Source organism: Strongylocentrotus purpuratus, unplaced genomic scaffold, assembly GCF_000002235.5.
Source record: "Strongylocentrotus purpuratus isolate Spur 01 unplaced genomic scaffold, Spur_5.0 spur5_scaffold_6, whole genome shotgun sequence".
Taxonomy (NCBI): domain Eukaryota; kingdom Metazoa; phylum Echinodermata; class Echinoidea; order Camarodonta; family Strongylocentrotidae; genus Strongylocentrotus; species Strongylocentrotus purpuratus.
The window spans coordinates 2,696,768-2,821,187 of NW_022145612.1; the positions used below are offsets into that span (position 1 = coordinate 2,696,768).

The following is a 124,420-nucleotide window of genomic DNA, read 5'->3' on the forward strand; positions in this document are numbered from 1 at the left end:
TTTGAATACCTTAATCCCCCTCTTGATTGATATTTTATGTATGATATTAACAATGTGTCATGCAATTTTCATTATCATCATTGTTATTATTACCCTTATCATCATTATTATTGTTATTATTATTATTATTATTATTATTATTGTTATTATTATTTTTATTATTATTATCATTATTTTTTATTATTATTATTATTATTTCAGTGTCATCATCAATATCATTTTTTTATCGTCATCATGCGTGTGTGTGTTTTAATTGACAGCATAACTACATCTTATTGAAAAAAGAAAACAAAATTGATTACAACTTTCAAAGAAGCGTGATCATTTCGTAGCAACCTGAATAGAATAGTATGTCAGCAATATAAAATATAGACAAATGATGTTCATAATGCAACGACTTATGACTTATCATGACTTTAAAAGGCTTCCCTACACTAATCGTCTTTCAATAAGTAGCATAAGGAGTGTAAGTCGAACTCACTCACTTAAAAGCACAATTTTTTAGATAAAAGCTGTTGTAATTGTCTTCATAAACACTCGCAAGATGTACTCAAAATAGTACTTTTGCATTTGAAAAACAGAACAACAACAAAATTATCAATAATGAAAGCTCATTGAAGTAGAATTTCAATCTAAAAGTAGGCCTACAAACCAATATAACATTTTTATGTTAATAATATGTACAATTAAGGGTCCCATTTTGTTTTACAATCGGTATAAAGTTCTTTAAAATAGAAATGTGTGCACTTCTGTAGTTGAGTAAAATGTAAGCTTGATCTCCCCTTTTGCAATATTGCTATAAATAACAAAGAAAAGTCATTCGATTAAATAGGTCTATCAGTCATCACGACTACGTAGTCCTCGATCAATATATAGGCCACAGTAAAACCTATAAGCACTGTAAACTTGAATTCCTCTTTGAAAAAAGAGTTAAGTACACTTTTTGAATGGTCACATTATCATATTGTAAATACCCGGCAATGCGACTGAGCCACAACGCCAGGAGATTTCTCTTGCATTATCTCCCCGCAGCGCTTGGCGCACCACTCACTACTGATTTCCGTTTCGGCTGAAACTTCACGGCAGATTTTTCCCCCTCACGTTATTTCAGCCTTCCCCTTTTTCACCATCATGCTAAGTTTCGCTCCCTGGGCCCTAGCTCTGCCCCTGTACGCGTTTAGTCAGACCTGATGATGTACTTGCTTGCTCTCATCGGCGAGAGTCAGATCACAAGTTTGTTTCAAGGAAGGGCCTAAATTGATTAAGACTTTTGGAGCAAACAATGTTGCCCACAAACATTCACATAGTTACTCAAGTCTCTAGAACGTCAATAGCACAAGCTCGCTTTATATTTGTTAAAATATGTTGTACAAACATTTAGCCCCCCCAAAAAAACTCAAGCAGTATAAGTCGAGATTGCCATCAATGGATTTTCTTTCATTGCTGTTTTTATTTAAAAATAAATAGGCCTAATTCGTTATTCTATGTACGAATTGTTGTTTCATATTTTTTCTGAAAATTTGTTGAAAACCATTTGAGGAAATCATAAATGTATCTCTAAATGTGCGAATTTAGTTGGCATTTTTGACAGTGATTGAAATATTACTTATTCATATCGGTTAAGTACTGAGTTCTAAGTATGAATAATATTATGCTATTAAAATGTTGTACTTGTAGAAAATGTTACTCCACATGATTAGGTGCCATTTGTAAATCCATAAGCTTACAAATCTCTAACAAGTCCCAAAGCTGATAAAATACCAATTCATGCTCGCTTCGCTGACAATGTGTCTGCAGTTTGAAGAGACTGTCAAATGTCCCATCTCATTACTAGTAGGACAGTCATACAAGTGCTAAGGGTGCTACCGGTCCATCACAAACGTGTCACTTGTCACAGGTGTGCAAGGACTGGCTTTGAACGCCGTCGCCATTGAATGACAACCATTCCCCGACTCCCCGCACCCATTTTCCCCTCAACCATCCCGTCATCATGCTATCATGAAGCACCTCATATCAACTGACGTATGTATCATGTACACGATCAATCTCATGCTACATCAAGTGACATAATTATAACAGGAATTTTAGAAAGTTGAGTCATGTGTTTTTGTTTTTCCCCAAGCGAGTTGCTTAAAATTAACAGTTGGATATTTACGTGAAAAGGAAACATAGCACAACCTGAACACGACTGTGGGCATAATGTAGCCTATTACATTCGACACTTTAATAGATATCTGTTGGGAGATTTTCACCTCGTGATTGCCGAGTCGTTTATACAAGTTTTGTGTGATGTACCAGATAGAGAGAAGGTGGGGATAGAGAGAGACAAGAAAGTATGGGTTTGCAATTGAACAACAAAAATAAATTTGATACCTAGTTTGACACAATGGTGTTATAATGTATGCAATATGGATTGATTTATTTGTTTTTAATCAGTAAATATTTTACACTGACCACTGTAATAATATATCGCACACGTGTTATACTGTAAACGGTTTCTGCTGCATGTATGCAAATGTCAGTTGTAGAAAACCAAATCTTGAAATGTGTTGGATATGTCTGTATGTTGGTTTAGAAGATTCTGATTAATGCGAGGAAAGTTTCCGATTGTGAGTAGGCGTCGTTTCCTCAATAATTCCTGATCAAACTGATGATGTTCAGGATACAAGTCAATTGCTCTTTCATGTTCGCAAATATTAAAGGTAATGAGCTGCTTGAGAGTTCAAAAGGGTGAAATTGCCCCAAGATATAAATCAAGAAGTTGGGAAGTTCATATACTTGATGTGAGATTACTAAATTTGGTAAGAATGTCAGAGAAGATTAAATACTAAGACTACATCTCATGAAAGAAAACGTTTACTTGATTTCTGAGGCAAAAACAAAATGAGTCGCATAAAATTTCCGAAAAATTGGGTGACGCATACGCACACAGATAGTATAGGGCCAGAAATCTGTATGAATGAATATACCATCGTAATTGGGGGAATGGAATATAGGTAGCAACTTAGCTTTTTTGGAGCTCTGTATTGTTGCAAACATTTTCCGTGTGTTAAGAATGGATATGGCGATCGGAAAACTGAATTAAAGATAATATAAGTATCACCTTTGAGAACCAGGTAGTGTGAGGTTGGTCTCTTCCTGGTTTTACGCCCACCACAGACCAATAACTTAATCAGCGGAAAGTATCATGTTCATTCAAATATTAGGTAGAATGCATAATTAACGTTAATGAGCATTCCTTCGTTGACTCACCTTTGTGATTCACTTTGATTCAAATGTGTTTGATGACAAATATTAGGTCGTCCTCTTCAAAAGATGCAACGTAACTTCGTTCTATATGTTAATTAATTTTATTTACAAAAATATATGCAGTGTATTATTGTCAAATGATTTGCCTTTAAAAATAGCGATTATCGGTGAGATCTTAGGCACATAAAAAGTTGTTTAGCGTTGTTGCATTCAACGAAATATTATTTTACTTTGGAGGGCATTTTCGATAGAGACAGTAGTCTCCTAGCTGGGTACAACTTTGAGGAAAAAAATGTTATTTCTCCAACCACTCTCGTCTCAGAGTTAAATGCACTACTACATGACTACGTTATGATATGATTACTCCAAAAATGACTGATGATAAATTTCTTTATTGTAATAGTTTAATATGCGACATAATTGCAAATGCATGATATAAGGCAAACCAGAATTGGCTTGCTTTGAAACTAATCGAAATATTGAACCATTATTGGATGCCGCTTGATGAGCTGAGCTCCCATTTAATCTTTGTACAGATCTCCTTCATTCTTCAATAAATGATATACAATTCATAATTTGTATGATGAGACTGCACCTGCAATAGGTAGACAGGGAGACAATTCTATATCACATTAACCTATTACCCAAATTTGATTTGTCTGAGCCGGACATAGGTCCATTACCCGCAGTAAACGCGTGCTGTTCGTACCGGACCTGGACCTAATTAATAGGCCTGGGGTAGCCTAAATGAGACTCGACACTGAGAAGAAAGAGGTGTTTAACATTGGCACTCTGAACTTCTAAATATGACACCCCTTAAAGATTTATGGCAGGACCATGTCATTCATTTGTAAAAACAACCGATGGATCAAAACAAGATGGCTTAAATAACGTAGACACTCTAATGCCTTTCGGTAATTGGAGAGAAGTGCATGGAGTTTATGATTACATTCGTACCTAGTTTTTCCTCCGAATTGTTTTTCAGATGGCCTAATTATCATGGTATCTATTCTGTATTCGGAAAGACGATATTTGTTGAGAAAAAGATCTGATGAGTAGACTTAGGAGCGGCGCTAGAGGGAGAGGGATGTGGGGCCGTGAAACCCCCTACCTAAAATATAAGTGATGAAAACTGGGATTTTACCCCTGATTTTTTAACTCGATCGAATTATCGAAGCATGTTGATTATTGTTTAACACCTCAAGCTCTTAGCTGATATGGGATAGACAAAAATGATGCCTAATTTAGTGTCACGGTTCTCGGCATTCCTTGCATGTTCTCCAGGGCAAGAGTGCCAAATGTATAATCTTGTTCCGGCTTGGACCCAAGAAGGGATATAGTACTGAACCTCAGAAGAGAACACCAAAACTTGTCATTTGAAAGATACGTGGAGCGAAGAGAGAATGGGGATACCAAAAGAACGCAATTATTATGCGCTTCTGACAGGAAAAATTAAATGTTTTTATATTCTTAATGATGTTTTTGATGTGCACGATTATGTCACGATGTTCTAGTTTATTAAAGGAATGTTGCTTAACGAAAGTTAACTTGAGTCATTCATTGCATGTCTCCTTATTGTCTAGTGTCACCGGACTGTGGATCACAAGGTCCGCGGTTCAAGTCCCGCCGCGCCGCACTAATGTCCTTAGTCTACATTAAGACAAGACATTAATCTAAATTTGTCACACTCGACCCAGGTGAGGTAAATGGGTACCTGGTAGGATTATTTCTTGAAATGCACTGTGCTCTGATAATGGCTGCTAGAGCTCAAGCTAGGGTAATAATTTCCAAAGCTCTTTGGAAGCGCATAGAGATGTTACAATGTGATATGCGCTATACAGGAACCGAATATTATTATTATTATTAGTGTTTGTCGACCTCTCTGTTGCTCTTTACTTGAATTTTGTTAATTGTCCTAAATGTCCCTTTCTCACCGAAAGTTCAACATTCACTTTGGAGGAGTTGATACAAGTAGGTCCTACTGCGTCGAAAAATCAAGGTCCTAGAGTTCATCTACACAAATATTGAAAGTTCCATTTTTCTTCGTTAAAATAGCCAAGAAGGATATCAAATTAGGTCTAGACTTTTAGATGCTATATGAAATATGTAGGTCTGCAAACAACCCCAGGGTCTTTTAACTAGAGAAACAAAAGGAAAGGTCACACATTGACTATATTTAACTTTGTTTTGGCCTACGGGTTTACAACGCGGTTGTCTGACTTTGTGTTTCTTGGTTAATTTCAGAGCTACTAGTTTTGCCGCCAAAAAAGCCTTACGTATACGCGCGCAGTCAATGTCCCTCGGGAGAAGTGATGGGTATAGATAAAGATAGAGCGGGAAGAATTTCAAAGATGGTCATCAGTCTTTAGACTTTTATGCAGGCGGTTTTGATTGATGAATTGAACATCACAACTTTTTGTCAGGAATACAATTTCTGAGTTTGTTTAAATTGTCATAGCAAACCATTGTGCTTTAACGAACGACGATAGTCAAACGGGATGCTTTAGCTCTTTTGTATTGCCCCGTTTTTATACGAGTCAGAACGATCGATTGCTGGTTTTGTCGCTCTTTTAAGTGTTCCGATTTTATTAGGCGAACACTATTTTCAATGATAAAGATTTGTTTAATTTACCAATAGGGCCCACTAAGAGAGATTTAATTTTGTTCTTGAACTGTCAAATGGTCGCTTTCTTTCGCATGTATAATGTTTATCATTAGGAAATGTTTCACTTAGAGTCTGATGTTTGATGAAAGTCTGATGAAAGGGAAACAGTAACATAAACGAAACAAAATGCGGTTGAATGCGGTATTGGGACAGGGAAATATACCACTCAGTTCATTTGAAAGTAATGATAAATAATAACTGCCATAAAAGGAATATAATAAACCAATAAAAACCACAAAATAGTGACCTACAAAACCTCCAAAACGCTTTTCCGTTTTTCCTTTCCTCCTCAAAACTAGTGAGTTTCGAACGGTGTAATGCGTGCGCTATTAGCATCTACATCGTCAAAGTGGTTTGTACTTTGGGCGAGTTCAACTGTGGTTGACAACTATCCAGATTGAGAAGGGGGATAATTACAACAATAATATATTTCAAACAGTTGCCAAGCCTTAGTATCTGGTTGCTGCCTTTTTGCTCACCATCAGTTGTTTACCTGATAGCTAGCTACCTTCAGACTGTGCAACCACACTTGGATCTTCTAAATCTCCAGTCTGGTTGAATTGGGTCTTTTGGGGAGATTTGTTGTGTGGAAGGTAGAACTGTTAACCAGATTTTAACCGGTCTGTACTTTGAAGCTGTTAAGGGCTTTTGGTAACCCATCCGTCAATCTCCCACATAAATGACGCCATCGAATTTTGTTGTGGTTGAGACACTTTGCTTTTCAAAGAAAATCCAAATTACCATGATATATTGTTCAATAGGTCGATTTCATTGATTGTAATCCTGTATTTCTTGTTATCTTGATTTACATACCACCTGTTGTTTAGAGTTTGTGGTATATAATGGTACGGGTCATGATCATCAGCACAGTGGCATAGCAAGCTTGAGGCGAACCAAAGGTATGCCCTTCCCCTTTATGCAGGCTATAGAATTTATTTAATTTTAAGTAAGGTTATACCCCAATACCCCAGCCCCAGCCCCATCGCGGTGCAGGTCTTATGAGCTTCGCTTTTTGTTGAAAAGGTTACATTTTTGTTCACAACAATAATGAGATTTATCGAGAAAAACTTCAAAAGAGTGGCCTGCCACCTTTTGCGACGCCCATTCATGTGCAAACGGCCATTCCGCTCATGCACCTATCTACTCCGCCCAAAAGATCCTTAGTGGCCCACCAGAGAAACTACTAATAATAGACTTTCCATTTATATGAATCTGATTGTTTTATATTGTTTATGAAAGCTTATATAAATGTGGGTCAAGTCTCGACGAAACCTGTATGATGACATTTATGATGAATGATTTTGAAGGTGATAAGTTGTGACAGGTGAGAGTCCAAACCAATCTTTGATTAGTGTGTAGGGGAGTGTTTCCGTCTGTTTCCTATCCATCCTACTGTCTGACGCAACTCAGACAATGAGTGTGAGAGCTCGTAGTAGGTCCATGGTGAGAGGCTGTGCATCCATATGATTTATTCCTTTTACATCGAAGAATACAATACAGAATAAACTGTATCACAATCTCAAAGACTTTCCAGAAAGTAATTAACTTAATGTCATTATCCAATGCATATAGAAGTTATGTTCGAATTTGTTTTCGTTTGCGATCATTTTACGGCAACAGCCCACAAGACCAATAACCAAGAGACCAACAACAAACGAGACCAAAAATGTTGGCCTCACGGGCCTTCTGAAAATCATCAGAGGTTTCACGAGACCAACGCCTCACAGGACTGACAGCCCACGAGACCGACAGCATCGATTTGCAAGTCTTCCTACAATTTTCTCTGAGGGTTTACTACAGACCAAACGTGTCGGTCTCATGTGATGTTGGTCTCCTGGGGATACCGACTTTAGTACAGTCATGACAGTCATTGTAGGTTAGGCAACATTAAAATGTTTAAAAACCTGGGCAACTTCTAAAGAGTACGTTCTCCAGAAACACAGCCATGGTTTTGAATAAAATATAATTGCGTCATTCACCGTTATTACTCGTTAATCATTTTGTCACCGTCAAATTTCATTTGGATTTGAACTTTTATCTCTTGAGCAAAGCAGGATTATGGGCAAAAAAAAACCGCAGAATGTCACTTGCTTTCAACTGAAGCTGTCAGTAGAAAGCCTACCTGAGAAACAGAGATCCATTGTTTTGGTTAATTTCTACACAATATGTGTTTTAACAGCGATATTGTGGTAAGAAAGATTGACGATGAATAAGGACATTCAATGAGTCATGATGAATTTAAAAGTACTTTAGAGGTTTATCTGGAAAATTTCTTTCAAGTCGGGGGTCAGTAATGCTGCGATTTCATGGAAGTGTCACAGTTTCTTCAACATGAAACGAATTTATAATTGCTAGCCTTTTCGCTGTGTAGAAAGTAACGAAGGTCTTAAATGGTCGCAATATATACGTTCACAAAATGAAAATTAGTCAAAGAAACAGGAGAAAAAAATGAGACTGAACTAAACTAATGATACAGAATGTCAGCTGTGCAGACATGAGCCACAATGTAACGTGGAGCGATTTAGGTAGCATGACATGCAACAAAATGTTTACCACGAAGAACCACCGTTTGTTCAAGAGACTTATGAGTTCATGGCAAGGGAATAGGTCAGAAAAGATAGGTTTCGACAATCTAGGTCCCATCGTGATGATCAGTTTGTGGCCTTTTTGTAAATTGATATTATGATGGAAGCGAGAATTAATGAAGGATGGACCGAATTTAATGCTTGGACATTGTAAACGATGTAAGCCTGCTTAATAATCAGTTAGCTTTTTTACATGACCTGTCAGATCAGAGACGTATTAGGGTCTAGGCAATCATTCTCTGATGATGTACTTTACGGTCTTTTACAACTTTTCCGGGCTTTGTAGCTGAATCTATTTTTGTCCCATCATCAGGCTACCTACTGCAGTGGTGACGAGTTACTAGATCAGGAGGGAGGAATGATGAGTCGCCACATCACTTGTGGCCGTAACTCGATCTCCGTGTCGAAAGAAAGTCGGTGATCGACGTTGAATGATGGACACGTCATTGTCAAAGCTAGTTAGGCAAGGGTAGTGCGTTGGGATCGTCATCATCGTCATGGTATTCGCAGTGATATGGATAGGCTGTACGGTGAACACGTAGGAAAGCATCCCGATCAGCATGAGTAAAAGGGTAGCTTAGGAAATGGGTCAGTTGACTTTGCTCGTTTTTGTTTTATGTAAGGCCGCGATAGAAAAGAATGAAGTAGATGGACGAGAAAATGAATATATTGATACCCCGGTCACATCAAAGAGACCCACACCAGCCCGTACAACACACCGAGCAATAAACAAAAAAAAAACATTTAAAAAATGATAGGTTTCTCAAGGAAAGAAAAGGAAAAAGTAAATAGATGTGGAGGAACAGAGGGAAGGAGAAAGGGGGAGGGGAGGAGGAACAGACAATTATAGAGGCTGCAAGCAGCATGAATTGATTCTAAAGGATGTATTTTCCAAACTCCCATAATGAGGTTAAAATGGCTCTCCACCAAAGTCACTCTTTGCTGGATGAGCGCCATCTAGCGGCTGAGTAAATTTCCGTATCAAGGTGTTTTCGGGGTTGGTTTTCCAAATTGAAAGACTACATACGAGTGGATATCAAAATGTTTTATTTCAATGTAGATCAAAGAAAAAGAAAGAAATACTATTCATAGGGATCAAGAAGCTAATTATCTCTACACAATTTAATTGAAGTCTGAAAGGCATAGTTTGATTCACGGTTTGAATAATCTAATGGTCTGGTCTGTTTGGAGTGTTAATTATTTATTCATTTTATTTCAATGTTCAGGGGAGAGTGATATGCTAATATGCATTTGACAACACATGTATAAAAAAGAACTGGTAACATGTTAACAAAAATACCAATATAAGTAATTTCATTATTATAAAAACATGTTTGAGAATGGGACGCCAGGAGTAAGAAAGGGGTAAAAAGGACGGTATTGAAAAAGTTCAAATGCCAATTCGAAGAACTTGGAAGCAGGAGAAACTTGGGAAAATACCTTTAAAGGGCCCATTTACAGATAAACTTCCCCAAATGAAATAGAGCTCATGTACCACTAATAAAACGAGGAAATAATAATCGTTAGTTTGGATTCCCTTAGTTCAGGCCGGACTACGCAATAAAACACCACAGTGGGACCTCATTCGGCTTTGTATTCCGTGGATATTGGCTGAAAATAAGTATTTCCAGTTCTATCTGTGATGGGTCCGCGTTCTGTACACAAAGGCGAACAATAGAGAACCGAAGAGAAAATACATAAAATAATCGTTGCTTTTATGCAGATGCTCTCAACCGTATTCAGGAGGTAGTTTGTCCCTGGCACTGGCTGGTACCAATGTATATAATAGCACAGTTACGCTCAATATAATTTGGGCTTAAATGAAGTTTTGGCTTTAACAAAATAAGTAAACTTTCAACAACAACAAAATGTGTACTCAAAAACGTATTTAGAATGGTTATTGATAGGCAAAGTACAGGTTTATGAACTAAAATAAGTTTACTTGATGATTACTTGGTCGCTTATGGGAAAAAGAAAAATAATCTGTTTAATAAGTAGCTGAATATCTAAAATGTCTATTTTTAAAAATCAGAGGTTAGTTTTCATGCTAAGAACACAAAACACTGTTTTGAAGTTTCTATGGCATTTTGAAAATTAATCGCGTCTGTATAATAATAATACAGAAGCCTCAGTTCTGGTTAATGTGAAGACAAAATTGTGATCTTTCCCATTCTTTGTACATCAGTTTGGACAAAATATCACAGAACAAAATGTTTGCTGTTTGTGGTGCAGTTAACTTCCAGATCGACTGAGTCAATTCCTTCTCATTTTGGTAATTAAAAAACCTCACAGTGTACATCAGATTGCTGTATGTTTGGCCTAACAATCCTTCCCATGTGCTTTAGAAAGTTCTTCCACAGTGTGAACTGAACTCATTTTTATCTTTCATTTTTATCTATTAGAAATTAATTTACAGTTGCAATTCCATATGCAACGAGTCTTTTAGAGACAGCATTCATCATTTCATTTGGAATGAGAGGAGAAAACTGAAGCATTCAAACTACTCCACAACAGAGACTTCTAGACCCACCCACCCACGATAATGACGTCAACAGCGAATTTTCCTTTTGTGTCTGCGGTTGAAAATAAATACAAGTGTAAATACAAGACTGGGCACGAGGACAGTGTAAATGGCTTGCAGTGTTCAAATGTATATTGTTAGCCTTGTATTCAAAAGTATTTCCCTAGTGTTCTTGGTCCTCTTTTAGAGTCTGCAAACACTACACCACTGTAGCTACCAACCTTCTAAATAGCAAGCTGCAACTACAATCTACATGGGAAGTGAAGTATAATTCATATCTTCCCGGGCAGCATATCTTTACATTAATAACAACAAATTAAGGAGAAATTAAAAAAAATACGTACAGGTATATGCTATAAATCGTTAGGCTTTAATCCTTCATATGGGCTATATTCAGTTTTATATGGACCAGCATTTTTAGCAAAGGGGTGGAGGGGAAACTCTCTTATAAATCTATCAATAGAAATGTCTTTCCTTCTTGGAAATGAATAACAATTATTTCATCTAATTGAAAAAAATGAGAAAAAACTAGGATGCTTTTTTTTAAGAGGGTGGTCAATTTTATGGTGTTTTTTCATTATATAAATTAGAATACAAAAACTTGTATAGATAACATGGTAGTACTACATGTATCTTTAAATGAAGCAAATGAGAACGAGAATGAATGGTAATTATTGCAAAGATTCCAGAACATTAATCATGGAAATAGTCGCTGATGTCCAGATGCGTTTAAGAATGGTTGTGCTAGCATTCAGTCTAGGTACGCCTTTTTTGTCATAGCCTACCGCCTACCACCTTAGCATTTTGTAATGGACCTGGTGGAACTATCCGCATATGGAAGATAGAAAGTGGTCCAAATCGAAAGCTTACGAAAATTTCAAGAAAAGAAGAGGTGATTTTAAAAAAAGTTGAAAATACCAAATGGCATGCAATCCTCTTCTTCCCCTTTTCAATCTGATGAAATAATATGACTAGTTTGACAGATCGATAACGTGGTAACTGTGATATTCGTCTGCTTAGAGCGAGAAAGATGTTAATCATTCAAGGCAGAGTTCAGACCTCTTCTACTAGCTCCAAACTGAGAGAAATAAATGTTATGCCAATCACAGAAATGTATCCACATCACAACAAAACAAATGATATCCTGACCCACTTCACTTGTTTTCAATATCAAGTTGAGGGGAGAGATATAATCCAAATTTGGGAGTATTGACGTCATAGAAGGCTCGTCGATTTTGATCAGCAATGAAGATGATGTCATCGCTAGCACTGCTGATTGGTCAAAACGCCGATACCATACCCTTATTTACATATTAAAGAGACCGCGACCCGTAGGTCACCGTACCGTGCCGTGTGCATGAAGTGCTTGGCTCAGCTGTAAATCGCCGGCGCGCGCGATATACGGGAAACACGCTCAGTGCTAAAATACCATCGCAAGCCTGCCGCGGCCCACACAGAACCAGACAGGGAAAAGCCCCCAAATTACCATAAACTTACAGGAAAAGTGATTTTGGATACACTAACGGACTGAAGAAACCAATTTAAGTGCCTGTGAAACGATATAATCTACAAATGCAGCTGAGAATCTGTTATAATTGTTGCAGACACCGTTCAAACTATAATATATGCACCTTGATCGAAGTATTGTATAATTCTCTTCGTGTACATTCCGTGAATACTGTATAGCAAAGAGTAACGTGTCCGCCACTGCACTAGTACCAGTATACTCTCGGGCCAGTCAGTACTTCATCATTACTAGTGGACGGTACCAGCACACTCAAACGTTGTATTTTACCGTGACATTCCACCATTATATTGTATGTATCTTGACACTTTCGGCGCTTAATTGAGGACCCTAATAATTCTGCAACATGGATGTGGATTGTGACGAACTGGGCATTGCCATGGTCCCTCAGAAAACACTACCACAACTTGACACTCAAGAGGTATGTTAACTTGATAAGATTAAAATTGATTGAATGATTTGTGTAAAAGAGTCATTCTGTAAATCATGTCAAGGAAATTGATTGAATTATTCGACTTCCAAGAGGTACCGTCACTTACATCTAAATATACATAAGAATGTATGTATACATTTCCAGCTGGCCTCCAATGTTATTATGGAAATAGTTGTAGTTGATGCATACTGTCATCATTATCAGATTATCAAGCATGCATGATTCATTAGGCTATATTTTGGATACCTTGCTAAACTATACATTTTTGATATAAATCATGTGACTTTTCATCGCAACAAACAGAAGTATTGATGCAAAGGAATTCAATCGATCGATGAACAGGCTCTGTCCTACCACCATCGATGGATTAAAGTAAAAAAAAAGTAAAGTAAAGTAAAGTGTGACAGACTGACATCAACATATGGTATATCTACATGTAGATGCATTATGTAGCACATAAGAAATTTCTTGCACTTGAATTTTGTAGTATTTTACGAGTCCAGTCACTACTACTTCTTCTACTTCTTCTACTTCTACTAGTATAGACATAAATAACAGTCTGTTATAGTATGGGTCGTTCATTAATAAAACTGACATTTGTCAACATTCCCTATCAGAGGAGCCAGATGTAATCTCAGCGGAACAACCATCGATATCAGAGACTGGAGCTTTTAGTCTACTTCTATTACTACTACTAGGACTACTACTAGTTACTATCAAGTACTAGTTTTACTACTAATATTAATACTTAGTGTTATCATTACTACAGCTTACAGCTACCACCACCACCACAACTTTCAATATTGCAGCAGCTTCTACTATTTATACTACTACTACACTATAAGTATTACTACTACTACTGCTACTATCACCTACTACTACTACTACTACTAGTTTGCTGCTGCTATATTACTTCTTTAAAAATATATGTATATAAGTAGTAGTATATTAGGTAGTAATTGTAGTAGTAGTAGTAGTACACAACTACACATGTAGCTGGTAGTATTAGGTAGTAGTAGTACATGTAGTAGGTAGGTAGGTAGTAGTAGTAGTAGTAGAAGTAGTGGTAGTAGTAGTACTAGTAGTAGTAGTAGTAGTAGTATAGTAGTAGTAGTAGTAGTAGTAGTACAAGTAGTAGTAGTAGTAGAGTACTACTACTTCTACTACTACTAATACTGCTACCATTATCATTGCCATTATATTGTTGTAGTTATTGTCTAAGTAATTTTAATTTTGTTTTATTTGATCATCTGCCTCAAACATAGTTTTAGTTTTGTTCTATTGTCTTTTTACTCATCTCTAAATGCGGAATGATAAACTATTCCACAATATTCCAGTTTCAGAAGGGTGACATCTGAATTCCGTGGTGCAATAATAATGAGAAGTTCAAAGAGCAAAGAGCTTGAACGTTCTGTGGTATGATTTTCATTCTTATCAGGTAACACAATGGCAGTTTCCTCTATGATTAAAGCACCTTTGAACAATTTAGCTTATAATGACAGTAATCATAAAATAATGCTTGTTGATCTTATTGTGCAAATAAAACACAGGACCACATGCAGACTTATAACTTGACAGTAGTTTAATATGATATTTGTTCGCTTTATTTATATTGGCCGTAAAAGGGGGAGGGGCATCGACCTGAGAGGCATTTAGAAGCCATCCTATCCCCATCGGGTTTACACGCACACAAACATCCATCCCACCACCACTCCCCTTTCTTCTTCCACTACGTTTTGCTCGTATAGATATTCAGTTTGAATTATGGTCACAAGTTACCTTTGTATAAATGATAGTCATGAATATGATTCTAAAATTTGAGTGTCATCAAAAAAAAGGCACTTGCTCGCATTGCACGCTCGAATGCATTTTCTTGATCAGTTACTTATTCATACATTGGCTTTGATCGCAAACTATAAATTTGAAAACAATAGCTAAAACCTAAAAGCAAGTTTTCATTATAACTGATAATAATGTACAATGATAAATAACTAATTTACGTTTTTAAGTTAACTCTGAATTATTAGCAAAATGTGATATTTTAATGATAGATAGATACTACCATTATCTTGAAAAGAGTTTTAATGTTATCATAAGAACTTTAATAAGGAACCTCTCCCGCCACCCCCCCCCCCCCCCAAAAAAAAAAAACTACTAAAAAATTAAATACTTCTAGTACTTACTGGCCATATTATTATAAGGATGGAAATAATCCAACTTGATTTTGATGAGTTATTGGAGTTGGGAGTGTGGCTTGGAAAGCAAAACAATTATCCATGCAAAGTAACTGATCATCTTTAGATGCTGAATAAGACGGTTTGATCATCAAATTATTTCCGAAATCACCACTTGCCTCATCTTGCCGAAAAATACATGTAACACAACTGCCATTGATCGTAGTCTGCACTCTGTAGGTGATCATTACGTAATGATGAAGGTGATTTTCAGATGTACATGTACAATGTAGGCATGTTTACTGATATACTTACTTACCTGTTTCAAAGAGCTTTTATTCGTCTCGTGTTCTTACCTGTTTTAATTGAGAACCAACGCAAACGTGGAAATATCATGCAATTACAAAGTAATTACCTGTGAAGCGTGTCAGCATAATAATCATAAACAATGAAAGAGTAGACCTTGATTGATTTATTCCAGGGTGTATATGTGGTAGCCCTCATACATGACTGTAATTGGGCATGTTCTCGTTGTCGTACCCCAAGGGTTAACAATGGGATAATTATTAATTAAAGGTTAATCTAATCATGTGAAATAGAGTAATTGAGGACTTTCGGTGAATAAAAATATGTTATTGTTTTTTTCTTTTCGTCGTATAGTTACACCCATGAGTAGCTGTACTCCAGGACGTAAAGTACAAGTGATCCCTGGCACTGTTGTTACAAAACAATGCCGGTTGTGCCTTGTGGTCATAATTATAATAATGTTACTGAGAAAGTATGGTCTGTTTTCCCATGGCCAGTGATTTAGTACAGGCTTATTATACCCAGACTTGTCGACATAATAATGCGCGATTAATCAGCAATGTTGTCGAATTTAGAATATTCACTACATTTCCCCCTGATTGGACTATATTTTTCTTCTCCGATTCGATAGATGTGTTAATGATTTAAGAAAAGGTATTACTTATGATTTTATGAATTATATTTCAATCAGTGGTAATATTTATATTTTCAACGGGCATTCGTGTACATTCAGAGAAAGATTTGTCAAAATGTCCAATTGATATATTCTCTCCCCACTCCTGTTCATATCCCTCACAATGAAGGTTATTTTTTTGAATAAATATATATCCTTTGCTTGTGTTATTACTTATGAGCAATAGCACATAATAATAGTGTTGAGTCAAAAAGCAATTAAAGCTTTATTTTAATGGGTCTGCATGACTGCATTGCAAACAAGGTCTGAAGCCATCTCTTGACATCTGAAGACAGGAAGCATTATTTTCATTGAAAGCATGTTACATGAAAATAAAAATAATATTTTCGATTCAAAATCCAGATCCTCGACATAACACTGTGCAGGTATATAAAGATGAGAAGACATAGTAATGCAAGATAAACCATAGTCCGCAGACGAGGGAAGGAGTGAAATAGCCCACCCCCTATTATTGGGGTGTGGGGTGGTATTAATTGCAACAGTATTTTCGGTCGGATACTAAAAGTGTGTATTTAGTAATCTCTCTCTACTTGATTAGATCAACAAGACGGTTACATTTTTAACTCAATCCGTATAGTGGAACATAATTATCATTGTCTAATAACTCTGATTTTTGTGTGTGCATCATTAGATAAAGGGTCTAGATGTTACATACAGTTGTAGAGATGTACTTGTCTCAGAAAATCTTAATCAAAGCTTTAGAATTGTTTTCATTTTAAAATATTGTTTCTGCCAAAGCATTTACAAGCTTTTGTGTTAACATTACCAAATAAGACTCAAAGATCTATAACCGTGAAACGTTCGGGCAAATATAAAAACAGGTTGGGTCGTTATCTTGTATATTTTAAGGTTAATACCGTTTATTAATTAAATCAAGATTATGAAACCACCACTTGTAGTGGTAAAAGCTAGATTGTATGCCTACAGCTTCCTCCCGTGTTGACGAAGTAAGGCAAAGGTTGGGCCGAACCACCAAATATGATATTCCAGGCTTCTGAGTTGAAATGTTTTTATATTGCAAACAATACAATAGGAGTGCAATGTTATATTGAATATTGTTTGGCGGACTTTGACCTAAAATAATTGTACGCACTGCGCCGTCAAGTTTACACTGTTGAGAAGCTATGTAAGTGAGAGGCAAGTCACGAGTCTGAGAATTGGTGATATAACCAGACTAGGGTGGGGCTTGCTATCATAGATGTTTAGTTTGCCAATAAATTATTTGGATTGTTTTATCTGTAGAAGAGGCTTTATTGATCTTGAAATTTCTGTAGGACTATATTAATAGAAAATAACAAATCCATACGTTTAATTAAATATTATCGGGCCTACCCATAACGATCATCCAGAGCAGATGAAGAAAAATATGCTTTTTTGTACAGGGGCATGTCATGTATGCTGTGTCCGTGACCTTGCATCTTATCGTATGCGCCTGTCCAAAACTTTTAAGTAATTATTGTCGTACCCCCCCCCCCCCCAAAAAAAAAAAAAAACCCTCCTCTCTCTCTCTCTCTCTCTCTCTCTCTCTCTTTCTCTCTTTCTGTTCTTTTTTGGCAGTAAAATTGCGAAATGGTGCCATCGCAAAATGTAAACATACACCAACAAAAATAACTAGTATTTGAATTCAGACGTTCTTTATAGTTTTATCACTATCTACCTTGCGACATATAAAATATAATGTTTGTACATGTACATACGTATTTGTTAATTTTGAATTGTATTAGAATATTGGCGGGGATTTGTGGCGATCCTGTCATGTAGCAGCTGATCTGGGACAATATTTCGTTTTTACGTTTTTTTTTCAAGTTGTCTGACAGTATAGACTAATCATTCGAGAACCTCCGGGTACTATGACACATTTTCTAATTTTAGAATCGGAGATTGACCCCGTGGCGTGCGCATGTGTGTTGTCTACTACCGGGTGAATTCCATTAGAACGAAGAAGAGCCTCTGTTTCTGAGTCGAGAAGATCTTGTTTCAGTGCTTTATTTTCTTTGTCTTATTACTGGAGAGTGATTTCTGCATTCATATGAGGACTGTCATTATACCGGAATGCAGTTATCAAGAAATGCTAGGTGACAGATTCCTATTTATTAGAAAGAATATTGGCGAAGGAGTGCCGGTAAAGTTCTTCGACGGTATGAGTCGTCAGTTTTTGTGTGATTAGTCTGCTTCTCGACGTTTAGATACGTAACCACCGCGAAACCATTTGTTCCTTTGCCTGGATTTGGAATGGAGTCGGGCTAGAAGATTTATTTGCTTTACTTGTAAAAGTAATAATAGCATTTTTATTGAACACATAGACCACTATACATTTTCTGCATCGTCAGTAAACATTGTAGGAACATTTTGAAGGCCTGATTATGCTCAGGAAGTTGTTGGCGTTAATCTAAATTTCCTTTGAGGAAACAAAGAAGTGTCCATATTTTGTGCGTGTCGTACCGGTAACGTCCAGCCACACACATGGATGATGCACTGTATGAACTGCGCTCGCTAGCTGTGCATTAGTCGGGCAACACACTGAGCTGACCTGCGTTCGTTGTTTATTGTTTTAAACAAAGGGATTGGACACTTTGTCTTTGCAGTTGTTGAGGCACTGCTTTTTATTTGAGGGTTGCTACACAGCTGTAATTCAGCCCTATTTGTGTGTATGTTCTCTCTGACTCTGATTCCTGAAGAGGAGCAAGACTTCTTTCAAAATGATTCAGAAGAAACTTCCATACGAATCAATGCTAGCGATAGCATTGATGTTGAGTGTTCTTCGATTGGATTGGACAGGCTACTTAGGAGAAGATATTTTGGTTACTAACTCAAGATTTCACGATACAATTGTGGGACCCAGTGTAGGGCTGACAGAAACACAATTTCATAATTTATATAATTCAGCTGGACAAACTCATTCAAAAAATATTATTACAGACTCATTTTATTATAATCGGTCAGTGTTTAGAGAACTTGATTCACTCTATGAAGGAATTTCATCTATAACCAGCTCAAGAAGGAGAGTTGAAGTGACAACATTTTTGCTAGATCAATTGGAGTCCAATGATCGATCGAATGGGCAAGTGATGGTCGCACAACAACCCACAAACCCAACAAATAACCATGTCAACAACAATATGAATAGTGGAAACCTTGAACAGCCCATGCATCATGATAGTGAAAGTGATGAAGGTTTTGAAGAGATGGATACAGGAGTGGAAGGTGCTGTAGGGCAGTCTCATTCTGTCTCCCCTACACCTTCAGATGAGCTGAGTATTGAGGTACACATTTGCGTGGATAAAGAAAAGAAAATTATTCAGAAAGCAAATGACTGGAGTACAGTAAATTTACAACAACACATACATGTAATGTGAACCTTCTGTAGTGACAACCTGTTTTATAAAGGGCACCTTTCTACAAACCAAATAGTTTTCTCATTTTTTGTTGATGATTTACACACTGTATATAGGCCACCTGTGTTTAAAAACTGCCATTTTATCTACATGTACCTTCAATGTTTTTAATATACAGATTTTATGCATGTGCTTCTATTATAAACTTTGCATACCACCAAAGGTGGGAAATTAACACCCTGTAGATCAACAAGTCTGTCACTTCTTGTACTTGATAAAAGCTCTCTAAAATGACACATGTTTAATCTTGGGATATAACCACTTACGGAGAAGGTTGAGTTCTGGGTAGAGGTGAAAAATATTGTGTGAGCATTTTCATTGTTATTATGCAAGTCTGGAAGAACATCAGAGAAAAAATGTTCCCTGAGAAGCATGGCTCTTCAAATGCCTTCATATTCAAAATATGACATGTAACAGCTTAAAAATGAGGACCACATTTTATGCCACATGTTTGTGTGGCCCCATATTCATTTTCTGCATACAGTACTTGTTACTTTTACCATGACTGCCACATTTTGTATCATTATTATGATTCCACACCGTTTCTTTGACAATGCAACCGCATGACCAGAACTCAACTTTATCTCTCAACATGTCCAGCTAAAATGTTGTGATTTATGGAATGTGTAATAATTAGTAGATGAGAACTAATACCTTCATGTATTTAAGTAAATTGCGATTTAAAAATATTTTCCACCTAACTTAACTCTACTTAAAACTATATTTTTTCACTGAAAATTTGTTAAATTTTATCTAAACCCTATCATGATTTTTTTTTCTGTTTTGCCTTTTCCCCAGGACATGGACTTGATTGAAAGCCTATGGAGACAGGATATTGATATGGGAGTTTGTCCTGAGACCTACCCTTACAAGACAGACCTCAAACCAGGCTTTACTGAGGACCTCAAGAAACAAGGCCTAGACCAATGGGATTACAACTACAACATAGATGGAGAGACAGGAGAGTATGTTGCTGGTCCTCGACAAGACTTTGGAGAAGAAGTCCAACGAACAGTCCAACCTCAAGAGCCACTTCCTTGCTCTCAGCCCCAACAAGACGCACAGCCTCAGCAAGATAGCAGTCTCTCATTGGAAGACTGCTTACAGCTCTTAGAAGACGAGTATTCACCAGACACAGCACAAACTGAACTTTCCCCTGGGCTTAGTCAGCAAGAAACAGAACAGCGATGGCATGACCTTGCCACTATTCCGGAACTTCAAGGTAGTATTCCTGAGCTACTGCCAACCACCCCTACTCTGAACAACACACAAGAAGGGTACTCCACTCCCCAACAGCTTTTTATCCCACCAGTGGCTAATGTCACTGGGAGTCTGGTTCCAGAGGTCACTGAACTGTCGCAACCTCAGCTGTTGAATGATGTCTTTGCTGTAAATGCTTCCACCAATGGGATGGTGAGCTTGCAGAATGCCACCCAGTCACAGCAGCAGCCGATACTTTTGCCTCCCACACGCAACGACTCATTTAACAACTTTCCAAACGTGGATGCGCAGAGTCACTCTACAAATGCCACTGCAAGTGCTCCTAATGACAACATGACAGACTACTTGATGCAGACATTGCAGCACCAGATGAATGCAGTGAATGCCTCAGCACCTTTCCCTGCTGCCAACCTCAGTACAGCAGAAAACGGCAGCTCTCTCCTGATGGATCTCCTCAACTCACCAGGCTCAGCTCATCCAATCAATCCATTGGATCTGGACTTTGATGAACAGATGCATGATGTCATTGCTGCTCTTGGAGAAGACTCTGAGTCCCTGAGTAATGAAGAAGATAGCGGTAAGTACTTAATATTCTGAAGGGTAACTATTTCATATTTTCAAAGTTTAATTCATCTGCTAAACATGCAAATAAGCAAACAAATCCCAGGATGTTCCTTTAAAAACTGTTAAATATCAACATTATAGTGCTAAATTTGAAAGACTAAACTATTATTTCATGAACTCTGCACATGTTGTAGGGCTGGTTCTTTTTATTTTATAATCTACTGGTAAGCACTTGTTTTCTGGGATTTTGGCTATACTTGTATATTGGTACATGTACATTGTAGGTGTAGCAAATGCAGCTGTTTGTGTACATGGAAGATAGATCATTTCCTTGAATCACAATTCACATGAAGGGATTTTCTTTCCAGACATTCATGTTAAAAAGAATAAAGAAGATATACATTCACCACACAAGCAAGGGCCTCAAAATGTAGGTCAAAAGATGTTATGTACCTACCGTGGGATTCCTGGGGGGCTCAGGTACCATGAACATTTTCTTAGTACAAACTTGGATCCTTGCCGAATTTTATGACACTATCAAGAAAGGTCACTTGGAGTGCTGAGCTTGCTGCAAATTCTCCGGAGAAGGCTGATAAGGTCTACTTGCAACTTGATCCTGTGCTTTTTTTTCTTTCTTCTTCTCTCTGTCTTGTTCAACTGCTGCTTTTTTTCCCCTTCAAATCTTATGCTTTGTTCTTGGTGCTCTACTTACAAATGTAGCTGTTTTGAATTGACTCAATCAGGCTAAGAAAGTGATCAATTTATGCTGTTGCAGAACAATAATGTATCAAATATCAGATGTGGCTTTGGTTTTGGTTTTGATTCACTACTACATTCATGTATGCAGCTATTGACTGTTTTTTACTTCTAATACTGTCTCTACGAGGGAAGAATATCTCTCCTAGATCAGCCTTTCATGATGCAAGGATTAGATGCCAATGTACCACTCTCGTATTTCGTACCTGCGTACATGTATGTATGGATCCCATGTCCTGTTCCAATGGATGAAACATATTCAACGTATGTGCAGGTTGTTGTGCCTTTCTTTGCTTACCCAAAGTTTGGTAAGTGGTGGAATATCTCAGCAGTGACCTTCATTTAGCATTGACTCTTTTAATATGATAAGCAGTGGCCATGGTTTATTTCCAGGAACAAGAAATACACAAACAACGTGACAAGATGAGGACAAGCTGGACACCCAAAGCTTCCAATACTTCCCTAGTCATTGGTCAACCATATACAGAAGAATGTCATGATTTCATGGACTTGTCTGTAATATAATAGTCAGTCATATGAACAAGGTTGATTTTGTCAAAATCTCTGTTGAGTACCTTTAGAATGTCTCATATTCATGTTATCTTCTTGACTATTTGAAACAGATGGATCCCTGTTTGAAGCTGAGGGTGCATCAGGCTACTCATCTGGCTCAGATGAAGACGACTACAAGGGTGCTGCTGGAGGATATGGTTTCTCAAGAGGTCAGTCAAGAATTACAATTTTTGTTCTTTTGTAACATTGTTTGAGAGGTGCTTTTAACAGACTGAATGTACAGTGTGCAAAAATGCCACTAAAATTTAGTTTTATAAGCATGTACACATAATAAGAAAATACTAGTTTTACACACATACATGTACTAGTGTTTATGTTACAGCTTTGTTAATCATGTTTTGCATACTATATTTTGACATTTTTAAACTGAATAAAGAAATACCTAAGTCTCTGCACTGTCAGCAGGTACTCTATTTATGGTTTTTGTCTTGTGGGAAAAAAAGCAGTGACTACTCAGAAAACTTCACTTGCACGTATCTGGTGTCTGAAAAATTGTTTTGACATTGAATTGTGTCTTTAGGGTTGCATGTAAATTCAATTGTGACTAGACAAATCCATATCCTCCTACAAATATTGATGTTTGTTTTGTTTTACTTTTACTTCAAGATGCTGTGGGTGGCACAATATTGTCCTTGTACTTCCTGTTTTGGAGAAAATAGCTGGTTAATAATGACTTTTCATATTTTTGTACTCCATCCAAACAGATGGTATAAATTCTGAGGAATGTTGTCTTCAAGATGTATTATAGTATTACGGGAGCTCACATGTAGTTGATGCATACTTGTATACATCTAACCTGGTTTTGTTTGTACATTGACAGGTCATGAGAGGCAGTACGGGAGTGATTCCAGCAATAACAGCTACAGTGGTCAACCCCCTAAGATGGAGAATGTGAAGCACAACCATTCCTATGCTGCTCCCTCACAGTCCCAGATGCAGAATGGCAATGGTGCACAAAACATAAGCTTCAATGGGACAAACGGCAACTACATGAAGTTAAACCGTGACGAGAAACGTGCCAAGGCCCTCAAACTTCCAGTCTGCCTTGAAAAGATCATCAACCTGCCAGTCGATTCCTTCAACGACCTGGTCAAGAAATACGAGCTCACAGATCCCCAGATGCAGCTCGTCCGTGACATCAGGAGGCGTGGAAAAAACAAAGTTGCCGCTCAGAATTGCCGTAAACGTAAAATAGATGCCATCCAGATCGTGGAGTCAACGGTTGGTGAGCTGAGGATGGAAAGGGACAAGTTGGTCAAAGAGCGTGACAGCATTGACAAAGAAGTCAATGAGATGCAGCAGAGGTATGCAGAACTCTGTGAAGAAGTCTTTGCCTCGGTTCAGGATGAGCATGGTAGCCCAGTTGATCCCAATGACTATAACGTACAACAGATGCCTGATGGTACTGTCTACCTTGTCCCTCGCAATAGCAATCAAAGAGACAGTGATGAGCAGTCCATGTAACTTTGATTCCAGAAACTCTTTAAAAAAGCTGTAATATGCTGCTGATTCCAAGCTTCAAAATTTTTTTTTTGATGACATCTTTGTTGAATTTCATTTTCAATTGTAGATTATGTTCCATTAATTTTTGTTATGTTTACAACTTTAATAGCCTAAGGAATAAGGATTCCTAATTGCTGTGGCATTATATTTTTCCATATACAGTGTACATATCCACAAGAGGCATAGCACAAAAGACCTAAATTACTTTACGTCCCAATTTCTGTAGTGCTTATTTCTGTATACACTTCATGACTTCAATTTATTTTACTGTCTACACCTTTCCTTTTTGCATTCATGTTAACTCTTCCAGCTGACATTTTTCAATGCAGAACTCATTTGATAATCAGGTTATTCTAACCACACGAGGAGAGTAAAGAGAAATATCTTTCATTCTTCTTTGTAAAAAAAATAATCTAATTTTTATTTTACCTCAAGGCTTACATTACTTGTATATGTATGATGGATATTTTTTTCCCTCATTGCAGAAACCTGTGTCTTATTTTTGTAATGACTGTTACATGTATGAGTTGTCGCATTACGCACATTCTGCAAGTATGATTGCTTAGTGGAGTTATGTGTTTGATAGTCCAGTGTTTTCCTAGGGACAGCTGTAGCTAATAGAGAGCAAGATTCGTCGGCCTGGGAGGTAATGGGACTAGTAATGATGGTTGTGCCTCTAACAAATCACTTCTGACTTGAATATTAATCATTGCAATATATCTTCTCACAGACGAACCATTCATTCGATGGTCAAACAAGTCGGTGGTATGAAGGCATCAATTCTCAAAATCTTGAGATCCTTTGTGATTGAATCTGATATCATATATTGTTGATTTCTATCAAACCTTCAAAGGAGTATTATTTCAAATTAGCCTTATTACATCTTGTAGAAATTACTTCAAGATGCAAACAAGTTTGACAATTGAATATTATCATTTTTTAAAGTCCATGTGACAGAAAGAATACATTCAAAGTCTATAATTTGTTCAAAGCAAATGAAGTTACCCAAATTTTAATTTTGATCTTACTTTGATGGGCTTCTCTTCTGCTAGCTAAATGTATCATATATATTGTTGTGTTAACCCTTGTGATGTATATATTTGTAAATAGCAAAAGAAAGATTATTATGCAATGGAGTTTTCCAATAATAGATGGTGATATTTGACTGAAAAGAGAGGAAAAGAATTATTTATGACTTCAATTGTTCAGTAGCGGAAGGAGTAAAAATATTCATGTGGGATGATCACAGCAATTTTGTTTTGTTACGTTTTTGGGTTTATTTTTGTTCTTGTTGATATATGGTGGAAATCTTACCCACTGACTTTTTTAATCTATGCGTACATGGGTAACATACTCATGAAATATAGTTCAAATGATATTCTTGTACTTGTGGTGATGGACATGTCAGTGTTCCTGACAGAAAAACTAGGGAAAGTGTAAATTTTGTTTTGAGTGTACTCGTAGACTTTGTCCGTCTCTAAACTTAACTTTTTTTTTCCAGCTCAACAGTAGATAGATACTGTACATACAATATGTTATAACAGGATTCAATATCTTTGAATTTGTAGAGAGTAAGGCTCTCTTGCATTTTGTTTTGCAGATTTTCATCTTTATAAGCTCCATTAGAACATTAAGATTGTAATACCTAGTGGGTTAGTTTTACATTCACATGTATGTACTTCTTATGCTTTTTATTTGTAGAACCATTAAACAGATTTTGTATTGTTCACTTTAAAAAAACAACTTCATTTGTATCCACAGAAGAGATATCGCATGAACGATCGTTTTTTGTTGAATAAGATATTTTATTAGCAAGAGAGGTGTTGATAACATGTACCTTAAAATTCCTGCTATTGTTGTACATATACATATTGATTATTGCAGAGAAAGAGAAAACTAATAAAACATGATAAAAATAAATATGATAAAGTGTGCCGATTTCTTGCATTGATGAAAGGTGTGCCTCGAATATGATTCATTGTAGGTTGTGCATCTGCATACACGTACGTGTGCATGTAAGTTACTCTATACTACAACTTTCATAGTTACAGCACTAACTGCTTTACTAAAAGGTAGTTACTTTGTCCCATTTGCAGTCAACACTGTAGAACTTTGCAGGAATTATGAATATGTCACGTACATGTGCATGTTCTATCTGTGAAATTTAAAGGGGAAGTCCACCCTGAAATTAAGTTAGTTTTAATAGGAGTAGAAAAATGAGAGAAACAAATCAGTGAAAGTTTGAGCAAATTCCGATTAAAAATAAGGAAGTTAGGATTTTTGAAGTTGTGATCAATCAAACACAAATTGGCAACTCTATGACGTATCATGCGAGCTCAACTTCCATTTGCTCAGTACTAAAAAAATCTAAAATTTTCATTTTCCCTCAAGAAAAATTTCAACCATACATGCACCCTAAATATAATAATTGCAAATATGTTTCTATACTCCCCCTGCAAGGAACAAATATATATTCCGTCATCAATAACGAAGAAAACATGATTTTATGGAATATTATGCACAAAGCAAATGAAGGAGAGCTCGTATAATAAGTCACAGAGTTGCCAATTTGTATTTGATTGATCACAACTTCAATAATTCATAACTTTCTTATTTTCATTCAGAATTTGCTCAAACTTTCACTCACCTGATTTTCTTATTATTCTGCCTCTATCGAAACAAACTTATTTTGGGGGTGGACTTTCCCGTTAAAGTTAGCAGTGTCCTAGTATTCAAATTATGCAAGGAAACCTATTAACTTTCTAGACTTCACTGTCGGACACCATTGAGTAATGACTTTGGTGATAACATAGGCCTACATAAAATGAGCTGTTAAGGATACAGGAGCATTTGTCTACCTCAACAACCCACTTCTTGTAATGGCTAAATTTAAACTGATTGAATCTTTGCGCGGCACAAAACGTATGACTATTCAGTACAAGTGTCTGAAAATCGTGACTATTTACTAAAGGATTGCAATCCCTAAAGTCGATTCTAACAACTAACGTTTGTTATTTTCCCATAAAAAGACATTTTCAAGCCCTTTCGTTTTGAGGGAAGTTCTAAATTAGTATTATCTTTCAAATGCAGGTGGAATTTAACCTTTTCATTTTTGGGGTCTGCAAATGGGACAAAGTACCTTTAAAATGAAGCCACTTTGCAAATACCAGGCTATATATGCTTTTATGATAATACATGATTACAAAAATAGATCGATCTGTTGACCAGAAGAAAACAAATTATACATCTTATAATCTTACACTATCAATATTTCTCTGAAGGAACTTAATCTGTCTGTCTCTGACCATCTGCCTCCCTCTCTCTCTCTCTCTCTCTCTCTCTCCCACTTCCCTCTCCTCTCTCCTCTCTCCTCTCAGCATGCTACATGTTAGACCTTCTCACACACCGCTGAACATAAATGCAATGACTTTCATTACTAAAAACTGCGTAAATATGAATCATTTTATTTTTTTCATGCAGAATTGAGAAAGAGATATTTCAGTGTGTTACAAAATTACAATTATGCAGAAAAGGTGTGTTAACACCTACATTATTGACACATTCCATTGATTTTTTTTAAAATGGAAGATGGAAGTACATTAAATGTACATTCAAATATATGGAGAGGATGTGCAGAGCTCTTAAACATTGCATACTATTTAGATCATGTGCATTAATCCATCTTTTAGTTAAATTTCTGCTTTCTGTAATAACATAATTATCTTTGATGGAATATTACATTTTTTGTCGATAATATGTCTAATGTCAAGAAGAAAGGTCAGAGTTGCATTTTCCTTAATAACCAACAATTTGCAAATTGTTCTACAACTCTAATGTACAATAAATTAAAAACTTCTGATTTCCATTCAATAAACTAGCACACAATTATACACATATCAAAGAAACACATGAAGTAATATCACCATAGCATGGAATGCTGATTATAAGAATAATGGAGGAATGTGGGAAATCAATTCGGAAGAAAATGTAAGAGAGAGTTTATGTTTGTATGTATGTGAGAAAAGGACAGAGTGAAAAGGCAAAAATGAGAAAGAGAGATAAAAAAGAAAATGATAGAGGAATGAAATGTATGCAAGCCTGCAAGGGATAAAAAGAAGATAGAGATACAAAATGAAAGAAATAGAAACAGAAAGAGAGAGACGAAGCCAAAAATATGTGTCTATATGAAGTGTAATAACAGTATACATACAGGTACTTCAATTTGTTTGTTTTTTCCACTAAATATTCAAAATCTTGTGTAATAAAAAGAGATATTACCAAACATAAAGGAAATGTACATGTATTAAACAGGGGATTAACATGGTTGTTACAGTGTAGAAACAAAGTAAGTGAATGGCTTGCTTTCTTATTTCAATCACAGACAAAATTCCCATGTGCACAAAAATGTCATTATACCTTTTTGCCACTGATAAGGAAAAAGGAAAAAAGCTGCAAGCAACAATATTGTCTGTATGGAATTACGTTTTAATTAATAGAGATGAAAATACATGTATTGACAAGAGAAAAATTGAGGCAAAGGGCCATTTGTGCAATACACAGGAACCCCAGTATCATACTCTTGTGGTCTTAAAAATCATGTTTTTAATGGAAGGTGAAAGGTCATACCAATCACATGTTCTAGTAGCTTTGTTTTCATCCTTCATTTTGAAAACATCATTCAGGAACATCCCAGGCATTATATTACCTCTCACGTTGCCCTGGAGCCATCTGGGCCAAAATATTGACATCTGTATATTGGTTGACTAGACATACGGTAAATATTCTGTACAATCTGTATTGGTTGCAGGAATTAAACAGAATAGAGTGACTCTTATTAACTGTCAACCCAAGCAGATTTTCAGGCTAGGTTTGAGAAATGTTTGTAACTGTAAATGAGTGTAAAAAAATGATTGCTTCATTTAAATGAATCAAGATACAAATAAGATGATTCCACATACCCCCCCCCCCCCACACACACACACACACACCAAACAACAACAACGGAACATGAAATGGTACATCGCACAATTAGAGTCAAACAAAGTTTATCATAGACTCCATGGTGGAGTCCACGATGCATAACTTCTTTGTAAGAAGATTAGTTTGATCATGAATAGCTAAAGAATGATACTGTTAGGGAAATCTTTGAAACCTGACGGTGATATCTTTAAAAGTACACAGTGGATGTCTAGCTGAATCAATGAATCAGGCCTTCAGATAAGTGTTCCCCTATGGCAAGAGTCTGATTGGGATCTTATGGGAATGAAATCCTCGTGATACTGACAGGTATAGATAGACAAAAAACAAACTAAATTCATCATAAACCTGACAAACATTAAGGTTCATCGAATCAGACTCGATGCAAAGGAGAGACAATTTTACTCTTTCAGGCAAACTGTGTGCTGATTTTATACCATACTTTATGTCATTGAATTTTCATCCATTTTTCACCTTGGCAAGGACATCTTCAAAAACTTTGTAAGCATTTGAAAATACATTTTAACAGATTACATTATCAAGGCAGGATAGTGTAGAAAATAGAATCTATTACAATTACATGTACAGGTTAGGTAGTCAAAATTAACAAAACTTTTGTGTTTTAAGTATATTGCACATGTACAATAACAATAGATTTTAAACTGCTCTCTGTCTAGTACTACTCGTTCTCATACTGAAAAAAAATACAAGCATTTTATCTGTAGGAATAATTTGCAATTTGGGTAAAAAAAAATTATTGAACACAGCAAAATATCTTTCATCTCATGACCCATGACTTTGAGAGAAACAACATAAGTAACATGTCATACTTAAAAAATAAAAATAAAAAATTCAGAAAAAGAATATGAAGAAGATCATTACGGTATATGGATATATACCAATATTTGTCTTACATTATCACACCACCATGAAACAAAAGTCTTCATATTTTAGTGATACAGCTGGAATGAATTTCAAATACATGGCCAATGAAAATGAAAATATTGCCTTCAGAATTGATCTAAATAGCTCATTTCAGTTGATTCCATTGAATCTAAGTTCAGAAAAACAGGAAATGCTTAAACAAATGATGCTCATTAGAAAGAAAAGACAATCACAAATACAATATTTAGATTCAACCACAATGTAAACAATAATAAAGGTAACTGGTAAATGATTTCTTTCTTGATATGATGAGGAAATAGTAACATAACTGAAATTAACACTCGGGTCTTGATCAAATAATGACTTGTTATGGATTTCTATTGGCAAATTGGAATGAAAATCATATTTGCACTTTGCCTCACAATTCATCGAAAATAATCAATAAGCCGCTTCAGGTCTTTTGATATGCAGACTGTACTTGACTATTTTGCTCGTAAACCTGCAAATACATGAAAGAGGAAAGAAAGGTAGATATAGAAAACGAAGAAAGAAAGGGACAGAAAGAGGAAGACAGAATGAGATTGAAAAAAAATAATCAGATATATATTATAAGTAGAGAACAGTGTGGGAATGGATTAAAGTTGTTCATAGTTTAATATGTTACACAACTACAATCATCTTTCACCATCATTCATACTCGAATGGCATCAAAAAAGCATCAATTTATAACCAAGTAATCTTCATCATGAATTGAGATACTTGTACAGAATTTGACAACAACATAATCCCCCACCATGACTCCCAAGACCTTCCAGTAATTTCAAAACACAATAGTAGGTAAACAAATCACATAGACCGAAAATAATCTATTATGGTAACAATTTCATGTTATCTGCACTCTTACTGCACGGGTATAAACAATAGAGACGGTCACTACATTTTTAGTCCACTCAATGATAAAAAAAATCCTGTTTTAAATCAAAATTTAAAGAGAGAGGCCTACTTATTAATACCCTGATTAGCCCTTACATCATGTGAATCCCTAGCTATTCATCATTGAGAAGTGTACTGTCAGAAGTAAATTGAGACCAACATTTAAATTATAGCAATATTAAAGCTATGATTACTTACCTTGAGAATTTGTTATCAAAGATGAGGGTATATACACCAGGTTTCCTAGCTAAGAGTTCTCCCTGGACAGCATGTTGATGTGAGTTACATTTACATAGAGGTATCAACTCTTCATGAGGTGAGGTAGAGTCAGAGGAGTCTTGAAATATTACTGAAAAACCAATACTCTGAAAGATAATCAAATGAAAATGAATTCCTTAATATTTCTCCTCCTGATATTGATATGAAGAAGACAATTATTCTCTTGTAATCCAAACACTGTTTAAGGAATACAAACTCACAACATACATGTAGGTTTACAAGCACTTCTATACATGTTCAGATACTTGTGGTGAACTAACTTTTTTTACACTAGACATTATCATATTGGAAGTTCCAAGAAAAACATTATTTTATTTCAATATGACTACTTATTCCCTGGATGAATGAAAGCATGTGAGTGATCTTAACCATCCTCTAAAATTCAACAGCTGCAGATTTTCTACAGGGGGGGGGGGGGGGGTAAAGATGACCATCCCCCAACACTCCTGTAAGGTTAGGGTTAAGATTGGTGCACTTTCTAAACTGACTTCTAAAGCAATTGATTATCATGTTGAGCTTACACATGTACCATTATGTAGATAAATAAGACAAATACATTTTTTTAAAACTAAATACATGAGTTTGACTACCAAACACTACAGCACAAATTCAGAAGACAACAAACTATTAATGATTTAACAATAGTACATTCTTACCTTTGGAGAAGACACAAACTCCCAGCACAGCATGAGACCCACATCATTGATGGCTACAGGAAGATTATATTTCTGGTAGGCAGCAACGGTCACTTCTTCTCCTGTGATCCCTTCTCCCTCCAGCTCTTCTGCTGTGAGCAACTGGCCGTCCGTGCCATCTTGGGGAGAACTATATGGAAAGAAGAATGTCATGGAAGGATAGGTATGAAAATATAACAACTATGTCACCTCTGCATGATGAATTCATCAATTAAACAATTATTAATTGAAATGAAAGTTCTTTCCCCCCATGATGATTGTCTGTCTAGTAATTGCTTTCCAAACTTACACAAAGGACACTTACTAGTTTTGTATATCTTCTATCACCCTATTTCTTGTTCATTGAATTCAATAAGAGGAATGAAAAACACATATAAAAAGAAACGATGAAAGAGAGAACTATGAACGACATGGCTATCAACCTTTGGTATGTATATTGATGAATAAATATATGAGACTATCAAAACAAGATTATATGCATACCAGTACTCAGAATATCAAAGCTAAGTTTGGTGATGTACTTTGATGTGAATTTTCTCAAGACCTAAGTTATTACCAGCACTTTCAAAACTGTTTTGACTCTCTTTTCTTATCATCTATCGCAATCATGCGCCTACGCAGGATTTTGTCAAGGGGGGGGGGGGGGGGGGGGGGGGGGTTTAACATTTTCAAATCGGGCCGATAATTTCGCACTCGACTCAGCCAGCCGCTGAATAAGCGGGGGGGGTCTCGATATTTGAAAATTTGACATTTTGCTCCGTTGAGGGGGGGGGGTAAGGTCACCTTTTTTAGGTCAGCCATGGGAATAATTTTTTTAATTATTTTTTTATTTTTATTTTATTAAAAAAAAAAAAAAAAAAAAAAAAAGGGGGGTTTTTTAAATATTTTTTTTAGAGGGGTTCATACACATAAAAATACCAAAGGGGGGGGGGGGGGTTAACCTCCCAAACACCCCCCCCCCCTACGTACGCGCCTGATCACAATATCTTACATCTTGTAGAGAAAGATAAGGATATACCTGCTGCTTTCCTCAGGCTGTATTTCCTGCTCATTCTCCTCATTTTCCTTCTCATCTTGTCTAGCTGCAGACACCTCATCCTCACCAATGATATCAAAGTCAGGTTCTGATGCAGTGTTCTCAGAGGTCAGGTTTGGGGAAGGTACCATGTCTTCTCTGCTCAACATGTGCTTACTAAATAAAACAGCATCAATTAGGAATAATGAGTGAGGGTTAAAGATGGTGATTTGGTTATACAACACATGCTCTGGAAACAATTATTCCATAGTCAATATCCTATACTAACTTAACTCTGAACTTAACCTAATCCTGTATCTGTGACAAAATGAGCCTGGAGCAATTATCACTGGAGCACATGACAGGACACCAATGATTTAGTACTTATTTGTGATAAATTTGTATTTCGTGCTGGAAGGTTACAAATGCTTTCACTTTTTGGTTTGCTTATAAAGACTCCAAATATATTGCTGACATGCTATAATTGACAATTATGAGGGAACAGATTCATGAAATTAATAATTTCTAAATTAAAGGTATCACAAAGTTTTGGTATGGGGTCATGAATTTGGTTTAAATTAACATATTGGAAGCATATGCGTTCCTACAATATGCATTGGTCGTTGTCGCAGTTGAAATCGAGTCTAAAGTTATGAAATTATAAAAAATAAACTCTTTATGTTGTATAGCTCCCTCTCAAGGTCAAGATATTATTTTAGCTATGAAACAATGTTTATTGACTAAAATCGACCTGTTACCTATTCCCGTTTGGAAATTATATATCACAAGTACATATTCTGAGATTGTCATGGTCGCAGCTACCATTGTACGGCCATAGGCGCTATTTGAAATTTATCCAAATTTACCGGGAGCACCGGTAAATTTTTATATTCAATTTTTCTTGAAAACAGAAGTGTTTCAGGGGCTAATATTTTTAGTGATTATAATCAGCCACAGGGGCATCCAAATGTATCAAAATTGTAAAGATTCACTATCCACCCAATTTTCAAATTTTCCAAAACTTTGTATTACCTTTAATAAAATCAATAAAATTCAATTTCACCAACAAAACCTTTCAGAAATGGAAATAATATGCACTTTCCGACAACACAATGTCAAAATTACAGTTTCACTATCCGTAGATGTTGGGGAAAGTATTGTTACACGTTCAGAGCTCAATCATGCATCATCAGTCCAATCTGTTATCATTACTTTTTAAACACTTTAGAATTCACTTTCAAAAAAAGAAAGAAAACAAAAATTGATATTTATGGATATGTGTCATCATCAGACTTAGAATTTTAAATTTGTATAGCGCACATATCTGCCTATAATGGCCCCGAGGAGCACAAAAAACAAGAAAATATCAGATATTAAAAATGTTAATAACTGTTTTGTTTTAATTACAACAATGGTAATACAATAATCAGATGGATGAAAAAATTAGATTAATTTTTACTGATATCATTTCACAACTACACGCATGATTGAAAACATTTGTCAAATGTATGTTTTTTCAATCAATTGCCCACTCATAAATCATTCCTTTTCCCTTTTACATTCTTTCTACTGAGAGTATGAGGAAGTTAATGTACTCACTCGTCACCCTGGGCTATCGCATTCATTCCCACAATCCTCAGCGATTCATCGACATCCTCCATCCTGACCGGCTCGCTGTTGACACTCTCTGACATCACATCAGACATGCCCTCATCACTAGCGACATAGCTGGACCCACCAGGTACGTCCTCCGTCCTCTGATTGGGAGGACCATCATCCAGATTATCTTCGTAGGAGTTAGTGGAGATGATGGAGGTGTTGATGCTAGCAGCCTCAAGGGAGTGCTGATGACCTACGTAACACTGCTCACAGACACGGCTTTTCTTCCTGGTTCATAAAGATAGATAGATGGGAATGTAAACAATCAAGTTATCCTCTTACATCTAGATATACGATCATCATGTGTATGGATGCAAATTTCTCATTTTAAGGAACCATTGCATGACAAATACTTCAGGGCTATTTGTTTTTATTACACTGATGTTTGAAAATAAAAAGTATATATATTGTTTCCTAAAAATGGTCACATAACATCTGACCTCTTAAACATATATGTAAAGTTAATACATCAAACAACTTCAAGAGTGTATTATACATCATACTGAATATACATGTAGATTTGTTAATTGACAACTAGAGGTGTTTCAAAAATGTTTGTTTCCAATATTCACTAAATAATTGTTGGTAATGCAAACATGTCAGAATGCCAATCTTAATGCAGTTGTAAGATGTATTTTGGGAAAGATTTTAGAATGTCGAAGACATTCAGATTAGATAAGACATTTCTGTGGCAAGATTTCAAATAATTGGAATTTTTTTTGAGAACTTGATATTCTCAGACATCATCTTACTTGCTATGGGAGGTAAGCACAAAGAAGCTTGTACATTTTGCACAAAAGATTCTTCCACAGAGACGGCAATGATGTTTCCTTACAGTCAGACCGAACTCACATAAACACGACATGCACTGAGTAACCTGAAGAAGAAAAAAATGTAAACGTATAAAACATCATGCTTCTTGAAATTTATATTCCAATGAGACATCTTGCTTTGACTTGTATTTTATCTCTACATCTAATCTACTATGTACAATGCAATAATTCTTTGAGATATCTTGATATGAGGAGAGGCTGTAAATGAATTGGGTATAGAGTTATCAAGGAGTCAGACAGTCTCATTTACTATCCTCCATCAGGACCAACAGACCCCACTTCATCTCAATATAAAGTGTAAAGGGAAGTACAAGAGACAGGGATAAGGAGAAGATTGGAGAGAGCAGACTGACATGGTATGGGCACGTGAAGAGGAAAGATGATGATCAACTGATTTAGATGGGCAGCTTGAGAGAAAGAATGGAAGACCCAAGAAGATGTGGATACCGGTAGATTGTATTAAGGAAGATGGTAGAGAAATTGACCTGGAGTTGGATACATACTGGACGAGATGGAGAGCAGTAACACTCACAGGATGATAATAATGATGATATTTAAAACATACTAATCATTTAATGGTAGACTCATATGTGTCTATTGCACTCAGGAGTAATTTACCAATGCATACATATTGTTTACTTCTACTATTATGATTCTAGCAAGTGTATTTTCAGATCATGTAAATACTTTTGTAAAAGACACTGTACAATTCAGCCTCCGGTCTGCGATGCACACTTTAAAAAATAAAAATAAACCATTACCATTATGCCTTCATCTCAACAGGCCTATTTATCCATAACTTGTGTCAAATCCCCCTTGTCAAAAATCAGGACTTCACTCTGAAAAATGGTTATCAACACCCTTTCAAGTCACCATTGTTTTTGTCATTCATAAAGAGTTTTACATCTTTAATATAACTATGCATGTACACCAATTAACACAACAATGTCTGTCTTAAGAGCAGTATAATCATTCCCATTTTAATCATTGTTTTTTATCAATTACTTCAAATTCCTGAAAGAAGCACTTTATTAATCCATGTGACTTCTTATTGACTGATTATTAAGTGAGAAGAAATAGAGAATGAATGTCATTTGTTTTCTTTAAATCGTGGGTGTTGTTTTCTAACCTGTCTATCATCCATCCATCTCTCAGATGCTTTCATCTTCCTATTATACTCCAGCTTCTCAGTCCTCTGCCATAGAGTGTCCTTTTCCCTGAAAACACAAACATCACAAATACATAAACACATCGATTTGTAATCAATGACGTTTAAATCGTTTATACACTGTGTAAGTCTTACTTTGCTTTCAGATTCATCCCCTGACATAGTCAATTATTGTTTGGGTATTATGCAAAACAGAATGACTAGTGCATATATTCAAGAATCTGATATTACACTGCTCAAATTTTAATCCTTATTTCATAAGACTACTCTCTAAAAAAAGAGGGATACGAGCATGACAAAAGAGAAATAAAATAGATATATGGAACAACAACCTTGACTCAGAAGAAGATAGGTGAGAGCCAGTGAAAAATCAAATGCAAGAGAGAAAACAATCACAATATAAGTTTAGCTATACAGTATGGTACAAAGACTGAACAAAACACTAATTGCCCTAAAGTATTTTGAAGATTGTACCTACTTGATGAGTTTGACAAGCTGTTTCTTTAATTGTTCATTGTCATCTTGAGCCAATGCAAGCTCTTCCTCTAAACTGGCGACTCGGCTACCATTCGCATTCCGCAGTTCCAACACCTCTGACTGAAAATCAAAATATATACAGAATAAAGTATATTAAAAAGGCTTCCTATATGAATCTATCATGCCATTTATATCTTAAAGGAATTTCTGATTACTACATGTACTATCAATGGATGAAACTTGGAAACCCCTACATAAGTAATAATAAATAATGATAATAATAATGTCAGTCAGATTTGACCCTCCTGGCGCTCCCGATTATTACCCTGGCTTTAGCACGGGTGCCATATGGCGCTCTAGCATTTCAAGGAATAAATTCCTACCAGAAAGAATATCAATATTAACTATCATGGACAATAAGCCCACTCAATTGTCTACGCATTCATTAAAATGTTTGTCATTCTTTTGTAACTGAGAAAATTTCTTTTTAAAGTTTTATACAAACCCTTGTCAAATTTCAAATTTTAATAATACCACAAAATCATAAATAATCTGAATTGCTAATGACATTGATAATCAAGAAACAGAGAATACAAATTAGAAACTCTGGTTTTCAAACTGTCGGGTAACAGTCATAAACGGTTCATGTTCATAGGAAATGACATCAAATAACAAGTATCTTAAAGAAGTAATACGCACCTGTACGGAAACACTTTTTCTCTTTTCTTCTTCAAGGCATCTTGACAACTGTACAAGAGAGAAATGCAAAAGAATGAGAAATTAGCCTAAAAGTAAAACAGAGAGAGGGTGGGTGGGTGGGTAGGAGGGAGGGAGGAGAGAGAGAGAGAGAGAGAGAGAGAGAGAGAGAGAGTGAGAGAGAGAGAGAAATAGCAAGCCTGTGAGATGTTCACAAGTAATTGTGCAGACCATATTTGACAAGATTCTGTTTTCCTGTTTTCAAACACATAATGAGTTAATCAGGAAGGATGAATATCAACATTTGAGAAACATGATGCCTCATAACTTTGTTATCATTACAAACATCTGGTCAACAAGATAAATATGAGGCCTTCATTTACATCACACTACATGTGATAGTCGGCATGCTTAATATATGTCAGCTACCTAATTGGGAAGTACAAATCTGCTAATATTTTACTGCTAGCCTACATATGGAAAATGTACACTGCCAGTAGAAGTCATTATTATGTACATTGTTCAACACACAATGTTCATATATTGGTATACATGATTATTTTTTTAACTTCTGCCTTTCTGTAACCATGCTATTTTTTATTTTTTTATTGTAATAGCCATCTTTTGTGTCTTGACCAGCTAGAATACAAACTGTGTAATATAAAATGTTTTTAACATATACCAATGGAAATTAAATTTCTGTTTTGGCACTGACACATCAAGAAACGTAATTCAACCGATCGTTTAAGGCAATGTGAAATACTCACTCTGATGAAATCATGTGAATTTATAAGTATGTTGCCATAAAGTGCACAAATAGTCACATGTTTACATGCTCAGAATCAATATGCACAGTTAAATACTTGGGCAAACATTGTCTCTACATAGCCTCGGTACACGTTATATTTTGTTTGAAAGCTTATTAGTGCAAATATTTATGAATATTAGCATGATACACAGACATAAACGAGGAAAAGTTTGCATTATAAAATAACAGTGAGACCTTCAAAATAGCATGGTCTGCTGTAAAAAGTTTGAAAAGGAAATGGATCATAACATAATGCGTTACAACATACAGTTTTGGTCTTTCTCTTTCAAATTAAAAAAAAGTGTTATTTATTCTGAATGAGTGAATGTGCTTGCAATTGATAGAATCAAACACTTAAAACAAAAACTGCATAAAGTAATAAACCAGACACATAAATGTAGCTACAATGAATTTTAGAAACTGAATTCATGACATGAGATTGCTTGTTTTCATACATGCAAATGACATAAACATGAAGTTGTATAGTATTAAAGGAGCATCTACAAAACGATATGGGTTAGTACAATCGAAACAGATGGAACTAAATACCAGCTTACAATGTTGCTAAATCAAAATGTTACCAGACATATTAAATCACAAAACAAACACAGCATAATTTTTTTTTTTTTTTTTTGGGGGGGGGGGGGGGGGGGAACAATTCTTTTTTAAGAACACATCCAGGAGCATTTAAGGTTTATCAGAAGTGATGTGGCATTTGGTAGTTATATCTACAAATATTTATGCAGATAACAAAAGGAATATTCAATACTGTTTGTATGGATGTACAAATACAGTCAATTATACATGTACACATATCTACATGTAATATAAAGGAAGAATTACATATATTTGCTTAGAAATATTAGGGGGTCCTCAAATATAACTTTATGAGTATTAATAATGGCTACATGACCCAAGTCTCTACAGGTAGGTCAGTATAATGAATTTAACTTTTTGCTGTTAGTTTATACTGCACTTACAAAAGAACAAACCTCTGTTTTTTTTATCATGTTAGGGTGTTGTTAAAGACATGCATTACCTCTTCAACACTGGCTTCATGTATGGTGATCTGCTTCTCTTGCCTTGCAACTTCATTTTCCTGTTCTGAGAGCTGATTGGTCAAGCAATAGAGCAGGTATAGAAGGCAGTATTTGATTGGATGATTGGTGGGTGAGGGATGGGACATGTAATGAATAATCATTGAATGCATAGCTGCCATCGATCCATTGCACAGAGTAGAAATCTCTCCACACAAAATGAGGAATACAATGCATTTTGCTTGCTTTTTCACAGTCCTACTAAAGGCCCGGTCACACAGCCTTTCGCGTCTGTATCGCGGGTAAAATTTCGCGATTTTATTTTGCCCGCGGTTGCCCGTGGTGGAAAAATGTGCAAAATTGGCTTACCCGCGGTTTACCCGTGGTATGCCCGCGGAACAGACGCCGGCGACTGTTCCGCGTCCTTATCGCGGGTGAAGCGCGGCGGTACCGCGGCCTACCACGCTTACACGCGGTACACACGCTAATGCACGTGATAACAACGCGGTACAGACGCGGAACAAACGTGATATGACCGTGCTCCACCCGCGATTACCCGCTAAAATTTCGCGTCCAATTCCGCGTGTAACCACGTCTTAACCGCGGCCGTAGCACGTCCTAGCACGTTCGTTCCGCGTCTGTACCGCGTCTGTACCGCGTCTTTACCGCGTGTGTACCACGTGTACCGCCCGCGATTACCCGCGGTCTAAATTTTTGGGCAGCCCAAAACTTTTTCGCGCGGCCAACCGCGTGTGAATTTCTTACCGCGTGTAACGACGGGTAAAGTACGGCTGTATCGCGTCTTTATCGCGACCTCAAAGCGTCCAACAGCGTCTGCTTCACGGGCAGAAATTTTTGGCCGTGATTCGGCCGCGATACGCCCGTGGAGGGCTGTGTGACCGGGCCTTAAAGAAAAAGGGGGAATCTTTGGTTCTAGGGTCCTTTACATTAATGTGTAGGCCAAATTATAGGAATCAGTCCTCTAAATTAGGAGTCGTTGGCAGCTATGTTAAAGCTATGAGAGGATTCAGGGAAAGCAACAGACAGGTTGTGACAACTAGTTTCTTACAGCAAATGATTTAAACATTTTAATAAAGCACTTTTTTCATCTTTTCCTAGGGGGTGGGAGTGGGCTATGTTTAGAACAAATAACAACATCAAATGATACTTTGGTGCGGTATGTAGTTAGACATGACACTCTTTGAGTATTCATTACAATACAACATCACCTAGGGCATTGGCATTGGAAAGGCAACTCATGATTTAAAGGTACTATGTCCCATTTGCAGGCCAAAAAAATGAAAAAGTTAAATTTCAACTGCATTTGAAAGATGATACTAATTGAGAACTTCCCTAAAAAAGGTGGGGCTTGAAAATGTCTTCAAGTGGGAAAATAACGACTATTAGTTGTCAAATCGACTTTAGGGCTATAGAGCCCAAAAGTAATAGTCTTGATTTTCAGACAATTGTACCGAATGGTCATACGTTTTATGCTGCACAAAGATTCAATCAGTTTAATCTTGGCCATCACAAGAAGTGGGTAATTGATGTAGACAAATGCTCATGCACCCTTTACAACTCCTTTCATGTATGTTATTACCAAAGAAGAAAAAAAGCCAGTCAGTCACTCAATAGTGTCTGACAGTGAAGTCTAGCAAGAAAACAGATTTCTTTGCATAATTTGAATATGAGGACACTGCTAACGTTAAAATTTCACAGATAGGACATACATGACATATTCATAATTCCTGCAAAGTTCTACAGAATTTGAGGTTGGCTGCAAAAGGGACATAGTACCTTTAAGGATTAAATAAATATACATCATGATTAATTAAAATGACTTGTGCAAATTGAAGCAGACATTCAAAAGGGTGACATTTACTAGAAAACATTCAAAAATTGAATCTAAATTAGCAGCTGACTGGAAAAGAATTATTTTTAATGACACAAAGTGAAAATAAAATGAAAAAGTGCATTGGGTTTTCACAATGCATTCTAATTAATGCATGTTTTCTTCGTGATGAACAAGGTCATTCTCTTGTTTAATACAGTACACGACGATGTACTCCAGTAGCCAGAATGCCAATTGCATGTATAGGCTAAATCATGTCTTATTCCAAACTAGCACCATCAAAATGTGTACAATTTGAAATATAATAACTCAGGAAAATGTCATACTCCGTCACATAAGACCTGTTCACATATGCAGGTGGGTTTTTGTGTACTATTTGTAACTGAATAATAAATGGGGATGAAAAACTTAGCATGCTCAACATACATGTAGGTTTTATGCATGCTCACTTATATATATAAGATACAAAGATACAAAGTACAGTTCACTTTTTACTATTACAAAAACCATGTGGTAAACTGTGTTTACCTCAGCTTATATGTCAACAAGCCTTTTGGCACCAAAACATACATATGCATTACATATGAATGCATTATGAAAATTGCCTATACATATAATTTGCATCTAGATCATGAATGACAAATTGCACTTTTCCACATCAAACTCAATATTCTGTCTGTGATGCAGGAATGGGAGTTATATGTTACCCATACCTTTTAACAGAAGATTCTAATCCATAACATTGCTATTGTAATCTTTTATTTTTCCTTGTTACCTTCTTCTGAAAGTTGATTTTATCTTGATTGCTCTGTTTCTTAACAGTCTCTATCTCATTGCTGAGTGCCAGGATTGTTTCATGCTGCTCCTCACTCTGTACCTTCAAGTTCTCAAGATCACTCTCTTGCTCTTGGTATCCCTACAACAAATTCATAATCATTTCATACAATCAAATATTTAACAAATAATTTACAAGAAATACAAGAGAGAGTTAAAGTAGTAATTGAACTGTACTTAAAGTTGATATTCATTGATTTTAAAAACTAAATTTATTTTCATTATTGCAAAGTTGAAACTTTGATTCGACAAGGTTATCAAAATTCAATGCTTGGAAACATTCAAAGTAATGATTATTATAAATTTCAAAATGCTTAAATACAGCCCCGGCATAGCACCGGAAGAGCTCTCCAAATGCTGCTGAGATGTGTGAGATCACAGTATGGACATGACTTGCACAAGCAGACGATGCCCCATGACATCTCACACATTTTCAGTGCCTGTGTTTTCATCTTTTCTTGAGTTCTTTCTCTTCCTTCACTACCGTCAGGCTAAATGTATAATCTATTGCCTCACTCTAAACCCAGTGCATGGGTTTATTTTGATGACAAATGCAGCGATACAAAATAAAGGAATCTGTCGCTTGTAAACAAAATAACAAAACATTGTATATTCAGCTGCACACACCGGGGTATGTTCGGCGTTTCAAGAGGGAACAAATGCGTCCTTAAATTCATTCCAGGGGGTTTTCAATTTGAAAGTCTGGTTTCTTTGATTGTTAATTAACTCCTATCCTGTGTATTTACAAGCAAAAGATTTTAGTTATCAGAATCGGGCCATATCCCCTTTTGAATGGTTTGACATGCCATTACATTTATATACACTAAACTCATTATAATTTGAAAAATATTGGTTTGCAATTATGTTCATTCTCTATGGGATGTTGTCTCCTTGGGCAGTGTTGGTCCATATAGTGACGTCATTAAAACATCGTTATTTTTCCGGCGAATCTCTGGTATATCCCAGCTGCTATGGTTGTATTTGTATTTTTTATAAATCACCCGATATGTAGTTGACCTATAACTTGTACTATGGCCATCTATTAGATTACCAGTTTCTAGTCATACATTAGTTGACATATTTGTGATTTTCTTTGAATTTCACCTTTAACATGTACCAATTACCTACAAAAATAATTGTTGTATAACAAGAATGTATAAAGTCAACCTCAAAAACTGAACCTAGCACTGATAATGTTTTTTTTCAAATAGGGGATGCAATATGGAAAATACTCATTAAATTACTAAAAGATACAGAAGATTTCAGAAATTTATCACAATCGCAATATTGCATGATTGATCATATCCCTTTTTTCATAAACTGCCAAACAAATTAATTCAATCACAAATGCTGAAATCTCTTTGTCAGGCAGTGTGTGAATTACAAGTCTTGATATCCGAGAATCCATTATTACCTGTAGGGTTTGTTGATACTGCATAGCTTCAGAGCTCAGCTGAAACTTGAGTCCCGAAATCTCCTCCTTCATCGTACTCTGTACCCTCTGTGTCTCCTCCTCGGCTCCCTGTGCCTTCGCCTCCGCAACCTGTACATTCTCCTTCTCCTTCTCAAGGGCTCCTTCTAGCTTCTGAATGATCCTGGATCTTTCTTGCTCCTCCTCCACCTTGCCCTGGAGCTGTTCCATCTCTAGCTTGGTCTCCTGTAGGCTCCTGGAGGTTTCCGTACTGACCTGCTCCAGCTTCTCTGTGATCTCATTACGTTCGGTCTTAGACAGCTCCACCTCCTCCTGCATGCGCAAGATCTCCAAGTTCAGGTCATTATTTTTGTCTTTGAAATGAGAAGAAAAAAAAAATGGTTAAGAATTTTTTTATGAATATTAGAATAAGTTTAGTTGTATGATTCTATAAAGCATAAGACATTTAAGCCATTCCTTTCCCATACACCACACAAACCCCATCTTGGAAGTGAAAGCTTGAGTAGAATATTCCTCATTTCAGAACTATGGATTATAAGATATTTGATTACGAATAAAAACAAGGGGATGTATCGCATGCTAACTCTATGTATGCCAGGGACTGAATCTCTGACTGCCAAATTTATTGGCATATAAATATTCTATAATCCATAGATGCTTTGTGTGTACTGTTCCAGGGATACTGTATTTATGCCAAAAGTTGTCTTAAGCACTGGGTAAGATGTTCTGGAAATTCAACCAAAGCATGATGAGAGTTCATTTTATTAGAAGTAAGACTAAATAGACAATACAATTCCTGGAGATTCAGTAGATTCCTTTTTGTAAATAGATGTACATACCTCTCACAGCCTTATTCTCAGTCTCCAAGATTTCACATCTCTCTTTGACGTCATCCAACTCCTTGCTCAGATCTTCTGCTTGCTCCTGGTAGTGAAGTCTTTCTCCACTCGTCTTTTCTTGCTCCTCTTTTAAGAGCTGAAACTGTTCAGTCAAGAACTCTACTTTGTCTCCATGCTCCTGCGTCATCTTTGTCTTTCGCTCCTCATAAACCTTTAAAAGTAACAGCATCAAACCTCTTTGAAATCTTGTTTAAATACATTGTATCAGAAATACCATATTTATCAAATTATTTATTCACATGGAAATGAGTGTTTTAGCATATTTGTCTTTGAAAAGAATTCACAATACTCCTGCGTATTACCAGAAATATCTATGATGCAATATGATCACACCTTCCTACAATTCTTTTTCTGTATAATCAAAATTTCCCCTTTGTAAATTTCAATTGAATATCCCAAATTCTCCATTACAAATTCCAAGAGTTACAGCACATCAAACACCTATGTTAATGGAAGATACTTCAATAGTGATCTTTCATTTGGGACATTTTCAGACTTGTGACTAATAAAAAAGGGATGATGAAGTCTTTGTCAAAAGTATTTTTCAAGAGCAATTTTTCTCACCTGTTCTAATGTAACAGTTTCCTCTTGAAGTCTCTTGAGATCTTCCACTGTGTCTTCAAGCTCCCTTGTGGTAAGTCTCTCCCTGTTTAGTTGCTTCTGGATTCCATCCCTCCCTTCCTCCGCCTCCTGCTTCTGTGTTTTCAAATGTTCAATATCGGCCATCAACTGTGATATCACCTCTCCCTGTTCTCTCAATTTCTTCTCCTTTTCATTTTTTTCTTGTCTACTAACCAATAGATCCTTCTCCAATCCATCTCTAGCCAACTCCAGTTTTGTCTTTTCTACAATCAGGAGATCTCGCTCTTTGTCCTTGCTGTCAATCGCTAGACGTAACCTCACTATGTCTGTCTCCAACTGTTCCTTCTCATTCATTGCTTCTTGGAGTTGGCCTTCGATCCTCTGCCTCTCAATGCTCTGGGTTTGTAGACCTTTCTCCTTGCTCTCTAGCATCTTTCCCATGTTGTCTAGTTTTTGTTGCAGGGCACCCAACTCTTTCTCAGTTTTAAGAACTTGATCTGCTGTATGACTAGCATCCTCTGAATCATGCATATTTTTTTCAGTCAATGTCTTCACTTCTTTTGATAGCCTTTGGTTCTCTAACTGCAATTCTTTGACTGATTGCAATGCATCATTCTTCTGTGAAACCATCCTTGTTAAATGCTGACTAATCAAAGTTCCCTTGGGATCAGAGCTATCAGGTTCATCACTGCTCCCCTGTAAAGACTCTCTTGTAATACTGGATTCTTCCCCAAATGACAGAATATTCTGTACATTTTCCAATTGTTGCATTATATTCTTTTTCTCCATTTCTACTTCACTTACTTTGTCTTGGCTGTCCTTAAATTGTGTTTCAAGACTGGAAGTCCTTTCTCTCTCTTTCTTAAGGAGCCCATTAACCTCTGTGTATTTGGATATTTGTTCCTTCATTTCCTTATCCAAATCATCGATCTCTTTCTGCCTTTCTTGACAAACCCCCTCGGTATGTTTTATGCGTGCCTTCAATGCTTCATTCTGAACACCAGCAGCATGTAGTTCCTTTCTTAACCTTTCAGTGTCTTTCTGAAGTTCAACCAACTTTTGCTGCATGCTGACTATGGCTGTCTTTGACTGGAGAAGCTCACTTTGCGTTGATTCTAAAGATTTACTTGAATCATCTCTCTTCTGCAGTTGCTCTTTCAAATCACTTTTTAATGTTAACTTTTCATCTGTAAGAGCACTAATGGTTGCCTGAAGTTCCTGAACCAAGTTTTCATGTTTTACTTCTTGAGCTGCAATATTCTCACCCATGACTTTACCTCAGTTTCCTTCTTTGAGACGACCAGTTCAAGTTCTGCCACTTTGGCCACAATATCTGTTTCTTGTGAGCTGCGATTGTCTTCCAGGAGGTCAATCTGGCGTCTCAAGGCACCCTTCTCTCCACGCAGCTCTTGGTTCTTGCTCTCAGCTTCAGACAGCTTATCCAGGAGTTCATGCACTTTGTTTGCAGACTGTAGATGGTTTGACACCTCTGCATCTTTGCTCTCCACCATCCCTTCCATCTTCTCAAACAGTTCTACATTCTTAATCTCCATGGCACTGACTTTCTCCTCCAGGCTCTGAACGGTCTTATCTTTCTTCATCTCCATTCCTTTGATAGCTGCAAGCTCACCTTTGACCCCAGTGAGTTCAACCTTGACCTCAGCCAGAACCCTCTCTGCCTCGATCAGCTTAGATTGGTGATCACGCTCTGCTTCCTGCCAAAGCTTGGCTTGGCTGCCATGCTGAAGGTTTGTGGCTTCTAGTCTGCTACACAAATCGCTGTTCACCTTCTCTGTATCTTCTATCTTTTTCTTCCAGTTCTCCTCTGACCTGTTCATCTTCTCAGTGATATCTAAGGATTCTTTGGAAGACTTCTCTAGCTCATACTGCAGCTGTTGCACCTATATGTGGAAAATAAAGAGTGTGACTTATAGTTCCTTATCAAACCTAACCAAAACGGAGTCAAATCACAAGACATGCTCAAACGTGCCTTCACTGTAAGCTTGAATCTGATACAGTAAGCTACACTTGTGGCTCATTAAAACCTCTAAAAAGAATTGGTCACAAACAAATCATTAATGACAGGAGCCCTAAGCATATAGTGCCTTGAAAATAACTTGTCTTTTGCTGAAAAATTGAGAAAAATAATATGCCTCCAGACCTCTCTTTTCTGACATCAGAATACACAACAGCAACTAAAGCATGAATCTGTTCATATGCAATAATGATATATATCATTCATACAGATTTTCACATTAAAATCCTGTATTCCATACCTTTCTTTCCAATTCTGACTGCATGCTACTCATTCGTTCCTCCGTTTCCATGGCGAGACGATGCATATCATCGTTCTCACTCTCTAGCTGAACGATGCGTTTGCGTAATTCACGATTGACCTGCTCACATTCTTCTAACTCTGACTGTGCTTGATGTAATGCCCTCTCCTCTCCTATGGTTGGACGGGACTCTGCTGTGGGACTGGGGTAGCCATCTAGTGTACTCGGCTGAGTCAACAAATATATAGAGAACAAAGAGGGGAATAATTTTGAGCATTTTATTTTAGATATCATTGGAAATATTGAAATCTTCAGGCAATTGCAGATGTATTGTCTTGCAAAAAACAAACTGCTGTCATTGTCGTTCCTGCCTTAATGAAATTAAAAACTTACAAGAAGTAGCTCTATCATTTCATCTCAAGAAAATGTTCTTTAAAATGATGCAAAAGGCGGTCCAAAGTTGTACGGGTATCCAAGTTTACTTCTCTTTCTTTCTACCAAGCACTTACCTGTGAGCTTAAGCTGCTAAGACTCTCTGTCCGACTAGGTGGCTGCCATGAGCTGTACATCCCTGCTGAAGGACCCATCACATGACGCGAGTGTGTTGGCCATGATGCATCCAGGTCATGACCTGATGGAGCTAGGTCAAATTGTAGGTCATTGAGGTCATATAGGTCATTAACCAAGGGACCATAGAGGCTAGGGTTGAGCACTAGTGAATTAGGATTGTACCATGTGCTGTAAAAATAAAAATTGCGAAGAGAAAATTTTAATTCAATTTTGGAGGACACACTTACACTTTATAAGCCAGAAAGATCATAGGAAAACAAAGACAAGGTGAATAGGCAGCATCCACACTAGCAAAATATAGTTGTTGCTCTTGTTCCTGTATTCTCAAATGCAATCATTCTTGAACCTTTAACTTCATAACAAATATATTCCCAACGTGCCCATATCATTTACAGCTATGCCAGGCTTTTAGCATTGTAATGGTGGCACATCACAAGAGGCAAATGTAACAGTATGTGTATCAGTTTAAGAGCATTTTTAGGAATAATTTGGAAACCAAATGGAATTTGCTTTAAGTTCAAATAACCATGAATAGCTGAACCATTGACAAAAATTGTTTTACAGAGGATAAGTAAATCATGCATGCACAGCCAATGGCCAAAACATTGTTTTACAATAGCCTTTTTCAATTACAGGGCTTTTAATAAAAAAGGTGGTTATGAACATTTCACCATTATCCCTTTCTTTTCTTACCGTGTAACTTTCTGATTATTAAAACACTGCTGCAGACTATCTCCAAGCCGATGATGGGCCAAGCTGTAACGGATAAATGCTCTGCCACGTCCTAGGGATGTTTTCACCTGTAGAGAGCAATGAGAGGCATGAACAAAAATGACAGAGATTACTAGAGTCTCCAAACTTTTAATCATGCTGAGAATAAAAATTTACAAAACATATTGAAGTTTCGAGAAAAAATCAACATATATATATCATTTTCATAAACAGTGGAAAAAAATGTTCAAGAGAGACAAAGATATTATCTTTAAAATTTGTTCTTTAAACAAGGGCAGCTGATGAAACAGGGTAGTCTGTACAAACCAAGTAATTTACAAAACATGAAATATCATCACAAAGCGAATGATGAACATGAACCTATTTATAACTAAACCTACCATTTACATATGACGCAGTAAGCTGCTGTGGTTAAATGTGGCAGGATTCTTTTTATGTGTAATTGATTGAGAAATAGGGAGACAAAAATACATGAGCAAAACAAAGGCTCCTACGCACATTCACTTATCTTTGTGTGATAAGATTTAGAAATGTGAGGTCCACAATGGTTATGTCCTTTAATATTAAGATGCTTTTTTCGGGGAGGGGGGGGGGGATTTACAACATCATATGGGAATGAGGCTTTATGATGAGAAACTTACCTCATTCTTAGCTCTGACAAATCTAATCCCATCATCAAGACCTTTGACCTTGTAGAGACACTGATAGATATAATCCCAGTAGTCTCTCTTGCTGGCAAACATTCCGGACCTTGCAGACGCTATATCAATTTGAAAGACAAAAATAATAAAATAAAGATCCTCAGGAAATAACAACGTGTTGCTACCGACATCTTACATTTGTATGTGAATTTGTCTGTACTTGGTGAAGAAAGCAATCAAATTTAATACATAGCGATCAATTTAGCAGTTTTCTTAACCCTTACTGTACTGGGCTATTTTGAGCACCCACTGACTGGGGGGGGCCTGGGAGGCCCCCCCCTATGATCTCGGCCGTCGATTGTCCGATGAACACGAAAATTTGCATGTTTGTAGATATTTACGTAAGGAACAAGATGGTATATTATTTTTTTCCGAATATGCAAATTTTTCTCGTTAGCCTAATTAATTATGCAAAATGCGGTAATTTTATGCATTTTACCGAAAACGTGTCAAACTCCACTTTTTGAATGTTGAAACTCATTATTCATATGAAACTTCTTTTCTAACACAAAAAAGTTATTTTAATGTAATTAATAATGATAATTTATGCAAATTTTGATGCGATTTTCATTTTTGGGTTTTTTTTTTTATGACATGCGCATACTAATTGTTATGTAACGCCTTACAGGTATATCCGATTTCGACGAAAATGGTATCAAAATGTGCGTAAGACTTGAGGGGAAAAAGTCATGAAACGACAATTCAAAATTCCAAGCGTTGCGGCGCAATCTTCGAAAATGTCGAGGGGGGGGCCTCCCAGGCCCCCCCCAGTACAGTAAGGGTTTTTAACTTCTCAATTTTCACAAACATTTTCTGCTTTTTTTTTTACCCATTCCTTGTCAGAAGAGGATAGTCCCTGTATAAAGGTGATTTATACCATGCAATAGTCATTGTGTTAACATGAGGTAGATGATAAAACTTCTGTGGACAACTGGTAATGAAAGAGTGTGTAAGAGTTCATCCAAAGACAATCACTACCTTTCAATATTTGGGTTCTATTCATATTCAAGATTCAAGTTTTATTGTCCATCATAATACAAAAATTTGTTTCCCATAACTTACATACAATATAAACTTAGGCACAAACATGATCTTATATTATTAAAATGCGCCTAGCCTCCTACAATCAATTGTGTACATGTCGGTGGGTTGCAAGTGTCACAATTATCTTTATTCTCATAAATTGTTATATTTTACCTACATGTAAGAATAAAATGTGTGTTTACACCATATACAGGCACATGAACATATGTACCAGATATTTGACTTGAAAATGATCAATTGAACTCAAATGTAACTTTGTCAATCTACATGTATCAATATATATCCTCATGGATTTGTAGGATCAATTTTATCATCTGTTGAGAGGGAGAAGTGATCTGACTATGTGACAAATGGTATCAGTATACTTCCTTTCTGGCTCCCAGCAGACAATACCTCTGCTTGTTGTTCAACAAATACCATCAATTACATTTGGCATCTTTATAACATGATTTAGCACTTGCCGATTCACAAAAAATTAAATCATGAAACAATAGAGAATTTTACATACGCTTCATGTCAATCTGCAGCATGTACTCCAGCTTTGCACAGAGCTTGTGAAGAGGAACACTGTCATCTGTAACAGGCAGCTGAGTCTCCTCATAATTCCTCTTCAGGTCTTGGATATATTCTGTATAATAATGATAGTATGGTTATTTATATAGCGCCGGTATCCGTCAGGTTCTGACGCTCATAGCACTTTACACATATTACCCTGGTCGTAGCCGAGCTGCCAAATAGCGCTCAAGCATATCAGGTACCCATTTACACCTGGGTGGATGGAAAGCATAATCACTTAAGACTTAGAATCTTGGATTTTGTTTGGGTTATATCTCAATAAATCAACCATACCATTGGTGTACAAAATAAACTAATCAGGAAGTACATGTAGCATATCATCTGAATTCTCTGTAATAGTGTAAGAAGTATTTGTGTTAATAGCACACAAATTCTCGTAATTATTATCAAAAGTATTGAATGTTAAGTGTTGATATGTAGCCAGGATATTGTATCCTCGAAATCATACATCAGAATACAAAGAAATAGGTCTTTCAATTCTTACTCATTAAAATATCAAATAAAATTCCATTTGGCAGGAATCAAATCACTTTGCACTATAATAGTTGTCAAAAACTACTTGAAGTACTTCACAATTACCTTTCATCTCTGAAATAATCTTTGGTGCTCTACCAAGTGCCATGATGATGTTTACTTTGTGGCCTTTCTCCTCAAAAAGCAAATGTTGATTCTGTGAAGGAAATGGACTTAAAATAATAGATACTAGGCTTGATATTATACAAATATTACATCTACATACGGCATTCAATATATGCACAAGGTTGAGCTCTTATTCTTTGAGTCATGCATATTCAGCAATTTGGAGCGAATGGCGCTCTATAGCGTGAAAATTTGTATTTGCTGCGCCGTTACCAGGCATGCATACTTTCTCTTTGCCATGGTGAATCAATGATACTACAACATGGATGAATAGGGTTAAGACGAGGACTCACCCTTTTTATCTATCAAAGACTTCTTCAAATTATAATTTCAAGTGGTTAGACGATTAATACAGTCGATAACATCACGCACGCTCACGCGCCCGCACCCTGGCCCTTTGTTGATACGATACGATTTTTATCATTTTTATCATTTTACTTGCACCATAAACATGTATATATTTCGACACAAATTTACACAAGCCGTCCACCGTCGGCAAAAGATCACCCTTGTCTAGATGCTGAACAGGCTTTGACAAGTAGTAGAATAGAAGTAGAAGTAGAAGTAGATACGGTATGCAATTGGATTGTAATTGAGCAGTGAAACCTGTGAGAAAGTAAATCTTTGTTTTTATGAAAAATACTCCCAAAAAGATTTGACATTGACACAAAATGGGTTAGAAATAACGACTTTATATCACGACCATTATTTGAACAATTGATGAAGATTAAGTTGATTTTTTGTATGTTTTAGTAGGGTATAGATCTATCCACGCTGGAGTTACGGGTCAAAAATGGATACGAAAATGTACACTAGGACCGCACAGCCGCTCCGCCACAAAGGCCATATGCACAGGAGCGTAGGCACAGATCGGAGATCCTACTCCTAAAAAGGCTAAATCTTAGTTAGTCCTATTCGAGATTTTACACCGTCTCATCAACAGTTTTATTATCCATACGTACCAACTTAAACGGCAACCATGTTCCAGCTCATGCACGAAGGTTCCATATGATAAGATGCTTGCTTGTTTCCTGAATTGAAAACAGATCACGAGAGAAATCTCCTCCCACTTCGACTAAACATAAACATTGATAGGGAATTCCCGGTCAGCGACGTGACCTAGCTCGCTCTAAAATATCGGCCCAAAATGTAATCGTCTCACATATTTTTCACAATCATTATTTATGTTTCTCTCTTATTTACCGAAAGTCTTTTGTCAAGTATATTGCATTGTTATTTATTAATAATTTTATACAATATCATCCTTATAAGGTAGCCTTGGTAACTAATATAAAATAATAAACTCCACTTTATAGACTTTGTGCGAAGTGATGATCATAATGAATCGGGCGAATTTTGTGAGGGTTGTAAGGTTCAATCTATGATCACATACAACCTCTACTACACGTTTGGTGAGGAAGCGAACATTTCCACCGGTATAATCTCTGCACCATATGCGTAGGATTTCCACAGGACACTCTGATGTACACATTTATTCATCTTCCACTTTTCCAAAATGTAGGCCCATTATATGATGATAACAATAACAATAAATAATTTCAGTATATTGATTATGATCATAATAATGAAACACCCAACAAAAACAAGAGAAATGATGATGATGATGATGATGATGATGATGATGATGATGATGATGATGATGATGATAATGGTGATGATGTTGATGATGATGATGAGGGTGGTGGTGGTCAGGCGCGTACACAGGGGGTGGTTTTGGGGTTAAACCCCCCCCCCCCTCGAGTTTTTTTTATGTGTATGTTTTATGTATGTTTTTTGGGAAAACCCCCTTTTGATTTTAAAACCCCCCTTTGAAAAAATCCTGCGTACGCCACTGGTGGTGGTGATCAGTGGCGGATCCAGGGGGGGGGGGGGCCCGGGGGGCCCGGCCCCCCCCCCCCTTGAGAAAAAAATAATGTAAAATCACGTGATTTTTTACCTTTTTTGGGGTTGGGCCCCCCCCCCCCCTGGCGCTCAAGGGGGGGGGGTGCAAATTGAAATTTTTTTGAGGATCAAAAAAAAAAGTGTGCTCACTACCCCCTCCCCTCCCCCCCCCCCCCCCCCCCCCCCCCCCCCCACTGAGCGAATTTTTGGCCGGCGCGTTTTTCAAATTTTCGGGAGCAAAAAAAAAAAAAAAAAAAAATTGTGCTCTGTATTTTTTTATTTTTTTTTTTTATTTTTTAAATAAAATAAATAAAAGCCAAATGGATGACTTAAAAACAGATGACCTAACTCCCCCCCCCCTAAACGGAACGGAATGTCGATCGGTCAAATGTTCAAATTTCGAGACCAAAAAAAAATTAAAATATGTCCTCTTATGTCCTCGAAGCTTCAGCGGTATGCCATTATTTGCAGACAGTTGATTTGAAATGTTTATTAAGGCGTGTTTTATCTAAGGGCGATTTTTTTTTTTTTGGGGGGGGGGAGTGTCTGGACCATGCGTTATTCTACAACATCACACTGAGAAAAGTCTCCTCTTTGGGTTGCCATCAACATACACATTCTGCTACACCATATTATATTGTTCTAAGGCGTATACAATTTTGGTGAAATTAAAGTAAAAGGTGCTCTTAATCGCTTTAAATTTAGAGCACTTTTTATGGGAAAAAGGAAAAGGGGGACATATCCAAAGGGAAAAGGACACTCATTAGAAAAGAAAAAGAGCATATTTCAAAGTAAAAAGGAGACCATAGGTGAAAATGGGGCACTCCTCGCACTTAATAAGGGGCACTCACCAGAGATGAAAATAGGCACTAATGACAACGGAAAAAGTGCAATTATCAGAAGGAAAATGGCACTAATTAGAAAGGATAAGGGGCACGAATCAAAATAAAAAGGGGCAATTATCAGAAATGAAAAGGGGCACTTATTACATAGTTAAGGGGGCACCTCTTAAATTTGAATAAGGGCACTCGTCTGGGATGAAAAGGGGCACTTATAAGAAAGGAAAAAATTCCACGCAAAAATTATGCAAAAGCGGTAGGTAATTGCGGAAGGTGGAGAAGAATCATTTTCGCACCGTATACTGATTACAATTTTAATGATTTGCACATCTATCCAATCTTTCCATATAGTATAACAGTAACGATACGACCCATCTGTGACACTAATAAACGATGTGCATGTTCGGTATAATTTGCATATAACTATGCGCAGATTGAAAAAGAATATTTTTGACTGACAGTTCGTCTTCTGCGCAACCGAATGGAGCGTTTTTACCCAGATTCTGGCGATAAAAGTGTGTAGTTTTCTTTGAACAAATTATTTATCTTTTTACTTCATTTTACTTCTCGCATTCGTTATTTTTTCGCGCTTTTTCTACTGAACTTGGGTTTGCTAATTCACGCTTTTATGTAGGTAAATGTGGTTTCGCATATTGCCGAGAAAAAAGAAGAAGAATTTTTATGCCGGGGCCGTGCCTTGGTTGGTTTCTTTCTATAAAAAAGAGAGAGGGCTCGAGCTCTCAACACCCTCATCCACACACTACTACCCCCCCCCCCCCCCACCATGCGACACACGACACACACCATGCGACACACACACAAACACACATACATACATAACTATGTCGTGATTTCATAGCGTGTATGCAATTTTAACCTACCACTTATCATATTGAGTGAATATCATATTTTCGCCATGACGCCATGATTATGCAATGAAACGTTTTTCATTCATCTTATGAATCCTCAATCATATAACCGAGAAAAAAACACCTGAGGATACAAAATCAATTTATTGAATAAAATTGTGTTCGATTTGATAAATGAACGATTATCTCATTCCTTAAAACATTATTGCAGTATGATACAACATGACTATTCCACAAGACAAAAAAACGGGTCGACAATTACGTCTTCCTTTAATCAAAACAGACCAAGAAAAGTTTTCTGTTTCGTTTGTTGGTAGTACTTTTTGGAATATGCTTCCTACTAATCTTAGAATTGAGAGATCAAGAACCTCTTTTCGTAAAAAACTTACAAAATTACTTTTAGGTGAAAACCACGGATTATAACCTTGTAATTATATAATTGTATATAGCAACCAGTCTCGTTTTTTTTTATTGTAATATTATATACAATCTTATTTATAGGATTTGGAAACCCATCGTTTATTTTTCAATAAACTTTATTTTAGGCTTTAGACAACGAGAGTCAGACTCGATTAGCAAAATCATGTGCTATTTACCATCGATCACAAACTAATATTGTAAATAGTAATTGTTTTACTCTTGACACTAAATTTACTTATAACTATTTTTAAATATTTTTATAATGTACATGTATATCGCTGTAGAACATTTATTTTTATAATTCATGTCATGTATTTATGTTATATTGGCATTGTCATTTCTTTCAATGTTTTCAATGGTGATGAATAAATATATTCAATTCAATTCAATTCAATAATGCTCTAAATGTACCCTCCAAATATATCCTGTCCGATCTCCTCTTTGTCCAAACTGGCTCGACCCATTTCGCAGAAGATAGGCCGTCATTCTTTTGGCCGATATAATTTCATGATGATAATCATGTCGATGTAAATTATCCAGAATAGGCAGCCGAGAAGTTGTTCATCATGATTAACAGTATAACAAATATTTGTTTTACCAAGGCATGCCTCATCAGCACCAATGTTGTTCTTCCTGGGGCGATACAATTATTATTACCCCAGGAATTGCCAGGTACCCGTTTATATCTGGGTGGAGAGTGGCATCATTTTAATGTAGATTGATGCTTTGCCAAAAGACGTTAGTACCTCGCTGGGATTCGAACCCTCAACTCTTGGATTGAGAGTCAGGTGAATGACCCCACGATTGCTACATGCGTAGTCAGAACAGTTTTAAAAGGTCATTGATTGTAATGTCTCTTTTAATAGTGTCTCCTTCTCGTTATAGAAAACATTGAATAATAATCATCGTTTACAGAAAATAAATCATTGTTATAGGTTTGAAGCCCTTGTCATCGGTTTCCCGGCAAAAGAGGGACGCTCTCGCTATCATTTTCATGTTGTCCGTTTGGGCGCTGTGAAACTGATGGAGCCGTCGACGTCTGACCGACCGTACCATGATAATTAGCGGGAGATCGATCCTTGATAGCCTCATCGTAAGACGGAGGAGGTCCCTGGAGGACCTGGGCCATGCGCTGTGAGTACTCCTCCAACACCCTGAAGTTATGATGGCTCAGGTGATGGATATCGACTGAGGAACACGTTTCGGGTGGAGAGTCGTCCTGGACGATACGGAGATCGTCGGCACTGCTGGACCTTGACTCGCCACCGGTGTATCCATGCTTGAAGTACTCACATGAACATTCCCGACACACATAGACGATGACGACGAGGACGATGAAACAAGCAATGACGAGCGCAACGTAGTCGAGGTATAACATGTGGCTTCTAGAGAGACAGAAAGAAATTTAGCTATCGTAAAAACAACAGAATGTATATTTCATATATTTAAACGTTATTTACTGTGACTGACGTCTTCATAATTATACATGTAAGTCTGTTTGAAATTTATTGGGAAAGTTTTTACACTTTCAAATAAATGTCTTTAGCAAAATAATTGCCATCTGGAGAAAAAAAAACTAAATCGCTATAGCTTATTATATTCAGTCTGTGTTATGCTTTAAAATTTGCTTTGTATTTTTTGTTGCTTTGCTTTGTTTTGTTTTGTTTTGTTTTTTTGTTCTTTCTTATCTTAATCTCTGTCTCTCTAGGGGAGTTTTTCTCTTTTCAGAGGTAGTACTGTATTTTATTTAAAGACTATAATATTTCATGTACAAGCATCTTTTTTGATAAAGCGTTTTTGAAAGAAGAAAAAAAATGAACATGAAATGACTAAGTATTTTATCATTATTATTATTATTATTATTATTGTTTTAAATGAATAAGGAAATGTATGAAAGAGTTGTTTTGTTTATCAATTGATGTTCATTAAGAATTATACTTTTGAATTGTATTTCGATTATTCTGAATGTGATGTCAAGTCAGTATAATGTAAATTGCATGATTTTGATTACTAGTATATGTACTGCCTCTGGTATTGAGAAAATAAAACACCATATGAATATGTTTTTTTTTTAACCACTAGACCACAAATACGTCAGTGACTTCGGCGACACCAGATACACAAGTAGTATATAAATATATATATATCATCATGTAATGTATCTTCATGTATATATAGTATATAAATATATTATCATAGTTCAATTTATATAGCGCAGCCTCTCTACCGCTTGAATACAAGTATCATATTATTAAACTAAGCTGCCATAATAATAAGAATAAGCATTCAAGGAATTTCTTCCAACCAGGTACCCCTTTACATCACCTGGGAACCGCGAACCATGTGATCCACAGTCAGGTGATGTTTCCACCAGACCACGACACCTCTACATATACGTATAATTTGTATGTACACTGTCGCTCATATAGGTGGAATATTTTTTGTTTTACCCCAATTTATGGAATTATTTCAAAAAATAATTTAAAAATAATAGATCTAGATAATAGTATACATTCTCAGATTTTATTGAATAATAATTTGACAATGCGTGACTGCTAAACATGTGTATGCTACTATGCTTATCAACTAGGGCACCGACGCTCTTAAGTCATAAAAGACAGTAATGAGGATTAATGCCCCACAAAAGGGTACTAATATAGCACATCGACGGTATTGATCCTGGGGCCTCACAGTTACGAGGTCATTGCTTTGTCACTGAACCATGACTGTACGCAGCGGGGGCTAGGGTAGGGGGCAGTTTCCATAAATATAAAAAACACAGAGAATGCAATAAATTTTCAATAATTTATTGCATTTGACCCCGGTCCCCAAAATAAAAAAATATTTATGGAAACTTTAAATATTATTTTTTTAAACCACTAGACCACAAATACGTCAGTGACTTCGGCGACACCAGATACACAAGTAGTATATAAATATATATATATCATCATGTAATGTATCTTCATGTATATATAGTATATAAATATATTATCATAGTTCAATTTATATAGCGCAGCCTCTCTACCGCTTGAATACAAGTATCATATTATTAAACTAAGCTGCCATAATAATAAGAATAAGCATTCAAGGAATTTCTTCCAACCAGGTACCCCTTTACATCACCTGGGAACCGCGAACCATGTGATCCACAGTCAGGTGATGTTTCCACCAGACCACGACACCTCTACATATACGTATAATTTGTATGTACACTGTCGCTCATATAGGTGGAATATTTTTGTTTTACCCCAATTTATGGAATTATTTCAAAAATAATTTAAAAATAATAGATCTAGATAATAGTATACATTCTCAGATTTTATTGAATAATAATTTGACAATGCGTGACTGCTAAACATGTGTATGCTACTATGCTTATCAACTAGGGCACCGACGCTCTTAAGTCATAAAAGACAGTAATGAGGATTAATGCCCCACAAAAGGGTACTAATATAGCACATCGACGGTATTGATCCTGGGGCCTCACAGTTACGAGGTCATTGCTTTGTCACTGAACCATGACTGTACGCAGCGGGGGCTAGGGTAGGGGGCAGTTTCCATAAATATAAAAAACACAGAGAATGCAATAAATTTTCAATAATTTATTGCATTTGACCCCGGTCCCCAAAATAAAAAATATTTATGGAAACTTTAAATATTATTTTTTTAAACCACTAGACCACGGATACGTCAGTGACTTCGGCGACACCAGATACACAAGTACTATATGTATATAAATATCATCATGTATGTATCTCCATGTATATATATATATATATATATATATATATATATATATATAAATATATATTTGTATATAACAGTTCAATTTATATAGCGCAGCTACTATATGAATATACTCTACCGCTTGCATGTTATCATGTTATTACCTCGGCTGTAGCTTAGCTGCCATAATAATAATAATAAGCATTCAAGGAATTTCTTCCAACCAGGTACCAATTTACTTCACCTGGGTGGAGAGTGGCAAATGTAGATCAATGTCTTGCCAAAGGACATTGGTGTCGCGGCGGGACCATGTGATCCACAGTCGGGTGATGTATCCACCAGATCACGACACCTTTACATATATGTATAATTGTGTATGTATATTAATGTATTCCCAGCGTAGACATCTTTGCAACTTTTGCAAAATAAAAATAAAAGAGAGAACATCAAAAGGGAACATTGATGCATAAATACACGTGCACATCAGCTGATTATACCCGTATACTATTTGACTAACATATTCCATAACATTGGTTTTAGTACAGGCAACTACCATCTTATCGGCCATATGCTTTCCGTTACTCATATTTCATTTCAGCGTATGAAGTGAACTTATGGCACTTGAGATGTCGGTTTCAATATCACAGACTGAGCACAAGACTCAGCCAGGATAATCATAAGGGACTAGTGTAATGATCTCTGAACAGGTCTGTATGTACAGGCCAAATCAGAAAATGTAAATGTCAATACTTCATTATGCTTTTCGGGGAGATTGTATAACAATTTGTTTACATGTTTGTGTCGAATTCGTTATGTTGCTACTTTAGAGTGATTTAGATATACGGACGTCAAATTAGGGAAGTGTCCCCTAAAAAATGCAATAAAGATCATTTGATTCGTTGATTTGACGGGTAATGCTAGTTCATGTTTATGTAGTGGCAGTTATAGGAGTAATAGTAGTAGCGGAAGAAGTAAGATTACTAGTAGAGGTAGTAATAGCAGTAGTTGTAGTATACTGTCCACGTATAGCAATATTAACACGAGTAGTAAAAGTATGTAGTAACAATAATAGTCGTCATCTTCGTCGTCCGATCGTCGTCGTTGCATGTAGAAGTAATAGTTGAAGAAGAAGAAAAAGAAGAAGAAGAAGACGAAGACGAAGACGAAGAAGAAGGAGGAGGAGAAGAAGAAGAAGAAGAAGAAGAAGAAGAAGAAGAAGAAGAAGAAGGGGAAGAAGAAGAAGAAGAAGAAGAAGAAGAAGAAGAAGAAGAAGAGAAAAAGAAAAGATGATGATGATGATGATGTTGTAGATCAAGTACCAGTAGGCCTACTAGTATAACAATTATAGTCGTAGTAGTATTAGTAGTAGAAAGCATAGCAGTATAGTTTTAGGAGAAATGATGGTGGTGATAGTAGTATGTTATTGTAGAAGTAGCTGTACGAGAAGTAGTAGTAGTATAGTACTAGTACAAGTGGATATGGTGGTCGTGGTGGTGGCGGCGTTGGAAAGGGTGGTAGAAGTGGTATAAGAAATAGCGTTTATTTTAAAAGTAGTAGTAGTAGTAGTAGTAGTAGTAGTAGTAGTAGTATCAGCAGTCAAAGAAGTAGTCTACATAATAGGCCTGTTAAAATGGAGTCATTATAGCACAATTTATTTATCAGTATGTACGTCGTTAGGGTTTGCCTCAAATTTACTTAATAATATCTCGTCGTATCATGACTTTCATTTACCACAATGTTTTTACTATACTTACGATCTATGTGAAAACAATCTGCTCCAAAATGATTCACCTATCTCCCCGTCCTGTGACTCTCTGTACTGCCAGTCTGACATTGTTACTCTTGCAAATCAAGATGTTTTCTTCTTGAGATGTGGTCCTTTCTTATAGTTGTTAAGTGTGTTGATAGATGGAATATATTCACACACAATATAATCCGTCGATGCTACGCCGCGGACTCTTGTTATTCGGTACATTTTCCGACCTGAAAGTGCAACAGATAAATTGATTGCCAGTGTAAGAACATAATAGGGCTACGTGGAAACAATGATGTTAATTTCATTATTTGATATTCTATTCTTATTAAAAACAAAACAACACATAAGAAACATTTCTTCCTTCTTTTCATGATCATCATGACAGTGTGATCATCAAGTGATCTGAGATGCACTTCTTTCACAGAAACACTTGGAATATTTGTTTGAGATTTGCCTAATTGTCGCATGCAACTTTGTTCTGGGTAAAAAGAATATTTCGTCTATTGAGAGTGTGGAGGGTGTTAGCTATGTTCTTTGATACAGAATTAATGCTCCTCCGGCTTTTAGCATAGTAGATAAATAGTAAGCATGTTGCTTGAAGTGGCCATCTTCAGATTTTCATTTTTTACAGGCTTTTAATGTTCAATAGTGAGGGTAACAGCAACAACAAAAATATTGTTTTTTTTAAAGCATTATAATATATATAAATTATATAAAGAAATAATAAGATTTTTAAAAATTAACTCTTACCATTTCTCAACACAAAACGTATAATCTGTCAAATCCAATTTTGTACAGGATATTGGTCCACTATCGTCGAACCATCTCATTACATAGTTCATATTTTGATCGCCGCAGTTAGGAAATCTCTGTCAAGAAATAATATTCAATGTTCACGTTGTTTATCCTCAGCAGCAAAACATTATTTTTATTCTCAAATTTCGTTTATAACATGTCACATGAAAAAATGTCCATGAAATCAATGTAAACTTGAGCAGTAAGCCTTATGTCCTATTCCCAACCAAGGAATGAAGCTTTGCGAACCATCCGGTAGTACCGCGGAAATCTCCAAATATGCGGGTATAGAACTGTAAATACTGATTCATCAATGTCAACTGTAGAGAGCATGCACCCTTAAACACAAACTCAATCATATTTATTGGTCAGTGTTCCATTCAAAATGACCTTGGGGTAAAATAGACATGGAATCATTTTTTTCCAATCTATACTTCAGGAAATTGTAGAATAAGCTTGGTACCCTAATGGCAGGCCAATAACGAAAAATATGTATTTTCCCCAAATTGAAGTAAAATGTAAATTGGACAAAAACATAATCGGGGCAGGGTAGAATACATCTAACATGTTGGATATTTTCCCTATATAATCCAGACTGATTCATTCATTCATTCTTTATTTATATCTTTCTACTCAATTAAATTTTATAAATTAATTCTTTTTAAAAACATTAATAGAATATCCAAAAAATGTTAAGTATTTAACTATAATGCCGCGGCCCTTTTTGGCGGCCTAAAAAATTGGAAAGGGTAAAAAGAGAGAGTGACGGAAGAAAGTTAAAAGAGGACAAGATAGAGGGACAGAGAAAAAAAAGTCAACTTTTTTCTTTTCTTTTTTTCTCATTTTATCAGCTGTAATTCATAGTAGAATTTAGTGAAGGTATTTCCTGGCTGGGAGATTGTAGCCTGTGAATGATATACTTTGTACTTTGTAGGTAAACAGCACACCCAGTCAACTAATCTTTATTTCTTTTATTCAACCTTTTTTTATAGCTTTGTCTTGTTTATCAGCTGTAATTAATAGTATAATTTAGTATAAAGTAATTCCTGGCTGGGAGATGGTAGCCTGTGAATGATGAGCCTACCGGGCCTTGCCCCTTATTATAGATGAACGACACACCCAGTCAAGAATTAAAAACAAAAGTAAAATAAGTTGCAAGGCTTTGTTTATTTAAAAGTTTCATTTTTATCATTTGTTTAAAAGATAATCTTTTCTTCTTTAAGGCTCCTAAGGCATAGCAGAATTTAGTGTAAGAATTTCTTGCTAAGAGATGATGGCTAGTCAACTGTGTGGTGTTTTTTTCCTCTTTTTTCGTAAGGGTTTGCAACCCGATAGATGTTTCTTCATGAAAGAGTGTGTATATATGTGAGAGAGAATTGATTTCCCAACGAAATAAACAAATAAAATAGGGGCAGTTCGAATTTCTAGAGTATGGAGTTTCCATTTCTTGTTTTATATTTCGTTTTAATCTTACACATATACTTATTGGAATTCTTATCTTCTTAGTTTGTTCAAAATGACCTTGGCCTTATCTTACTCAAATGACATCAAATATTAAATGTTTTGAATCGTGCATAATGTCATAAACAAATGGGATAAGTTGTGTAATCCTTGAATTATGGAAAAGGAGAAATTATAAAACCAGGTAACAAACACCGTGTAAGACGAGGTGGCCGAGTGGTTAAGGCGATGGACTGCTAATCCATTGTGCTCTGCACGCGTGGGTTCGAATCCCATCCTCGTCGTTACAATTTTTTCCTCCCGATTCCAAAACATACGAAATAGACCAGTTCACGGTTAGCACATTACTGCAATGACCCCGAATATCCACAGATCTTCAAAACATGAAGAGGTCCCACTTTGTACATTTTGAAATAATCACTGCTACAGCAATGGAGGTGCCATAAAAATAGCCTTTGTTTCCTTTTTTTCAAAAAATACTTTCACCTGTGTATCATGGAGTGCACTGAATGTGCATGAATTAATAATGATTACATAACTTTCATGAGCACGTATCCATTATTTCGTCTCCGTGTATTCCAAAATTTGTTCTGCAATGACCTTTATCTGCAACCGTGAACTGGCTTGTTTGATGGATTATCCCCAAATTGACAAAATATATTGGATGAGTGGACAAGGAGTTCTGAAAATTACTAGATTAATCCCTTTGATTGTAAAAGTATAAAATTATGTATTCATCTTTTAGGGGAAGTTAGTATTAATCACAGCACGTTTATATAATAGCAAAGACTAACATTTATACATATATATTTATATTTAGAGATGGGAAAATAATTGCTTATCCATCCAGAAACTAATAAAGGGTGGGGTGCGGCATTTACAGTAACGTCTAAGACAGCCTACGAAGTGTAAGAATGTATGAAATAATATGTGTAAATAAAGAAACGAAAAGGCGAGAAAGGAACGAATTTCATTTTTTCATTTCATTAGGCTGAATGGAAAATATAGCCAAGGATTAAAAAACACATTTAGCCTAGAATCTAGGCTATATTAACATCCCCACGCAAGACGAGGTGGCCGAGTGGTTAAGGCGATGGACTGCTAATCCATTGTGCTCTGCACGCGTGGGTTCGAATCCCATCCTCGTCGATACTTTTTTGTTTAAACCCAATTCTAAACAACAACAACAACAAAATTGATAGATCGTCTTAAGAAAATTATACATGAGGAATATGTTTAAATAAGATAATATAATGATCATTTTCACCCCAAACGTATTAATGCTACATATTATTGATGTTATGAACTGATATGTTTGTATTAATATTTGGAAATCTTATCTGAATCTGACTCGAAGTTTAAGCTTCTACTTACTCATTTGTTTGCAAGAAGCTTTTATCCCATCCTTAATATCCCATTATGTCATCCCATCCCATCCCGTTATAATTACTTTAACCAATACAAGTGTTCTTTATCTATTTGTATATCATTCGTTAATAATAGGCCATTTTCGTAATGTAACCAAATTTATACCTTAGCGCCTCGATACGAATCCTTTCTTTCACCTGTCACGAATAATTGTATTCCAATAGTCAGAATGAAAATTGGATATAGTAAGTGTTGATAGGTAGGGCAAGCCATGATTTTCTGCACAAAGGATTCTCATTAGCAATTCTGAAATAAAATGTGTTAATCAGGTTCGTAATCTCGGAGTTTTGTTTGATGTTGGAATGACCATGAAATCTCAGATTTCATATTAATGTTGTTAGTTTAGCATCAGTCAATACTCACAATATCTGGAGGATCATGAATCAGAAAGCCACCGATCAGATTGTTCATTCTTTTATTATGTCATGTCGTTTTGGAAATGTGTAATTAAATAGCCCATCTGCAACGAGTTCTGAATATGGCAGCTCGGCTCGTCACCCTTCGTAGTAGATCCGACAATATTTCAGATATATTAAAATCTCTTCATTGGTTATCAGTCTAAAAAAGAAGCATGTATAAGCTGTTACTTATTACTTACACAACACTTATTCATTCTTCATCCCATTACTTGTATCCGATTTTGAAACCGTACACCACACAACAGAATTTACGTTCAGGTTCACAGCTCCAGTTAATATATACACCCAACAACCTATATGGGGACCGGGCTTTTGATAATTTTGCACTCAAATTATGAAACATTTTACCATTACAAATTAGACAATTATCATCATCAATTGGAATATTCAAGAGGATATTTAAGCACTATTTGTTTATGTTGTAGTTTTAATATTATATAATTATTTTGATATTATACAGAGCGTCTTGAGCAGTCTTTTAGAATGGATATGTGCGCTTTATAAGTTGACATTATTATTAATATTAATGTTAATTCTACCAAGCAAAAACTCATGTTTGCAATTTGAGGTCTGACTATTAATAAAACATTTATTCGTAACAGATGAATGCATAATTCGTATTGAGGCGCTTCACAAAGTCATTTGCATACATTTTGTTATATCATGAAAATGGCTTTCAGCCTAATAAAAATCAAGGCTATTTTTAAGTAATTGTGAAAGACGAGGTGGCCGAGTGGTTAAGGCGATGGACTGCTAATCCATTGTGCTCTGCACGCGTGGGTTCGAATCCCATCCTCGTCGATACTATGATTTTGTTTTAAAAATAAATCCCAGTTCTAAACAACAACGAAACTGATTGATCGGCTCTAAAAAAAAGATAATTTAATAATAAATTTTCAACCCAAACGTATTACTGATATCATGAACTTACATGACTTATTTTTATTAATATTTGAAAATCTTATCTGAATCCGAATTTGGACTTTAACCTTCTATTTACTCATGTGTTTGCTAGAAGATCACGTTATGATTACTTAGACAAATAAAACTGTTCTTTATTACTCTTATATCATTTGTTGCTAATAGGCCTTTTTCGTAAAGTAACAATATGTATGCATATGCTTTTGTAAAGCGCCTCAATGTGAATTATTTGATTCACCTGTTATGTAACAAACGATTGTATTTCAATAGTCAGAATATGCAAATTGCGTATATTACGTGCTGCTAGATAGCCATGGGGCCCGAATTCACAAAGGAGGTTTGTCGACAAACCTTCTTTGTGAATTCGGGCCATTATGTTTGTCCTACCAAGCAACAACTAATGTAGGCCCTATGCAATTCGAATTCTGGCTATTGAGATACATTTATTCGTGACAGGTGAATGAAATTATTCACATTGAGGCGTTTCACAAAGCATAATTTATATGCATACATTTTGTTATATTATAAAAACTGCCTATTTGGATTACGGTCATTTATTTGTTTTGCAATTATATCAGAAATTACAGGAATATGGGTTACAGCCTACTAAAAATCTAAGCTATATTCTCACATTCGTGCAAGACGAGGTGGCCGAGTGGTTAAGGCGATGGACTGCTAATCCATTGTGCTCTGCACGCGTGGGTTCGAATCCCATCCTCGTCGATGATTTTTGTTAAAATTCCAATTCCGAAAAAACAATATTTACTGTCTCAAGAAAACGATGCATAAATATAATTCATAATACTGCCGTGGGGTAGAAAATCAAGGGTTGGTTTAGAACACCCTGGATGGACCGTGTTCAAGACCAGGGGATGTTTCACAAAGATCCTAAGTTGGACTTAACAACTATTGAAAGCCGTTAAAATGTTAATTCAAAATCATTCTAATTTTCTATTATCAAAGAGATTTCATGTTCTTGATGTGAAATTTATGAACAGTTAAAAATATTTTTTTGCTTTTGAATATATTTTATTATAAGGTTACAAATGGCTCTCCATAATGTTTAAGTCCTACTTAAAATTAATTTTGACTTAGGTTCTTTGTGAACCCCCCCCCCCCCCCTGTACTGCAGTAGCAGCTCTTTAAAAAGAAGCTCGGGAGACCAGATCTTGGCTTCACGAATTTATTGAAGCGTAGTTTATATCTCAGGAAGAAAACAAAACAAAGTTCTTTAATATTTGTATATCATTCACCACCAACAAGTCAATAAGCTGACTGGACACCATGACCTCTGCTACAGGTCGAGCTATACCTCTCTGCCGACCTGCGACAACAGACACAAGGTACAGCTAGCTATTCTGGTTCAGAAGCTACTGCGATTGCACATCAGAAGCAAGCCTCTTAATTCTAAGAACCAACTATACAGCACCCGGCGTCTCCCAGACAACACCCAGACTGTGTAGCGTATAGACAGGGCTATGTGCTGTACGCAGTACTCCAGTTATTTGGAACTACAGGTGTTACTGAAACTCTCCTCTCCGCCAATTTATGATTACGACTTTAGTCACAGCTCGTAATGACGTAACCACACCTATCCAAGATGCATTACAAATGTAGCGGAGCTAAATTAAGCCATTAACTCATTCATGAAGAAAAAAATTATAATTACTCTATAATACAAAACCCTACTTGCTTCAGTTTATCAAGGAAGTATTCCTATATTACTACGACGAAGAGATTTCAAACACCTTGGGTAATTAGAGTAATCAAGCAGATCATTTCAAATTTCAATCACCTGTCGATAATATATACAAAGCATTCCACTCATCTTTCGAATGCTTTCTGTCGACCGACATTTATACTGGAGAGGGTGAGTCACTTTACATACTTTTATATCATAGGGTTTAAGCTTCTATCAACCAACAATTTATTTACTAGACAAATTTTCACCCACTATTCATGCTAATGTGGCTGTGGAAAACCTTAAACAACATGAAAATGACCTCAAACAATGGAGTGTTCTGTTATTATTCATTCAATATATGATTAGTTTGTATTCATATATAATTTTATATCATCATAAATGGGAACATAACTTCCCACCTCCTCGTTATGTAACACAAATAAAACGTCTAAACTGTATTATCTCACAATGATAGGATTTTAGTGTAATAATAAATAAAAATCATAGATCATAATCTCATGTACCTCTAGTTGGTACAAGTAAAATAATTATTGAAAATTAGGGAGAAGTATAAATAATCATAGAGATAATCGTCCTAATCATACTAAGATCATTTAACTTCTTCGTATGCATTTTTTTGTCGTTTTCGTGGTTATATTCGGTACTAATCGAAGGAACTTATTACAAATTTCATACATTCAAATCTTTTCTCACAATTCACAAGACAAAGTCTGCTATCATGCCTGTCTCTCTTTTCAGAGAGAAGAACGTAACCTCAAGAGAAAACCATGTCCCGTCATATCGATCGCATTCAAATTTAACGATTTAACAACAAATAGCCTAGCTAACAATCACCATTCACATCTCCGAAACGAATATAAGTTTCTTCTAGATTATGAACAAGTCATTAGTGTTATATTCATTTTAATCATTGGAGAAAAACCCAGCAAAGAAAAGACACGAAAGGCATTTTAAATAGGCCTATATATTTTGCAAGTTTTAAAATTGTCATTATCACAAAAGTTCTTCAATTATTATTTTCGTGTATTTTTTAGAGGATTCAAGGCTCAAATAAGTCTACCCATTCAGTGTTCTTGAAAACTAAACAAATGGTGTGATAATGCTTCTCATCTTTTTAGTTGGTTATCAATCTTGCTTTCACATTATTTAATAGAAAAATGTGCTTGCCTATTTTCGAATCCATTCATTCATTGTTTTATACAACAACCACTAAGTTAAATAACATAAAATAATCATGCATGGAACACCACCGCAACACATAACAGCAAATTCATGCAAAAGATTTATAGATAAATTTGAGTTCTGGTCATGCGATTGGATTGTGAAAGAAACAGTGTGGAATCGATCAGAAAAAGTTGACCATGTAGCATTACAAGTATATGTGTGTACTGCAAGGTTCTGGAATCATCACAAATGATAAGAAATTTGACCCAGTCTTGGTAAAGTAACAGGCATTGCACACAGAAAAATCTGGCCTTATTTTTAAGCCGTTACTTGTCATATTTAGAATATGAAGGCATTTGAAGAGCCATGCTTTTCAGGGAAAACTATTCTCTGATGTTCATCCACACTTGCATAATAACAATGATAACGCTAACAAACAATTTTCACCTCTCCCCAGAACTCAACCTTGTACGGAATTCACAACATTCATATATGTTTTTAAAAATCGGTGTCTTTTGGCAGTTTATAAATACAGTTGAGGTGACTTACAATGTATTTCAAGTCTCTGCATTGTACAAATAATTATGGACCGACGGAAAGTATTCTGATGGCTCATACGTGTTAAAGTCATCATATCACATTCTTAAGATCTTCACTGATAGATACAAACAACAACAATCTTGAGGGTTTAGTCATTGAATCACAATAGTCTCCATCCTTGGTCCGGTTCATGAAAACCCTCGAACTCCAAAGGGATTTTCGGCTAAAAAAATTGTTTACACATATATTTCTCTCACGAAATCATTATGGTACAAAAATCGTCATCTTCTATTCCGTTGTAAACTTTTGTTTAAAGATGTGCTCATGTAAAAAAATAGACATTAATTCATGTTTGTGCACATGAACCGTTTATTAGCTTTATTCTTGATACAGTCCATAAACCATAACGACAGCAAACAGCGATCCGTTACTGTAGTGAACGGTGGTCATCGAGTCCGTACTATCATTCCAAATACATCGACTTCCAAGCTGCACCCCCGGTTTCTCTTTCTTGCTCCCGATATTGACGACGACGACGAACTTGTATCGAGGGTACATCATCGTCTTGAGTTCTTCCATGACGGCGCCGGCGATATCCCGAGACAGGAGACGACACTGCTTCGGATCATAGTGTTCTTGAGACAGGCGTCCCTCCAGGATGCTCTCTGTGATTTGTTCGATGTTAAGAGTTCGAAACTTTCGAGCAGGTTCCATGCGATAGGATGGCTCGAAGGCAGTGGATGGTCGTGATGCTGACGCTGGATCAGCTGGATCCGTCAAGAAGGCATCTTCACTCCCGGCGGCTACGGGTGGCAGCTTGGATAGGTCCGACATGGCTGGTGCTCTGCCTGTTGATGTGGATTCGTTGATGGACAAAATAGCACGCTTGGTTCTACGCAAGCAACATAGCAGAGAGTCCCATTAAACTTGATAGAGAATATTCTTTTGATAACGTTAAGAATACTATATCTGAGCACAACTTACTCTCAAGGTCAAAAATGTTAACTTCTCCTCTTCCAAACCACTTCAACTTTGGCTCTATGGATCTGTATGCGATGTCGTTGATATTTGTCTACAATACAAATATAAATATCCTCAAGACGGGGCATCACCCAGATATCATAAACTTCAAATCCACACTTTTGCCAGAAGATTCCAATAGAGGCGATGATCTAGCTGCTCGTGTTGACGTTCCGAGACACTCATAGTTTTCGAGTAACTAATAAAAAGGTTGTTTACAGGTCGTCAGAAGATTTCTTTTCCTTTATAGGGTCGTCAAATTTATGTTAGCTCATAATTGTTCTGCAGCATACACACTGTATCCTCCTTAGTCTATAAAGATCCTGATTATTATCGTAAGCTTCATACTAAATGACAGTATATACTTTTGATCTGTGTTCTTCTTTATGCAAACCCACCTGTGTCTAATGAGTTCTCAAAGAAAATACGTTCGAATGATTTGTTTACGGAGCCCTCTTGTAGGGGTAATGAATAGAAAACGAGATGAAAAGAAGAGCACAGAGTGAAATTGAATGAATAAAACCCTTCTGCAAATATTAGATCGAGTGTCGAGAGAAAGTCAACCGATCTTGCGCCCATGGTGATTTGTCCCAGACCGAGGTGGTCTATTGTTAGTTGCCTCGAACAATACGTAGTTCTAAAGGAAAAATGTATTACTGTAAAGCGCTAATTGAACCACGTTCCTTTATTTTCAACACACTCCATCCGTCTCTTTTTTTTTAATATGCTCCTATTTAAATCTTTATACGAATAATTCACTTTTCCCCTCTTTTTTGCTTTTGTTCTTCGTATTTCTGTAATTCATATTTTCCATTGTATTGTATTTGTATTCTATTTTTCTTAGATTCTCTCATGAATACTGTATCGATACCTCCACCGACACTCAAATTCAACAAGTAAAAACTTTGTCATAATAGTTAGATTATACCTTCACCCATACGAAGCGGGATCTGCACCCACTCAACTCCCCCCCCCCCCCCCAAGAAATGTTGGCATCCATCATCTGGTATTCCGACAACTACCACCTCATATTCGTGCATTTTGGTGATCTCTATATTAATTTCATTACTTACCTATATATTATTATTTTGATGATACCTCTTCACTTTGAGAAATGAGAATATTGATATTCGGGCAAGCTACGTCAGCCTCCCCTCCCCCCCCCCCCCCCCGACAATAATTGCGGCCGTCTTGCGTCCGTTCTCTCTTTCCCAATCTTGTCTATTGTTCTTATAGCAAATAAAGCACTCTAATGTGTCTACATGATGGAGAACAACATTAAATGCGTCGAAATCACGGCTAATAATCAATACAAGGCAACGAAGAATAAATTATTTTTAGAGGGACGTTGCTAATGACAGAATGGCTTAATTGATTGTGGCCCTCTTGTGCGTCGATGTTTGGTGTCTGGGCTCCTTTTTATTTGGGTATAGTAAGTTGATTGACAGGTTCCATTTACCCACTTAATGCATGCCTCCTAAATTTGCCATTATGAGGAAGTGATCGTGGATATGAAGAGAATGGAAATTATTAAGGCACACTTAAGTAAATTGGGGGGGGGGTTAAACGATATGGGGAGGGTGGTGGGGTATACACAGTCACCTATCCTTTTCTTTTTGGCAATGGGTGTTAAATATAAAATATGAGGGAGTAGATTTTTAGTAGGACAGAACGATAATCAAGTGCGTTAAAGCAACCCAGTATATGAATCATGTATTCATTATCTTATCATATACGCTCACTGATTCAAACCCTGGGTTGGAATCCATTCCGTTGCCCAGCGGAGATGTTGCCATGGATTCCAATATTTATATGAAAATAATAAAATTAATGAATTTGTGTAAAATCCCTCTTAACAATAAGTATACAGTAAGTTATATCTAGGTGACATACATGCAAATAACGCAAAATCTTCTAAATAATTTAAAGGAATACTCATGGCTTTTAATGAATATCACACTCATTCCATTATAAAGGACAGCTATAAGTTTTCGCCATTTTTTGTGTGACATTCATTATTTTTACTGGATAACTACGTAATATCTTAAACATTATCTTGTCTAACTTACAGACAAGACATGATGAGAAACACTCTCCATTCGTGTCTTGCTAACCTGGCTACGTAACCAAGCACGTCCACATTTCCAAAGCGATACGTTTTCTTTTTCTTTATTCGCACAATAAACAATCTTCTGTTGGTTTTCTCTATTTGTGGAACTTCAGAGTGAGGTAAAAAAAAAAAAAAAAAAGTAATCACGAAAACAAATAGCCACAAGTATACACTAACCAGTGTGGGTGTGTGTGTGTTTGCGTGTGTCTGATGGGATGAAAGTGAAAAGATATGTGACACAATGAAATAGAGAAAGGAAGAAATAAAAGACTAGTTGCAAAACAGAGAAACAGGACCAGAGAAAAAGAGGGTGAAAAACAGATAGACAAAAAAGCATGAACCAGTGGTATATAGAAGAAAAAAATAACTGAACAGCGGTCCGTATCTTGCAAGAATTTTTTTACGAAGTTAATGTCTCCACATAAACAAAAACATATCAAAAGAATGATGATTGAAATAAGTACTGTCTTGGCTCAACTTTATTAGAACTAAATACATATTTATTCAGTTATTTTTAAACATTTGAATGTGTTTTCATTTTTTTTTTAAAGTAGAACAATTTCCATCATCTTTTAATATTTTAAGAAACCAATTCAATTAGCAATGTTTACTTTTGCTGATTGTTTCATTTATTTTTAATTTGAAAATTAACACATGAGCAAAATTTCTATAATTCTTATTCGTAATAAATGGTAATTACTATTTTGTTGTGGAAATAATCCCGAGGCAAAGTTTCTGTCAGCAACAAGAGACAAATTCACAGACAAACAAAACCTTGCTGTAGATTGTATGGCGCAACCCCAACAGAGCGCTCAAATGGAAGATCATAAAGCAATTTGTGTGACCTAATTTCTTTTTTTAGAATGTTTCTTTGTTATGAATACTTCAGATTATGTATCTGGGTTTGCCAAAGTGCACTGGCATTGTGTTTCCCTGAACAAAAGAATTAATAATAGATGAATATCTAACGAGGTGATGCTCCAATAGGCCTTTTTCGTAATGTAACCAAATTGAATGCATACGTCTTTGTGAAGTGCCTCAATGCAAATTATTTAATTCACATGATAAGAATATAATAGTATTTTAATAGACAGAATCCAAACCGCATACATTAATTGTTGCTAGGTAGGACAAACATTATGGCCTGATCTACCTAGCAACACTTAATATATGCAGTTTGCATTCTGACTATTGAAATACTATTATTCTTATCAGGTGAATGAAATAATTTGTATTGAGGCACTTCACAAAGACTTATGCATTGGATTTGGTTACATTACGGAAATGGCCTATTGTCAATACAAGTATTTATCAAAATATATTGCCATCTACTCATGCTAAATAAAATCAATTTTGTATAAAAGTCGTGTTAGGTGCGGCTAGTGTAATACAAGAACTACACCGATGCGCAGATGTAACACACACTATGAAAATGGCGGACAAAGAAAGCGGACAAAATATACAGTTCCTCAGGTAGACACAGGAACATCCCTTCACTGCTATTATGTAAAAATGTGTTTAACAGGTGAATATGCATGTGACACCTGTTCCACACATTTTTACATAATAGCAGTGAAGGGATGTTCCTTTGTCTACCTGAGGAACTGTATATTTTGTCCACTTTCATTGTCCGTCATGTTCATAGTGACAAGGAAATGGGCGGGAGGCATTGGGGCATTCGTTCCACTGAAGCTGTTGCTTCTATGTAATCGGATTCTTTAATATAAAAATGGAGGTGTTTCTGTTAGTGAAACACCCCACTCTGGTAGTGAGTTGAACGGATGATTTATTGACGTGCTTTCATAATATACTTTCATATTATGTTTGCTGGATACAAATATTGTCCCCAACAGTTTGTGTTGCCCTTAGTCTGCCCCCCCCCCCCCGAACCTCCATTGTGATTGTCCTGATATTGCAGTTGCCGTAAGCATGAGAATATAATTGCACTTTTCAGAAAGACAAACGAGTATACACGTGATAGTAAATTGCTACATTGACAGAGAGAGAGAGAGAGAGAGAGCGAGAGAGAGAGAGAGAGAGAGGGGGAGACAGACAGAGACAGAGAGTTGATAGTAGATTTTATGATCTAAAAGGGTTCCAAAGTAGAAATGACAGGGTGTAAATAACCTTACACATGCAGTAACCATGAATCTTAGACCCGTAAAACCTGTCTCATAGAATGTTTGGCGACGTGGGTGAATATAATATGCTACGTAATTGCTAACACTACGAACAGTGCCTCAAGTGCCTCAATACAAATTATTTCCTTCACCTGATAAGAATAATAGTATTTCAATAGACAGAATCCGAACTGCATACATTAGTTGTTGTCAGGTTGGACAAACATTATGGCTTGACAAACCTAGCAACACTTAATATATGCAGTTGCATTCTGACTATTGAAATACTGTTATTCCTATCAGGTGAATGAAATAATTTGTATTGAGGCACTTCTTAAAGACTTATGCATTAAATTTGGTTACATTACGAAAATGGACTATTGCATCAACCAGGGAGGTGAAAGAAAAGGAGGCGAAACTCTTGTAATTTATTCAAACGCATTCTTGAGTTCTAAAGCGTAACAATGGGATGTGTAACATTCCACTTGGCTTTGAAGTTCCATGCTCCGAACCGCGCTTCCACTGCGGGGACTTTCGGAAGCCAGGCACCAGTTTTACATTTATTACAAAATATTAAATTACCGGCAAAATTTCAGTGTAAATCAAAAACTTTGTATGGGGATTTTATTGGGAATAGTGCATCAAACAAATTTTCAAATTTAGAACTCCGTCCTTCCTTTAATTTGTGTGCCAGAGCTGGTAAAAGAAAAATTACATCCTGTCAAAAACTCAATATTTTAGGATGATGCGCTAATTTGTGCATGCTTTAATGTCCCGTTATTTGATCCATGATTTACAATCTTCAATAACATTAAGTTTGCTAATGCGTGTTTTCGCGTGTTTTTTGTATTTTTCAAGTTTAAAAAAGGATGAAAGTACACAAGTTTGTGTTCGCTTGTTCTACTCTTTACACATTCAACAATGGATGACAAATCATTGGAAGGGACAGCGAACAGTTGCAGTGATACCATTTTCTGATGTAGGAATTTTAACTCCTGAAATTTCATGCGCTCTTTTCTCTCACCACCTGGTCAACAGTTGCTGATTAGCGCATAACTTTTCGGCGGCTTGGAGCATGGGGTCAAAGGAGAGCGGCTTGATTCCAGTCCTTCTCTATCACGTCCCTGATTAGTGTAAACAGACCAGTAAAGAAGCAATATTTTATTGCAAACAACCTTTAGTTAATAACAATTCACATATACTCCTATTATTTCAAATTTATCTATATTCACATTTAGAATATTTGTTTAAACCTAAATTAAACATAACTTTCATATAAGAATATAAGTGATTTAAAAGGTTTCATTTATATGACATTAAAATTCACCAATGAAATAGTTTAAGACATTTTCAAATCTAAGTATCCAACTCTTTATTCTTGTGTGACGGTGTGACCAGTCATGCCAGTCAATACCAATATCGGGGGAGGGGTGGTAAAGAAAATTCCTTTTTCATGAAGAATAAAATATGCTTAATAAATTAAAACACCAAAAAAATCTTATGTACATTATATTTCTTTCGTTACATGAGGACTTGCGTAACCAGGTTTTGTATTCTAGGTTGTCAAGAATAATAATAACAGCCTAATAGCTAGTCCACTCCAAATTTTATTAAACAGAAACGGAAATTCTTTTTGCCCAATTGATCGTGAGCCCGGCAGCCACTGAGCAGCGCCAGATCGACGTATTACCGACAAATTAAATGAAAGGCTAACATTTTCGATAGAATATCTAATGTGCCGATACCTTATAGAGTGTAATATGCACACAATATGAAAACAACTAATTTTAATTGGAATGTGGCTCTCCCGGCAGCGGCAATGCGTAAAAGTATTCGCATGGGTCATTTAATACCTCATTAAGTTCAGGTTATGAAAGGTGTACTGAAAACAAAATTATATAGAAATGTGTGCAAGCGTTTAAATTCAATTACTATAGTACAGTACATCATGATCAGCCCGGGGTACCTAAAGGCAATGTAAAATTTGGCTTGACTGTAATTCCTCCTATGGAAATGGAAAAAGCACGAAGCATAAAGTTTAAATATCCGAGTAATAACATTGAAAGCGCTCAAATCCAATCCTTTGCGATATATTGGTGTTCGAAACTACTTTTGACATATCAACTAAAGGCAATTACAATAGCCCTGTCCATCCCTGAACAGTGCAATTACGTAATCCGAACTTGATTTCTAAGTGATATACGATGAGGTATTTAAATTGCCCTTTAGTTGCGATCTTGTGCTAATAAAGATAACCCGAACCTAAGCCACACACTATGAAAGCACTGCATATAACGACCAACACATTCAACTAATTTTAAAATACAATTCTGTCTTGCATAAAATACATTTATGCAAATCATTTTAAATGTGTCCACATCCTAACGCGAAACGAGTAATTAACATTATTCTGATTATGTACTTCAAACTCCTCAAAAGGGTTACCAATTCATAACAAGCCATATTAGGGCAATGAATCCAATTGAAGTCAATATTCAAAAAATGGGTTTAAACAACATTTTACAAGGAGTATGAAGAATTCATTTATAAATTGTAGGTTTTGTGGGTAACCTTTACCTGCATTTTTAACAATTTATGCGATTCTTGTGAATATATACAAGTTATTTGCTGTACAGAAAGCCAACTCTCCAGACGAGAATTGCTGTAGATGGTATGATGGGCAGGTAGAAGTTACAACTTCATAATCTGAGATAAGAGTCTTCATGTCTTTCATGTCCTTTGAATATTGTTCAATCGTCAGGAGTCCCATGTCATTTGCACTTTCGGACCTTAACCAAGCAATCATGATGGTATCATCTAGACCATTTGCCAGCTGTGCTTGGACACCTTCTCTCTCTGTTGACCATTTTTCTCTTCCCGTCTCATCGATCAGGATAACCTTCGAGGAGCGAACATTTCCGTTTTTGTAGCAAATATCAGCTACCAGCAAATCTTTCGAAGCCATCGCGAGCAACTTCTTGGCTTTGAAACCAACGCAAGGTATTCCCCCCGTTTGTTTTCCTCCTTCTTGTGTGAAAATCTGGATCCTGCTGTTAGCCATGCCATGGTATCCAACATAAACATTGCCCTTGTTGTCCCCGGTTAGTACAGTACAGCCGCCATCTTCAATACTCATCGTCTTAAATCTAACATCAAGACATTGGCTACTTGAGTTGTAAAGACGGACATTGTTGTCACTAAAAAGAACCGCGAACCGACCAGTCTTGAAGAAAACCACCCCCTGTATTTTCTCTACACCAGGGAGTATCGTTTCCCTGGATCCACTTGGCGAGTACAAGTGGATGCCTCCGAATCGATCAACGAGGCCTATTCGATTGTCCTGCGTGGCCGCCATTCCATTTGCGCAATCCTTGGAAGGAAGGTCTATTTCATTCACCTTAAACTTCCACAATCCCACTTCCTTTTCGAGACCATGTTCTACCTTGAAGGTATGGACAGCAGACAGCAAAGACACTATGGCAGCGTTGGTTGGAATACCTGGGCTTCCCTCCTTTGGAAGTGCAGTTTCGACCTTGCACGTTGGACATCTGACCTTGAAGACACACTCTGCTTCTTGAATGGTTAGTCGTTTTACACACTGAAGGCAAAGCGTATGAGAACATGACAATACCTTTGGCTCCTGGAATTCCTTCAGACAAGATGGACACTGAAACTCCTTGGCAATGATCCGACAAAGTTCCTCCATGGTAAATAGGCAACAGTCTTGATGGCGGGAACTTTTGATCCAGAATTAAAACTTTGGCCTCGTAAAAATATTTGCTTTGTATTTTAAATTGATTTAGTAATTATATACATTTAATTTTACTTTTAATTAACGATAATGTCCCAGGTTTCCCCTGCCTAAAAGTTGGTATTGCAACAGTAGCAGGTTTACTCTCGAATTTCGTCGTTCATTCAGTGTCTTGGCGTATTATTTCAAATTGTGCATGTCTGCAAATGCTGAAATGAGAGAAAAGAGAACTTAATAAATTGCAGCGGTATCCACAATGATTGTGTTAAACAATTAAATTAAATCTAGCCTTGAAGCCTATTGTTTTGTTAATACTAAATATGCGGAAAATCAATATCCACAATTTTAACTGACATCATCTGAATATTAAAAATCATAAATTACAATTCGTGCCAGACATATTCTGGATAACCATCATGATCATGGTCTGTGGAATATTTTTGTAAAGGTATTTTGTATTGTTCATGGCCATCAGCTTTGCCATGCATAATATACGCACATCAAATCCAGCTATATAGTCGATCTTTGTTTACAAGTAACGGTTCGTAAACAATACCCTTCGTCATACTTACTCAAGCTCGATACTTGATTAACAAAACTGTACTTCAAAAATGTCATCTTATGATAAAGGAGTCGATTCCAGGAATACACCACTTAGAACGAATGTCATGTATTCATTCAGTCCTCCAATAATGTTCTTTATTATGACCACTATGTCCATGCTTGTTCAAGCTTTATTCCGTAGAATCATACCTTTTGTTTGAGTAACTGTCATAGGAACTGATTCAACCTCAGAAAAGGATGACCAGGTTGTCCATAGTAACCTTTTAATCATATCATGAGTGGGTTTTCCCCACCAGGTGAGTAATGAAAACAATCGTCACGTACCATCACGTTAACTGCATAGGGGAGAGTGCGTATACTCGTTGTCATTCTATAAATACATTTCAAACAGAATATGAGTTTACCCCCCAGCAAGACAGTGTATAATACTTGTTGAACTTGATGCAAGCAGACTATAAGGAAGGTCGATCCATACCCGATCGATATCAAGCCATTTATGTTCCAGTATAATAGCTTGCAACTATAAACTTGTGTGGGTTTGACCTGCGTTTGGATTGAATAATTATGTTAAAGGTGGTACCCACAATGGAGACCCCATCCTGAACCAGTTCCTTACAGCCATAATTCATTATCAGTCCAACAAAATAAATGATCAATAAGCAAACACAATTTTGTGAAAAGCATATCTTCAATTTTTATTAAAGTTGTACAAGTATTCTGCTTATTTGTTCCATTCAATAAAATACCTTTATACCTTAATTTGTATCGATTAATTTTTAAATAAAAGTTCAACCTGTAGGTAAAGTATCGAAATTCCCAATTTTTGTAGCACATATTTTTTTTTTGGTCCCGGAAATTGAAAAATTATGCCGACCGATATTTCGTTCAGTAGGGGGAGGGGGGGGGGGGTAAGGTCACTTTTTTGTCACCCTTTACCACAACATACATTTGAGGGGGGTTTCCTCCAAAACACACACATAAAAACAAATTGCGTACAAGCATGCGTACAAGAAAACAAGGTACAAGGTTGTCAAGAAAACCTTTGTTCAAAAAGTATACATTTAAATATGTCGGTAAACAGGTCTATTGTCGCGGGAGCAAAGCTACTATTCAGTAACCCAAAAGTCATGATAAAAGTGAAAGGATTTGTTTTCAGCAGTGAACAGAAGAAAAAATCGATGAAGTAAACTATAATATTATGAATTTTAAGGCGGTTTGCTTCCTGAAAATCAAACAATGCTTACATTTAATACAAATTAACGAATATGAATCATGGATATAATAAATGATTATGAATTACAATGGAAAATGTAATGAAAAGTTATAATGACACACAGACTTACGATGAAAGCATATGACGCATAACCATAACCTTGTTGTTATCGTTCTCAAAGTGAAGACATGGTAGCTTCTCTTTTATTTTACGATTGGGTTCGTCTGAATTTCTTTTATAGAATGCAAAGAAAACTTTCTGAAAGGGCGTGGAGGATGAAGAGGAATGTTCTTTTTCATTTGTTGTTATCAATCACTGAAAGATTAAAGTGTAACACTTTGCTCGCTGGCATGACATCTACTATATAGGCCAGCAACGATGTTCTATCTCTGAAAGTTGGTGTGCTGACGGATCCCCTCCTGTAACAAAGCCCTGGACCTGCAATTGAAAAGCTTGTGTTCTGGGGTGTTTTTTCTTCTGTTTTTTTTTCCTTCATGCATATCTGATTTCCTCTTCATCACCAATGGCCAAGCTCTCCGATAAACCTTAACACGGTCTTATGATTTAAATCAAATAAAGATGAACTTTTTATTGAAATGTTATAAATGTGATGGTGTAATAGTATCATAATAATACATTCCTGATTTCAAACTATTAAAGGTATAGACTAGTTTTGGAAATGTCCCCCTCTCGTTATTTTTTATACAGTGCGTCCTAGAAAAACGAAACCGAAAAACGAAATCGATGTTTTATCATAACTTAATCACAATTATTATTAATAAATGACACATATTTGTAAAGCTTGTAGCCTTCTCTTTCATTTGATACAACTCATATGATGCATATTTCACGCATGAGTGATTAAAAGCAATTTGAAGGAAGGAAAGCAAGAAGTCATTTGGCGGGCGGTATCTGAATTTTGTAGGAAAATTCACATTTCTAGAAAGTTCAGTTTCTGCCCTTTCCTTATTATGACACTTCAATCAGGGAAAATGAGCAAGGAATAACAAAGTTCTGTTTGTTTAAAGTGATGCTTGCATTTCCATAATTTGATTAAACGAATTCGTTTTCACTGGCTGCCTGCCGTAGCAACAAACGGAATTGACAAAAGACTTAACTCCGTTTCGTTGACAATCAGCCGTATACGAAAGACTTCATGCATTTTTTTCTGGGACGCACTATATGTGAATGTGTTTTCATTTTTTTTTAATCTAAGTTGAAAAATTTCCATCATTTTTCAATATTGTAAGAAACCAATTCAATTATCAATGCTTACTTTTACAGATTGTTTTATTGCTTTTTAATTTGAAAATATGATATAAATGAGCAAAATTTCTAAAATAAAGAAGAAAATCATTTGGTTGGCTGTGTATTTTCGTAAAAATGGTAATTACTTTTTTGTTGTGAAAACAATTCCGAGGCATAATTCCTGTCAGCAAAACTAGACACAATCACAGATAAACAAACACTTGCTATAGATTGTATCCCCCCCCCCCCTCCCCACAGAGCGCTCACAATTCAATGGAAGATCATAAAGGAATTTTGTGTGACCTATTTCTTTTTTAGAATGTTTCTTTGTTATGAATACTTCAAATTATGTATCTGGGTTTGCCAACGTGCACTGGCATTGTGTTTCTCTAATGAAAGAAATTAATCATAGATGAATATCGAACGAGGTTACACTCCCATTGTCAATACAAGTATTTATTAAAACTCATTGCCACCTACTGTTGCTAATTATGAAGTCAATTATTTATCTAAGTCGTGTTAGATGCGGGTTTTTTTATTGGGCCCAAAAAATCTACACTTCTTAAAAATGTGCATGTTTACTAATTCAAATTTTGAAAAACAAGGAATTTAATTAGTAATAAGTATAAAGTGCTACTCCAATTCAGGATACCCCATATTGTTTTCACTTAATTTATCCTCAATATACTTTGAAAGAAAGCACAGCCATTTAGATTTGTTTTTAAAGAACAAAGACTACATGTGAAGAAAAGCCGGAAAGTACAATATTTTTATATTAAAACGAGAATGACCCATGGAAAGATGAAAAATGCTAGATCATGAGTGATATGCATATTCAATTTGTTATGATAATACGAAGAACTCGATATTTGATTATCAGTTCTCCATTCATATTTCTAGTTTTAATGATGTACCCAGGCTTTTTATATAACTATATAACTATGACAATTGTCACGGCTGTGGAGTACATGTAGTATGAAAATCACGTAGTGTTTAAAAGAACTTAACCGATGAGCAGAGGTAACACAAGGAAATGGGCGGGAGGCTTGGGGCATTCGTTCCACTGAAGCTGTTGCTCCTATGTAATCGAATTCTTTAATATAAAATGGAGGTGTTTCTGTTAGTGAAACACCCCACCCTGGTAGTGAGTTGAACGGATGATTAAATTACATGCTTTAATGTTTTCCGGCGGAGACAAATATAGTCTCCAACGGTGTTTGTTACCCTTATTCCCCCCCCCCCCCCTCCCCGACTACCACCACTGTAAAGGTCCTGATATTGCAGTTGCCGTAAGCATGAGAGTGTAATTGGACTTTTCAGAAAGACAAACGAGTATACAATTGATAGAAAATTGCTACATTGACAGAGAGAGGGAGAGAGAGAGAGAAAGAGAGAGAAAGAGGGGGAGATAGACAGACAGAGACAGAGAGTTGATGATAGTAGATTGTATGATCTAAAAGGGTTCCAAAGTAGAATTTTAGGTGTGTATAACCTTATACATGCAGTAACCATGACTCTTAGACCCGTAAAGCATGTCTCATAGAATGTTTGGCGACGTGGGTGAATTTATAATGCTAAGTTGCTATAGTGTCAATGAAGAACATTCGAACATCCAAGGACAACACTAAATAAAATGCATTTAAAATACTTTTTCAAGATTTATATTAGTTCAAGATTGCACATAGAAAATAAGTGTAAATAGACCAGTAAAGAAAGCAATGTTTTATTGCCAAAAATCTTTAGTTAATTACAATTCACATATACTCCTATTATTTCTAATTTATCTATATTCACATCTAGAATAGATTTTTAAAGCCTAAAATAATGCAGTAACTTTCATAAAAGAATATGAATGATTTAAAAGGTTTCATTTAGATGACATTAAAATTCACCAATAAAATAGTTTAAGACATTTCCAAATCCAAGTATCCAACTCTTTATTCTTGTGTGACGGTGTGACCAGTTATGCCAGTCAATACCAATATCGGGGGAGGGGTGGTAAAGAAAATTCCTTTTTCATGAAGAATAAAATATGCTTAATGAATTTAAACACCAAACAAATTTCATGTACATTATATTTCTTTCGTTGCATGAGGACTTGCGTAACCAGGTTTTGTATTCTAGGTTGTCAAGAATTACCGACAAATTAAAGGCTAACATTTTTGATAGAATATCAAATGTGCCGATACCTTATACAGTGTAATATGCACACAATATGTAAACAACTAATTTTGATTGGAATGTTGCTCTCCCAGGCAGCGCTAATGCTTAAAAGTATTCGTATGGGTCATTTAATACCTCATTAAGTTCAGGTTATGAAAGGTGTATTGAACATTACGATTGCTTACGATTGATTATAGAAATGTGTGCAAGCGTTTAAATTCAACTACTATAATACAGTACATCATGATACTTGATACTTGATGAGGTAATTCCCGGCTGAAGCAGCTTTTCCAAGCTATACTGGGATGGGATGTGTTGTGACAGCAGGTGAATGTGCAGACAACAAAAGGGTGTATAATTTCTTTATACGGTAAAACAGTGACGTGCAAGTAAAAAATGCTATATGATCAGCCCGGGGTACCTAAAGGCAATGTAAAATTTGGCTTGACTGTACTTCCTCCTATGGAAATGGAAAAAGCACGAAGCATAAAGTTTAAATATCCGAGTAATAACATTGAAAGCGCTCAAATCCAATCCTTTGCGATAAATTGGTGTTCGAAACTTCTTTTGACATATCAAATTAAGGCAATTTATACAATAGCCCTGTCCATCCCTAAACATTGCAATGACATATTACGTAATCCGAACTTGATTTCTAAGTGATATACGATGAGGTATTTAAATTGCCCTTTAGTTGCGATCTTGTGCTAATAAAGATAACCCGAACCTAAGCCACACACTATGAAATCACTGTATATAACGACCAATACATTCCACTAATTTTAAAATACAATTCTGTCTTGCATAAAATACATTTATGCAAATCATTTTAAATGTGTCCACATCCTAACGCGAAACGAGTAATTAACATTATTCTGATTATGTACTTCAAACTCCTCAAAAGGGTTACCAATTCAAAACCAACCATATTAGGGCAATGAATCCAATTGAAGTCAATATTCAGAAAATGAGTTTAAACAATATTTTACAAGGAGTATGAATAATTCATTTATAAATTGTATGTTTTGTGGGTATCCTTTACCTGCATTTTTAACACTGAATTTATGCGATTCTTGTGAGTATATACAAGTTATTCGCTGTACAGAAAGCCAACTCTCCAGACGAGAATTGCTGTAAGTGGTAAGATGGGCAGGTAGAAGTTACAACTTCATAATCTGAGATAAGAGTCTTCATGTCTTTCATGTCCTTTGAATACTGTTCAATCGTCAGAAGTCCAATGTCATTTGCACTTTCGGACCTTAACCAAGACATCATTATGGTATCATCTTGACCATTAGTCATCTGTACTTGGACACCTTCTCTCTCTGTTGACCATATTTCTCTTCCCGTCTCATCGATGAGGATAACTTTTGAGGAGCGAACATTTCCGTTTTTGTAGCAAATATCAGCTACCAGCAAATCTTTCGAAGCCATCGCGAGCAACTTCTTGGCTTTGAATCCAACGCAAGGTATTTCCCCCGTTTGTTTTCCTCCTTCTTGTGTGAAAATCTGGATCCTGCTGTTAGCCATGCCATTGTATCCAACATAAACATCGCCCTTGTTGTCCCCGGTCAGTACACTACAGCCGCCATCTTCAATACTCATCGTCTTAAATCTAACATCAAGACATTGGCTACTTGAGTTGTAAAGACGAACATTGTTGTCACTAAAAAGAACCGCGAACCGACCAGTCTTGAAGAAAACCACACCCTGTATTTTCTCTACACCAGGGAGTATCGTTTCCCTGGATCCACTTGGCGAGTACAAGTGGATGCCTCCGAATCGATCAACGAGGCCTATTCGATTGTCCTGCGTGGCCGCCATTCCATTTGCGCAATCCTTGGAAGGAAGGTCTATTTCATTCACCTTAAACTTCCACAATCCCACTTCCTTTTCGAGACCATGTTCTACCTTGAAGGTATGGACAGCAGACAGCAAAGACACTATGGCAGCGTTGGTTGGAATACCTGGGCTTCCCTCCTTTGGAAGTGCAGTTTCGACCTTGCACGTTGGACATCTGACCTTGAAGACACACTCTGCTTCTTGAATGGTTAGTCGTTTTACACACTGAAGGCAAAGCGTATGAGAACATGACAATACCTTTGGCTCCTGGAATTCCTTCAGACAAGATGGACACTGAGACTCCTTGGCAATGATCCGACAAAGTTCCTCCATGGTAAATAGGCAACAGGTTTGATTGCGGAAACTTACTAAAACTTTGGCCTCGTAAAATTGTTTGCTTTGTATTTCAAATTGATTTAGTGATTATATACATTTGATTGCACTTTGAATTAACGATAATATCTCGGGTTCCCCCAGTCTAAAAGTTGGTATTGCAGCAGCAGCAGGTTTACTTCCGAATGTCGTCGTACATTCAGTGTCTTGGCGTATTATTTCAAATTGTGCATGTCTGTAAATGCTGAAATGAGAGAAAAGGAAACAAATAAAATTGCAGTGGTTTCAACAATTAATGTGTTAAAAGAATTAATTTTATCATTCCTTGAAGCATATAGTTTAAGTCCATACTAAATATGTGGAAAATTGATATTCACAATTTAATCGACATCATCTGAATGTTAAAAATAAATTACAATACGTGTTAGATATTTGGATAAGCATCATGATCATGGTATGTGGAATATTTGTTTGTTCATGGCCATCAGCTTTGCCATGCATAATATACGCACATCAAATCCAGATATATAGTCGATCTTTGTTTACAAGTAACGGTTTGTGAACTTTACCACTTATCATACTTACTGTTTAATATGTGCTCATAGTTAGTCCAACGATACATCTGTGTACACTCATCTCTTGAGCAACAGTTATGAGCTGACGCAGAATTCAATAGCAGTAGCTAGTCTACATGATGTTACGACCTCAAAACTTTACCATCCGCCAGAAAAAAAATGCGTTGCGTAATATGTTGCTAATTTGGTGGATGTCTATATAGCCTACCATTGCAACATCTCACACTAAATGATGTTTGTCACAACTGCACTATTCCAATTAATATTGACAACATCACCAGTATCCTCTTTAATCAGTCTAATAATTCAAACTCGTTACCTGATTAACAAAACTGAACTTTTCAACATGTCATCTTATGATAAAGAACATGCAGAGAAAATGGATTCTCATTACATCACGAAGGATTTACAAAGATACAAACTGTTAGTTTGATCAATGTTTCCTCCAATTCTTCGTAAGGTTAATCGCTTAGGTCAGATGTCGTCGTGAAGCAAAGCGGTTTGTATATTCAGACTAGCCCTGACATACCAGCATGCCTACGTCAATTTTTTGTTGCGGTATGATTGGCAAGCAGGATGTGTGTGTGCACTACTGGACTATAACGTTCTATTATTACCAACTTGGTTATTATAAACCATGTACATACTATTTCCATGATAGGTATATGAGCCATTTTTGTTTATTAAGTCAGGCCTCTTTGATTTTTGAATATCACGATTGCTTTTCGGAGTCCGATTCCAGGGAGACTTAAAAAGAATATTCATGTGATTCATTCAGCCCTCCAATAATGTTCTTTATTAAGACCATTACGTCCCACCATAATTGAAATATGTTTGTTCGAGCTTTATTCCGCAGAATCATACCTTTTGTTTGAGTAACTGTCGTAGGAACTGATTCAACCTGAGAAAAGGATGACCAGGTTGTCCATATATAGTATCCCTTTAATAATATCATGAGTGGGTTTTTCCCACTAGGTGAGTAATGAAAACAATCGTCACGTACCATCACGTTAACTGTATAGTGGAAAGTGCATACTCGTTGATATTCTATAAATACATTTACAAACAGAATATGAGCTTACCCCCAGCAAGACAGTGTATAATACAGTGGTACTTGATGCAAGCGGACGAGACCCCCCCCCCCCCCCCTATTGGCGGCGCAAAGAAAAAGAAGGAAAAAAAGAGGAAGAAAAGAAGAGAAAAAAAGAAAGGAAAAGAGAAGAAAAAAGGAGAAGAGAAAAGAAAGGAGAAGAGAAAAGAAAAGAAAAGAGAAGAGAAAAGAAACAGAGAGAGAGAGAGAAAAAAGGAGAAAAGAAAAAGAAGAAAGCCCCTCTCCCCCCTCCCCCTCCTGGGTCGGAGGGACCGAGTTTGTTTTTCCAAAATCTCCGATAAAGGGTTACTTTTCACCCCAAAACTTCGGGCCCGTAATACACAAAAATCCGGCCCGTACTGACTTTACACACCGTAGATAGATGGGGTGCTTTCAAAGAGAGGGTACACATGCGCGCGTACCCTAAATAACACTGAGTGGGTGGGGGGGGGGGGGGGGGGGGGAGAAAAGTCGGGTGAGAAAGGGGAAAGGCTAGGAAATTGTGCTAAGCGACAGTAAAGACGAAAAAGGGAAAACTATAATCGGGAGATTTGGGGTCATTCCAGAAGGCTTGGCAAACGTTATTGAATAGAGGGGCTGGCCGGCCGCATAGAATCTCGTGCTGCGGATTCAAAGTTAAACGTTAAAAACAGCCCCTGCGCTATAAAGGTCATCACTCTGTAGTGAGGAATTTGAAAAGGGACACAATATATTGTACGTCTTTTAAATAGAAGCTATATACTCAACAGTCAAATTTTAAATTAACGGTAGGGCCCTTCATTTGGATTCAGCTCATACCAACTCGCTTGTGCTTGTATTTGAACTCATATCATGTTGGTAGTAATCATGGACAGGTGCGGCAATCCTGGGCCCGATAGGGGGACACATCCCCCAGGAAATGTAGAAATATAGCTAGAAAGAAATAAAGCGGAAAACGTACATATTGGGCTTAGGGATTTTCTAGAATGCATAATTTCAGCATTCAACATTGCGTAAATCTCGCTTGGTCGCTACGCCCCTTCCCTCGCCCGATAACACAAAAGTATGATATGACGCTCCCAGCCGTGATTTATCCATGATTTGTGTAATATAATTTCTACTAACCTAATTGTGTGCCATCACAATCATGATTGTTTCATTTTCCCTTTAAAGCAGGCGCGTAGCCAGGGGCGGTAGGGGCAGTAAGAGGACATAGGACAAAAAAAAAGAAGCAGACAAAGAAACATTTTTGAAAATTTTGTCAAGACGAGAATAATTTAATGAAATGTCAAAGCTTCCGCGCTTTACTCGGGAGGGGGGGGGGGCTAATGAATTCAGACAAGGATTGAGAGTCGAGAATGGCACAACGAACCGTCTTCTGTCTCTAATAATTTAATGAATCGTCAAAGCTCCCACGCTTCGCGCGGGAGGAGGGGGTGGGGGGGCTCAATTCAGACTAGGAATTAGAATCAAGAATGGAACAACGAATCATCTGATTCATCTCCTTTCTCTAATAATTTAATGAAACGTCAAAGCTTCCGCGCTTCCCGCGAGAGGGGAAAACTGAATTCAAACAAGGATTAAGAGACGAGAATGATACAACGAATCGTCTTCTTTCTCTAATAATTTAATGAAACGTCAAAGCTTCCGCGCTTCGCGCGAGAGGGGGAAAAACTTAATTCAGACAAGGATTAAGAGTCGAGAACGGTACAACGAATCGTCTTCTTTCTCTTATAATTTAATGAAAGGTTAATAAGCTTCTGCGCTTTACGCGGGAGGGGGGAAACTGAATTCAGACAAGGATTAAGATTTGAGAATGGTACAACGAATCTTCTTCATTCTCTAATAATTTAATGAAACATCAAAGCTTCTGCGCTTCGCGCGTAATATAGGGGGGGGGGGAGGGGACAGCGAGCTGCCCGAATATGATTTTTTTTTTTTTTTAATCTTTTCTCATTTATTTTGGTGATAAATAACACTTTCACAAAATACATATTATGCTCAAATATTTGCTCGCTCGCTTCGCTCACTAGCCGAATTGTGAAACCAGAAAATTACTTTTTCGGGCAAGAGGCAATAGCCCCCCCCCCCCCCACCCATGAAAATGTCGAAAATTGAACCGGTATGGTGCTTCTAATATGACCTTGTCAGTATTGGTATGTTGAGTTTAAAAAACAGTCTGCGCAATTTACAAATTTCTGCCCCCCCCCCCCAATTGGAAGATCCTGGATCCGCGCCTGCCAATGGAGACCACACCCTGAACCAGTAGCTTACAGCCATGATTCATAACGGTCCCAATGAGGTCCACTGTTAAAGGTATTACAAAGTTTTGGGAAATTTTGAAAAATGGGTGGATAGTGAATCTTTACAGTTTTCATATATTTGGATGCCCCTGTGGATGTATCAAAAGCACTAAAACATTTCTGCTTTCGAGAAAAATTGAATATAAAGATTTACCAGTGCTCCCGGTAAATTTTATTAAATTTTATATAGCTCCTACGGCCGTACAATGGTAGCTGCGATCATGGAAATCTCAGAATATGTAGTTGTGGTATATAATTTCCGAACGGGAATAGCTAATCGGTCGATTTTAGTCGAGACACATTTTTTATAGCTTAATTAACATCTTGACCTTGAGAGGGAGCTATACAACATAATGTGTTTATTATTTATGATTTCATAAGTTTAGATTCGATTTCGACCGCGACAACGATCAGTGAATATTGTAGGATCGCATATGTTCATTTGAACTAAATTCACGACCCGATACCAAACTTTGTATTACCTTTAAACTAGCCTCTTATCGATGGCCCTCGCGTTGTTGGAGTCCGCTCCATCTCGACTGCACATTCAGTGGAGTAACCGTCCCATTTCCCACAGACTTTGATGAGACTTCAGCTACATTTCATGCATCATATTGCCCGTTGCCGCTCGATTTCGATCAGCCGTATCGTCATCCGGTGATTATGTAATGGCATGATGATGTTAATATGGCCGCTCCCACCACGCTGAAAACACCACAATTCGATCTCGCCTACTCCAAAAATGTCGGTTATGTGTATAAAAAAAATAGGCAGCAGAAATGATAAAGGAACACCATGAATTGGAAAAAACACTGCGCTTTGTTTCCCTGAAAACGTCTATACAGTATGGAGCAACCCATAAGTAAGAGCTGTAGGCCTATGCCCGTAAAATAAATGCGTATTTTTTGAAATTCAGATACCGCCTGCCAGGAGTTTGGGCGGGGTGCCCTCTGAGCCTCCCGTTGGCGTTCCGACGCATATACCTCGTTGATGATGATGATGATGATGATGATGTTGATGTTCATCGATGTTGATGATGATGATTAATATATGATGATGGTGACGGTGGTGGTGGTAGTGATGATGGTGATGATGAAGGTGATGGATTGGTAGTGGTGGTGCAGTGGCGGATCCAGGGGGGGGCCGAAACGGCCGCGGCCCCCCTATTGGCGGCGCAAAAAAAAAAGAGAAAAAAAAGAAAGGAGAAGAGAAGAAAAAAGGAGAAGAGAAAAGAAAGGAGAAGAGAAAAGAAAGAAGAGAGAGAAAAAAAAAGGAGAAAAGAAAAAGAAGATTCCCCCCCCCCCCCACCTCACTCCCACTCCGGGGTGGGAGGGAACGAATTTGTGTTCCCAAAATCTCCGATAAAGGGTTACTTTTCACACAACAAAGTCCGGCCCGTAATACACAAAAATCCGGCCCGCAATGACTTTACACACCGAAGATAAAGGGGTGCTTTCAAAGAGAGGGAACATACATGTACATGCCCTAAACAACACTGAGTGGGTGGGGGGGGGGAGAAAAGTCGGGTGAGAAAGGGGGAAAGACAAGAAAATGGCGCTAAGTGACAGTAACGACGAATAAGGGAAAAACTGTAATCGGAAGATTTGGGGTCATTCCAGAAGGCTTGGGAAACGTTATTGAATAGAGGGGGCCGGGCCGGCCGCATAAAATTTCGAGCCACGGATTCAAAGTAAAACGTTAAAAACAGCCCCTGCTTTTGAAAAAAAATTGAAAAGGGCACAATATTTTGGATGTCTTTCAAATAGAAGCTATATACTCAACAGTCAAATTTTAAATTAAACGTAGGGCCGCTTCACAACTCTTATGTTGCTCTTCAATCGGATTCAGCTCATACCAACTCGCTTGCGCTTATATTTGAACTCATGTTGGTAGTAATCATGGACAGGGGCAGCGATCCTGGGCCCGATAGAGGGACACGTCCCCCTGGAAATTTAGATATATAGCTAGAAAGAAATGAAAGAACGTACATATTGGGCTGAGGGATTTTCTAGAATGCATAATTTCAGCATTCTACATTGCAAAATCACGCTTGGTCGCTAGACCCCGGCCCTCGCCCGATAACACAAAACTATGACATGGGTAGTTATCCCGGTCGGGTCGGGATTATTCCATGGTTGGTGTAATAATTTTTTTTCCCCTTTCATTTCTACTGACCTAATTGGGTGCTATCACAATCATTATTGCTTCATTTTCCCTTTAAAGCATGCGTAGCTAGGGCGGTAGGGGCATTAAAAGGACATAGGACGGAAAAGGAGCAGACAAAGAAACAATTTTGAAAATTCTGACAAGTCGAGACCGGTACAACAAATCGTCTTCTTTCTCTAATAATTTAATGAAACGTTAAGCTTCTGCGCTTTCCGCTAGAGGGGCAGGGGCGTCGCCAAAGGGGGGGGGGGTGTGGGGTGCGACACCCCCACCTGTCAGGATATTGTCGGTAAAATTGTGCTGCCGTCGGGAAAAAGAGAAAAGGGGGAGGGAAAAAAAGAGAGGGGAAGGGAAAGAAAAGAAAAAAAGAAAAGGAAAAGAAAAGAAAGAAAGGAAAAGAAAGGAAAGAAAGGAAAAGAAAGGAAAGAAAAGAGAAGAAAGAAAGAGAAAAAAGAAAAAGAGGGGGAGAGGAAAGAATGGAAAAGAAAGAAAAGAAAGAAAAGGAAAAAAAGAAGAAAAAGAGTGAAAGGGAAACAAAAGAAACGGGGGATGAAAGAGAGGACAGAGAGGGGAGGTAAGAGTCTGAGAGAGGAGGAGTGGGAGTAAAAGAGAAAAGGGGGTTGTTGGGTGGAGTCGTCTCGTCGAGGGAGCAAGAAAGACACGGGTTGCTGTGTCGCGTCAGCTGTGTCGGTATTCTTGCTCGATCCTCATCAATGCATAAGTTTGAAGTCGGTGAGATGTATATTGTCGGTCGGCCGACAAGTTTTTTTCCCTACGAACTGCGACTTCTTATCCGCTGTGACGACTTCGAGAGTGACTACAACTACAATACTTGTATTTTCTCGAAGTTTCACTTTCCTATAATATCAGCTAAAGAAATCAGAGGTTTAAAATTTTCGGAGAAACTAAATTCAAACAAGGTTTAAGAGTCAACAACGGTACGACGAATCATTTTCCTTTCTTTATATTGTGATAAAACGCCGAAAATTCCGCGCTCGCGCGGAAGGGGAAACTTCATTTAGACGAATCGAGAACGGTACAACGAATCGTCTTCTTTCTCTAATAATTTAAGGAAACGTCAAAGCTTCCGCGCTTCGCGCGAAAGTGGGAAACTGAATTCAGACAAATAGGGCTTACTAAAAGTCGAAAACGTTACAACGAATCGTGTTCTTTCTCTAATAATTTGAGGAAACGTCAAAGCTTTCGCGCTTCGCGCGAGAGGGGAAAACTGAATTCAGATGAATAGGGCTTAATAATAATAATGTTCGAAAACGGTATGAGGAATCGTCTTCCTTTCTCTATATTGTGATGAAACTCCAAAAATTTCGCGCTTCGCGCGGAAGGGGAACACTTCATTTAGACGAGTCGAGAACAGTACGACGAATCGTCTTCTTTCTCTAATAATTTAAGGAAATGTCATAGCTTCCGCGCTTCGCGCGAGAAGGGGAAACTGAATTCAGATGAATAGGGCTTATTAAGAGTCGAAAACGGTACGACGAATCGTCTTCTTTCTCTAATAATTGAATGAAACGTCTAAGCTTCCGCGCTTTGCGCGGGAGGGAGGAACTCAATTCAGACAAGGATTAAGAGTCGAGAACGGTACAACGAATCGTCTTTTTTTCTCTAATGATTTAATGAAATGTCACAGCTTCGCGCGAGAGGGGGTGGGGAAACTGAATTCAGACAAAATTAATAGGGCTTATTTAGAGCCGAAAACGGTACAACGAATCGTTCTTTCTCTAATGATATGAGAAAACGTAAAAGCTTTCGCGCTTCGAGCGAGAGGGGGAAACTGAATTCAGATGAATAGGGTTTATTAAGAGTCTAAAACGATACGACGAATCGTCTTCTTTCTCTAATAATTTAATAAAACCAAAACTTCCGCGCTTCGCGCGGGAGGGGGAAGCTTCATTCAGATTAGGATTAAGATTCGAGAACAGTACACCGAATCGTCTGCTTTTTCTCATAATGTAAGGAAAAGTCAAAGCTTCCGCACTTCGCGCGAGAGGGGGAAACTGAATTCAGACAAAATGAATAGGGCTTATTTAAAGTCGAAAACGGTACAACGAATCGTCTTCCTTTCTCTATCTTGTGATGAATCGCCTAAAATTCCGCGCTCCGCGCGGAAGGGGAAACTTCATTTAGACGAGTCGAGAACGGAACGACGAATCGTCTTCTTTCTCTAATAATTTAAAGAAACGTCAAAGCTTCCGCGCTTCGTGCGAAAGGGGGAAACTGAATTCAGACAATGATTAAGAATCGAGAACGATACAACGAATCGTCTTCTTTCTCTAATAATTTCATGAAACATCAAAGCTTCTGCGCTTCGCGCGTAAAGGGGGGGGGGGGGAACAGCGACCTGCCCGAATATGATTTTTTTTTAAATATCTTTTCTCGTAGATTTTGGAGATAAATAACACTTTCACAAAATACATATTATCCTCAAATTTGTGCTCGCTTGCTTCGCTCACTAGCCGAATTGTGAAACCAGAAAATTACTTTTTCGGGAAAGAGGCTTTAGCCCCCCCCCCCTCCCCCCCCCCCCCCCCCCCCCCCGATGAAAATGTAAAAAATTGTACCGGTATGGTGCTTCTAATATGACCTTGTCAGTATTGGTATGTTGAGTTGAAAAACGGTCTGCGCAATTTTTCAAATCTCCGGCCCCCCCTATTGGAAAATCCTGGATCCGCGCCTGGTGGTGGTGGTGATGATGGTGATGATGAAGGTGATGGTGGTGGTGGTGGTGGTGGTGGTGATGATGGTGATGGTGATGGTGGTGGTGGTGGTGGTGGTGGTGATGATGGAGGTGGTGTAACATGGTAGTGATGATGGTGATGAACTGGTGATGGTGATTGTGGTGGTGATGATGGTGATAATGATGGTGGTTGTGGTGGTGGTGGTTATGGTGGTGGTGGTGGTGATGGTGATGGTGGTGATGATGATGGTGGTGGTGGTGATGATGGTGATGATGATTTAGGTGGTGGTGGTGGTGATGGTGATGGTGATGGTGGTGGTGATTATGATAGTGGTGGTGATGATGGTGATGGTGGTGGTGGTGGTGGTGGTGATGATGGTGATGATGGTGATGGTGGTGGTGGTGATGATGGTGATGATGATTTAGGTGGTGGTGGTGGTGATGGTGATGGTGATGGTGGTGGTGATTATGATAGTGGTGGTGATGATGTTGATGGTGGTGATGGTGGTGATGATGGTGATGATGATGGTGGTGGTGATGGTGGTAGGGATGGTGGTGATGGTGTTGATGGTGATGATGGTTGTCGTGGTGATGATGGTGATGATGGTGATGATGGTGATGATGATGAAGGTGATGGTGGTGGTGGTTGTGATGGTGATGATGGTGATAGTGGTGGTGGTGATAGTGATGATGTTGATGATGATGATGATGGTGGTGGTGATGATGGGGATGATGTTGATGTTGATTATGGTGATGATGATGGTGATGATATGATGGTGATGATGTTGATGATGTTGTTGATGTGATGTTGATGATGATGTTGACGATGTTGATGATGTTGATGATGATAATGATGATGTTGATGATGGTGATGATGTTAATGGTGATGATGGGGATGACATACAGGAGAGGCTCTAAGAAGGTATGGTCTTTATCGTGGCCTGTTCCGTTATGTTATTCCTTGTTTTCCTTCTATCATTTTCTCTTTCTGTCTTTATGTTATTCTTTGTTTCTTCCTTTTATTTTATGTTATTCTTTGTTTTTTCCTTCTATCACCTTCCCTTATGTTATTATTTTTTTTAAATAATTCTATCACTTTCTCTTTTGTTATTCTTTGTTTCTTCCTTCTTCCTTCTATTCTTATGTTATTCTTTGTTTTTTCCTTTTATCACCTTTTTTTATGTAATTCTTTGTTTTAAGCATTCCGTCACTATTTCTCTTTCTGTCTCTCCTTATGTTATTCTTTGTTTCTTTCTTTTATCACCTTTTCTTATGTTATTTTTTCTTTTTATAATTCTATCACTTTCTCTTTTGTTATTCTTTTATTTAATCATTCTTTCACTTTCTCTTTCTGTCTTCCCTTATGTTATTCTTTGTTTCTTCCTTCTATCACTTTCTCTTATGTTATTCTTTGTTTTAATCACTCTATTACTTTCTCTTTCTGTCTTTCCTTATGTTATTCATTGTTTATTCCGTCTATCACCTTCTCTTATGTTTTTCTTTGTTTTTATAATTTTATCACCTTCTCTTATGTTTTTCTTTGTTTTAATCATTCTATCACTTTCTCTTTCTGTCCTTCCTTATGTAGTACTTTGTTCCTTCCTTATTTTACATTCTCTTTTTGTCTTTCATTATGATATTCTTTGTTTCTTCCTTATATCATCTTCTCTTATGTTATTCTTTGTTTTAATCATTCTATCAATTTCTCTTATGTTATTCTTTGTTTTAATCCTTCTATCACCTTCCTTATGTTATTCTTTGTTTTAATCATTCTATCACCTTCTCTTTCTGTCTTTCCTCATGTTATTCTTTGTTTTAATCCTTCTATCACCTTCCTCATGTTATTCTTGTTTTAATCATTCTATCACCTTCTCTTTCTGTCTTTCCTTATGTTATTCTTTGTGTCTTTCTTCTATCACCTTCTTTTATGTTATTCTTTGTTTTAAGAATTCTATCATTTTCTCTTTCTGACTTTCCTTATGTTATTCTTTGTTTCCTCCTTTAATCACCTTCTCATTCTTTGTTTTATTATTGCGATCTATGCTCTAAAAAGCAGTCGACAGTCGACCGTAAACAATTCCAGAAAGCGCGCGCCGAAGTTGACCTATACTTCCTGGGTCAAACTGCGCAGTGTGATGCGCATTTGCTGGGCTCGAAATGAGCTAGAATCAGCGTTAATGGAAAATCACTTGAACGCTTTCCCGCAGTGACCTTGTTTTGTAACGTCGTTTTGATTTGTGATTCATGTTTGTGATTCTAGCTTCGAAAAAGCACTTGAACGCACCCTTAGTTGTTCAAAAGTGTGTCCTAAAGGTTCTTTACCTGTCCCATTTAGTGAGGAAATTTGAAACTCCTGAAGATTGGCAAGCTAAATTACCCAAAGAAAATCTGGCATGATTAGTACATACATCTTTATATAAATCCATATAAATGAATGACAACAGGGGGATTTTAGTTGATGAAACACCCCCCAGGTCGGTTAGCTTGAAAAATCTTGAAGAGTGTGTTAATAATGTGAAATGTTGGGCACAAGATACTGTTTAAGCATTATACATGTACTTTGCAGGTGGGTATGATGGTATGAATATTCATTTGCGAGCGAGCGAGCACAAATTTTGAAATTTGTGAAGTCGTAGTGCAAAAAAATTACATTTTATAAAGAGGAAAAAACAATCCTGATGTGGTTTTAAGAACAATATAATCATAAAAGATTGAAAAGAGCTTTAATAAGAAATGTAATTGTATCAACTTTAACTGCAAGCGAGCGTAGCGAGCAAGATTTTGGTGAAATTAAAGAAAAAGTTGCTCTTAATCACTTTAAACTTGGAGCACTCTTTATAGGGAAGGAAAAAGGGGGCACATATCCAAAGGGAAAAGGACACTTATTACAAAAAAATAAAAAAAGCACATGTGAAAGTAAAAAAGGGGAATTACCAGAGGTGAAAATTTGGGCACTCCTTGCCAGGCGCGGATCCAGGATTTCTTAGGGGGGGCCCAAATTTGAAACTATGTGAGCCAAATATTAGTATGTAACGTTGACCAGCAGTGGCGTAATGTGCAAAACTGTTTGGGGGAGCAGAACAAAATCTGCATCACCCCACTCTTACATGCAGGCCCCTCTGAACGTTTTTCAAAGTGGGTGGGGAGAGGCTAAAGTATTTACGATCAGGTAGAGCGTAGCATAAATTGTTGAAGGGTCTAGGGGCGGAGCCCCCGGAAGCTCAGGGGGTATTGGCATTTAATTACGGTCAGACGAGTATATTTTAATAATAATAATAACGAACGTTATTTGTATACCGGTAGCTCATATTACTAACACAAAGAAAGTCCCTATGCGCTTAGAAAAGAAGGAAATAGGGATAGGGCGAAATAGAAATGAACATTTATGCCTGATACATGAAAATAACTAATTACAATTACATTCATGTAATACATGTATAAATTCAAAAATGAAAATTAAATCAAAAGTAAATTAAATATTAAATATGTACATGATACTATAACCAAAGAAGTCAGCTGGAACAAAATTTACAAAAAATAAGTCTTAAACAGAATCTTATTTGTGACACTGGCAGGCCACTAATTGGCGTGGGGTCCAGGGGGCAGATCCCCCGGAAGCTCAGGTGTTTTAGGCAAATTAATTACGGTCAGACGAGCATCTAGGGGTCCACCTTAGGGCCATTGGTTGGGTTCATGGGGCAGAGCTCCTGGAAGCTCAGGGGTTATTACGGTCAGATGAGCATATTTTGATACCTTATGACAATGGCAGGACACTAATTTGCATGGGGTCCAGGGGGCGGAGCCCTCAGAAGCTCAGGGGTTTTAGGCATTTTATAATGGTCAGATAAGCATTCAGGGGCCTCCCTTAGGACCTCTGGTGGGGTCAAGGGGGCAGAGCCCCCGGAAACTAAGGGGCTTTAGGCATTTAATTAGGGTCAAATGACCATATTTTGATACCTTATTTGTGACACTGGCGAGACACTAATTGGCATGAGGTCCAGGAGGTGGAGCTATGGGGTTCTAGGCATTAAATTACCGTCAGATTAGCATCCAGGGGTCCGCCTTAGGGCCATTGGTTGGCTTCAGGGGTTAGAGCCCCCTAAAGCACAGGGGTTTCAGACGTTTGGTTACCGTCAGATGAGCATTATTTTGATACCTTATTCATGACACTGGCAGGACAATAATTGGCGTGGGTTCCAGGGGGCGGAGCCCCCAGAAGCTCAGGGGTTTTAGGCATTAAATTACTGTCAAATGAGCTTCCAGGGGCCTGCCTTAGGACCCTAGGTGGAATCCAGGGGCAGCGCACCTGGAAGCTCAGGGGTTTTAGGCGTTTAATCACGGTCAGATGAGCATTTTTTGTGACGCTGACAGGTCACTATTCTTTCTTTCTTTCTCTCTATCTTTTTATTTCTCTTTAAAATACTTTTTCAAAAAAAGTGGGAGGGGAAGCTCGAGGCCCCCGAGCTCCGCCGTTCCGCGGGCCCCCGAAATGTAAGCCTCTACAAAATAAGCATATTTCTCGCCAGACGGTAATTTTAGGAATTTGTCATTTTCCAAGAAAGGCATAAAAAAGTATAATTTACTCAAAAGTGAGGAAAAAACTCGGAAAATAATGTTATTTCAGCAACATTTTTAAATCACCGGTATCGAATTAAAATAAACCACGATTCAATTGAATTGGGGAGGCTCTCCTCGTTCCCTTTCCCTTCCTTCTCTCTTTTTTTTGGGCGGGGTCGGAGGGAGAGGCAGGGCCTTTTGCCCCCCCCCCCGATCTATAACTTGTTGGCGAGAAAATTGCACCTGATATCCCCCTTCTTTTCTTTTCTTCTTCCTCTTTTTTTTTCTTTTTGCTTTCCCTATCTTTCCTTCTCTCTTATGTTTTGATGTAGGGGAGGGGGCGGGGCAAGGCCCTTTCGGCTCCCCCGCTCTCCTTCTTTTGACCCCTTTTATCTTCTTCTTCCTCTTCTTTCTTTCTCTTTCTCTCCTTTTTCCCTTTCCCTTCTTTTCCTTCTCTCTCTCGCTCTTTTTTTTTGCGGGGGGGGGGGCAAGGCCCGCTCGGCCAATCTGCGCCTGGTCACAACTGCACTATAATTGCAATTGATATTGATAACATCACCAGTATCCTCTTAGTCAGTCTAATAATTCAAACTCGTTACCTGATTAACAAGACTGTACTTTTTAAAAATTATGTTTCAGCCTGTTAAAGGTGGTATATCCAATGGAGACTCCTCCCTGAACCAGTATCTTACAGCCGTGCTTCAATGATCCCAATGATGTCCACCGTTAAGACCTTACAGAAAGTGCCAATTTTTTTTATTTTTTCAAAGGTAAAAATAAGAGAAAAAGGTGCAACAGTTTAGAACAATGAACAAACTAATCAGTCCAACAAAATAAATGATCAATAGGCAAACACAATTTTGTAAAAAGCATATGTTCAAATTTTATTAAAGTTATACAAGTATTCTGTTTATTTGTTTATTATAACACCTTCATACCTTAATTTTTGTCAATTGATTTTTTAAATAAAATTTACATCTGTAGGTAAAGTATCGAAGTTCCCAATTTTTGTTTATGATCCGGGTTTATTGTCCATCTTTCTGGGGTGAAATTGTGTTGTTCATGTTATTATCATCCAGCCAGTTGTCCTGTAAAAGTGAGTACCTGGTATGTAACTATTTTATTCAGCCTATTGACTGTTCTTCAGGGATGAGTATAGAAAGCTCATTGTTGTACCTTTTCCTTGGTTCGCATCACAGAGAGTTCAACGTTGGACATGGTGGGTCTTCTATACGGCTTGACCCTGGTGCACATCTCAGCGACCAGCCTAAGATCTCGATCCCCAGAAACTCTGCCAATATCAAGCAGAACCTTCCCCAGTGAATATATATCCGAGTATACCGATGTTGGCTGTTGATCTCTTACGATCTCGGGAGCGAGATGGTGGTAGAGGAGTCCTTCCATGTATTCTCGTTCTTCTTCAAGTGAAAAAGTTGGGAATTTTAAAGGCATTGTGACTGTACTACCATGTCCGAAATCAATGATATACGCTCGCCATCGCTCACCACTTCGTTGCAGGAGAATGTTGTTCTTCTTGAGATCATTATGGAGGAGTCTCTTGTCGTGGAGGGATGCAAGGCCCTGGATGATATCGAATGCGATGTCGATCCATTCCAGTCGGCTTAACCCAGGACGTCTTTCAAGGAGGACGTCACATAATGGATGGATGATAACGAATTGTTTGTCCCCGATGAATTCCAACACCACACCCAAATTATCTTCTATCTCGACGACACCAAGTAAGCCAGGGAAGGACGGGTTGTCCGACATCACGTGATGCATGACTGCTTCCTTCATCGATCTGGAGACAAGTTTGTTCTTCATCTCATCTTCGCTTATCCCACGATTCTTCTTCTCCTGGACCTTGACAGCAACCGGTATATTCGTAGGTAGGTAGCGCATGAGATTCACCTTTCCGAAGGCACCCTTACCGATCAGAATCTCCTCTGCTGCGTCTGTTGCTTTGTTCCTCCAGAGCTGAAGCATAGTTGGGTCAAGTCGCTTTACTGGAATCTTTGAGAACGTGGCAAGGACCGCTTGGTCGATCTTTGAAACGGGAGACACCTGCATTGTACCGCTGCTGATGATGATGTTTTTATGAAATCTGCAATGTTATTTTAAAAGAATGCATTTGACGTTAGAATTCCTTCAAGAGACATTGCATAAGCGAAGAGCTTCACCCCCCCCCCCCCCCTGTCGACGTTGCACATCAATATTTACCATGTATACACCGATTAATAAGGCGAAAGTCGATTGTATGACACTTTTTTTTTGCTTCTGCGACAATTGCTGCTCTTCGAATTCCTACACTAACCAAATTAAACCCTGAACCTAACAGTATACCTAATACTAACTTTTTACCTTGGACGAAATAAAGCCCGGAGCAATAGACCGGTATGATTCCAATTTAAGGAATGTTTCTTTCCTTGGGACCTAGTGACGAGTTATTTCATGGCTGCAGTACTTGAAATCCAGTCTGCATATATTACTTGTTGCTATGTCGTACAAGCCTAGAGTTAGCTTTTAGGCTGTAAAGAAAATCCTTTGTTCAAAAAGTGTGCATGAAACTTTAATATGTCGGTAAGCCGGTCTATTGTCGCGGGAGCAAAGCTACTAATTGATAACCCAAAAGTCGTGATGAAAGTGAGAGGGGTTTTTCAGCCGTGAACAGGAAAAATCGGCGATGTAGACTATAATGTTAAGAATTTTAAGACGATTTGCTTCCTGAAAATCAAACAATGCTTACATAGGTACAAATTTATGGATATGAATCATGGATATAATCAATTATTATAAATTACAGTGGAAAATGTTAGTGAAAAATTATAATGACACAGAGACTTACGATGAAAGTATATGACGCAGGCGATCCACCATAACCTTGTTGTTATCATTCTCAAAGTGAAGACATGTTAGCTCCTCTTTTATTTTACGAATGGGTTCGTCTGAAATTCTGTTATAGAATGAAGAAAAAAACTTTCTAAAGTGTAAAATTTGCTTGCTGGCATGATATCTTCTATATAGAGGATGAGTGGCTCATCCTCTTCAAGCGCTATAGTTCTCCTGAGAACTATATGCTAAGAAAGATAACAAACAGTCCTTTTCAGGACTACACTCCTCCAGAAAGATTACCAAGTCAGAGTCCTTTTTCAGGACTCCTCAAACCTCTCTCTCTGTCTCTCACACATGGTGCACCCGCAAATCTACTGTATATCTTCTATATAGGCCTGCAACGATGTTCTTCTACCTCTGAAATTTGGTGTGCTGATGGATCCCCTTCTCTACTACAAAGCCCTGGACCCGCAAATGAAAAGCATATTCCAGATATAGAGTTGTGTTTTGGTGTGTTTTTTTCTTCTGTGTTTTGATATTCATGTATATCTGATTTCCTCTTCATCATCAATGGACAAACTCTCTGATAAACATTAACACGGTATTATGATAATAGATAAAGTTGAAAGGTTTATTTAAATGTTATAAATGTGATGGTGTGATAGTATCATGATAAGGCACTCCTGATTCCAAACTATTAATAGATGCAAGAACTGAATGGCGGACAAATTTTTCTTACCATTCGCATGATATCATATACAAGATTTGAAGAATAATTAGAAATTTAGACTTAACAAAACAAAATTATTTGACAATTTCAAGTATGATAATGAGTAACTTACTTCTCTGGTTCATCACTAATGTTTTGATTTTGTTTATGTGTACCGCTGCCAATCTGAAAAGAAAAAGGCAAATATCACAAGATAACCTCTTCGGAGTAACCAGATGGTTATATCGGAGTAGATTCATTTGATATGCTTTAGTACTTATCTGACTTCACAACATTAAGTTATTCATTTTCAGTTTAACAGCAATTTCATTACACACCCCCCCCCCAAAAAAAAAAAGTATGTATATTGATATCGAATATGTAGGGGCGCTATATACAAATAGTTCCAAAGGCAATAATCAAATACATTTTCGACCACCAAAATGTTGTTATCAAGAAAAGGTTTACCTCTTTAATGGCTTTTGCTCGTCCCTTTGTTTCTCCACATGGTCTGTTAGCAACGGTCAAATCAGCAGCTGATGATTCGGTCTCTTTCTTCTCTCCTTCCTCAAGAACAATCTGCGAATAATAAACTTTGTTGGATCTATTTTGGAAGACGAAAAATACTAAGAAACGGAAAAGTAGGCTTATATGTATGAACTGTTTTCAAAGACAAACGAATTTCAAGAGAAAAAAATATTTATAATCATCTCTCCTCGGCACATAATGATTGCAAATTATACCGAGATTGAAAGAAAAAGAAATCTTTATGTTCATAAATTTCATTTGGTTTCGTGGTTTCTAAAGAAGAAAAAAAAGCAATACATATACAAACGAGAATATTACGAATGGATCACACACAAAAACAAAAAAAATAAACTGCATGTATTCATACATAACAGCTGTAGTCGAAACTGAGTGAATCTGAATATGCTATTAAGGCCGATTTTCACCCTGGTAATCCAGTATTTTACACCCCGATGACATTTGCTCTGAGCTCTAATTGTCAAAGGTGTACACATGTAGGGAAAGGGTCAGGGGTGCAATCGAGTTACAGGTCAGGTCCTGGGTTGAAATTTGAAAGTTTTGTTAGTGCAAAATCCTTACCTGATTTTGGCTTGAGATATTTTCCTTTAAAACTCGTCTATAGTCGCACAAGATTTGTTCGAATCTTTTTTTCATCTCGTTATATTGCTTTCGAAGGGATGCATTCTCACTTGCAAGACCACATTGATGTTCAGCTTTCAGAGTAAACTTCTCTTTGATCTTCTACACAAAAATAAAAAGTTAATAACAAAGCATTGTAAGAACAAATGTTAACAAATTTTAATTGTAAATATTAGCCAAAAGCATTTCGAAATATATGTATCTTGACTTTTATTGTCAAAACGATCTGACGGCACATCGTTGGTTAATGACTGCTCACAGTTGGCTACGTACTATGTGAATGGTATCTGCACAAACAACAATTAAATGTTACAACTTATTACATTTTTTTAATGAAATTCAATAAAACAAAGATAAGATGATCATACTACAAAGGCATATGGTTCAAATTATGTTTGGTTCAATGTAATTATCGAAGCCAGGAAGGATTCTGAGATCGAGTCGTAATAGTTTTCCCGCCCAACTTCGTAAACTTAGCATCCGAATTAACGTTACGTTCATTCAAGTTCGTGCGAAATTGAATGACTATGTAGATCAACATTCAAAAAGCTAATTGCGTCATTCAATTTCATTTAGTAGCATGCGATTTCATACTCTTGTCACAGAAACGTGTAAAACGAGCATTCAATATAGAAAAGCGTGCAAAGAGCATTCAAATTCGCGCCAGACAGACGGTAGTATGTCTTCGTGCATTAAATTTCGTCATTAGGCATATATGTGACATTTGTGCATTGCTCTTCATTTGATGTCAATTTGTCACTTAATATACTTCTGCTTGAATAAAATTATTGTATGCAAATTTTACTTGGAGGAATGACATGCGTATTCGTTTTGTCATTACACAGGTTACTGTCCCCAGAAAAGGTGCACAATTTGTGACTTCTCTTCTAAGCACAAGCTATATATAAACAGATCTTGGACAGACTGAGGTAGAGTTCAGGTGTAATAGACATGGACATGATGGAAACAAAATACAATGATGAATAAATAAAAAGATGTTTAAATGAAAAGAAAGAACGATCACCTACTCAATCAAGATTGATCAAAACAAACCATTTAAAAAATAACCCAAAAGGCAGTTAAAAAATATGAAAATATGCATAAAGAGATGTTTCAACAAAAATAAAAAATGTCGAAAGAAAGAAAAAAAATGCAATATACATATATCATATAAATAAGAAGATTGTATAATATGAAATCATATCAGAAAAGATCAAAGAGAAAAAGAATAAATAAATGAACATGAAATACTGAATATCCGAATGAACATAGAGCCTCATACTATGATTATGAGGTCTAGTTTTAATTTGAATGACCCGATTGCGAAAGAGGTTGCCCATAGACGAAAATGAAACTGCAATTCGCCAATGAATTCACCTCCCACTCAACATCGGCGAAATTGAATGACCCTTACGCATTTCTTAATTGACTGAACCAAGCATTAATTTGAATGTGCATGTTTAGAAAATTCAGTGACTCGAAACGAAATTAAATGCAACAAGTTTAAAAATGAAACAGGGGAGCAACGGATGGAGAAATTTTGCTCGAACAGGAATGCATGTTAATGAAATTGATTGCTGCTTTTACGAAATTGGCCGGAAAAAACCTATACTAACCCTGGTACAATTCATGTTTACAATATAATCAAACAATACCCCCCAAATATTTTTCACATTAAACTCACTTCTAGTTTTCTCTTCATGACGACTCGAGTAGCCTCTTGCCTCATCCATGTAGCGCGTAACTGGTAAATGATGGTATCAACATTGCTGTCACGTGGACACGGTACTATTTCTCGAACTGCATCAACCAATTTAGCATGATCCTTGCAATCGAAAGAGATGGAAAAGGAGAAAGAGGAAGGAAAAAGAGACTGAATGGTGTGTTATCTGTAAAGTATAATTCTTTTACTTAATCATCTGGCTGTTTCAATTGCTCATCTACTATCAAAATGGGTCTGATATAACACCCCCCCCCCTTCTAGTTTGGAGGCCCGGCGGACATTTTTTTTTAATGTAGTGATGCGTTATATGGCACACGGAGCATCCCAGGTACTTTTCACCGATCTTGCCCCTACCCTATATCTATCAGTAAATCGGGTGCGCTATATAATCTGTGTATGATTATTCTCTCCACTGTCTATCGGGGTAAGCCTGGCTATTAAGGAAAATGACAGATACAACGTCAATATTCATATAAAGGAACTAAAATTCAGCCAAACTTTGATAATTCAATTTGTAATTAAAAACATTTAAAAGAAATCGGGCGAAAGTAATGGGCATTGACGGATGACACTAAAGATACATGACAAATTGAAAGACCTTTGTAATAAACACGTAATTTGTCATCTCTTTTGCGAAGTATATTCTTGATCTCGCTGACTATGGATAGTGATAATGAAACTCTGGCGAAGCTGCTCTATCACATGACTACGTTCATTCATGAGGTTAAAACATACGATCATTAATGTTTCAGAAAGTTTTTGCAATAGAACACATTCAAAATCAAAACTAAGCACATTCAAATACGATAATTTTTTCAAAGGCCTGAAGGGCCTGATGGGTTTGTCCCAGGCGGATATTTATTTTGACAAATTTTGAAAGTTAGAATCCTTAAAAAAATAGTGATGAATTGAAATAGTGAGCTGTTTATAATTTTGTGCCATTGTGAAAGTGCATCACTAAACTAGTATTTTAGTAAAAAATTTGAGTTAAAAAAAGTAAATCGCATGGTTACTTACATGTACTAACACTTGTAACAGTACTACTGTTAGTTTAGAGAAGAATGCATAAAATGTTCGATGTCATGGATGACACATTTCTAGAAAACTGATCTACCAACAATAATTGTATTTTCAAGCCGTGTAATTACCTTTTTGGTTCCTATGGCATCATCAGAAAGAATTGTTTTTCTCCCTATTGGAGATGATGGCACTGATAGCTGTATCTTCGTGTTGGGTTCTTCCGTTTCAGCCATCCTTTAGAAAAAATATTAAGTTCAAGATTATTTCATTAAATGCGTATCAGATATTTTAAAAGCCAACATCACTTACAAGTGATGTATTGATTATGACAAACAAGAGCTATCGTTTTCTGTCAAATCTAAATAGCATTTGCAAAGTAAGTATAATGGAGGGTTGAGTGTCCGGATGCTTAGCTTAAGTAAGGCTGTCATTTTGGAATTTGGATTCGATGTAAGGTATGCGTTAAAAAGCACTAAAAATAATGAATATTCGTCCTTTATAAAATTGTCTAACATAAGTCTTAAGCGATTTACTAACTATTATTTCTTCAAAGTAGTGTCCGGATACACAACGGTCTCGGTATATGAGTATTTTTTAAAGTGAATCACATCAATAAAGCTGAAATTTGATTAGACGTACAGCTTAGTGCTTACAACAACAACAAATAATAATTGTAATAATTATTATAGGCCTAAGCCCACTCAGGCTGGCTTTGGTCTAATTTTAAACCATATACATGCATTTGTACTAAATCATGAATTAATCATTTTGTATATACTGAAGGAACAAAACTATATAGGATATTTACCCGCATTAACAATCCATTCCATATGTACCGATGGTATTCTGAGAATTTGTTTCGCTTTCTTTATAAACTGCATGCTCTGGATGATCGTGTTGCCAAGGCCGATTCACTTGTAACATGACAGAGCGTACCAAATGACGTCACTAAAAACTTTGGGCCAATGACAGTTCAGTAAAGTAGCACTGTTTGCGCATGTGCAATCATTGCGCTTGATTTTATAGTTACGTCACAATATCGTGCACATCCGTCGGGAGAGTACGAGTAAAACCGAATTAAAAAACAGACAACGTTCACTTTTCGACTTAAGAATTGTTACGCGACTTATTTAGTGGCCTCCTGAATTAATGTACATCCCGAAACGTCACTAGAGCCTTATCTTGGCAAATGTCAAAATGTGTCATCAATTTCAGCCTAGGAAATATATTTAATTTTTTTTTGGTGGAAACAATTTTCGGCAATATTTTCAGCAAATTTGGTTCAACTCTCGTCACCTGGGGCAATCACTTACAAACAATGAAACAAACGAACAAACAAAAAACAACAGCAACAATAACAAATCGATTATCATACTTTCACGTTACTTTTTACTCCAAAATGTCCGGGGCTAGTAGGAGAAATGGCGGGAGAAATGCACTGGTGGAGAAATTCGAGCCATTGCAGATATTATAGCTCGAATCTCTCCTAGTCTAGTGCAGTTTTTTTTCTTCAGATTTGCTATCAATTTACTGCTAAAACCTAATCAGAACAAATTAATTAATTAAAATAAATTTGTAAAATTCTCGATCGATTATTAAAAGACTTTTCTAGAGAAAGGTCTTTACAGGAATGGTTCTCATCATCTCATGTACAATCAAAAGTTCAACGGTTCGACAGATTATGTACCATAACTACAATATTGTACACAATATGCATACGATGGTTGAGGCCATTCATACCCCGTCCAAAATTCCTACTGACCTAAACATCCACCGGAAACAGTAACCCCCCCCCCCCCTCCTCCTCCCCTAAAAAAAAAAAAAAAATCCGCTTGATTAGCGAGGGTTATGAGTATGCAAGTAGATTATGAGATAGTCTGTATTACAGGTAAAAATGACTAAACCTGTAATAAATTTACCCGGGTGCTAATCTTGAAAAGATCTTACAATATCTAAATTGATGACATGAAGACATGATGGAGATACAAAAAAAAATTTGATCAAGAAGAGAGAAGATCCATAGACTAACACATATTTATTGAGAAAACGTAGGAGACCCTAAACTATACGTGGTCGACCTGCTTCTGGAAGACAGACTAGTTTAGAAGCACAAAAGTCAGACTCAAAGTCAGAAACTGGGTAAAATTTGCCCTTAAATTGCGGTCATGGAGGGAAAGCGTTCATCTTCAGGGTAATGTATTCATTTTTTGTGATTAATAGTTCAATATGAATGTATTTTTTTTTAGAAATGAGCTTGAATTAAACGATCAAATGATAATTTTTTGAGACCCCAATCTGAATCTGCTGTGGCGAATGCCAGGGCCAGTGCAGTGGCGATGCAGTGAAGACTCGAGATTGCACTCGGCTCACAGCCGCAGCTCGCGGATCGCGCTCCCATCGGATCGCTAGCGCGCGCTAGCTAAGCTACGCTCGGGCATTTTGGACCCTGACTTGTCTTCTTGTATGGATATGGGGAATTTATTAATAAAAGTGACAATTGTTAACCTTACCATCCCTAAATACTTTCACATGTCCAAACTCTAATTTATGGACAGTTTGATTTATAAACATGATCGTCCGCATAATCAAGCCGATTTGAATTTTGAGGATTGTCTTCGTAAACGCGGACAGACTTGTCCGCAAAAATAAGGATCGTCCGCATTTCTGCCGACGTTTCATAATTTTGATCCGCGTGTTGGCGATGCGAAAAACGGATTCTGCAATGATTTTCTTGAAGCACTTTAGTTTACATTAACTTAATTGTAAAGAGAAGTAGAATCTAGACCTAATGTCTTGAGCGATAAATCCTCGGGAAGAGGGACAACCCACAAAAGTAGGCGCTACTGCAGTTCTGTATACATTTTTTTAGCAGTTTCATATCCATTCTTAGCAAAGGAATTTTAGCCCAATTTTTTACTAATTTTAATCATAATCATATATTGCATTTTCCACCTGAATTTGGATCACATCCAACATCGGGAAGCCTCCGTTTAGGGCTTCGATGTCGACGTCGTCGCTCAGTACCGTGTCCGCGCTACCGCTTTGCAACTCAAACTGAAGCTATCAGTTATAATTATGCAAGCTTCTCGTATAGTTTATGGTATCGTGCATGTGCGTAATACCATAAAGCATACGCGAAGTTTGCATAATTTTAGACTGATAGCTTCAGTTTGAGGTGCAGAGCTATAGCGCGGACACGGTACTGAGCGACGACGTCGACATCGAAGCCCTAAACGGAGGCTTCCCGATGTCGGATGTGATCCAAATTCAGGTGGAAAATACAATATATGATTATGATTAAAATTAGTTAAAAATTGGGCTAAAATTCCTTTGCTAAGAATCGATATAAAACTGCTAAAAAAATGGATACGGAACTGCAGTAGCGCCCAAAAGTAGACGGTGAACTGAGGTTATTTTCTTAGACTCTATGCGAAATCCGTGTTTCGCATCGCCAGCGCGCGGTTCGGGAACCCGCAGAGCGCCAATGAAAAAAAACCGCAGAGGATTCTTACTTTTAAGAACGGATTTTGTCCACATATACTAGGATATCCCTGTTTATGCGGACGATCCTCGTTCTCGGACTAGCGCCCCTACTGGACTGGTATTTAGATCCAATTGTTTATAATTAGACTACATAGACCTAGTAGAACTTCTTTTAAAAAAGTAAAGGAGGGGGTTTTCCGCCACTTACGGCAAAATCCTATTTTTTTACTCTTTACTTCCTATTTATTATTATTTTCTGTTCAAATCATGAGGCCAATACTATTATCATTCAAACAAAAAAAAGAATCCCCCCAAAAAAATCATGAATTACCATGGCAATATTGATTTTCATTTTGACTGTTTTGGCGATAGTTTTCGGCCTAACGAGGCAGTTTTTTCGGCCGCATGTACAAAGTCAATAGGGAGCGTGCGCCGTGCCAGAGCACGTAACCCCCCCCCCCCCCGCATGACCGAAAACTACACCTGCGAGTGCGGTGATCAGAAATTGGAATCAACATATAAACTATACAGAGATACGGCGCTATAGTTATCTGACTGATAGGATAACATACATGCGGTGAGAAACTTTTGAGCTTTCGATGATCAAAAAATCTGACTCTAAATCTGAAAAATACTTGAAATACAGCTCATTTTATGGAACCCATATTCCTTACAGACACGCGTAAGATATTCCATTTTTCAGATTCGGGTAGCGGGACCGCCGATTACATCGCTAAAATGTGATATTTAAGGATACATTTTCCATTGCAAATGTGGTTCTCAAGTGACTCTGCCATGTTATTGTATGTGTGTGATATGCTGTTATGCAATGTATTTTAAAGAGATTTTACTATGCATCCAACGGACAGGCCCAAAAACTACCACTGGCTGATAACCCCCTTCTTTACTCTATTACAAACAATATTGAAAATCAAGGTGAAACATTGTCAATGCAAATTAAGAACTTGCCTAATCTATCCGATTTTTTTTAAAGCTACTGTGTGCCATATGAACGCAATCGGTGATGATACACAAATTATATTTCATAACCTATCACTAACCCGTACCTGTGTAGAAGCTGTCGGTAGAGCGCTTGAAAAAATAAAGAGTGGTACATGTTTTGTCAAAATTAAAATTCACAACGATTTAACTTTTTTTTTTGTTGAAATTGTCTGGCTTTTAAAAAAAAAACATATCAGCAGAAGCAAAATGAGTGGCGACTGGTCACGTTAGGCAGGTGGTCATTGTGTACAGGTTCTTAACTACATGAAATCTCACAAGGGTTTTTAAGTGATTGTTCTGGACAGGCGGTTGTTACAGACAGGTGGTCGCTAAGACAGGTTTGACTGTAATATAATAATCTGGAAGGTGCAATTTACAATATAAAAACGTTGACCTAGCACAAGAGTTTGCAATGTTGGTCCCGGCTGAAACGCAAAGGCACGCAGTGTACACAAAAAAAAATATTTATTGGGATCCAGAATTTGTTGCAACTGAATTATTTTGGGCCTATATGTCTAATTTCTACCTGTGCTGCACTTGCTGAAACAACGTTCCGTGGGACATTACCACTGTGTAGCTGTGTGCGCCATAGACACAAATGTATAATGTTTATACACAGTGCCCTTATTGCGTCAATGTGTCTTGCACCGCTACAGCTAAATTACATAAGGCCGATATGTCTTGGTGCGATCATCACGTGATAAACAACTAAAACTACACGTACGCAATTGTTATCGCTCTTACAGCTAGTGTGTATATACAGTATGTAATGGGTTTTTTTCTGGCAAGCGTTTGTCGTACTGTACTCAAGAGTTGGATTTGGGGAGTGTCTGATGTTGACAACTGAGCCACTAAATTGTTGGTAAATTCTATATTATTAAAATGTTTTGTTGTCCTATTTACAGCTGAGCCTATAACATTCAAAATAGTTGTACTCATTATTTGAGTGCCAGAACTGCAGCACTTTTGGTCATAACTTCCGTCGGTGCATGCAATCGATTTCTGAAGTGGGGGAAAATATACCTGATTCCCCCCCCCCCCCCCCCCCAAAAAAAAAAAAAAATTGAAGTCAAAAGCAGGGTCCAAATTAAAATGGAATGACTTGGGCCTAATCAAGATTGCTCTACTCAGTTGTGAGTCAGCATATCATTCTATCATCTATTATGACTATGATGGCTCAGTGGTAGAGCAGTAGTCTTGTAACCGGGAGGTCCTGGGTTTGAAACCGAGTTGATACGCTAGTGCCCTAGCAGCGTTTTGGTAAGGCATTAATCCTCATTACCAAGTCCCTCAGAGAGGACTTAAAGCAGTCGATATCATGGTTGCAAATTTACAAACATACGCTTTCTTAGCAGTCGGGTAAAATAAACAATTCATCCAACGATGTTGATTGTACGGTAAGTACTGTGGTAATAATAGATTTTGAGATATTGCTGATTTACAGTGATGGAATGAGCAAAGTTGAGTATATGCCTCCACCACACGTAGTGAGTACTGGAGGCATTATGTTTTCGGGTCGTACGTGAGTGTGTCCGTAATTATTCTTGTGAACGCGAGAATTTAAGAACAGATTGTGCTATCGCAGTGAAACTTGGTAAGAGTAGTATGACCGTGTAAAGATTACCTGATTATATCTAGGGGTAAAGAGGTCACAGGTCACAGGTCAATTTAAATGTGCTAAAATATCTTGTGAACGCGATAACTTAAACAAATTGTGCTATCATAGTGAAACTTGTTAACTGTCTGTATGACCATGTAAAGATTACCTGATTACATTTTGGGGTCAAAGGTCACAGGTAACAGTTCAATTTAAATTTCAAAAATATCTTGTTAGTGCATAACTTGAGAATGAAATAAGGTAATCTGATAATTACAAAATACTGATTATGTTGCAGGGTCGACTGCAGAGTAAAATTTTGTTCCTGGTTAATTATTCTATACTTAACATATATTTTTTCAGGAGACAGAAACGAGTGTCCCGCTCTCCAGAAGCCAACTACTGGGACTGTAGTGTCTGCACTTATCGTAATCGATCAGAGGCATTCAAATGTGAGATGTGTGATGTCAGAAAAGGCACTTCTACTCGGTAAGACATCCAAATCTTTTCTTAAATATCGTTACTCCAGCACTGCATTTAAATTCTTTTCAAATGATGTTTTGACCAAATACCCGTTCATTAAAATGTTTAATTTAATTTTAATGAAAAAGGGAGTGATTCCTTTTCGCATTTAGAGCATTGTAATTGTAAATTCACACAAAATCAAGCTATGCATTCCTTTTTGCAACTGCAATCGATTTCACAATGAGTTGCTTTCCCGGTAAATCCTACAGGTTTAGAAAACTAGTTCTCCATATACTATTAATTTGTAACATACAGAAAATAAGCAGCCTTGAATCTGTTGTATTAGATGTCAATCTTTATAAATCTGTTTCACAAATTATTCCTTCCTCCACATCCCACTTACTCTGAAGGCTGATGACATTAACCTGAACTAGTCATCAATAAGATCTGCATGAAGATGTGATCAATACTGCACATAAGGGTAGACCTACCTGTCGCCCTCTATGTTGATGTTAAGGTTATAGGAAAGGTGATATCCCGTTGTGTGTGTTGTCAGCCAGACCCCTGCTTCCTGGGAGGGATTTGAATTTCCCTTGCCAGGGAACTCACTCATTTCCTCCTGGGTTAGCATGAACAATACAGAGAAAAAGAATCCACAATTATTGATAAATATCAAGTGGGTCACCATGATTGCCCAACAATCACATCTAAACAGACCAAAGCGTTTTCTTTAATGTTATATACTGTACATCTAGCATTTATTTGCTCCTTAAATGAATTAGAAAGTTGAGTGTGCAATTAGCACGTTCTACCTCAAAAAAACTACAAATTATATCGGAGCCCGTTGACACACAGATAGGTTAGCAATTGATTGCTTTTTTGCAATTGACTACGATGTACATGGATTGATTGTATGATAGATCAATCAATCAATCATACAATCAATTGCTATTAAAGCTTTGTGTTGCAGGGCCCAGGGCTCAACATTCACAGAAGTCTTGTACACAAGCCTCACATGGACCTGTAAAACTGTTCTCTCAACCCCGGAACTTTTGAAAATGTGAACAGGTGTTCCTTGTACTAAGGCCAAGAAAATATCAGTACAGACTCCCATGAAAACAAATAGTGTAGATCACTAAACTACACGTGAATATTTAAAAGGCACGTCTGAAAATTTATCCCTGCAAAATATCATTGATTATGTTTCTATCTATACACATAGAAAATATCTAATTCTACAATGATAAAATGACTTGAACATCATGCATTGGCAAGTATGAGGCCAGTTAAGGTACAGTAGATCAAAGACTTAACAGTTTGATTCATTATTATTTTCTATTTTTTCTTTTTTCTTAGTAAGCCACGTTTGAATGCACAGCTAGTCGCTCAACAGAGAGCCCAGCAATTCATGGCCCCTGGGACTGGTCTACATCAACCAAAGCATCTCAGAAAACAAGGTCTAAGTCAAAGGAAAAACAGGTAATTAGTCATTTCACTAATTGATTTATTCATTAGACAGCTGGATTAGCTCATCTGCTCTGAGTTGATCTATATTGGAACATGAGTTTATGCTTGAGTAAAGAGTATCAGCCTACCAGTACTGGCAAAACAACCGTTGGTGTTTATTTTCACAAGTTAGAGGATTTGATGTGGGCTATTATGGAGCTCTGAGAAGCATATAAATCAAATTTGGATACAACTCTGCCTATTGAGCCTTTACTTTCTGGGATATGATGGGAAGAAATGATGATACATGTATGTCAATGTACTCTTATTAACCATGTGGTTTTGAAAGGACAGTTCATACCAACAAAATGCATTCTTGAAAAATAAATGTAGATCTTGGACAAGGTTTAAAACGAGTTAAGACATTGTAATGTAGACAGTCTCTGTATGATGTTGCTCATGTGTCTATGAACCTAATGAGTAGCTCCGGGCCGGGGCAGGTATTATGTTGAATCCCAGTTTGTTTTCATGTTATGATTTGGCTTAGATGGTCTGATCCTCACGTCCTGTATGTACACAGTCATATTTTCATAGAAACTTTTCTCCGCTCTTAGCTTTCATGACATCCTCAAGGCTGAGAAACATCTTCCTACTGTTCAACCCCCTCCCCCCCCCCCCCCCCCCCCCCCCCCCGCCCCGCTCCCACCCCAACCACCCATATCATGTTAAAGTTTCATGTACATAGTTACCTCTCATTTATTCTGTTTGTCAGAATCAATAATGTAATTTTTAAAATGTGAATCATGCAAGTTAGTTTTTGCTCTGTTTTGGTTGAGTCTTGATTTGGGTATATGTGTACTAATGTGTAATTGGGATCTAGTCCTTACTGTCCACTCAAGATCTTTCTTCTGTCCAATCTGTCAAATAGTCTCCTCTGAGGGTGCATCATCTTTCTATTACTTCATCTAATTCTGGCTGTATCTAGTTGTTTACCCTAAACTCCATTTAATAGCATGTGCAAGACATGTTCTCTCTTTAAGCTTGTTTGCAAGTATTTCCTGTTTATGGGCTTTGTATCTAATGAAAAGGCGCTTTATAAATATATATATTATTATTATTATTATTATTATATCATTATTATTATTATTAATGGTACACATTAATTAATGGATTTGAAACTTTCACTTGGTATTTGGTTGCTTTAATAACCACATTGCCAAATCTTGCATACGGTAATCAAGATTATTTGAACCCAAAATACCCAGACATGGCAGGAAAAGGAAGTGGCACAACTTTCGGAGCACAACTTATCATATTGATAATGTTGTGAAATACAGTAATTCTTCATTTGGAGAGGCATGACAAGAAGTGCAAAAACTGCAGACACCGAATATGAATTGGCACGAGTTCAACTCTTGCTTGCTCTCTTTACTGTTTTTAAGATCAACATCTGAAACTGCTTCTTCTTCATTTTGAATCAGTGTTTTAAAGTTGTGAAGCTTGTGGAAGAAAGGAAAATGGTCTATGAAAATGTGATAGTATTGAATTAGTATTTTTACAATTTGATGTCATAGAGATAGGTATTCTCTTAAAGCCTGTCTGCACTAGTTTGGTCAGGAGGGATTAGACATTCCTGCATGGTCACTGACAGGTGGTTACTTCCATCAACTCTGCTCTCAACATAAGAAAAATGGGATCATGGGGGACCAACAGGTACTGCTTAGGCATTGTTTGCTATATAGAGGGCGCAAGTAGCTACAAGTAGTGCAGTCCCGCTTTAAGACGATCATACTACATACGATCTAGCTGACTTGCTCAAGTGTTGACGTTTATAAAACAAGGGATACAAGGAACATTAGCAGTGTCACTGACCATTTTGAACTCTTTCCACATTGTTATTCAAAAGAGCAATTGACAGAAAATCAAATCATGACAAATTCTTAAATAAATAAAATAAATGATATAAGGCAACAAGAAATAACATGCCACTGTAAGTACTTTAGTACAAATAGTTCTATTTTTACAAGCCAAATGTAAATATATCAAATCATACATGACTACATGTATCACCCACCTCCCCCCCCCTCCCCCCCCCCTCCCCTTTTTTTGAAATTTATTTTGCCTCTTCATTGTCTCAGTATTTCCTATTTCAGTGTGTATTTTTAAATTTCTCTTGTTAGAAGAATGAAAACAAAAGTCAATTGCAAATGACAAATCCGCATTTTCCCATGAAAAAAACCAAATTCAACATGGTGTACACGTGTTGCATGTATTATGGCACAGTTGCAGATACAGGTGGCTGAATTATCTAGTTCCTGCTAAAAGAATTCAATTTGCACTTAACTATAATGATTAAATTTGAAAGGAAATCAGTTCAATCATTTTATTTTCTTTGTCTGGGACTGTCATTACAGAGGTATACTGTAATACTGGAACAGGCTTTTGTTTTCTTTCTGAAAAGTGTACTTTCTGTTTTTGGAAACAATTTAGGGCTTCAACAACTGAAAGGAAATTAACATTGAATCTTGTTTGTCAGGCATGACTTTGTGCCAAACACTCATGTACCTGGCTAGAAGTTTGAGTATTTTCATTGTCAATTAGGTTTAAACAATATATTCAATTTACCAAACTATTATTTTAGTGTTTGGTTCGAAGTAACTGATTTGGACACAAATTCATGACTAATGATATAAATGATATTCCCACCCCCCCCCCCCCAATCTTCTTCGTTTTTAGGTTTTTGTCATCTTCATATAGTTCTTGCACTTTATAAAATAAAAGACCTTGAAATTTATAAAATACTTCATGTTATTCAGTTGCTCTAGTCTTTGGCGTAATTCATGAAAATAGCTTGTACTGCAATTTTGTTAAATGATGAATTGCAAATATCTCAACTTCATGAGTTTTATTTGTATTATTTTATATTTCTTTATCATAAAGTCAAACCAGCTGTATTGACCACCTACAAAGAATGACCACCCTCCTAAGACCCGCATCAAATGTGTTTTGTTTTCTTGAACAGTTTTTTTCTATTTAAACATTAATATTTGCATGTAGCAATCCATGAAGAAAAAATTAAGAAGCATAGGTGTTTTTTTTTCTTCAAGCAATCTGAATATGAGTGTTCTGCCCTATGGTCCAGCCCCAAACTTCATATCAATATATATAGCTCATTTAGCATATGACTCAATGCGATAAGGAGTTGATGTAAGAGTGGGAAGCACTTGATGGGGCCTTTACTGGGCTTAAAGGAAGTACATGTAAAACCAAGTCTTGGTTATATAGCTTGAATACATTCTAACTCTATACCTGGACATAACCACCTTGGTTGTTAGACATTGGGATCATTGGTTAAAATTGAGTGAATAATCAAAAGCTTTTACAGAAATTTGGATAATTCCTGAATTTTCCATTTGAATAATACTGAAAAACACTTGGTGCTCTAACCACTATACCATACATGTGTATATACAATTTAGATTTTAATTTCTCTGGATTAATTTTGTATATAACAGGTAGAAATTCAGTGATTTTTTGATTGCCTTTTTTTTCTTTCTCTTTTCTTTTTTATCATACAAGCTATTTTCTTTCCCTGTTTCTTTCACTGCAGACCAAGATTAAAAAATGTTGACCGAAGTACTGCCATATCAACTCAGGTTGTGGTCAACGATGTGCCAGTGATCATCACAGAGTATAGAGAAAAGGCCCATACAAAAGTTTCACCAGACTCTGATGATAACACCTCATCTGGCGATCAAACAACTAATAATGTGAATGGAGTGTAACCGCCAGCCGCTTGGGTGCTTTTTCTTTTTTTGTATGACTGAATTGATTGATAACTGAAAGGTTAAAAAACTAGAGAATGGAGGAATGACTTTGATATGCTGCTTTTCCTGCAATGTGGGTAAGTTATGATGATGAGTTGGGATTTAAGGGAAAGGTAGCTTGTATGGTGCTCTAAACATGTATCATTTGGATGGTTATTTGTATACATTATTGTTGTAACAAACTCTTCTTATGTTAACAGCTATTAATTGTAGATGTATGTCTTGGAATAGAGGAATATACATTGTATGTTTACCATAATCTTGTGTCACAAAACCATATTTTGTCAGAGTTGCTGTAGTTGAAGGAATAGTACATGTAGTCCATAAATCTTCAGGGATTGTCTGACACAGATCTGGCTGTAAGGTAATGACTTTCAAAATAGTAGTTAAACGCAGCACCCTTTCAGATTACATAGTGCTTGTTGTGAGATAGATCTTAAGGTGGTGCCATAAATGTATATTTCTCTGTTAAGTCAAAAATAACATTTGTACATACGTGTAGGAAGAGGAGATAATTAGCTCTTGCCACAAAAAATAAGTTTTTTTCCTGACCTTCTTTTTCTATCAGATTTAACCCTAGCATCAATAAATATGCAAAGATAAATCTACCATAAATTGTGGTGTACTTGTAGAATATATTGAACGAGATTTGATTTTTAAATTTTAATTTTGATAGATGAAAGATGACTAAAGCAGAAGATGAATGAAAGCTGACCTGAATGAAGTTTTGTTGTATTTCAGTCATTTTGACTTTGGAGTTATGAGTTGGGAAACTCCTGTGTACATACTTTTTAGTAAAAGATAAAATCATTCCTTTTGCCATGTTTAAGCATACATGTAGAAGCATGGAAACTCAAGATTAGTTGAAGGAAAATGAAACCCAACAAACTTTAGCTGACAGCCTTTTTACAAATTATGAGCCATTGTAAAGTACATGTACATGTATCTTGAAATTGCTCCTATTCAATTACTTAGCAAAGAAAACAATCTCTTTAAAAATATTTTCACTAGCTGACAGTTTTGAATATGATTATCAGCTAATGTTTGTTGGGTTTCATTCTCCTTGAAATTATTTATTATATACTAGGTGAGATGTAATATTCATATTTTTTATAGGATGACATATTTTTCCTTGTTCTAGGACTTAAAAGGTATAGTACACAAAAAATTGTCTGTCTCTCAGAAGAAATCTTCCCAATTACTGGTGTACTCTATTTGTTGAAATTGTGAAAACAACCTTTCCTCTGAACTATTGCTCTAGTGAGGTTCTCATGGTGGAACGAGACACATGATATTTGTTGATAGATTAGTGTGATATAAGAAACTATGACATGCAAGAAGCTCTTGTCAAAGTTGTATGTGCTGCACAATGGTGGATTTCATTCACTCAAACCAAGTGTAAATGGGGAGAATTTTTATTTTGTACATAATATAGATTTTACTCTCATATCCTTTAAGTCCTTGTTTTTCCTACATAGGTTAAAGGTAATATAAACCCCTTTTTTATTTAAAGAGAAAAACTAATATTTCATGATGTTAACGATGCAATTAGCTACATGTACTGTAATGTTTAAAACCATCCATCTGAGCATCTGTGACTGAATATTTCTCTATTGTAAATAATATAGACTTATTTTTTGCTGTAAATAGCTAAATTTGCTAGACTGCCGGACTCTGGCCTATGTAGATGACTATATATTAGAAGCTGATCTAGTGTTGTTGTTTTGTTTTTCAAATGAATTGAGTGCACAAAGATTTATGTCACTTTAAATGAAATTGTTAATTAGATACTGTAGGCTGGTGCTGCATTTCGTCCACTTTGTTAAGTAGTTGTATATTTGTCTGCATGAATTCTTAGGATTTTGTTTCTGGGAAAGCTTCACTGAAAATTTTATTGTGGTTTGATGAAAAGATCAGGTTTCAAACAGTAGAATACTCAGATTTTTGTCTTGCTGCAACAACAGTCTGTTGAAAGTAAAGAAAATATAATCATTAAATTGTGACAATTATATAGTTTTGCTATCAAGGTTGCATTTCCCTTTAAGCTTGAAAGAATGAGGATTAATCAGCAGTTTAATTTGTTGACAAAGAGTCTTGTAAGCTGTGTATGATGATATGATTATTTGTGCTTTTATTTAACCATGCAAATGCTGACTATTACCAGAGTAAAACAATTATCTTAGATTATTCTAACACCATAATAGTTTACATTAGATTGAAATATTTTGAACGGTGTAAACAAAAATCAGGGTTTTTTAGGGTTTGATTTAGCATTGATTTCAGGTGTCCTGTTATGTTTATACCTAGTTTGTTTGGTGCAAAGTAGACTTAAATGTTTTTTATGACAATCATGCTACATGGACTTCTACATACATTCATGTGTATCCATCTCTGTTCATTTATTTGGGCCTCGGATCTTAACATCTATCAGTTCATCTATTTTCATGTTTTCACGACTGGCAGTGTAATAAGCAAGGAGATAGTAGTGAAGATTTTGAAATAACAAGAGAACATAGATATACGTATCAAGAAAAGAAAATGCTAGGCCAAGTAAAATTGGTTTCTAGTTTCTAGTCCCAACATGCTTTCACTTTGAATGTTTCTTTTTTTTAAATTTAATTTACACCCTGTACAATGTTATTTTATTTTATTGAAAAAATAATATTTTGATACCAGTAAGTTGTTTTTGTTAAAAAAGTACCGATATAGTGCAAAAGTACCATAAAAAATATATTGAAGTTTTGTGTTGAATTAACCCAAATGATTTGTGTATACATGGAAAATATTAATTGTTGAATTAAATGATATTGGGACAAGAAATTATGAACGATTTTAATTTTTTTCAACACTTTTGATAATGATTCAAGTGATAAGAGAGAATTTCAAATAAGTAAATTACACATTTTTGTTATGTTCACTTGGTTGTAATGTACATTCAGGGTAATAAATAGTTTAAAAAAACAATAATCATGTTTAGAAAAATTGGACTTAATGTGAAGTATTGAAATCTGAATCATGAAAGCCCTACAGTGGCATGATTAACTCTCTCTCTCTTTCTCAATATTTATTCACATGATATTGTTTTGTATGTTTCCATAATTTGGACATGTATTTGTTTTCAGTTTCTCATAGTTTAAAAATGTAGAGATGTGTGAAAATTGATAGAAAATTGATAGCGAAAAAAAGTTTGATTATTATTTCTGATATGATTGATTGGACACTGCCATGGGATGTTAGACAGTATTTACCTCTTCCCATAGCCCAACCAATTCAGTATTAGCACTATTGTGTGGTTAAACTTTTGATAAAAATATATTGCAGCCTCTTGCATCCTCCACTTTTCTAAATGCAATGTGTGTGCAAAGTCCTTATATGCATATCTTGGATGTTTGCAGAGATCTATTTTTTCATTTTAGCTTTTCTGGACTCATAAATTCTCAAAATACAAATGATGAGGCAATTGTCTCAAAGCATAGATGTACAAGAAACACTATCGCAACTACTTCAATCATGTTTTGTTTTATTGTATATGGCTCATATTACATTGTCGCTTATTGTGGAATGCAAATGTTATAGTATTTCAGTGTATTTTGATATGGAATCCATCCGAGATATTGAAATCATTGTTTCAGGCAATCTGTGTATACATTTGCTTATATGTTGGCTTTTGGGTTGGAGATATATACCTTCCCTCTCTCATAGAATAGTTTGCTAATTTTCATCTGTTTGTAATGCACTTATTCTACACTAATACTTTTTTGGCAAAGGTGACAAAAGCTGATATGCTTGATGTAAAAAACTAATTTTGAAAACGATTTTTTTTTTTTTTTTTTTTTTTTTTTTTTTCTCCCCCTCTTCTTTTTTTTTGTGCTGCAAAATATTATGACGAATAGAATATGTATGTTGAATGTCAACCATTTGTAGGTGTGATCACAACCAATTAAGAGTGATCCGACAAAGCTTTTTGCGATTGAAATAAACCACAAACAACATTGACCTGACAGGTTAAGGCGTTAAGACTAATTCACAATTGATTCCCAAATCGTGTCATATTAATCATTTTAGGAATTTCGTCAGTATATAGTTGTTCACTTATTTATACATGAATTCCTGCATGTTTCTTATTCATATATATATATATATATATATATATATATATATATATGATATTTTTAAATATACGTTTTTTGTAAATTTTGAACCACATATTTTTTGTTTTCTTCTCCCTATCCAAAATACGGGGTCTTTCCAGGCATGAATGTAGTCTGTTCTTTTCCCTTTTTTCTTTTAAATCTTTTGATTACATTTGTCTCTGCGTCATGTTTGCCCTGCTTTTTTATACAGTTCATATTTTTGACAAGTGTAGATGTATTTGTGAAGCATTTGAATAAAAATCTCGAAAATGCACTTGTATGATATATTTGATTATGTTTACTACATAATTGTCGTTTCCTTTCCTTTTCGGGGTAGATTTAGTTGACAGTAGGCCTACAAAGTGTAGTATTAAAAAGTATAGATTAAAAGAATGAAGAAAGATATTTATAGTTAAGTGAGAGAAATGGCTTGTCGATAGATCAGTTGGCCATGTATCTTGTACAGACAATAGAAATGGCATTGGGGCTGGGGGCAGGGGGGATGCGTTACTGCTGCTTATCAGTTATATACATCTAACCCAGACGGAACGCAACAATTGAGGTCCCAATTGTCTGAGGAAAATTGTTGAATGCAGAATGGAATAAGAAGGTTAGAGAAAGGTTGAAGGAAGAGACGAAAGAGAGGAAAATGCAAACCAGATTTTATGAGGAAAATGAGAAAAGGAAGAAGTAAAAAAAATGCAGTAGGAAAAGAAGGAGCGGAGGAAATAAGAAAAAGAAATAGAAAAAGGAGAAGTAGGGTAATAAGAAGAATAAAAATGAGGAGGAGTATTAATAGGATAAGAGAAAGAGAAGATGGCGAAAAATAGAAAAGAAAGAAAAATAAGACGAAGAAGATTAGAAAAGAAGATGAAGAAACTGAAGTAGAATACGAAGAAGCGGACGGAGGAGGAGAAGGAGAAGAATATGACGAAGACAGCTAAGATGAGAAGAGCAGAAGACCGGAATAAGGAAGGCGAAGATTAGGGTTGAATCTTAAAATTCCCGACTGCGAGGAAGCAGGCTTCTGGATGCCTTGAGTTAAGAATCATTTTCCTTCAATATCATGCTTGTATGCATGCATGTGTTATCTTCCGCAAGGTTGGCAGCATACCTGTACTTCATACTATTCACATGCGAAAACTAATTCTTTGCTTCTCGATCATGCATCATTATGGAATTCGAATCAATATCATCTCTGTTCTTAGCTCCCAATTATTATTTGGAAACGAAAGAAGCATTATATTGTCATATAATGAAATTGTTGATTAATATGAATCGAAAGTATAAAACAAATGAAAGGCCTCATTCAAAGTGATGTGACCGACAATGGTCTCGTGTGCTGTAGCCAATCAAGCGCATCAAGCACCTTAGCATCCGGGAAAACGACTGGACATAACATTGTAAACTAAAAACAAAAAAGAAGAAGGGGAGAAGAAAAACAAGAACAAAGTCGAGAAGTAAGAGGAAGAAGAAGAAGAAGACGGAGGAAGAGGAGAAGAGAAGGAGGAGAAGAAGGAAAGAAGATAGGATTAACAACAACTAAAATAATAAGAAAATAATCCGGCGACAAATT

General features: G+C 36.7%; 6 protein-coding genes, 4 non-coding genes and 1 pseudogene across 12 annotated transcripts; 6 read left to right on the plus strand and 5 right to left on the minus strand.

Annotated features, from left to right (window-relative positions):
* Positions 1-12,811: 12,811 nt before the first annotated feature.
* Nfe2 (nuclear factor erythroid 2) lies at positions 12,812-26,084 on the plus strand. Of its 3 annotated transcripts, none has more exon segments than NM_001129806.1 (4): positions 12,812-12,966; positions 20,346-21,345; positions 22,712-22,810; positions 23,482-25,388. In NM_001129806.1, coding segments are annotated over 4 exon segments (1,818 nt in total). In that variant the 5' UTR covers positions 12,812-12,891; the 3' UTR covers positions 24,126-25,388.
* Positions 26,085-27,608: 1,524 nt separating this feature from the next.
* LOC574640 (FYVE and coiled-coil domain-containing protein 1) lies at positions 27,609-52,877 on the minus strand. Its single transcript, XM_774989.5, is given in 22 exon segments — positions 27,609-30,525; positions 31,158-31,324; positions 31,895-32,063; positions 32,952-33,125; positions 34,548-34,835; positions 35,360-35,484; positions 36,570-36,657; positions 37,087-37,205; positions 37,785-37,832; positions 39,629-39,700; positions 42,254-42,394; positions 43,727-44,097; positions 44,584-44,794; positions 45,208-46,499; positions 46,502-47,126; positions 47,502-47,729; positions 48,011-48,239; positions 48,765-48,871; positions 49,445-49,563; positions 51,057-51,176; positions 51,704-51,794; positions 52,726-52,877. Coding segments are annotated over 21 exon segments (4,797 nt in total). The 5' UTR covers positions 51,747-51,794; positions 52,726-52,877; the 3' UTR covers positions 27,609-30,464.
* Positions 52,878-56,127: 3,250 nt separating this feature from the next.
* On the minus strand, positions 56,128-61,496 carry LOC115919365. The gene is made up of 2 exons (XM_030972963.1): positions 61,277-61,496; positions 56,128-57,178 (listed from the first exon to the last, which is right to left on the minus strand). The coding sequence occupies exons 1-2, from the start codon at positions 61,354-61,356 to the stop codon at positions 56,743-56,745; spliced, it is 516 nt and encodes a 171-aa protein (XP_030828823.1). The 5' UTR covers positions 61,357-61,496; the 3' UTR covers positions 56,128-56,742.
* Positions 61,497-63,736: 2,240 nt separating this feature from the next.
* On the plus strand, positions 63,737-63,818 carry TRNAS-GCU. The gene has a single exon. It is a non-coding gene; the product is annotated as a tRNA-Ser (tRNA).
* Positions 63,819-64,601: 783 nt separating this feature from the next.
* TRNAS-GCU lies at positions 64,602-64,683 on the plus strand. The gene has a single exon. It is a non-coding gene; the product is annotated as a tRNA-Ser (tRNA).
* A 1,417-nt stretch (positions 64,684-66,100) lies between these two features.
* On the plus strand, positions 66,101-66,182 carry TRNAS-GCU. The gene has a single exon. It is a non-coding gene; the product is annotated as a tRNA-Ser (tRNA).
* Positions 66,183-66,943: 761 nt separating this feature from the next.
* On the plus strand, positions 66,944-67,025 carry TRNAS-GCU. Its single transcript has one exon. It is a non-coding gene; the product is annotated as a tRNA-Ser (tRNA).
* Positions 67,026-69,567: 2,542 nt separating this feature from the next.
* On the minus strand, positions 69,568-71,157 carry LOC100893164 (annotated as a pseudogene).
* Positions 71,158-83,001: 11,844 nt separating this feature from the next.
* LOC115929961 lies at positions 83,002-87,530 on the minus strand. Its single transcript, XM_031000165.1, has 2 exons — positions 86,661-87,530; positions 83,002-86,319 (listed from the first exon to the last, which is right to left on the minus strand). Exon 2 carries the CDS (start codon positions 86,073-86,075, stop codon positions 84,963-84,965), a length of 1,113 nt encoding a protein of 370 aa, XP_030856025.1. The 5' UTR covers positions 86,076-86,319; positions 86,661-87,530; the 3' UTR covers positions 83,002-84,962.
* Positions 87,531-100,215: 12,685 nt separating this feature from the next.
* Positions 100,216-101,611, minus strand: LOC100889145 (probable serine/threonine-protein kinase DDB_G0280461). Its single transcript, XM_030972260.1, has one exon. It carries the CDS (start codon positions 101,508-101,510, stop codon positions 100,605-100,607), a length of 906 nt encoding a protein of 301 aa, XP_030828120.1. The 5' UTR covers positions 101,511-101,611; the 3' UTR covers positions 100,216-100,604.
* A 7,355-nt stretch (positions 101,612-108,966) lies between these two features.
* LOC575032 (YY1-associated factor 2) lies at positions 108,967-121,665 on the plus strand. Its single transcript, XM_775452.4, has 4 exons — positions 108,967-109,082; positions 113,337-113,462; positions 114,795-114,917; positions 118,495-121,665. The coding sequence occupies exons 1-4, from the start codon at positions 109,057-109,059 to the stop codon at positions 118,667-118,669; spliced, it is 450 nt and encodes a 149-aa protein (XP_780545.2). The 5' UTR covers positions 108,967-109,056; the 3' UTR covers positions 118,670-121,665.
* Positions 121,666-124,420: the final 2,755 nt, after the last annotated feature.

Bases quoted from the DNA above. Each gene is read 5' to 3' on its own strand.
- LOC115919365 (XM_030972963.1), bottom strand. From the start codon at position 61,356: ATGTCAGACTGGCAGTACAGAGAGTCACAGGACGGGGAGATAGGTGAA. The intron at 57,179-61,276 runs GTAAGTATAGTA...CTGTCTCTCTAG, and splicing joins AGATTGTTTTCACATAGATC to AAGCCACATGTTATACCTCG.
- LOC575032 (XM_775452.4), top strand. From the start codon at position 109,057: ATGGAGGGAAAGCGTTCATCTTCAGG. The intron at 109,083-113,336 runs GTAATGTATTCA...ATATTTTTTCAG, and splicing joins GGAAAGCGTTCATCTTCAGG to GAGACAGAAACGAGTGTCCC. The intron at 113,463-114,794 runs GTAAGACATCCA...CTTTTTTCTTAG, and splicing joins AGAAAAGGCACTTCTACTCG to TAAGCCACGTTTGAATGCAC.
- LOC100889145 (XM_030972260.1), bottom strand. From the start codon at position 101,510: ATGCAGGTGTCTCCCGTTTCAAAGATCGACCAAGCGGTCCTTGCCACG.
- LOC115929961 (XM_031000165.1), bottom strand. From the start codon at position 86,075: ATGGAGGAACTTTGTCGGATCATTGCCAAGGAGTCTCAGTGTCCATCT.
- Nfe2 (XM_011685461.2), top strand. From the start codon at position 18,852: ATGATTCAGAAGAAACTTCCATACGAATCAATGCTAGCGATAGCATTG. The intron at 19,416-20,345 runs GTACACATTTGC...CCTTTTCCCCAG, and splicing joins CAGATGAGCTGAGTATTGAG to GACATGGACTTGATTGAAAG. The intron at 21,346-22,711 runs GTAAGTACTTAA...TATTTGAAACAG, and splicing joins GAGTAATGAAGAAGATAGCG to ATGGATCCCTGTTTGAAGCT.